General features: G+C 42.8%; 14 protein-coding genes, 5 long non-coding RNA genes, 1 other non-coding gene and 1 pseudogene across 21 annotated transcripts in view; 8 read left to right on the top strand and 13 right to left on the bottom strand.

Moving 5' to 3' along the window:
- ank2a (ankyrin 2a, neuronal) overlaps positions 1-23643 on the top strand; it is a 64752-nt gene extending 41109 nt beyond the window's left edge. The window contains exons 45-48 of the mRNA XM_076145726.1: positions 20307-20390; positions 20584-20748; positions 20834-21004; positions 21785-23643. Coding sequence (XP_076001841.1) covers positions 20307-20390; positions 20584-20748; positions 20834-21004; positions 21785-21799 — 435 coding nt within the window. The 3' untranslated portion in view covers positions 21800-23643. The remainder of the gene's footprint in view (positions 1-20306; positions 20391-20583; positions 20749-20833; positions 21005-21784) is intronic.
- Positions 23644-26691: 3048 nt separating this feature from the next.
- LOC142994851 (leucine-rich repeat LGI family member 2-like) lies at positions 26692-29662 on the bottom strand. The gene is made up of 8 exons (XM_076145725.1): positions 29481-29662; positions 29213-29284; positions 29034-29105; positions 28858-28929; positions 28612-28683; positions 28202-28371; positions 27619-27783; positions 26692-27527 (listed from the first exon to the last, which is right to left on the bottom strand). The coding sequence occupies exons 1-8, from the start codon at positions 29660-29662 to the stop codon at positions 26692-26694; spliced, it is 1641 nt and encodes a 546-aa protein (XP_076001840.1).
- A 5577-nt stretch (positions 29663-35239) lies between these two features.
- Positions 35240-39439, top strand: LOC142994800 (uncharacterized protein C4orf54-like). The gene has a single exon (XM_076145657.1). It carries the CDS (start codon positions 35240-35242, stop codon positions 39437-39439), a length of 4200 nt encoding a protein of 1399 aa, XP_076001772.1.
- Positions 39440-45750: 6311 nt separating this feature from the next.
- On the bottom strand, positions 45751-56197 carry mttp (microsomal triglyceride transfer protein). The gene is made up of 18 exons (XM_076145637.1): positions 56056-56197; positions 54659-54849; positions 54393-54536; positions 52827-52934; positions 52625-52741; positions 52395-52534; positions 52161-52311; positions 51361-51518; positions 51064-51232; positions 50843-50950; positions 50493-50705; positions 49984-50195; positions 49781-49878; positions 49506-49627; positions 49196-49423; positions 48782-48906; positions 46838-47008; positions 45751-46741 (listed from the first exon to the last, which is right to left on the bottom strand). The coding sequence occupies exons 1-18, from the start codon at positions 56159-56161 to the stop codon at positions 46594-46596; spliced, it is 2709 nt and encodes a 902-aa protein (XP_076001752.1). The 5' UTR covers positions 56162-56197; the 3' UTR covers positions 45751-46593.
- Positions 56198-59227: 3030 nt separating this feature from the next.
- Positions 59228-67148, bottom strand: LOC142994703 (tetraspanin-5). Its single transcript, XM_076145520.1, has 10 exons — positions 66716-67148; positions 64967-65017; positions 63921-64067; positions 63646-63816; positions 63404-63529; positions 62405-62452; positions 61746-61862; positions 61601-61662; positions 61482-61519; positions 59228-61390 (listed from the first exon to the last, which is right to left on the bottom strand). The coding sequence occupies exons 1-9, from the start codon at positions 66797-66799 to the stop codon at positions 61507-61509; spliced, it is 819 nt and encodes a 272-aa protein (XP_076001635.1). The 5' UTR covers positions 66800-67148; the 3' UTR covers positions 59228-61390; positions 61482-61506.
- A 2272-nt stretch (positions 67149-69420) lies between these two features.
- On the bottom strand, positions 69421-77724 carry acer2 (alkaline ceramidase 2). Its single transcript, XM_076145598.1, has 6 exons — positions 77334-77724; positions 76918-77032; positions 75472-75613; positions 74465-74602; positions 72035-72172; positions 69421-71912 (listed from the first exon to the last, which is right to left on the bottom strand). The coding sequence occupies exons 1-6, from the start codon at positions 77445-77447 to the stop codon at positions 71726-71728; spliced, it is 834 nt and encodes a 277-aa protein (XP_076001713.1). The 5' UTR covers positions 77448-77724; the 3' UTR covers positions 69421-71725.
- Positions 77725-78477: 753 nt separating this feature from the next.
- On the top strand, positions 78478-82078 carry rps6 (ribosomal protein S6). The gene is made up of 6 exons (XM_076145526.1): positions 78478-78575; positions 79158-79289; positions 79784-79994; positions 80557-80703; positions 81662-81819; positions 81946-82078. The coding sequence occupies exons 1-6, from the start codon at positions 78570-78572 to the stop codon at positions 82039-82041; spliced, it is 750 nt and encodes a 249-aa protein (XP_076001641.1). The 5' UTR covers positions 78478-78569; the 3' UTR covers positions 82042-82078.
- A 302-nt stretch (positions 82079-82380) lies between these two features.
- Positions 82381-84915, bottom strand: LOC142994850 (perilipin-2-like; annotated as a pseudogene).
- Positions 84916-86436: 1521 nt separating this feature from the next.
- On the top strand, positions 86437-91341 carry LOC142994625 (WD40 repeat-containing protein SMU1-like). Its single transcript, XM_076145387.1, has 12 exons — positions 86437-86462; positions 87705-87915; positions 88002-88154; positions 88241-88351; positions 88437-88562; positions 88800-88919; positions 89078-89194; positions 89433-89560; positions 90144-90270; positions 90377-90538; positions 90870-91022; positions 91243-91341. Exons 1-12 carry the CDS (start codon positions 86437-86439, stop codon positions 91339-91341), a joined length of 1533 nt encoding a protein of 510 aa, XP_076001502.1.
- Positions 91342-92730: 1389 nt separating this feature from the next.
- On the bottom strand, positions 92731-98324 carry dnaja1 (DnaJ heat shock protein family (Hsp40) member A1). The gene is made up of 9 exons (XM_076145388.1): positions 98221-98324; positions 97017-97166; positions 96699-96882; positions 96331-96435; positions 95887-96114; positions 95678-95792; positions 95435-95550; positions 95194-95294; positions 92731-95086 (listed from the first exon to the last, which is right to left on the bottom strand). Exons 2-9 carry the CDS (start codon positions 97146-97148, stop codon positions 94853-94855), a joined length of 1215 nt encoding a protein of 404 aa, XP_076001503.1. The 5' UTR covers positions 97149-97166; positions 98221-98324; the 3' UTR covers positions 92731-94852.
- Position 98325: 1 nt separating this feature from the next.
- On the top strand, positions 98326-100485 carry aptx (aprataxin). 2 transcript variants are annotated; one of them, XM_076145389.1, is made up of 7 exons: positions 98326-98546; positions 98691-98737; positions 98995-99255; positions 99386-99445; positions 99535-99761; positions 99978-100081; positions 100211-100485. In XM_076145389.1, exons 1-7 carry the CDS (start codon positions 98417-98419, stop codon positions 100363-100365), a joined length of 984 nt encoding a protein of 327 aa, XP_076001504.1. In that variant the 5' UTR covers positions 98326-98416; the 3' UTR covers positions 100366-100485. The 2 variants fall into 2 exon arrangements, with proteins under 2 accessions (XP_076001504.1, XP_076001505.1); XM_076145390.1 differs by lacking the exon at positions 98691-98737.
- A 730-nt stretch (positions 100486-101215) lies between these two features.
- trnai-aau (transfer RNA isoleucine (anticodon AAU)) lies at positions 101216-101289 on the bottom strand. Its single transcript has one exon. It is a non-coding gene; the product is annotated as a tRNA-Ile (tRNA).
- An 83-nt stretch (positions 101290-101372) lies between these two features.
- On the bottom strand, positions 101373-103453 carry scpp1 (secretory calcium-binding phosphoprotein 1). Its single transcript, XM_076145735.1, has 9 exons — positions 103323-103453; positions 103092-103202; positions 102946-102993; positions 102623-102676; positions 102478-102525; positions 102353-102394; positions 102231-102269; positions 102083-102142; positions 101373-102010 (listed from the first exon to the last, which is right to left on the bottom strand). The coding sequence occupies exons 2-9, from the start codon at positions 103143-103145 to the stop codon at positions 101537-101539; spliced, it is 819 nt and encodes a 272-aa protein (XP_076001850.1). The 5' UTR covers positions 103146-103202; positions 103323-103453; the 3' UTR covers positions 101373-101536.
- A 3155-nt stretch (positions 103454-106608) lies between these two features.
- On the top strand, positions 106609-109640 carry sparcl1 (SPARC-like 1). The gene is made up of 11 exons (XM_076145646.1): positions 106609-106659; positions 106740-106805; positions 106902-107598; positions 107644-107915; positions 108011-108119; positions 108426-108547; positions 108627-108747; positions 108847-108983; positions 109118-109266; positions 109347-109495; positions 109612-109640. The coding sequence occupies exons 1-11, from the start codon at positions 106609-106611 to the stop codon at positions 109638-109640; spliced, it is 1902 nt and encodes a 633-aa protein (XP_076001761.1).
- Positions 109641-113830: 4190 nt separating this feature from the next.
- On the top strand, positions 113831-114955 carry scpp9 (secretory calcium-binding phosphoprotein 9). Its single transcript, XM_076145233.1, has 6 exons — positions 113831-113943; positions 114191-114265; positions 114359-114418; positions 114538-114588; positions 114681-114731; positions 114818-114955. Exons 1-6 carry the CDS (start codon positions 113833-113835, stop codon positions 114878-114880), a joined length of 411 nt encoding a protein of 136 aa, XP_076001348.1. The 5' UTR covers positions 113831-113832; the 3' UTR covers positions 114881-114955.
- A 1207-nt stretch (positions 114956-116162) lies between these two features.
- odam (odontogenic, ameloblast associated) lies at positions 116163-119111 on the top strand. Its single transcript, XM_076145763.1, has 11 exons — positions 116163-116193; positions 116278-116343; positions 116907-116942; positions 117104-117145; positions 117410-117673; positions 117772-117828; positions 117923-118069; positions 118431-118463; positions 118559-118642; positions 118885-118942; positions 119074-119111. Exons 2-10 carry the CDS (start codon positions 116284-116286, stop codon positions 118918-118920), a joined length of 759 nt encoding a protein of 252 aa, XP_076001878.1. The 5' UTR covers positions 116163-116193; positions 116278-116283; the 3' UTR covers positions 118921-118942; positions 119074-119111.
- Positions 119112-120829: 1718 nt separating this feature from the next.
- On the bottom strand, positions 120830-121361 carry LOC142994566 (uncharacterized). Its single transcript, XR_012961413.1, has 3 exons — positions 121297-121361; positions 121136-121174; positions 120830-120931 (listed from the first exon to the last, which is right to left on the bottom strand). It is a non-coding gene; the product is annotated as an uncharacterized LOC142994566 (long non-coding RNA).
- A 3777-nt stretch (positions 121362-125138) lies between these two features.
- Positions 125139-125905, bottom strand: LOC142994508 (uncharacterized). Its single transcript, XR_012961405.1, has 4 exons — positions 125857-125905; positions 125714-125784; positions 125575-125628; positions 125139-125329 (listed from the first exon to the last, which is right to left on the bottom strand). It is a non-coding gene; the product is annotated as an uncharacterized LOC142994508 (long non-coding RNA).
- A 2541-nt stretch (positions 125906-128446) lies between these two features.
- LOC142994593 (uncharacterized) lies at positions 128447-128777 on the bottom strand. Its single transcript, XR_012961416.1, has 3 exons — positions 128730-128777; positions 128587-128657; positions 128447-128501 (listed from the first exon to the last, which is right to left on the bottom strand). It is a non-coding gene; the product is annotated as an uncharacterized LOC142994593 (long non-coding RNA).
- Positions 128778-131357: 2580 nt separating this feature from the next.
- LOC142994592 (uncharacterized) lies at positions 131358-131689 on the bottom strand. The gene is made up of 3 exons (XR_012961415.1): positions 131645-131689; positions 131502-131572; positions 131358-131416 (listed from the first exon to the last, which is right to left on the bottom strand). It is a non-coding gene; the product is annotated as an uncharacterized LOC142994592 (long non-coding RNA).
- A 1999-nt stretch (positions 131690-133688) lies between these two features.
- LOC142994920 (uncharacterized) lies at positions 133689-134578 on the bottom strand. The gene is made up of 4 exons (XR_012961447.1): positions 134549-134578; positions 134394-134464; positions 134231-134308; positions 133689-134008 (listed from the first exon to the last, which is right to left on the bottom strand). It is a non-coding gene; the product is annotated as an uncharacterized LOC142994920 (long non-coding RNA).
- Between the last annotated feature and the right edge of the window lie 4411 nt (positions 134579-138989).

Below are 138989 nucleotides of genomic sequence, written 5' to 3'. Positions count from 1 at the left end.
GGGGACTGGTTGGCAGATTTTCGCCCTTGCTCACCAGAATCTGTTGCATCAGTGGAACTGCAGTCTGTATATCCTCACGGGACATTTGACCAAATGAACAATCAACATTGTAACTATTATTTACAGTTCTCAGAACGTAGACCACTATCACGTCTGTCTATGCTGTCAGATGTTGAATACTGTGAATTTTGTCTTGAGGAGTTGTTTGATGAAAACAGAGCAGATTCACCAGACTCGTTTGTTTCACCTGCTGAGGATATTCTATCTCCCATTACTGTATGCATGTTTAGACCTCTGGACACTCCAAAGGCCCTTTCATATGCAGATGTTGTGAGAGGCACTTCCCATTCAAAACCAAAAGATCCATCATATGATGGCCAGTTAGATGAATTTAGACTTGCATCTCCCGTGTCAATATCATCATCAGACGGTGACAAGCAGTCCTTTATTGACGACTGGATGGCTGAGTCCAGACCGCTGTCACCTGAATCAGTGGCATCTCTAAATGAATGTAGGCCCCTCTCCCCTGACTCACCTGTTCCTCAGTTCAGATGTCAGGAAACCAGTTACGATGTGGACTTGTCAAGATACAGGGCATTTTCACCAGAATCAGCTGTTTCAGACTGGGACTATACTGCTTTGTGTCTTGAAAACCTGTTTGAGGAGACCAGACCAGATTCTCCAGAGTCTGTTTTATCAAGCGCTGATCTTGAAAGGCTTTTCAGTAACCGGTCCTTGTCCCCAGAATCTGTATCTTCTGATTTTGACTTTTCACTCCTTGGGGACTGGTTGGAAGATTTTCGCCCGTCCTCACCAGAATCTGTTGCATCAGTGGAACTGCAGTCTGTATCTCCTCATGTGACATTTGACCAAATGAACAATCAACATTGCAACTATTATTTACAGTACTCAGAAAGTAGGCCACTATCACGTTTGCCAATGCTGTCAGATGTTGAGTACTGTGATTTTTGTCTTGAGGAGTTATTCGTTGAAAACAGAGCAGATTCACCAGACTCGTTTAATTCACATGCTGAGGATAATCAAAGTCCTGTTACTGTATGCATGTTAAGACCTCTGGACACCCTGAATCCACTTACATTTGCAGATGTTGAGAGCAGCCCTTGCCATGAAAAACAAGCTTACCCATCATATGATGGCCACTTAGTTGAATTTAAACCCGTATGGCCTGTGTCAGTGTCATCATCTGACTGGTACACACAGTCATTTGTTTGTGATTGGATGGCTGATTGGAGACCGCTGTCACCTGAATCAGTGGCATCTCTAAATGAATGTAGGCCCCTCTCCCCTGACTCACCTGTTCCTCAGTTCAGATGTCAGGACAACACTTACAATGTGGACTTGTCAAGGTACAGGGCATTTTCACCAGAATCAGCCATTTCAGACTGGGACTATACTGCTTTGTGTCTTGAAAACCTGTTTGAGGAGACCAGACCAGATTCTCCAGAGTCTATTTTATCAAGCGCTGATCTTGAAAGGCTTTTCAGTAACCGGTCCTTGTCCCCAGAATCTGTATCTTCTGATTTTGACTTTTCACTCCTTGGGGACTGTTTGGCAGATTTTCGCCCATACTCACCAGAATCTGTTGCATCAGTGGAGCTGCAGTCTGTATCTCCTCATGTGACATTTGACCAAATGAACAATCAACATTGCAACTATTATTTACAGTACTCAGAAAGTAGGCCACTATCACGTTTGTCAATGCTATCAGATGTTGAGTACTGTGAATTTTGTCTTGAGGAGTTGTTTGACGAAAACAGAGCAGATTCACCAGACTCGTTTGTTTCACCTGCTGAGGATAATCAACCTCCCATTACTGTATGCATGTTAAGACCTCTGGACACTCCAAAGGCCCTTTCATATGCAGATGTTGTGAGAAGCACTTCCCATTCAAAAGCAAAAGATCCTTCTTATGATGGCAGATTAGATGAATTCAGACTTATATCCCACGTGTCAGTGTCATCATCTGATGGTGACAAGCAGACCTTTATTGACAACTGGATGGCTGAGTGGAGACCGCTGTCACCTGAATCAGTGGCATCTCTAAATGAATGTAGGCCCCTCTCCCCTGACTCACCTGTTCCTCAGTTCAGATGTCAGGACAACACTTACAATGTGGACTTGTCAAGGTACAGGGCATTTTCACCAGAATCAGCCGTTTCAGACTGGGACTATACTGCGTTGTGTCTTGAAAACCTGTTTGAGGAGACCAGACCAGATTCTCCAGAGTCTGTTTTATCAAGCGCTGATCTTGAAAGGCTTTTCAGTAACCGGCCCTTGTCCCCAGAATCTGTATCTTCTGATTTTGACTTTTCACTCCTTGGGGACTGGTTGGAAGATTTTCGCCCCTGCTCACCAGAATCTGTTGCATCAGTGGAGCTGTCTGTATGTCCTCATGTGACATTTGACGAAATGAACAATCAACATTGTAACTATTATTTACAGTACTCAGAAAGTAGGCCACTATCACGTCTGTCAATGCTGTCAGATGTTGAATACTGTGAATTTTGTCTTGAGGAGTTGTTTGATGAAAACAGAGCAGATTCACCAGACTCATTTGTTTCACATGCTGAGGATAATCAACCTCCCATTACTGTATGCATGTTAAGACCTCTGGACACTCCAAAGGCCCTTTCATATGCAGATGTTGTGAGAGGCACTTCCCGTGCAAAAGCAAAAGATCCATCATATGATGGCCAGTTAGTTGAATTTAGACCTGGAACCCCTGTATCAATGTCATCATCTGACAGCTACATGCAGACCTTTGTTGACGATTGGATTGCTGAGTGGAGACCGCTTTCACCTGAATCAGTGGCATCTCTAAATGAATGTAGGCCCCTCTCCCCTGACTCACCTGTTCCTCAGTTCAGATGTCAGGAAACCAGTTACGATGTGGACTTGTCAAGATACAGGGCATTTTCACCAGAATCAGCCGTTTCAGACTGGGACTATACTGCTCTGTGTCTTGAAAACCTGTTTGAGGAGACCAGACCAGATTCTCCAGAGTCTGTTTTATCAAGCACTGGTCTTGAAAGGCACTTCAGTAACCGGTCCTTGTCCCCAGAATCTGTATCTTCTGATTTTAACTTTTCACTCCTTGGGGACTGGTTGGCAGATTTTCGCCCATACTCACCAGAATCTGTTGCATCAGTGGAGCTGTCTGTTTGTCCTCATGTGACATTTGACCAAATGAATAAGCAACATTGTAACTATTATTTACAGTACTCAGAAAGTAGGCCACTATCACGTTTGTCAATGCTGTCAGATGTTGAATACTGTGAATTTTGTCTTGAGGAGTTGTTTGATGAAAACAGAGCAGATTCACCAGACTCGTTTGTTTCACCTGCTGAGGATATTCTATCTCCCATTACTGTATGCATGTTAAGACCTCTGGACACTCCAAATGCCCTTTCATATGCAGATGTTGTGAGAGGCACTTCCCATTCAAAACCAAAACATCCATCATATGATGGCCAGTTAGATGAATTTAGACTTGCATCTCCCGTGTCAGTATCATCATCAGACGGTGACAAGCAGTCCTTTATTGACGACTGGATGGCTGAGTGGAGACCGCTGTCACCTGAATCAGTGGCATCTCTAAATGAATGTAGGCCCCTCTCCCCTGACTCACCTGTTCCTCAGTTCAGATGTCAGGAAACCAGTTACGATGTGGAGTTGTCAAGGTACAGGGCATTTTCACCAGAATCAGCCGTTTCAGACTGGGACTATACTGCGTTGTGTCTTGAAAACCTGTTTGAGGAGACCAGACCAGATTCTCCAGAGTCTGTTTTATCAAGCGCTGATCTTGAAAGGCTTTTCAGTAACCGGTCCTTGTCCCCAGAATCTGTATCTTCTGATTTTAACTTTTCACTTCTTGGGGACTGGTTGGCAGATGTTCGCCCATACTCACCAGAATCTGTTGCATCAGTGGAACTGCAGTCTGTATCTCCTCATGTGACATTTGACCAAATGAACAATCAACATTGTAATTATTATTTACAGTACTCAGAAAGTAGTCCAGCATCAGGTTTGTCAATGCTATCGGATGTTGAATACTGTGAATTTTGTCTTGAGGAGTTGTTTGATGAAAACAGAGCAGATTCACCAGACTCATTTGTTTCACCTGCTGAGGATAATCAACCTCCCATTACTGTATGCATGTTAAGACCTCTGGACACTCCAAAGGCCCTTTCATATGCAGATGTTGTGAGAGGCACTTCCCGTGCAAAACCAAAAGATCCATCATATGAATGCCAGTTAGTTGAATTTAGACCTGGAACCCCTGTATCAATGTCATCATCTGACGGCTACAGACAGTCCTTTGTTGACGATTGGATGGCTGAGTGGAGACCACTTTCACCTGAATCAGTGGTATCTCTAAATGAATGTAGGCCCCTCTCCCCTGACTCACCTGTTCCTCAGTTCAGATGTCAGGAAACCAGTTACGATGTGGACTTGTCAAGGTACAGGGCATTTTCACCAGAATCAGCCATTTCAGACTGGGACTATACTGCTTTGTGTCTTGAAAACCTGTTTGAGGAGACCAGACCAGATTCTCCAGAGTCTATTTTATCAAGCGCTGATCTTGAAAGGCTTTTCAGTAACCGGTCCTTGTCCCCAGAATCTGTATCTTCTGATTTTGACTTTTCACTCCTTGGGGACTGGTTGGAAGATTTTCGCCCATACTCACCAGAATCTGTTGCATCAGTGGAGCTGCAGTCTGTATCTCCTCATGTGACATTTGACCAAATGAACAATCAACATTGTAACTATTATTTACAGTACTCAGAAAGTAGGCCACTATCACGTTTGTCAATGCTGTCAGATGTTGAGTGCTGTGATTTTTGTCTTGAGGAGTTGTTTGACGAAAACAGAGCAGATTCACCAAACTCGTTTGTTTCACATGCTGAGGACAATCTACCTCCCATTACTGTATGCATGTTAAGACCTCTGGACACTCCAAAGGCCCTTTCATATGCAGATGTTGTGAGAAGCACTTCCCATTCAAAAGCAAAAGATCCTTCTTATGATGGCAGATTAGATGAATTCAGACTTATATCCCACGTGTCAGTGTCATCATCTGATGGTGACAAGCAGACCTTTATTGACAACTGGATGGCTGAGTGGAGACCGCTGTCACCTGAATCAGTGGCATCTCTAAATGAATGTAGGCCCCTCTCCCCTGACTCACCTGTTCCTCAGTTCAGATGTCAGGACAACACTTACAATGTGGACTTGTCAAGGTACAGGGCATTTTCACCAGAATCAGCCATTTCAGACTGGGACTATACTGCGTTGTGTCTTGAAAACCTGTTTGAGGAGACCAGACCAGATTCTCCAGAGTCTGTTTTATCAAGCGCTGATCTTGAAAGGCTTTTCAGTAACCGGCCCTTGTCCCCAGAATCTGTATCTTCTGATTTTGACTTTTCACTCCTTGGGGACTGGTTGGAAGATTTTCGCCCTTGCTCACCAGAATCTGTTGCATCAGTGGAGCTGTCTGTATGTCCTCATGTGACATTTGACCAAATGAACAATCAACATTGTAACTATTATTTACAGTACTCAGAAAGTAGACCACTATCACGTCTGTCAATGCTGTCAGATGTTGAATACTATGAATTTTGTCTTGAGGAGTTGTTTGATGAAAACAGAGCAGATTCACCAGACTCATTTGTTTCACATGCTGAGGATAATCAACCTCCTATTACTGTATGCATGTTAAGACCTCTGGACACTCCAAAGGCCCTTTCATATGCAGATGTTGTGAGAGGCACTTCCCGTGCAAAAGCAAAAGATCCATCATATGATGGCCAGTTAGTTGAATTTAGACCTGGAACCCCTGTATCAATGTCATCATCTGACAGCTACATGCAGACCTTTGTTGACGATTGGATTGCTGAGTGGAGACCGCTTTCACCTGAATCAGTGGCATCTCTAAATGAATGTAGGCCCCTCTCCCCTGACTCACCTGTTCCTCAGTTCAGATGTCAGGAAGCCAATAACGATGTGGACTTGTCAAGATACAGGGCATTTTCACCAGAATCAGCCGTTTCAGACTGGGACTATACTGCTTTGTGTCTTGAAAACCTGTTTGAGGAGACCAGACCAGATTCTCCAGAGTCTGTTTTATCAAGCACTGGTCTTGAAAGGCACTTCAGTAACCGGTCCTTGTCCCCAGAATCTGTATCTTCTGATTTTAACTTTTCACTCCTTGGGGACTGGTTGGCAGATTTTCGCCCATACTCACCAGAATCTGTTGCATCAGTGGAGCTGTCTGTTTGTCCTCATGTGACATTTGACCAAATGAATAAGCAACATTGTAACTATTATTTACAGTACTCAGAAAGTAGGCCACTATCACGTTTGTCAATGCTGTCAGATGTTGAATACTGTGAATTTTGTCTTGAGGAGTTGTTTGATGAAAACAGAGCAGATTCACCAGACTCGTTTGTTTCACATGCTGAGGATAATCAACCTCCCATTACTGAATGCATGTTAAGACCTCTGGACACTCCAAAGGCCCTTTCATATGCAGATGTTGTGAGAGGCACTTCCCGTGCAAAAGCAAAAGATCCATCATATGATGGCCAGTTAGTTGAATTTAGACCTGGAACCCCTGTATCAGTATCATCATCAGATGGTGACAAGCAGTCCTTTATTGACGACTGGATGGCTGAGTGGAGACCGCTGTCACCTGAATCAGTGGCATCTCTAAATGAATGTAGGCCCCTCTCCCCTGACTCACCTGTTCCTCAGTTCAGATGTCAGGAAACCAGTTACGATGTGGACTTGTCAAGGTACAGGGCATTTTCACCAGAATCAGCCATTTCAGACTGGGACTATACTGCTTTGTGTCTTGAAAACCTGTTTGAGGAGACCAGACCAGATTCTCCAGAGTGTGTTTTATCAAGCGCTGATCTTGAAAGGCTTTTCAGTAACCGGTCCTTGTCCCCAGAATCTGTATCTTCTGATTTTGACTTTTCACTCCTTGGGGACTGGTTGGAAGATTTTCGCCCGTCCTCACCAGAATCTGTTGCATCAGTGGAGCTGCAGTCTGTATCTCCTCATGTGACATTTGACCAAATGAACAATCAACATTGCAACTATTATTTACAGTACTCAGAAAGTAGGCCAGCATCACGTCTGTCAATGCTGTCAGATGTTGAATACTGTGATTTTTGTCCTGAGGAGTTGTTTGATGAAAACAGAGCAGATTCACCAGACTCGTTTGATTCACATGCTGAGGATAATCAAAGTCCTGTTACTGGATTCATGTTAAGACCTCTGGACACCCTGAATCCACTTACATTTGCAGATGTTGAGAGCAGCCCTGGCCATGAAAAACAAGCTTACCCATCATATGATGGCCACTTAGTTGAATTTAAACCCGTATGGCCTGTGTCAGTGTCATCATCTGACTGGTACACACAGTCATTTGTTTGTGATTGGATGGCTGATTGGAGACCGCTGTCACCTGAATCAGTGGCATCTCTAAATGAATGTAGGCCCCTCTCCCGTGACTCACCTGTTCCTCAGTTCAGATGTCAGGACAACACTTACAATGTGGACTTGTCAAGGTACAGGGCATTTTCACCAGAATCAGCCATTTCAGACTGGGACTATACTGCGTTGTGTCTTGAAAACCTGTTTGAGGAGACCAGACCAGATTCTCCAGAGTCTGTTTTATCAAGCGCTGATCTTGAAAGGCTTTTCAGTAACCGGCCCTTGTCCCCAGAATCTGTATCTTCTGATTTTGACTTTTCACTCCTTGGGGACTGGTTGGAAGATTTTCGCCCTTGCTCACCAGAATCTGTTGCATCAGTGGAGCTGTCTGTATGTCCTCATGTGACATTTGACCAAATGAACAATCAACATTGTAACTATTATTTACAGTACTCAGAAAGTAGACCACTATCACGTCTGTCAATGCTGTCAGATGTTGAATACTATGAATTTTGTCTTGAGGAGTTGTTTGATGAAAACAGAGCAGATTCACCAGACTCATTTGTTTCACATGCTGAGGATAATCAACCTCCTATTACTGTATGCATGTTAAGACCTCTGGACACTCCAAAGGCCCTTTCATATGCAGATGTTGTGAGAGGCACTTCCCGTGCAAAAGCAAAAGATCCATCATATGATGGCCAGTTAGTTGAATTTAGACCTGGAACCCCTGTATCAATGTCATCATCTGACAGCTACATGCAGACCTTTGTTGACGATTGGATTGCTGAGTGGAGACCGCTTTCACCTGAATCAGTGGCATCTCTAAATGAATGTAGGCCCCTCTCCCCTGACTCACCTGTTCCTCAGTTCAGATGTCAGGAAACCAATAACGATGTGGACTTGTCAAGATACAGGGCATTTTCACCAGAATCAGCCGTTTCAGACTGGGACTATACTGCTTTGTGTCTTGAAAACCTGTTTGAGGAGACCAGACCAGATTCTCCAGAGTCTGTTTTATCAAGCGCTGATCTTGAAAGGCTTTTCAGTAACCGGTCCTTGTCCCCAGAATCTGTATCTTCTGATTTTAACTTTTCACTTCTTGGGGACTGGTTGGCAGATGTTCGCCCATACTCACCAGAATCTGTTGCATCAGTGGAGCTGTCTGTATGTCCTCATGTGACATTTGACCAAATGAACAATCAACATTGTAATTATTATTTACAGTACTCAGAAAGTAGTCCAGCATCAGGTTTGTCAATGCTATCGGATGTTGAATACTGTGAATTTTGTCTTGAGGAGTTGTTTGATGAAAACAGAGCAGATTCACCAGACTCATTTGTTTCACCTGCTGAGGATAATCAACCTCCCATTACTGTATGCATGTTAAGACCTCTGGACACTCCAAAGGCCCTTTCATATGCAGATGTTGTGAGAGGCACTTCCCGTGCAAAACCAAAAGATCCATCATATGAATGCCAGTTAGTTGAATTTAGACCTGGAACCCCTGTATCAATGTCATCATCTGACGGCTACAGACAGTCCTTTGTTGACGATTGGATGGCTGAGTGGAGACCACTTTCACCTGAATCAGTGGTATCTCTAAATGAATGTAGGCCCCTCTCCCCTGACTCACCTGTTCCTCAGTTCAGATGTCAGGAAACCAGTTACGATGTGGACTTGTCAAGGTACAGGGCATTTTCACCAGAATCAGCCATTTCAGACTGGGACTATACTGCTTTGTGTCTTGAAAACCTGTTTGAGGAGACCAGACCAGATTCTCCAGAGTGTGTTTTATCAAGCGCTGATCTTGAAAGGCTTTTCAGTAACCGGTCCTTGTCCCCAGAATCTGTATCTTCTGATTTTGACTTTTCACTCCTTGGGGACTGGTTGGAAGATTTTCGCCCGTCCTCACCAGAATCTGTTGCATCAGTGGAGCTGCAGTCTGTATCTCCTCATGTGACATTTGACCAAATGAACAATCAACATTGCAACTATTATTTACAGTACTCAGAAAGTAGGCCAGCATCACGTCTGTCAATGCTGTCAGATGTTGAATACTGTGATTTTTGTCCTGAGGAGTTGTTTGATGGAAACAGAGCAGATTCACCAGACTCGTTTGATTCACATGCTGAGGATAATCAAAGTCCTGTTACTGTATTCATGTTAAGACCTCTGGACACCCTGAATCCACTTACATTTGCAGATGTTGAGAGCAGCCCTGGCCATGAAAAACAAGCTTACCCATCATATGATGGCCACTTAGTTGAATTTAAACCTGTATGGCCTGTGTCAGTGTCATCATCTGACTGGTACACACAGTCATTTGTTTGTGATTGGATGGCTGATTGGAGACCGCTGTCACCTGAATCAGTGGCATCTCTAAATGAATGTAGGCCCCTCACCCCTGACTCACCTGTTCCTCAGTTCAGATGTCAGGACAACACTTACGATGTGGACTTGTCAAGATACAGGGCATTTTCACCAGAATCAGCCGTTTCAGACTGGGACTATACTGCGTTGTGTCTTGAAAACCTGTTTGAGGAGACCAGACCAGATTCTCCAGAGTCTGTTTTATCAAGCGCTGATCTTGAAAGACTTTTCAGTAACCGGTCCTTGTCTACAGAATCTGTATCTTCCGATTTTAAGATTTCACTCCTTGGGGACTGGTTGGCAGATTTTCGCCCTTGCTCACCAGAATCTGTTGCATCAGTGGAACTGCAGTCTGTATATCCTCACGGGACATTTGACCAAATGAACAATCAACATTGTAACTATTATTTACAGTTCTCAGAACGTAGACCACTATCACGTCTGTCTATGCTGTCAGATGTTGAATACTGTGAATTTTGTCTTGAGGAGTTGTTTGATGAAAACAGAGCAGATTCACCAGACTCGTTTGTTTCACCTGCTGAGGATATTCTATCTCCCATTACTGTATGCATGTTTAGACCTCTGGACACTCCAAAGGCCCTTTCATATGCAGATGTTGTGAGAGGCACTTCCCATTCAAAACCAAAAGATCCATCATATGATGGCCAGTTAGATGAATTTAGACTTGCATCTCCCGTGTCAATATCATCATCAGACGGTGACAAGCAGTCCTTTATTGACGACTGGATGGCTGAGTCGAGACCGCTGTCACCTGAATCAGTGGCATCTCTAAATGAATGTAGGCCCCTCTCCCCTGACTCACCTGTTCCTCAGTTCAGATGTCAGGAAACCAGTTACGATGTGGACTTGTCAAGATACAGGGCATTTTCACCAGAATCAGCTGTTTCAGACTGGGACTATACTGCTTTGTGTCTTGAAAACCTGTTTGAGGAGACCAGACCAGATTCTCCAGAGTCTGTTTTATCAAGCGCTGATCTTGAAAGGCTTTTCAGTAACCGGTCCTTGTCCCCAGAATCTGTATCTTCTGATTTTAACTTTTCACTTCTTGGGGACTGGTTGGCAGATGTTCGCCCATACTCACCAGAATCTGTTGCATCAGTGGAGCTGTCTGTATGTCCTCATGTGACATTTGACCAAATGAACAATCAACATTGTAATTATTATTTACAGTACTCAGAAAGTAGTCCAGCATCAGGTTTGTCAATGCTATCCGATGTTGAATACTGTGAATTTTGTCTTGAGGAGTTGTTTGATGAAAACAGAGCAGATTCACCAGACTCATTTGTTTCACCTGCTGAGGATAATCAACCTCCCATTACTGTATGCATGTTAAGACCTCTGGACACTCCAAAGGCCCTTTCATATGCAGATGTTGTGAGAGGCACTTCCCGTGCAAAACCAAAAGATCCATCATATGAATGCCAGTTAGTTGAATTTAGACCTGGAACCCCTGTATCAATGTCATCATCTGACGGCTACAGACAGTCCTTTGTTGACGATTGGATGGCTGAGTGGAGACCACTTTCACCTGAATCAGTGGTATCTCTAAATGAATGTAGGCCCCTCTCCCCTGACTCACCTGTTCCTCAGTTCAGATGTCAGGAAACCAGTTACGATGTGGACTTGTCAAGGTACAGGGCATTTTCACCAGAATCAGCCATTTCAGACTGGGACTATACTGCTTTGTGTCTTGAAAACCTGTTTGAGGAGACCAGACCAGATTCTCCAGAGTCTATTTTATCAAGCGCTGATCTTGAAAGGCTTTTCAGTAACCGGTCCTTGTCCCCAGAATCTGTATCTTCTGATTTTGACTTTTCACTCCTTGGGGACTGGTTGGAAGATTTTCGCCCATACTCACCAGAATCTGTTGCATCAGTGGAGCTGCAGTCTGTATCTCCTCATGTGACATTTGACCAAATGAACAATCAACATTGTAACTATTATTTACAGTACTCAGAAAGTAGGCCACTATCACGTTTGTCAATGCTGTCAGATGTTGAGTGCTGTGATTTTTGTCTTGAGGAGTTGTTTGACGAAAACAGAGCAGATTCACCAGACTCGTTTGTTTCACATGCTGAGGACAATCTACCTCCCATTACTGTATGCATGTTAAGACCTCTGGACACTCCAAAGGCCCTTTCATATGCAGATGTTGTGAGAAGCACTTCCCATTCAAAAGCAAAAGATCCTTCTTATGATGGCAGATTAGATGAATTCAGACTTATATCCCACGTGTCAGTGTCATCATCTGATGGTGACAAGCAGACCTTTATTGACAACTGGATGGCTGAGTGGAGACCGCTGTCACCTGAATCAGTGGCATCTCTAAATGAATGTAGGCCCCTCTCCCCTGACTCACCTGTTCCTCAGTTCAGATGTCAGGACAACACTTACAATGTGGACTTGTCAAGGTACAGGGCATTTTCACCAGAATCAGCCGTTTCAGACTGGGACTATACTGCGTTGTGTCTTGAAAACCTGTTTGAGGAGACCAGACCAGATTCTCCAGAGTCTGTTTTATCAAGCGCTGATCTTGAAAGGCTTTTCAGTAACCGGCCCTTGTCCCCAGAATCTGTATCTTCTGATTTTGACTTTTCACTCCTTGGGGACTGGTTGGAAGATTTTCGCCCTTGCTCACCAGAATCTGTTGCATCAGTGGAGCTGTCTGTATGTCCTCATGTGACATTTGACCAAATGAACAATCAACATTGTAACTATTATTTACAGTACTCAGAAAGTAGGCCACTATCACGTCTGTCAATGCTGTCAGATGTTGAATACTGTGAATTTTGTCTTGAGGAGTTGTTTGATGAAAACAGAGCAGATTCACCAGACTCGTTTGTTTCACATGCTGAGGATAATCAACCTCCCATTACTGAATGCATGTTAAGACCTCTGGACACTCCAAAGGCCCTTTCATATGCAGATGTTGTGAGAGGCACTTCCCGTGCAAAAGCAAAAGATCCATCATATGATGGCCAGTTAGTTGAATTTAGACCTGGAACCCCTGTATCAGTATCATCATCAGATGGTGACAAGCAGTCCTTTATTGACGACTGGATGGCTGAGTGGAGACCGCTGTCACCTGAATCAGTGGCATCTCTAAATGAATGTAGGCCCCTCTCCCCTGACTCACCTGTTCCTCAGTTCAGATGTCAGGAAACCAGTTACGATGTGGACTTGTCAAGGTACAGGGCATTTTCACCAGAATCAGCCATTTCAGACTGGGACTATACTGCTTTGTGTCTTGAAAACCTGTTTGAGGAGACCAGACCAGATTCTCCAGAGTGTGTTTTATCAAGCGCTGATCTTGAAAGGCTTTTCAGTAACCGGTCCTTGTCCCCAGAATCTGTATCTTCTGATTTTGACTTTTCACTCCTTGGGGACTGGTTGGAAGATTTTCGCCCGTCCTCACCAGAATCTGTTGCATCAGTGGAGCTGCAGTCTGTATCTCCTCATGTGACATTTGACCAAATGAACAATCAACATTGCAACTATTATTTACAGTACTCAGAAAGTAGGCCAGCATCACGTCTGTCAATGCTGTCAGATGTTGAATACTGTGATTTTTGTCCTGAGGAGTTGTTTGATGAAAACAGAGCAGATTCACCAGACTCGTTTGATTCACATGCTGAGGATAATCAAAGTCCTGTTACTGTATTCATGTTAAGACCTCTGGACACCCTGAATCCACTTACATTTGCAGATGTTGAGAGCAGCCCTGGCCATGAAAAACAAGCTTACCCATCATATGATGGCCACTTAGTTGAATTTAAACCCGTATGGCCTGTGTCAGTGTCATCATCTGACTGGTACACACAGTCATTTGTTTGTGATTGGATGGCTGATTGGAGACCGCTGTCACCTGAATCAGTGGCATCTCTAAATGAATGTAGGCCCCTCACCCCTGACTCACCTGTTCCTCAGTTCAGATGTCAGGACAACACTTACGATGTGGACTTGTCAAGATACAGGGCATTTTCACCAGAATCAGCCGTTTCAGACTGGGACTATACTGCTTTGTGTCTTGAAAACCTATTTGAGGAGACTAGACCAGATTCTCCAGAGTCTGTTTTATCAAGCGCTGATCTTGAAAGGCTTTTCAGTAACCGGTCCTTGTCTACAGAATCTGTATCTTCAAATTTTAAGTTTTCACTTCTTGATGACTGGTTGGCAGATTTTCGCCCGTGCTCACCAGAATCTGTTGCATCAGTGGAACTGCAGTCTGTATCTCCTCACGGGACATTTGAACAAATGAACAATCAACATTGTAACTATTATTTACAGTTCTCAGAAAGTAGACCACTATCACGTCTGTCTATGCTGTCAGATGTTGAATACTGTGAATTTTGTCTTGAGGAGTTGTTTGATGAAAACAGAGCAGATTCACCTGACTCATTTGTTTCACATGCTGAGGATAATCAACCTCCCATTACTGTATGCATGTTAAGACCTCTGGACACTCCAAAGGCCCTTTCATATGCAGATGTTGTGAGAGGCACTCCCCATGCAAATCCTGACTCTTCATATGATGGCCAGTTAGTTGAATTTATACTTGTATCCCCCGTGTCAGTTTCATCATCTGACGGCTACACACAGTCGTTTATTGATGATGGGATGGCTGATTGGTGACCGCTTTCACCTGATTTCCGCCCATCCTCACCAGAATCAGTTTCAGATTTTTTGCAATCAAGTTCAGCCACCTTCCCCACTGAGTATAGACAAGCTTACCAGGCTCACCCAACCAAATTCATGGCACATGTTTATGATCCAGTTTATACAGGAAAATGTTTTTGTCGTAGCACTGGATCATTTCAATGTACCCTTCAAAAACAGTCTTGCAATACTAATTATGAAACACAACATAACTTAGGGGAGGATTCATATTCTGACAGTCAACCATCTTCTCTAGATGATTACAGTGCTCTTTCTGTTGACTTAGAAAGTCCACTGTTTGAATGTCAACCTCATGATAATCTCTGTTTGTCAGACAACAGATCATATTCACCAGACTCGCTAATCCCAGACAATGATTATTTTAATGTATATTTTGATACTTTCTTTGATGTGAACAGACCAGATTCCCCTGACTCCATCATATTTGACAGTGATTGCCACAAATCTAACAATTGTCCAGCAGAGGATGAGTACACTCAGTCATTCCTTGGCTACTGGCTGTCTGAATTAAGACCCTTTAACCCACAACATTCTGGATCCTTTGGAGAGTCAGATGAACATTTCAATCGATCATCTTCCCAAAGCTTCTCAAATGAGACAACTTTTTCCATTGAAGACAGAACAACATATGTTTCTGTCCCCAGTAAATTAATGACACACACATGTGATCAATTCTCCGAGGTAAGGTCTGTCTATAATAAAACAGATTGTTGTGAAGATTCAGTTGAAAGATTGTCTGCGGAGGTTGAGGAAGTTGATGGGCGAACATCACTTGCCATGGATGTGTCCCAGAGCCTTGGCACACCTGACTCTACAGTCAATGATTCTACAGGGACAGAGTCTCATACTGAAAATATGATACCATCAAATAGAAAAGATAAGCCCAAACCCATAGTTCCTTCACCAGATTCAGCTGATCAGTCTTTTTTTGGAATGCCTCCTCCCCAGACAGGAAAGGACCTAGACTAGAGCAGGTTAGGTCACATGCAATTAGCCAGGTTTGCATTGAGTTGAGTCACATACCATCTGTATTACAACCACATGGATTCCCCAATGCTGTCTGGTTGGAGGAGGAGTTCCATAAACAAACTCAAGGACAACAAAAATGTGCTAAACAAAGAGAACATGTGTATGGATATGAACGGACAGAGCGTAAAACACAGCCTAAGATGACACAGGTGCAAGATTTGTTTTGCAAGAACATGAAAAGCCAATCCACGAGTGCAGACAAGAGTTCCTTGGTGTCGGTAAGACAGTGCAAGCTCTTGCAGTGATGCTTTCAAATCTGATTAAGACAGCAGTGCATAGTGTGACTTTTTAGGCCCTTTAGCGCAAGCATTTACTAATGTCACCTGGAAGCTTTCGTGTTATGCTGTGGCATGTTTGCATTTGTTGAGAAATCTAATGGAAAGCACAATGATCCTGTCTTAGAGTCATGACCAAGTCTTAGAAGCCATGACCTTACAAGGAGTTTGTGTGGAGATTTAGAATGCCTGGCTTATTTGCATCAAATGAGATACAAGTGCCTTGTCATACATTTTCAATTTGTAATTGCAATGTAGCTGTATGGGCTACCACCGCTGCTTTAAAGTGCAGCTTCACATTTCAATTGCTTTTCAGGGATGCTTTTGAGATCTTTGCTTAACAGATGACAGGGATGCCACTTTAGTTTTTAGTTTTTTACGCCAGATAAATTAATAAACCCACTTGTGTACTTGCCACAGACAGACGTTACTATACTGTCTGTTATGCAGCAGGTTTGCTCTGCTAGTTGGATGCCAAACACTCTCACAAAAGCTTACATATACTGCTGCATTGGTGTGCAAAATGTTAGTGTGACTTTATATGCCACAGTAAGAGCATACTGAAGCTCTGCCTCCTCATATCTGCTGTACTATTAATGCTTATGTAGCTTAGTGAGTTTCTTTTATCATGATACTGGCCATATTCCAAGCCACTGGGTATCAAAGAAAGTATACAACTGTAATGTGTAATTGTGTATTTCAATTAATTATTTCAACAAAGAAAAACAACTTAGCCAAAGGAGTGCCACTAAACTCTCATGGGAGCTTTGTCTTCATGGAAAAATTGCACACCTGTACAATGTAATGCAGCTCAGTAATCCCTGCAAGAACTTAAACTTAAAAAGTGTGTAAGTGGTGTTGATTTATTTTCTCTTGCCATTTTAAGCTTGGAGTTTACTGTGTTGTTGTGTTGGATTAGAAGACATTTCTGGTACTATGTTTTACAAAACTCATCCTTTGGCATTTTGTATCACATTTAAGGGCTGTGAGCTGTTTTCATTACAACTCACAGAGACACTCTGCTGGTGTCTTCAAAGCTACAGAAGCATTTGACTTCTGAGATGTCGGGAGCTTCTGACTGTGGCAAATACTGTATGTGTGATGGGTTTATTATTGTTTTCTTTGGCCGTGCAGTGTGGTCATGGAATCATACGAAGTTGGTGAATGTAAATAGAGTGATGTCCACCTTTATACTACGATTCTGATTTTGAATCAAGTTCATTTGTGCCCTTCATTTCTTCTTATAACCATATATACTATATATTATATATACTAAGAGGCGTACTGAATGTGATTTCTTCAATGTGTACTTAAAACATCTGAATCATTTTAATGTTTTTTAGACAGCCAATAAGATTTAAAAAATCATTTCAGTAACATAAGAATGATTTTACTAAGATATGACAGACTGACAGTTCAAGGGGCCAAGTGAATTTCCTCATGTGTACACTGCTCTCATTTACATATACTTGCTCTTCAAAAAATGCATGCTTACATTTTGTTCTCACTAAAAGAAATCATGTTTCTTTTAGTATATAATATTTTATTTTTCCAATCAATTGTATCATTTTTTCCAGGTGCCCACCTCATCCGAGAGAACTCTTTCAGAATCTTCACCACACAAAAATGATGAGTTAGAGCAGAGTCAGCTTTCCTCTGACACTCAATCTGTAGAATTTGCAAATACAGCTACGTTTGACTCATGTACAGCACAGGCTGAGAACACGTCAATTATTCAAAGCAGTTCACCACAGGAGAACGATGGAAACCTGTCAAGCCCTAAAGAAAACACAGAATCAACTTCAACTGAATCCAGCCCATTGGTCCCAGACTTGCTCTTTCAATCAGAAGACAGAACAGATGATCAAACAGTTGTGTCACCAAGGTCTTCTCCGACACCACCAGGGTCTGGGTCCCCTCAACTTGACAAGCTGCTGTCAGACTTGGAGGAGATGAAATTTCAGTATAAGCCAGAGACACTTGATCTTCCTCTGTCAGAATCCAGTGAGGAAAACTCTGAAGTTTATCAACCTTACGAGTTTGAAGGCCTTTCACCTGAAGATGAATCGCCTGAAGAGGAAAGACATACCTTAAGAGTCACTTGGTCAGATGATGATCAGCTTGCAGAAGATCCTACTCAAACCACCTCAACAGTTGCGTTACCTGAGGCTTCTGTTCAGACTGATACTGAATTAGTCAGAATCACTCCTGATCTAATTAGAACCTGTGAGACAAGCATACCATCAAACCTTGTCAGTGCCAAAGATATTTGTGCTTCTACTGAGTCTGTCGAAGTTCCAGAAACCCCCCAAATGTCCTGTCAGGAGCTATCATCAGACTCAAGTTTTCCTTCATTGATATTCCAGGACGGCAACAATGATGAACAAGCTTCTGAGCCATTTTCTTCAGTGTCATCTCCCAATTTCTCTGCAGTGAGTCAGTCTCACCTACCTGAGGAAAATGTGGCTGATCTTTGTGATAAATATTCAACAACTGATACTGTTCGAAGTGAATTACCTAAAGTGACGGAATCATCTGATGATTTAGCGGCAGGTCCAGAAGAAACGCCAACACAAAATATCCAAGATCAATTTCCACATTTATGGGAGACGTCTTCGGTTGAAGCCAATCAGACAGATGATGTTACTTCTCAGTCTCTTTCTGATGTGACTCCACACACACCTGACACTGTGATATCTGCAGAACATTTTGATTTTGAGGAACTGGGTCCTTACTCCTGCCAAAAGACTGCAGGCATTTCTTCTGAAGATGTTAGACCAAGTTTCAGTAGACAGCATTCAGAGGACATCCTCCCAGTAGACTTTGAGTCTTCTTCCCTCCAGTCCATTTCAGCTGAAGCTAGAGCCTCCTCAAGCTCTGATGAGTATGGCATCCCACCTGGTTATGAAGAGGTTTCTCCCACCAAGGCCATCTATAACCCCCAACCTCCAAGTTATATAGATGTCGTCCACTCTGGTGTACCTAGCCCAATTTTTGAAGAATCTGACCAAGAGCCTTTTTTTGACTGCAAACAAGCTGCATCTGATTTCTCAGAGACTGAACTTGATGAACCTAAGATGGGGTCAAGTGGACATCAAACGCATCATCCTTACACCCTTTCTGGAGAAAAAGGAAAAATTAATGAAAGAGTCCTGTTATCCTCTGGTAGTGAGGACTATGATGATGTACCCTGTGCCTATGAGCCTCTTTATAGCGCACACAAGGAGAGCAAAAAATATATACAATATGCAGAAGGATCTGATGAAGATGTCATCTTCTGTGAAGCTCCAGAACACCCTTCTGCCTGTGAAGTGGGTGCATATGATGGTTATGATGAATATCTGTCAAGGGTAAGATGAGATTCGCTAAATCAAACCAACCTGCAAGCCTTTCCCAGAGCTGTGCTTAACCAAATCCCGTGTCTGCTTCAAAGAGGAATGACTTGCTTAGTAACCCTGCGGCCACAGGATGGGATCTGAAAATCCTTTAAACCCTGATTTGATTTTGATTTTAGAATAAACCACAGCTAACTAGAAGCATGCAGCTATTGTACCTAATGAGGGTTGATTTTCCCTTGTAGCAATAACGTGATTTAACACATCATCATTTAACACCAGTAAATCTTTTGATACATCCAAGCATGGTGTGCTTTCTTAACCATTTTTCAGACTGCTGTGTTGTGCTTTCTGGTGTCAAATAAAATAACAAAATACTAAAACATCAAGTGGAAGCGCACCACAGCACCCTGATAATTGCTTGCTTTGGTGAAGACATTTAATTTCAATGCCATGTTTCCATAAATCTCAACAAATCTCTGTTGCCTGATCAGGAGATCGCCACAGAACTCGGAGCAATATCAGAAAGTTCAGATGAGGAATTTTTGACCACCAGAATAGTGCGAAGGAGAATTGTCATTCAGGTATCAATGTCAGCATGGAGGGTGTGACGTCTGGAGTGTAACTAATCCACTAAGGAGTTCAGTGTGACGTTTAAAACGTTTCCTTAACTCTCATCATGATGGGTGAAATGTGTTTGAGGATTTATTTTGTTTGAAAGAAACCTGCCCCTTCTGTTTGGCTGAGATTGCTGAACCTCATGGAGGTGTTTCGTGCTGTGTGTGTTTCTTTGTTGATTTAACTTCTCCCAGAGAATGCAAGTTAATTTCTTTGTATCCAGATAACCCCTGTGTCCCACTGAATTGTTACCTAAAATTAAGTTTTGCTCTCTCACCACTGTTTAGCCTGTCAGATAAAGACATAATTAAGATTTTAGGTGTTTCTCAACTTTTCATTGTAATGACACATGGAAGAACCATCATCTGTGCCACATTTTCCAGTAAATCTTAATTTTGGATTTATCTGAATGGGGTAAATTTGGAATTTAAGCAATTGTATTGAGTTTTCTGTGTTTTCGGCATCATATTGGGCCAATTCAGCATTACTCATTAGGTTTGTCTTCTGTCCCTCATAGGCTGATGAAATACCCGACCTCCCCACTCCATCAGTTACGGAAGTGAAGTACACAGATGAAAAGGGACACACTGTAGTCAAAACGGTAAAATATGATAAAAGTGTGATACAGTAAACAACACTCAAACTTTGATGCAGCAATCTAAAACTGTGTTTGATTCTACTCTATGCAACAACATGTACAGTAGATGTTTATCTATGTTAGTGCAACAGGTTACTGTTTAATTTTCTGAAATGGGTCTGCCTCCAATGCGCTTTGACCACTTTACCTTCCTTAGGTTACCCGTAAGATCATTCGCAAGTGTGTGTCTGCGGATGGTGTGGAGCAAGAGGAGGTCTTCTCAGAGGGAACTCCCCAGGGATCCGTCAGTGTGGCAGAGGGAGAGGCTTACTCTAAGGTGGTGAAGCGGACTGTTGTAAAGAGTGAGGGAGACCAAACAGAGGTGTGTATTAAGTCTCTACATTACTTGCATATAGTTCAAATCAAATGACAGAAACTCAAACTAATAAATTATTTTAATAATCCAGGTAACATTGGCTGAATGTGAAGCGTTCTCAGCATCAGGCCAGAGATCTGACGATCGTGAAGTCAGTCGGATAGAAAAGACGACAGTGGTAGAGGGTGAAAGGACGGTGACACACCATGGCGACCAGTCATTGGCCTCTGACCTTCCCTCTGCCCAAGATGACTTCAAACAGGTTTGTTCATCATCTGGTGATTTTCGCCATATTGCCAAACCCTAGGTTGTGTACTTCATACATGCTTACCTCGATATAGAATGAACCAGAAAGAACTACAATAAATCCTGATATGTCCAATTCTTATACGTAATTGAAATGATTTGTTTCGGAGTAAACAAATACCTCTTTACTGTGCCTGCTGTACTGCTGTGCTTATATCCATGCCTAATAGAGCAGCTTCCAATCATGGATATGGATACTTATCGTTATATTTGTACCTTTAAGTCATTCTACCTTAAGTGATGAACTTTTCCTCTCCTTTTCATGGAACCAGGCACTAGGCTATATAAGTGGTTTTAGGAGAGCAGAGCTCCCTCATGTGGTAGAGAGAGAGACTGTCAGAGAAGATGGCGCTGTGGTCAGGAGGTTTGTGTTTGATTTTGTGTGGTGTGTGTTTGTGTTTGAGAGTTGTTATATTTTGAGTGTGCATTTTCAAGAACTGACAACAATCGAAATGAAAGGGTTAAAATCGTGCTGTCCTAATCTAATTAAATGAATCTACCGTTTGTTAACTATTGGATCATCTGCTGCCAATAACAGTGAATTTATTAATAACTAATGAGCTTGAGAGGACTTGCATGGCACAAAGAGATCTGAATTTGCATTTCTCCCATCTAACAAAGGCTGCTGATTTGCTTTTTAATGCTCATGGCGGTGTGAATAAAATAATTAATTCATGCATGAGTGTTAATTATTGCTGACCTCAGTCTCTACTTCTGTCTCTCTCCTGTCCTGTAGGGCCCACATGCGTGAAGGTCGCACCCTCAGACGAACAGTGGTGAAGGAAGCTGGGCAGCGCAAACAGGTCCTTCAAGAGGAAGTGGAAAACCCCCAAAAAGGGTCACAACCAAATGATCTCCAGCAGCATCTCCACCAGCTCTTTCACCACTTCTATGATGAGGGCAACGACGAAGAAGAAGAAGAAACAACGGAGGAAGACGAGTAGAAGAATGTGCAACACTCTCCCCTACTCACAGGCTCTGCCCCCTCCACCCAGTCCTATGCATTAGCCACATGCTATCCCGTGTGCGTCATGGCACCTCGTGTCTACCACAGTCTTCCCATTTAAAGTCCTGGAAGATGATGATGATTTTTTTCTTCACAATTAGGAGTTTTCTTCCCCACCTGAGTATTCATGATCTTCTGTGTTTGCCTTTTTGTGACCAAAGAAAGCCGTCTGTTGATTTCTTCGTATGTATTACTTTCCATGTCAAAATTGTGTTTGCTGTTTTGTTTTTTTTGTCCTGGCGCTGTGGTAGAACAAAGAAGAAAAAATCATAAGAAAAACAGGATAAGATTCATGATAAATCACAAATCTCTTGTCGGATCGTAACACTTAGGTGCTCGGACTGAAGGACGATGTTTCATACTGCACTGCCTCTCACTACCACACTTCATAGAGATTTCTAACTGTTTGGCTCACTGTTCTTGCCTCGCCGGCGTTATGATTCAGCTGGTCAAGATGTCACAGAGGGATGACCGGACTGCATCGACACTGGACTCATAACTGCTGCTGCTGCTGCTGCTGCTGCTGTGTTTCGTGTAGGCTAATGTATGTAATCTGTCTTTGGGAAGTATATATATATAATCTGTGCATTTCTAGAAATGACTGACATCTGTAGCCTAGAAATTAATAACCACTCATGTGAAGTAGAGCAGGCATGACTAATCAACATCTGTCGTTATGATCCAAGCTTAAGTGCTTTGTAGTTCTTCTATTGATTGTATGTGTACGTCCTTAACATTACATTCTGTCTCATACTCTGTGGGGTTTTTTTTTTTTTTTTGGCTTTTTCAGTTTTCTCTTTGAAGCATTTCTTTTATTGTATGGATTGTGAGTGAGGTCGTTGGTATGTTTGCTGTTTTTTTGCATGTACGTGTTGGGACTGAGCTAAACGTTGCACTGACAGGTGTTCCCTCGAGGGTATTGCCTGTAGTATTTTAGCTCATTTACAGTCTGTAGTTTGAGATTTTGGGGTTGGGTTTAGTGTAAAATAGAGCAGGGGACTCATTTTATTCTTATTTGTTTATATGGCAAAGGGAGGCTAGATATAATGAAAGGAGACTGTAATCCAAGGCTATTAATTTACCTTTTGGTACTGGCGGTTGTGTGGTTTGTGTGTGAGTGAATGAGCTGTGTATAAGTGTGTGTGCCGGTTTCTGTTGCAACAAAGGAAACTTTAATTTTACACACATTGCACTCCTTAATGTCAGGAGGGAACATGTCCGTATACACAGGATATGATACACATTGTATCCTGTGTACAGGGGCAGATGACAGAGCTGGTGATGCACCAGAGCAGGCTGAAGGCATTAATATACTCACAGCTCTAAGTATAGCTACTCTTTGTATCTATAACATGTAATGTATTTATTTCACCATCACTGTTTACTTTGTGATTTAGAAAATTGTCAAATGCAAACTAGTGGAGGTTCACTGTGACAGGTAGGCTTTGATCAGCATCCCTTTTCTGTGATGACGACAGTTATATACATATACAATACATATATAAATATCTATAAAGGCATGTATTACTGTATCAAACGTCAAAAAGATAAAAACAAATGGCTGCAGTGTGTCAATGGCAGATAGAGAATAAAGTCTACAAATATATAACTGCTGTTCTTGTGCTGTAACTTTAATTTGTATTTATTATTTTCCACTGAATCTCTCTCTAACACAACATACGTACAACATTCAACCTATACATTTGTTTGGTCATCAGGGTTTGCTGAAGATTCATTCAGCATCCTTCACCATATTAACAAACCGAAGAGGGAAAAACATGCAAGGCCTCCCATAAACCAAAACATAATTCCTCCCTACATGGTCACCTAGTTTTTATTTTAATCTTATCAAGTTCAAGAAATAACTTGGACACGAGGATCCATTGGCATGGGTTTGAAAAATGTGTGTGTCAAATTTTTACGAAAAAAGGTAAGGTGGGATGCTTATCAGATTTGACATTTTTGGACAGGCCATATCTTGGCCTAGGAAACACACAAAAAGCCAATAATTCATACACAACATCCCCGTGGCACTAGGATTCTTTGGTGCAATTTGGTGCAATTGGAGCAATTTTGACCAAATTCCGGGCCATTCCTTTAAATGCCCATATCTTGGACAAGGAAGAAGCTAGAGAGCTCAAATTCCACACACAGTCTATGGGGGTCACGAGGATCCATTGGCATGCGTTTGAAGAAAATTTTAATTTTGGGGAAATTTTGAAAAGAACATCCCTGTGGCACCAGGATTCTTTGGTGCAAGTTTGGGGCAATTTTGACAATTTCAACCAAATTCCAATTCCTTTAAAAGCCCATATCTTGGACAAGGAAGAAGCTAGAGAGCTCAAAACTCGACACACATCCTCTGGGGGGCATGAGGGTCCACTGGCATGAGTTTGAAGAAAATTTCAATTTTTGTCAAATTTTCAGAAAAGGTAAGGGGGGACCCTTATCAAATTTGATGTTTTTTGGATGGGCCATATCTTGGCCTAGGAAACACACAAAACCCCGAAATTCAAACACAACATCCCCGTGGCACTAGGACTCTTTGGTGCAATTTTGACAATTTCGATCAATTTGTGTGAATTTGGGGCAAATTGGGGAATAATGAAATTTCTTTGAAAAATGTGACCCCTCAGTCAACGTTTTTTCAAACTAGAGAAAACTTGAAAAGCCCATATCTTGGACAAGGAAGGAGTGAGAGCGCTAAAATTCCACACACAGCCTCTGGGGGGCACGGGGATCCACTGGCCTGAGTTTGAAGAATTTTTTTTTTTTTAAATTTTGGGGAAATTTCGGAAAGAGGTAAGGGGGGACCCTTATCACATTTGACATTGTTTGGACGGGCCATATCTTGGCCCAGGAAACACACAAAAACCCAGAAATTCATACACAACCTCCCCGTGGCACTTCTTTGGTGCAAGTTTGGAGCAATTTTGACAATTTCAACCAAATTCCAATTCCTTCAAAAGCCCATATTTTGGACATGGAGGAAGCTAGAGAGCTAAAAATCCACACACAACCTCTGGGGGGCACGAGGATCCATTGGCATGAGTTTGGAGAAAATTGAAATTTTGGTCATATTTTCAGGAGAAGGTAAGGGGGGGACCCTTATCAATATATCATTATATTGAACTGCCCATATCTTGGCCAAGGAAAGAACTATTGTCACACAGCATCTGAAAGGCATAAGGATCCATTGGTGTGGGTTTATAGAAAATAAATAAATAATAAAATAATAAATATCTAGAATTAGGGTTAGTGCCAGTCTTCCATGGCGGCTGTGTTTGATATTCTAGCAGTCTTGCTCCGTCCTCGCCTAATATATGTGTTTTAAATTTGAAAGTTGGTCCAGCTTTTCAAATCTTTTAACAAAATGTAGTTTCGCTCCAATCCACACCGATGGAAAACGACGAAAACTCTTGCTCTCTAGCTCGTCTCTTGTCCTTGTTCCTTGTTTGAAGTTTTCATTATGTGAATTGAGGCATTTTTCACAGTACAGTAATAAAGTATAGAAACACCTTTGGATCCTCTGTTCTTGTTGTATGTGTGCATGGGATTTCTCCCTGAAGACAAACTCTGACAGTTGTGGCCGTGTCAAACATGTCTGTGGCATTTTGACGCACAGCCACATTTGACAGGCTGTGTTGTGTCTGCAAAGAATAGATGAATAGTGAAATACACACAAATGGTCTCACACACATGGTTATATTTATGTTCTTTAATGTATTCCCACAAACTCCTGTGATCATAAGACTTCTCTGAAAGACAACTACACCGTGTAGATGTAGAGCTGTGAAGGAGATCAGTTCTTCATAATCATTTGTCTTTTAATTATTGTCAACTGGAGTATGACACTCAGCCATATATCATTCTAACGATCCAGATGTTTTGGAAGCAAACAATTGAGGGCAGATAAGGCAATGGTGCTGCTAAAAGGCCACATGAGCTTGAAATAACATTTTCTGAAGTCTCAAACTGATTAAAAACAATTGACAGCTGTGCAAACCTGAAGCTGCATGGCCAAGTTCACACCTCATGCCATCATCATCTGTGTGAAAGCTAAGATTACGATAAATAAATCTATACATTACACTAGAATATCAAAAGATAAAGAAATAAAGAAACTCTTACACATTTGTGGCCTAACATTGTAAATGTCGTCCACGAGGCATTTCAAATTGATAGCAGCATACAATTGGGTTTATGATTGTAATTCAGGGCAACACTTGCATAGGAATCAGGAGTTAATTCTACATGATATTTGCTATTATTCAGTATATTTCAATATTTAGCTGTTATGCAAGGCTTTATGGTGCTTAAGCTCATAATACATAGCATACAGTATATAGCTCATACCAGTTATGACAGTTGCTGCGGTCACATCTTCCACTTTTCTTTTTTAAGAAAAAAACCTCTACCACAGAGAACTGCTTGAAAATATCAAGAAAAAGCCCAAATCCAGTGAATATAACACAAAATAATCATGCTGATTATGTTTTGCTTTCAAACTATTTCCAGTCTCTCTCACACCAAGAGAAACATCTAATTGCATACAGATGAGATGCAGCATCTGAACGTCCCCTGTATCGATCAGAGTGAGCAACACATATTATGATCAGTAAGTGCTTTGCCAGGCGTTATAAGCTTAAATCTACAATAACGTGCTGGAAAACCATCGATTTGCCCTTGAAACTAGAGGAGAAGATGAAATGCCTGCGATCGGTTGTCACCGCGGTGAAAGACCTTGGCGACTGCACATAAATGTCCTTGAACTTGTGGAAGGTCTTGGTCTCAACATCCCAGAGGTAGATTTGTGTGAAGGAGTAATCGCTGCCTAAGGCGAGATAGTGCCTGTCGGTGAAGGTAAAAGGCTGGAGGACCATTGCTCCTCGAGAGGGCAGAGCCTGGACCTCAGTGAACTGCTTGCTGCTCCACTTGAGGACTTTGGAGTCGCCAATGTAGCAAGTCATGGCCAGATACAACTCCTTCTCCAGCTGGAAAGCTTTGACTGCAACCACATCATCAACATTAGGGATTTCGCCATGAAGTTCGAACTTCAAGGTGCTCTTGTTCCACAAATAAATGACAGGAGCCTGAGAGCGACTAGCGATGATCAGGTGTGACTTCCCTTCAACTTCGATGAACTCTGCGTCTGTGTCGCGGAACCATTCATGGAGAAACTGGTAGGAGTAGAAGCCCGTTTCGTTGCGGTCTGGTTGGTCAGTCCACTTGTACAGAGTGGACAGGCCGGCCTTTGAGCTGTCCACAATCACAAAGTACCATTCGCCGTCCATTTGGAACACCTCGATGTCATTGGGCTTGGAGATGTTGAAAACCTCGATAGTTTGAAACTTGGTGAACTTGTTCTGCTGATCATCAAACTTATAAATGTGGGAGCCGCCAAACAGCTGGGTAACAATGATCAAGACGTGGTTGTCAATCAGGATCGACTTGCATCCAACAACTGACTTCCCTGTGAGGAAATAAGAAGATAATAAACTGACAGTGGTGCAATAATTCACTGCATTCAAACACTGAAGAGGAGAAGATACAAATTACCAAACCTGTTATGTTGTCAAATTTTCTGAAATTCATTTCAACGTGATCCCACTCCATGACCACACAGCTGTTGGAATTGGGGGCAGCCATCGCCACGTAAATGTCCTCTTTAAAGGAGAAGATGTCCGCTGACATGCACTGAATGGGAATGGACTGATGACGCACAAAGTCTGTAAAACAAATAAAGCCAAAGAGCCACATCGGTTACAAACCTCTCTGCTGTGAAACTCTTCTGTATTACAAGTCTGTGTGGAGTAGTGGATTAAATAATTTAGATTAAATAATTGAAGTTGCTTTTTAAAATCCATTAGTGCCCTTAGAGCCGGAGCTCTCAGTCAGTCTGAGGATCGTCTTGTTCAGTGATACGACAGCAAGCGTTTCTGCAGCTCAAATAACCACAAAAAAATAGCCGTCATCTCAATATGAACTGATCATCCAGATTGCTCCAGACATTAAGGGAGAATAAGCATCAACACTTCCAGACATTTTGTTGAGACAGAACATGTTATCATCACCGTATCAGGCCTGCATGTAGAACAGTCAGTATGTCTGTGTTTGCCTGATGTGGTTGTATTTGTCCTTGTTTACCTGTGGAGATGCATTGGCCCGGTGGGATAGGGAGGTCATTGAGGCGCTTGCCCTTCATGTCACTGGGGCCGGCGCAGTAGACATCTGATACAGTGGCGTTTGTGTTTTTCAGCCATGTCATCAACCACTTGTTCTCACAGTTGCACTGGAAAGAGTTGCCTCTCAGATCCCTAATGCACAACAGTGAGACACAGCAGCATTGGCAGCAAAGACAGCAGCTGAAGTCACAACATGACGATCATCACACAGCAATGACAAAGGTCTTCCAAGTAATGACTCTAGATCTATTCTATTCAGGTGAGTGTAACGCTGCCAACACACTTAGAACAGTCAGCTTCATCACACGCACGCACGCACACACACACACACAGGCACACACACAAGCAGCACAGCAATAACTGCTTACTCACAGTTCCAGCAAAGAATCCAAGTCAAAGAAGAGATCTCTTGGCAGAAACCTCATCTTGTTGTCGGCAAGTGACCTAAACCAGAGACACACAGTTGTTTCTTTGAATTTCTTCAGTCTATTTCTTGAGTTTCTCAGTGTGTGTGTGTGTGTGTGTGTGTGTGTGTGTGTGTGTGTGTGTGTGTGTGTGTGTGTGTGTGTGTTAGGTTTGCTGGTGCTGCAGACTGCAGTGAAGCACAGCACTACTTACAGATGAGTCAGGTCTCGGAGGCCACGAAAGGCATTTTTGGTTATGGTTTCAATCTTATTCTCCTCAATGAATCTGTTGAATGAACAACACAAGTGGATCAGGACGACATTTATACATTTATAACATTTTGATGTGTTTAATTTAAAAAAGAAGCCCAGTAGTTTAATTATACTCACAAATACTCCAGATGAGGAAGGCCTGAGAACGCGTCGTCTTTGATGGTAGTCAGAGAATTTGCATTGAGAAGCCTGTAAAGAAGCACTGCAACTGACTGAAACTGACACTGGAAATTGGACACTGGAAACTAAACTATAATACAGTTTGGGATGTTGAAACTTGATCTTATCTGACTTACAGCAGCTGCAGAGAGGGCATGAGAGCAAACATCCCCTCAGTGAGTTCAGCCACTGAGCCGTTTACTACACTCCTGATGGAAGACACAAGCAGGTCAAAGTCAAACTTCTAACGGGACAAATAGCCACGTGGGGGAGGGGGCGGGGGGGGGGGGGGGGGCAGGGAAACACTGAATAACAAATGAATAAATGTATCGAATATCTCGCCCTTGACGTTAAACCGTGACCTTTCTGGTAGTTTGCCTGCATGAAGCCCTCTTCGTTACTTACAGGGAGTTGAAGTCGCTCGGTACCGTCCGCGGGATCTCCGCGGTTCCGACGCACATGATGGTCTCCTTGGAGCAGGAGCATCCTGAAGGGCATCTGAAGATCCGTCTGCAGTCCAGCAGCCCGGGTAGACACAGCAGCGCCAAGCCGGCCAGGAGCCAGCGTGTGTGCGCGGGGGCAGGCATGATGATCCGCGGGCCTAGAGCGAGGCTGAGGCGTCCGCTGAGAGACGCTGCTGTGCGCCGGGGCAACATCCGAATGCAGCAGAGGAGGAAACACTGACAAAGGCTCAGGCTGGTACAGCCGCAGCTGCCGGGAGGGAGAAGAGGAGGAGGAAGAAAAAAAAAAGGAAAAGTCAGCGCGTCGATATTCACTGTGACGCTTTAATGAACAAGGAGCAGTGATTTATAAGCAATCCAACGCAATGATGTTCCTGTAAGAGGTTTCCGCAGCACCACAGAGAATAAAAGAGAAATGAAGATAAGATAAGAAAAGTGCTGCACTCAAACGATACACACTTTAAAGATCGAGATAAAGAAAGATAGGATACTACACCGCTGGACAGGAGGAATGAAATGCATAGCTGTGGATAGCCATATGAATAACACACACACATATATAGACAGAGAAAGAAGAGAGATACAGTACATATGATATAAACACATATATACATCTACTTACACTCATACTGTATAAATACACATGACGTCACCTGCTGGAGTCCTCCGGCAGGCAGACAGGGTATTTGCATGATCCTTAAAGCCAGATGATGGGAAGACTTAGACCATCATCATTTGGAATAATTGTTCTCAGTTGAACTATTATGAACATAATGAGGCCAAAGGGACGATTGCCGCATTGATCAAAGCGTAGAGGAGCTCTACGTGCAGACTGGAGCAGGAATGTTTGCTGTTACATAAATACACCACTAGAGGGAAGTTGCTGATAACATATAGGACTAAGCTCTGATTTAGCACACATTCTAAATAAACAATAAACAAGAATCTGTACCGTCCAACAATTCTAATTAAACCTGAATGACAAGTATGGCACATATTTGGCAACATCATATAAAAGCTGACACAGCGATGAAAAAATCCCCAACACAACTTTCAAAACAACGGAGGAATGTATTTATGCAGGTTTGTGTCGCCCTCTAGCGGGCAGAACGTAAAAGTACCTGCAAACTCCAAAAACAAATCATATTGGTATTTGTCACATTTACCACTTATTCACCCACCAATCTTATCTTATTCACATTATCTGTTCTGATTTCATTTATCAGATTCATTATAATGTTGACTGGAAAACCGAGTCCCTGCGACTTCAGACCAGTGGAGGCTCTATTATCTTCTTGATGTATTCATAAGTCTGTATTCCATTCTGTCATGGTTTACAGAAATGGGTCTTGGGTTGTCCTTGCCCTTGCTATTCTGTAATTGTGTTTACAGAAGAAGCTGCAATAAACAAAGCAAAACAAAGCTTTGCAGTCCTAGCTATAAACATTACAATGACTTAACTATGTCATTCCCACTGGTTTAAATGCAACATGGTATCATCATTCACAGAAAAAAACAGTAAACAATAGTGTTGTTGATTGTCCTAGCAGGCCCTAACAAGGTGCTGACCTTTGCTTGAGGACCAGTAGTCTATGAGCATGAGTGAAACCCAATATCCACAGCCAGAAGGGAGCAACCGTACATGTTTGCCATTGCTGGCATAATTCATGACAGCTCTGCATCTTGCATTGCTGTTTTTAGGCTAGAGTATCTCTAAAACACTTAAGACACGTGCAAGCTGAAACTAGATAATGGACCAGCAAACATCGCTTTGCTGTTGTGGAAATCTATGATACAGAAGTTAGAAAAGAAAATTAAATGTAGCATTTTAGTCACTTTCTGCAAAATATCAGTCATTCCAGCCGACCTGACACGAGCATTAAGCCTGTCATCAAGCAAACACTTCAGCTGTGACCTTTGACACAATGCATGTTATATTATTACATTCGGTTCATGTCATAGATTGATTGAAACTTTATTTTTGGCTAGTAACAACTGCCAAATACTTTATCCTAAATATAGTCACACCAAAGACAGATAATTGACTTGTTAAATATTCCTACTTTAATAAAATAACAATAAAGCAATACAGGACTTTATACGTTTTGTTTACAAATTAAATGAAACAATAACAAACAACACTCAAAGAATTTAGAAGACACAAACAGCTTTTCTGTCTACACTTTAGATACACACTAACTGAATCTGTCTCCATTGTTGAGACGCGAAATCTTGGAAAGAGGTAAAGAATGTCTGCTGCCTGTGGATATTCAGTTTAAAAGGTCAAATAAGCAAACGGAGAGAAAACTATGTAAAACTTCTCCACAGGCTCGTTAGATTATGACCTTTGAGACCCCCAACAATTTGGCTTTAGTAAACAACCTCTGCAACTGGAGCCAGGTTATACTCATGTACATGAGCTACGCTGACCTCTCCAAACTCAAAATCAATCAAATCCTTTCAAATCACGTCACCTTGCACACAGAGAAACCTACGGATATGAATGAAATAAGTAACTTCTCACTTATTAGAACAAATATTAGAAAATGAATTAGAGAACTGCCGATACTTCAAAGATAAGGCTTGAGATTTTTGCAGTACAACTGGGATCTGCAACATGATGTATGTGTGTTAAGATTGTTAGCCCTCCTCATTCATGTACTTAACTGTAATTTTATTATCCCATAAAAATAAGTGAAAGGCAATTTAGTGTAATGCTAAAATGGTCTCTTGTGCATTTTTCACCGTGAATCAAATACCAAATCTGACACTAAACCAAAATGTTGCTGCTCTGGTTTGATATAAATTGGTACACCTGCTGAAATCATGATTTCAGTATAAGCAACCTTAAGCCTCTGTTAACTTACTCCATGATCATTTATCCTCTGAGAGTGAATTGTCATTATCAGTGGTTTGGAGTAACGCTCTCTAATCCCTTACATCCAGTAAACTAGCTCAGATATGACACTTTCATATCCATAGACGACCTCTTGCTCTTTGAACCATGAAAGCTTTGGGTGTTGGGGGGGAGCGAGGGTGTGTGTGGGGGGTGGGGGGTGGGGGGTGGGGGGCGACCTGGGAGAAGTGCGGCGTCTGGCTGCTGGTGACTGCTTCACAGCAGGTGTTCAAGCTCTCAAACTTCTCCAGTTCCCTCTCAGGAGCTGCAGAATGCTCAGTATTTGGTATCAGAAACCGAGCGGCACTGCTCGATGGCACAATGTCCCGAGAAACATAAACAGATCATTCTAGCACCACAGCTGATACGTGCATATAGAAATGGACAAATCCACTTCAGAGCTTTGCCTTATCAGTATCATATAATGTAAATAAGAAGAGGTTATTTCATGAGCTGAAGGAAACATTACAATGTCTCTGCTGCAACACATGAAAACTTCAATACATATCCATTTACTTTGTTGTTAATTCGGTGTCATTTATTAGTGGACAACATGTTCGGCACAATCAGAATAGTTTCAAATTCATTCATGCAGTTTAGTCAAACGTTAGTACATCTAAAGGCCAAGAAATGTTCCCTCAGACTTGTATCAGCTGTTTAACTGGGAGATTTCCCACGTCACTTCTGCAGCATTGCCAACACGAGGAGACGTCACAGCGTCCGTTTCCACCGTATACGTGCAGGTATTGTGTCATCCACCGCTGACCCTTTCCTGTGTGACCTATATTGCTATGTGAAAGTGAGCGAGAGAGATGAAAAGGTCATTCACATGGACTGTTCTCCGTGTTGATTAATAGCGTGCATGATTTAACACCTGCTGCTTTAATGTAGCCACTCTACGAAACTGATCTGGACACGCTTGCATGAGCGGCGTCCCCATTTTAAATAGCTCCCTAAATTTATCATCTTTGTGGAGGTCATTCAAACCTGCCAGTGTGTGTACACATGTTGGCACTGAGACTGAGACTCGGCCTTAGAAAATAAAATGCATCATAAAGGCGACGTGCATATTTGATTTCTGCACGAGGGATTTTGTCTCAGTGACAATGTAGTCACATGTGTGCAGAGTATAATGGACTTGTGTAAAGCTCCTCCACATTTATAACACACAGCCTGCAGTTCTTTTGAGCTTCTCATTCACAGCCTGGTGCCATCCTGCTAAGATCACACACAGATATTTTAGGACGCCTGACACTGAGGGTAAAGCTGTGATTTGAGTGTAACAAAGGCTTCATACCCTTCCTTTATATCACTGTGAGTCAGTTTGTCCTCCACATGCAGCAACTGGTGCCCCAATCACCCCCCCCCCCCCCCCCCCCACCCCCCCCCCTTCTCCCCTCCAGCATACCACCAAACTGGGGCCGTGTCCAGAAACAACACTTGTGTCTTCAACACTCGGACAGATTTCTATTAACAAGATTAATATTGTGCGAGGCGGCTTGATACAGCATTTAGAACAAGCGTCGGAACTTCGCCTCCTTCCTGCAGACTTTGGCCGGCTGGTTATGTGCTCAGCGTGTTCCGGACTGATGACAAACCTCACATTATCTGCAGATGAATGGCTGACGTTAATCGTGGATTCTTTTGGCTGCTTGGCACCAACTGGCAGGGGATCTTCCTCCCTCTCTCTCTCTCTCTCTCTCTCTCTCTCACTCTCTCTCTCTGTCTCTCTCCATCAGGGGAAAGCAGCTGTTTCAAGCACAGGGCAGAACACTGGCGGAATGCAAATCAAAGCACTCATTAAGTGTAGTTGTACTTGTTGTTATGTTGTTCAGCACGTGAACTCATATCATCATACATTGACAAATGCTGCATTTCAGTTAGTGGTGTCTTGGCCCCTGATAATGTGCAGGCTGGTACCTTCCTTGTCAAGGCAAAGTGGCACAGCTAAATGGAACGCGGCCATGGTTAATGCTATTGGTGCATCCGCTGCTTTCACAGGTCAACATGTTAGCTGTGAGAGGAGACGTGACAGTTATAACACCCCGTTTAGTGAGCAGCTTTCATTAAAACTTGCCGAAAAAAACTAGGATTAGATTTGTGATTTGGAGACGCAGTTGCAAAAGCAGAATCTAACAAACGAGTTGATTCCTGCAACCAAGAGTGTGACTTACTAACGGCCTTTAGTCTGCTTCCTGTGACTGAGTACCTCATGCAGGTGTGTGTACTTTTTTGAGAGGAACACTTTGGCTCTATTCCATTTCGTTTGAGCACTTTGGGCAGGAGAAGTGTGGTTTTAGTTAAAGCCTAATCTGCAGACATGGAAGGAGCTGTTCCTGCGAAAAGGTGCTGAAGACGCAACATTGCCTACAAACTTTGAAATGTTGCTGGAAACTCATGACCCATTCTTAGAGACACACATCACATAGGAATGATCATGGGACATTCCCCCAGGACTCCCCCTCCTCCTCCTCCCTGCTCGCTCTCTCTCTCTCTCTCTCTCACTCTCACTCTCTCCCCCTCTCTCTCTCCCTCTACCCTCTCTTCCCCCCTCTCTCTCGCGCTACCCTCTCCCCCCACCCCCTCTCTCTCGCTCCCCCCTCTCTCTCCCTCTACCTTCTCTCTCGCACAACCCTCTCTCCCTCTCCCTCTACCCTCTCTCTCCCCCCTTTCGTTCTCCCTCTACCCTCTATCCCCCCTCCCTCTCTCTCTCTCCGTCTCCCAGTCGCTCCGGCCGGGCAGAGTTTTCCGTCCCGTGTCAGGATAACATCGTTAACGCGGACCACCTGACGGTAAGATCGGACTAAATGGAAGCAGTGGAGAAAACTCTCACTTACCGAGATGACACTGGACTTTACAGAAAGCTGCTCCCGGGGGACAAGGACAAGGACGAGACGGACAAAAAAGGCCACGCCGAGACAAACAGCGACGAAACCAATTATGTCGAGTTGGACCACTCGGTGGACATGAAATCAGACGGCGATAAAACAGTGAAAGTGAGTTTCACCGGCGACGGCAACCGGCTGTCTGTAATCAAATGTGGCACCCTGAGGAATGAGGACAGCCGGATCATCTCACGGGACTTTGACGGAGACGCGGACCCCGACTACGGGCCTGTTTCCGACGAGCCCCCTTCAGAAACTCCACTACTGACAAAACTTCCCGACACGGACCTGGACTCGGAGAATGAGGCCCGCAGCGAGATCGAGGAGCTGCAGTACACCGACATGTATCTCAACAGCAAGACCGAATCGGACGACGGCGCCAGCGCGGTGCTGTCGGACCACAACGAGTCCGACACGGTGGAGGACGAGTCGCACTACATCACCACGCACGAAATCCAGTTGACGGAGCTCGACCACGACGTGGACTACGACCTGGGCCGAGGGACCTGCTGGGATTTTGAGGACGACAACCTGGTGTACTCGTTCGTGGACTACGCGTCTTTTGAGAGCGACGACGCACACGAGGGGACTCTGATAGTGGAGGGCAGGGGACGTGCCGGTGCCAAGGCGCAGGACGAGAGCGACCTGTGCGACTCGGACAAGTGTGCCAGCTCCGACGAAAGCGTGTGCAAACCCCGCAGCGGAGACGCCAAGGCGGGTCAGATCCACTTATCCATCCAGACCTCCTCCTGGGCCGTGAACGAGCCCGGGATGAGCCTGGAGAGCGACGCCCGCAGCCTAAGCAAACTCCGCGCAGACAGGAGCCGCTTCTCCCTGGAGAGCTCGGAGCCCAGAGAGGTTCCGTACTTCATCCCGGCGCCGGGCCGGCAGCACCTCGCCACCAAACTGAGACGGAAAGACATTAACGAATATTCCAGCGGCGCGTCGAGCTCCATCAGTGAGCTGGACGACGCCGATAAGGAGGTGCGTAATTTAACCGCCAAGTCTTTCCGGAGCCTGGCGTGCCCCTACTTCGATACCATCAACCTGAGAACCTCCAGCGAGTCCTCAGTGTCGGAATACGGACTCAACAAGTGGTCGGCGTATATGGACTTTAATTACGGCAATGGGGGACGCAGCGTCATTGCGCATAAGACGTCCACGGCGACGGTAGAAATGAACAAAGCTGCGGAGAATAACAGCCGACACGCCGAGTCCATGATCAGCATGAAAGCGTCACAGACCAGGATGGACGCGCTGAACAGGAGGAGGTCCTCCTCCAGCAGTAACATCGAGCTGAAAGGTTTTCAGCCTCCACAGCACGGCGAGGTTACTCTCAACTTCCGCTGTCAGGTTGAACCAGGAGCGGAGGAGAGTGCGAGGCGGCCAAGAGGCTCCAGGAGCGGCCGGTCCAGGGAGGGGGGCAGGTCGAGGCCCGGCATGCAACAGCAGCACGCCGGGGACAGCGTGGGGGACACACACAAGCGAGCCATCTTTGCGTCAAGTCTACTCAAAAATGTAATTTCAAAAAAGATGCAAATTGAACAGGAGCGCAAAAGGGAGAGGGGTGATCGCCGTAATACACACCCCATACCGTCCCCACCCTTTTTGTTCAGAGACCCAGAAAGGAGTCTGAGCAGAGGCCTGCAAAGACAAACCTCAGAATCAGGCTCGGGGTTCACTGTGAACTCTGCAGACGAGCAGGGCCTGGAGGGCAGCCGGCCAGCGTCCTGCGAGCCCAAGGAAGAGCACAAGGATCTATGTGGCGAGCCTCCCAAAGGACTCAACCGCAGCCAGGGCAGCGCCTTTAATTCGTGGAAAGACGGTGAGCCAGAGATTCCCAAGAAGAGCGAGATCCCCCCAGCTGGATGTGACACGCAGGAGAAGGAGGGATTAGACCCCAGCATGCTGACGAAACTCTCGCAGCTTTTTGTTCCCAGCTCCAAGCTCCTTCCAAAGGAGAAGGATTGTACCGAGGCCTCGTCAAACCATGCAGGCCCACAAAAATGTGACAGAGAGGTCAGCACAGGCAAAGCTGGAAACGTGGGGAGCAAGGAAGACAAAGAGCGGGAGGGGAAAACACCTGAGATCAAAATCTGCCTGAGAAGTGTGAAAGAAAATAAAGGATGTACACTGAACATTGCCAGCCTGTTAACCCCCAAGATAAGTTACAACACTGTTAACACTTTCAGGACAGCTGCTGAATCCAAGTGCCACTTTTTGACCGCGACAGAAAAGATTCCAAACTTCACTGTTAGAGACATTAGAGACAACAATTACAAGTGCAAGTTTCAAACGCCCATCTATCACGTCAGAGATGTGCGGAAATTAGTCAAAAGTTCATATCGCTTTGTTTCTTTGGATAATGGTGCCAAACCTGACGATAAGGCCAAAAAGGAGCCACTTAAGCATTTCTTACCGTCGTCCATTGTGATTAAGTGCCACTCCGTAAAGACAAACGTTAAAGAAGACAACGCTATGACAGAGACGTCGCAGAAACAACAAGCAGAGGCGGGTAGATCGTCTCCCAAAATCTCACCTGAAACACCAAAACATTGCGTAACTAGCAGGGTTTTCTCCAAGCATTTCAACCCCGATCAATCAGAGACTCATCAGGCGACTATGGAAACCAAACTGACAAAACAGAGACAGGAAAGGTTACTGGGCGAGAGCAGGAGCGAGCCCGGGATCCCCAAACAGGCGGCTTTGGAGAAACTAAAAGCTGCGGTCAAAACAATGGAGCAGCTTTACGTCTTTGACAGAAATGAGTGGAAGCGTCGAACCCAAGCCCCACAGCCCGTCACACACAGCCATGTACTCCCACTTATAGCCAGAGAGAAGCAGGGAGGAGGGGAGGAGCAGGGGGCAGCAGCAGCAGCAGCAGCAGCCAGCAGCAGACTGACTCATCTGGACGCAAACACTGACAGGGTTCATCCTCAGTTCTCACAAAGTATCCCACCATCAGAAGTACGCAAGACAAAAGAACACAAAGGATCTGTGAATATCATACACGTCCCGTATAACAGCGACACCTTTAGAACGCAATCGCAGCAAAGTAAAACCTTCAGTAACCAAAGCGTGCTCCGCTTTGACAACAGCAGTAAGGCCAAAGTCAGCGTAAATTCTCTGAGTGATAATATTCCTCATCCGCCATCCACAATTCAAAGCTCAAAGTCTCCGGTGGCTCCGCTCTCAGTGAGAATAGAACCTTCAAAACGTGCACAGGTGGATCAAGGAAAGAGCAAAAGCAGCTCCGTCCCTCCCGCTGTTACGCACGGCAACGTAGACTCAGAGAACTATCTGACCATACCAGGGTTGGCGTATACAAATGAGATTAAACTGCTGAATCCGGACCAGGTGACCTCTAGTATTAGACCAGCCCAGAGACCCGACCAGGCCCGTCAGCAAAGGTCTCCGTTAATCATGGAGTACCCGGCTTCAACCATCTACCATCACCCTGCAGCAGTGACTCCAGGGCTCCAAACCCAGCTGTGCTTCTCCCCCCCAGTCCTGGCCGTGTCGCCCACACCCTCTGCTGGAGAGACGGTCCCACAAACCCAGAGGAAGATGCTCTTAGACCCCACCACGGGACATTATTACCTGGTGGACACACCCGTCCGGCCCGCCACCAAGCGACTGTTTGACCCTGAGACAGGCCAGTATGTGGACGTGCCTATGCCGCATTCACCCGTTGCGTCCGTCACACCCATCACACCCGTCTCTCTCTCTGTGTCGCCCCTAGCACTTAACCCGGGCGCTTGTGCACCCACATACATGATCTGCCCAGGGTTCGTCCCTTCACCCACTTTGCCAACCCAGCCAGCATCACCACAGACACTGTGTGCCAAGGATGCAACTGGGGAACAGCTAAAACATGCCAGATACTCGGAGCAGGAGACGAACACAGCGGGGGCCGAGCGTGTGTATTACAGCGCCACAGGAGAGGCTGCACAAGCGCCACTGCAGCTACCTGTGTCGCTGGGTCAGGTGACCGCCTGGGGAAGCGCTGCCAACTCTGAGAGGAAGCCGGTCATCAGCATCACAACGCAACAAGGTCCAAGAATCATCGCCCCGCCCTCCTTTGATGGAACCACAATGAGCTTTGTAGTGGAGCATCGGTGACCAACGGAGCGCTGACGTGTGAGTTACTGCCCCTGCATGTTGGTTCAGTGTGGAGATGTTTGTGCGAATGGTGCACATAGTATACAGCCTGATTTCATCTCTGAACTCAGTAGGTACACTAGCTGCTATTCTGGGTCTTTTTCATTTTTCTGCTGAGAGTTAAAGAGAATATAAGCGTCTTTATTGCAGGCTGCCTTACATTTGACAGCGTAAACACATTTCAGCACAGGACAGTAAATCCAGCAGCAGTCCCACTAATGAGGGAGAAGAGGTTCAGTGTACATTTAGGTCAAAGATCCCGCTGATTGTGCATTGATAATCACGTAACGAGTATGATGACATATGGCAGATAAATGAAGTAAATCACGTTGAAAGCACCTGAAACCATTTTTACAATGCGATGCAGTAAACGTTGCCCAAGCAGCGGCGCAGCAGCAGCAGCAGCAGCGTGGCCGCATGTCAGCATTTAATAGACATGCAGGACCTTCATGACAGGGCAACTTGACTCTGCCGAACGCCACGGCCGGCTGCATATTCAGTGCAGTTCCCTTTTCTCCGCATTACATATCGTCGGGCTATTTTGATAGTGTGAGACAAGTTTGTTTACATGGTTTATTCTCAGGGTTGGAAAGTGTCACAGGAAACTATTCCAGTCAGTGACACCTAACAGAGTTATTCTCAATCAGTGTCATAAAAGCTTTAATGACTTGGATAGCATTTCAGTACGTAAAGGTGTTCGTTCCTTGTTCATGCCGTTAAAGTGCATTGAATTTCCTCCAGGCTAACTGAGCTGAGGGAACAAAGTGCTAATGTGAAATTCCCACTCCACGCTTTGTTTACAGCTTCTAAGCTTCTAAGAATCAAAACTTATCATGTAAAAGAGCAATTACAAGAGGGAAACTGAATCGGGGTAGTAACTTGTGTTTAATAATGAATACAGGCTCGCTGGTCAGCATTTAGATTTAGACTTGATAGTTAACTTGAAAAGATTTTGTACATTCATTTGTGTTCAGAAATTTGAAAAAGTTAAATAAACACATTGACAGAAAACGGACTAATAATGAAAGTAGTTTGTTCTTTAACATGCTACAACTCCCCCGTAAAACAAACATTGGCTCTCTGTTTGTCAGACACACTTGTAGATACACACACAGAGACACACACATACTCCATTCTCAGCTAATGTGCCAGAGTAATAATACAACTGCATGAGCATGAGGGATACATGTCAGCTGGATGCGTGGCAGGCAGGGGCCTCAGGCAGGGGCTGAGCTGTGGTGTGAAGGGGGGGCATAGGGAGCGTGTGTGTGTGTGTGTGTGTGTGTGTGCGTGTGTGTGGGCGTGTGTGCGGGGTGGCATGTGTGTGTTTGTGCGTGTGTGTAGCTGGTTGTGGGGGCGGAGGTGTTTGGTGCACAGGGACATGTGGGGGGGGCATGGCTGGGATTGTGATGCAGGAGGAAAAGGTCAGGCAATGTAAAGTATTTGTTGTGCTGATGCAGGGAGAGGACAGCTGCTCGGACAGATCAGATGCTGCCGGAGCTCCAGATTGGAAGCGAGTCTGCAGGGCTGAGATGGGGTCAACTTTTTATAGCCCCCTCCCCCTCTACTTTTTCCCTAAAAGAGGAGGAGGAGGTGGGGAGAGCCGCCGACCTCCAGCTCTCCTACATAAACAAATGGAGCAGCGTAAACCCGGCAGTGGCGTCAGAGTCAGAGGCTGCAGATGCATTTGAAATGTCAATGGATTATTACATAAACCCGTCAAAAGAATCAGTCAATTTCTCTGTAAGGCAGTCGAGGTCTCCAGTCTGCAAGTATCACTTCAAGGCAGCGGGAGTTTGGTCTTGAAGATGTTTTAGTAGCTTAGTTCTCTGGCTCCGCTCTGAGTCAGTGGTGGGCTGTAAACCTCCTTTGGTCAGGTCACCTACTGACACTCGTCACTTACGATGCTGCCCTGCCTCCTGCTCCCATGTGACTCTAGATTCTAGAACCACTTGGTCCCAGTTGCGAAAGATTATTACATAAGATTATTGTGTTAATGACCTAGTGTGTAATACATTGACCTCCTGCCTGCCCTTGAATGTGGACATCTTATTCCTTACTAATTCTGTATCAAGCTAGTCATATTAATGGCTAATGTTTTGTTTCTTCAGGTAAAGTAGTGCAACATATGAATGGCGAGTGTCATGAGGAATCACTTCATGATTACTAGACTATTACATCATACTATGCAACTGGAGTCTGAAGAATTAAATATCGAGCAGTTGGGATATTTTGTGATTTCTCTCACAGCCAAGCGTAACATTACATCCATCTCAATGTCTTTCTTCTTTGTCTCCTCTAGACGTCTCCACTGACTCTGCCCTCAGTCAGTGTATCTGCGGTTTTTCGCCATCACTCCACACTTTCTACAATCAGCCCCCAACAACTCCCACCACCAACAATCTCAGCTCCGCTCTGCTGCGTTGTTTAACCTCACAGCTGTATGCATTGCGGCACCTTGTAGGCTAAATGTATGTGAGTCTTGTCCTCTGGCCGACGCTCTGTCATGCTGCTCTATGACTCTGCTTTGCAATACTTTCCATTCAGCTGCTGTCTAGAACACTGATATCTGTTGAGCTGCTGCTGGGGCACTGATGTCTATTCAAAAGGAAACAAGGCAGATCTTTTGTTACAATTCCATATTACTGATTGTTTGACAAGTCACCATTTCTATCAAAGTAACTCAATATAATTTGGATGCATTTCATTCTCATTGAATAGGAATGATGAAGTCTGATTTTACATCATTTTCTGAGGACAGGGACCATTTGTCTGCACTGGATTTTGAGATTGTGGTGCATTGTTGAATCCTACCATACTATGTCATGCAAAAGAGTAATGAAAATAATGTATTTTAATTTAACAAACACTTTTAGATGTCCCAAGCCAAAATAATGAAATGAAATTAAGTCAGATGAGAAAAGCGTTGCTGTGTTTCATATCTCTCAGTTCTCCTCATTGCCAATAACATTTCCATGGTTTTAAAAGAGTGAAGTAGGTGCTTCCTTTGTGTCATGGCCCACAAACTGCTCAGCAAATGTGTCATGTAAAATGATTGTTTATGGTATTTATATTTTGAATTCACTCTCCTGGAATGAGAAGAAAACAGAAACACACAGAGTGTGTTGCTTCAGAATAAGCACAGCTGGCACTCCAGTCTAACAACGTACTTAGGTTCATGTTTTCTAAGTAGTGTTGGGCTGAATGTGTTGGTGCCAGCTGAGGTGTTTAGGGGATACCCTCCTCTATTGCTGTGGATGATTTTACACGTTTGTGTAAGCAGATAGTTGATGTGTGTGCATGTGTGAGTGTGAGTTATGCGTGGTATCTTAGCATTCTGTGGGCGTACAACAAGGTGTCAGGCTACTTCATTGTAGACATGGGTATGCAGTGATACACACACAGAGAGCACGGACATGTAAACACAGCAATGTGTAGTTAAACTGCATTAATTTACTTTTCAGTGAGCCCGCACACCTCAAGCTGATCAAACCCAAACTAGAAATGTGTGACTTTGCTCATGACATGACTTTGTTCTGCACACAGAAGTTACACTGTTGTTTCTTTGCTCTTGTTTCCCTCTGAATATGCAGAGTGACAACATAGAGTCACATCAGTGCCTCATGTAGGAGTCATACAGACCGAAGGTTGCTGTTTTTAGCATGTTTTTCCAAATTAAACACATTAAAGGTATTTGGAGCTGCTGGCCAGTCTATGTACCTCTATTCTGTAAAGTACATGTTATTATGCCTCTTTGACAAAGGACTTTATGGCAAATTCCCTATAAGTTTTCATTGTAAATAATATGGATTCATGCAGTGATTTGGAGGATGCGTTGTTGACTGAATTGCTTCTTTGCATCATGTCCCTCAAATGTGTACGCTGCGTTTATTAGGTTAATTCATAGTACAAAATTAATTTATCCCATTATTATTTTAGAGCAGTACAAGTAGGCAAGTAAGTAAACATTCTAAAATCAGTAACACTAAAAGGATGAAGGGAGCAGTCATTGTTGTTTTTACCCCTTAAACATGGAAATGATTGCCGAATTTCAAACAAATGTGCCATAGATAGCTTTATAAACTACCTACCAGTCCTACATGAAAGCTATGATATTGAAAAGTTAATCTGCAAAAAGGTAAATGTTTTTTTATTGTGCATTCCACGTAATATCAATCAAACTGGTGTTGCAATAAAATAACAATAACAATACAGTGAAATAATTCTAAGTCAGGAACAGTTTGATTTATATTACTTTGATTGAACAGTAGAGAAAGAAAGAAAGAAAGAAAGAAAACATAGAATGATTTATGGTATCTCATTGATCATTAGATATTTTGATATTCTGTGAATAATAATGAATTTGTACAATCCAATAAATCAGATAAAAATACACAACTATTTTCTTTATCCCACATGCATATATTCAGTTTATTGTATGAGCTTTATCTCTGAATAATAATGTATTTAATGCACTTGGACTGTCACCAACTCTGACAGCACGAATGGTTGTAAACTGGTGACGATGTGAAACCAATGTAAACCTTTTCAGTAACATTTTGCCCTATAATGCACTGTAACAAAGCTAATGTTATTTGTTTTTATGATTCTTCAAGATGTCCTCCAGCAAACCTACTGAGTCTGAGGTAGAATTTGGGAAAGGGAAACTGTCCGTGCTTGCTTTTGAAATATTTAGAAAGAGAATAAAGTGAAGGTGCGATGGTTTGGGATGTAAGTGGATACGTGTATGTCCAAGGAAAAAGGGCAGGATTTTAATGAAACACCTGAACGGCTGTAAGTCCACACCAGTGACATTTTGCATATATGCACATGATATCAACCTGCTGAATGGCTGCCCCAGAAAGAGAGAGAGAGCAAGAGAGAGAGAGAGAGAGGTCAGGATGACAGCGAAGAGACACCGCAGGAGGAGAGTAAGTGCTGTGTTTGCACTTACAAGCACGAAAGTCATGAAATATGATGGATGAGTGTAATGTAGACTGACAGGCCTACATGTCTTTGGAATAAATTCAAAATGCAAGCGACTGAACATGTCTGTGTCCGTTTACCTCAAGATTAACGCCCACTGCAGCAAGTCTATCAGTTTCAAATGTGAGACCTCAAAAACCAATAGCTAATTCAGATGTAATGTAAAGAAAATGTAAAGCACTTGTCTCCTCACAATGTATGCAGAAGTAAAGGATTATTCTGTAATAGACTGTCAGTGCACTATTTCACATTTTATACCCTGATAATGATCTTGTGCTGTTTTGAATGTGTACATCGGCAGTTTATTTCCTATTTCTCGTTTATAAAGTCACATCAAACTTCATCGCTTTAACTACAAAACAAGGAATGAAGGGTCAAAGTAGAAATAAAACAGATTTATGTTAACATTTGGCATCTAGCAGCGTGCAACGTTAGCTTTCTGGTGACAGTGAAACATCACCCGGCCAAGGCTTAAGTTTAACCTGACAGTTTGCTTGTGTGTTTACTTGGTTGCCATGGACGCAGAGAGACTAGCAGACACTGGTTTGCCCCCAGCTGCTCTCGGCGGTTTCTAAAGAATCTACATTAAGGCCCAGTTGTTGTGTTTGGATGCCAGTAGGGGCTCTGATGAAACAGCTGCGACACGGGAAAAGTCCAGATTTATGGCCTCACCTGCATCAACAAGTGTTTCATCTCAGCCACAACAGCACTCTCCTCAGACAAAACAACAAACTAAAAGCTCTGTGCGTGGTCTAAACGCAAACGCATTATAATTAATACAAAATGGAGTTAAAACTTCATTTTGATTGTTTATAATTTAGGGAATGCGAAATTTATCAATTCAATATAAATGTTGACCCTTTATCCATAAACCATACCAAAATAAAAGCATATTTTTTTGCAATGAGGCTAATACATCAAGGGGTGGGAATGTCTGACCAGCTCAGTGCACTGACCACTGTCTTATTGAGGACCTTTTTTACATTGTTTTACTTCTTTCTCATTTTTTTCTACTGCAGTAAACTAATTCCAGCCCAGTCCACAGGAAAAGTATGCAGTGGCTCCATCTCCACTCCACTACAAACCACCAGGAGGCAAAAGCTCCAACGCATGGATCATTGTTTTTCTGCAGAGTAGTCCTGCAGCTGTGTGAATTGGAGACTGGTGCTGCTCTGCATACTGCTCTGTCATCACTGCCATCATGAAACATCACTCAAATGTCTCACCTCATCCTATTTTCTCCTCATTTAGAATCTAAGTCAAGTAAAGCCAAGTATAAAGCCAACGTGTTTCCAGTGCACTTTTATTACCAGCAGATTACAAATCCAACAAACTGATCTCTAAATATGGAAACATAAGTTCACAATAGGGAAAACATTTTCAGACATACTGAACAACTACAGTATGGCCATGTACAAAAAAACCCAACAACACAGTTTATTGGCTTTAGCGTAGAGGGATTCACATTTGCATCATTTCCGTCTCGATTTTTGCAAGTTCAAAGAAACAACAATGCATGCACGTCATCTCTAAAGGACCAATTAAAAATCCACTGACATTATCATGAACATTTTATAAATGTATACTCTGTTACTCTGGCACAAGTTCTTCTTTCAAGTGTGTGAATGGTGATACAGTGGCATTCTGTTAAACAAAACTAAGCTGCTCCTTCTTAGTCAACATATTTAACTTAGAAAAAAAGGGAATGTTGACAGTTTGGGGGAAGTTAACCCTGTGTGTCCAGTGTTATATTTACATGCACATCAGTACAATTACTGTGCTGGGGGGGCGGGGGGGGGGGGGAATTACAGTGATACTATCTATGCTGTGTATTATGCCTCACATCAAGCATACATACTGTGCAGCATGTACCCATTATAAATACATTTTCATAGAAATCCACAAAAACACAATGCAAGAATTCCTGATTTCTAACAAAATGTCCAGAGGAATGTAAACATTGCATGTGCTATTTCATCATTATCCTTTTTCACTGTTTGTGGTTGAGGTGTGATAGGTGTCCCTGAACGTAATGAACCGCCTTTGAGTGACAACACTGAGTAGGACCTGAAACCTGCCCGGAAGAATGAAGCCTCCCTTTTTTGCGGAATGTTCATTGGAATTCTCTTCTACCAGCTTGAGTCAAAAACCTTCTTGCACATGTTGGAGTTCTCTTGGTGAAGAGGGAACTCAGAGCCGGGGATGAGCTGCTTCTTGCCTTTACGCAACACAAAACTCTTCCCGGAAGGCAGGCGCTCGTACTTAGTCATGTTGTCGCTGCAAACAGAAAAAAGAAAAGAAATTTGTTTCATTTGTTCAAACTTTACGAAAGGAAAAGAGACATCATCTGCTGCTGCCCTGTTGCATCATCACCTGATGGGAAAGGTAGTTTTGTCCATCTGTATGCACACCAGGAAGGGATATTCAGAGAACTGGACGGTGGTGATGAAGTCCAGTGCCGCCTCCGTCTCAAAGCTGACCTCCATACCCGCACTGAGGAAGTCCAAGTCCACCGCAACGTTGCCAGTGACCACCATCGCTCCCCTGTGACCAAGAGCAAATGTGTTCAATATACATGAAACACACAGCTGAAATTCAACATCATGTAGACATTTTATATCCATGGAAAGCGGACTAATTTGGCATACACAGCGTCTTTAAATATATAATTAAACTTTATAAGGCACTGATCCAATATATCTCCACAAATACAACAGTCAACTTTGAGGGAGAGCTGCCAGAAAGGTTTACGTTCTGTGTTTATATGAGAAAGCATTTTGTCACTGACTCATAGCCCAGGTAGCTCAGACACTAACAAGTGCAGTTTAACTACTTTGAAATAACTTCCCCCTTTTATTTCCATATCAAGTGTAATGCCAACCACTTGACGCCCCAACCTCTGTAAGTTTACCCACGGAGACGTGCTTTGACAAAGATGCCAGTGTGGTTTGTTCTGCTTCTATAGATAGCCTGACAGTCTATTATCAGGGTGGAAGAGGTACAACTATGCTGATCCGTTCACCTGCCTCTGCCATTCCCTTGCACGCACGCATTAACTCCTCCTAAAGGCCTATATAAGATATTAGTCTTAATCGCTTCAAAATATATATAGGACAATACAACATACTCAGAAGTATAGAAGCAAGTTACTTTGTTTGAAGCTATGTTGTGCCAGTGCTACTGTTCCAGGAAAGGTATCAAAGGTACAGGAGATTGGTTTCTAAATGTATTGCAAAACTGAAACTATGCAGGATAAGGGCAGTTGGGATTTGTTTGTATTGAAATATTATTGTGCAGCTGTAACGCCATTACATTTTGCAGTTGAGTATCTTTCACTAAACTATGGTTGATATTGCACAAGAGTTACAGCCTATGCCAACTACAGGAAGAGGCCATGGAATATAAAGAGAAATGTTTTCAGATTCATCAACATGCTTCATCCAAATCTATGAATATTTGTAAGAAAAAAGCAAGGAACCACAGGGATAAACAACACACACATACAACAACAGTACAAGACTCGTACAAACGAGTATTGAATTAGAACAAAGAATATCTGTGGTGTTTCCTTTTAATCCTGTTTGATCACCAGATGCTGTGGATATCCAAGCATGCGCTGGGTTTTAGCTGCTACCGTCGCGTACTGACTGTAATGTTCTAAAATAAGAGAACCAGACAGAACTGACGTCATACACACAAACATTGGACCAACACGGGGCATGAACGGTCACACACACACACACAATAGAGCGTATGTCCAGTTTGCCAGTGGAAGCGATGAATCAGACAACACTTATAGAACATCTAAAGTTCACATAAATCCAACATCAACACGGATCTATTTGTAGTACAGTGACATAGCCAGACCTTCAGAAACAACCTCCATTTCTGTCACAAGGTTGTTTTCTAAGAACTGCTTGTCTGTCACAAGGCCTTTGCCCTGCAGTCACATTACATCATACTTATAGGTTACATCACCCCATTAACAAAAGAGATTGGGTGCAAGTGGAAAAAGTACAGCCAGGGAGATCATCTCTCATCACATAGCTGCATTTCACTGACACCCGTACAGAGGACATGAAAGCTTGACTGATGCTGGGATTTAGCTTGACCAGTGGTACTGAAAGCACTTCCTGGTGGCTCTGGAAATACCTTGATCGAATCCAATCAATCCAAACCGTATTTCTCTGAGTTTGTTGTTCATTGGTGAGGTTGTACAAGGTTTGAGAACTACTGAGCAAAACCTTTAGATCACTATCATTCACGTTACTGTAATACTCCTTCATAGTGTTGTTCTGCTATAAATCTTGACTGTACCTGTTGTTGACGCTGGTCTTGGACTCCCTGTACCACAGACTGATCTCCATGCCTCCAGAAATGTCAATGGCTAACCCTCCCTGAAACTCTGCAGCCGCCTTCAGACCAGACTGGAGCTGGATGACCTGGAGGAACGACAGAGAGTATAAAACCAAACAAACAAACACACATACACACAGAAGGCTTGATGTATAATGTATGCTTAGCTTAATCTAATTCATCCAGGTGGAACAATGTCACAAGAAATGTCAGTTAACCACAGACTGCTTGAGTCAAATCTGAAATTTACTACAACTACAGTTATGTATCATCTCACACATCTACAGTCAAGCCCATGTACAAGAGACCAAGATCTGACGTGATTGTCACTTAACAAACAGGGCTTTGGCTTTCTAAACAGTGGCAGCTGTTCACCTCAGAATGATCAGTCAGCAGGATGAGACCCTTCACTACATTCATGGGGTCCCCGGACATGGAGAACATTTTGGACATGAGGTCACTGTAACCCTTGAAGAAGGTGACGGGCCTCAACTGAACGTCAAACAGCAGAGCCGACATCCCCGCAAACGAGTCCAGGCCTTCCTCTCCCTCGTCAGGCGTGGCAGCAATCAGCGACTCAAGGCCTTGAGCCTCGATCGCCACCTGCACACACACAGTTTTTCATGAAAAAAGGCACAGACACAACGCGACTGCTCCATTTCTAATCATCAGTGCGGTTCTTCACCTGTAGACCATGTAGCATCGCTCCATTACTAGCACCATATATGTTCATGTTGCTTCTCCTCATGACCCCAGAACCAGAATAAAGGATGTCCAAACTGTACGTAGAGGTCACATCAGCAGATTCTGAGAGAAGGGGAATGTTTTTGTTTGTTTAATGAGATTTATGAGACAAATTACCTATGATTGAGCTCAAAACCAAGGTACACCAGGGTCTGCTTGGGTAATCTGGCTCAAATGGATCCAGGGCATTACAATACAAAGAAATTCGATACTCACGAGCCATGAAACCAGAGAATGAAGACGATGACCCAACTTTGGCAAATCGGTCGTAGTTGTTGGAAATCATGTCTTTCATCACCTGCTGTATAACTTTGCTGAAAAGTGAAAAATATGTTAAAAAGGACTGTAATATGTAACCATGCATGACAGTAAATGCTTACTTCCACCTGGAAACTTCTGGTTTTTACCACATTACATACCTGGCAGGCATCTGGAAGCGGAGAATGTCCTGGATCTTAGACAGCATGTATTTGTTCATCTCATGTGGGAGGCTTCCAATGGACAGAAGCAGATTTCTGACCTCAGTGCTTGAGGGGTCGCTGCTGAGGATGACATCTGCGGCAGCTACCCTCACATTTTTCTCATAGATGCGTCGATTCTGGTGGTAAACCCTGTTCACAGTCTGTTTGACCTAAAATTCAGATGATACAGATATATTTAGCTCTTTTATTACGTAGGTTTTCTTGGCACTCAACTCCTTCTGCATACTTCAACCTATAGACACCATTCAATCATCAACGCATTCAGAATATTCAGCAACCTAAACCTGAACCCTAATCCTAACATTTCTCAGGCACTTGGGTACAATTATCATCAATTGCAATAACATTTTCTTCAGGAAATGCCTTTGTAGTTTTCTTTGAATTTCTGTTACATGCTGGGTAACTCCGCGCTCACACACGAGGTGGTGAAGCGTAATGTAGCTTACCTCATCTGTCATAAGACTGATGTCGTATCTCTGCAAGGCAGTGAGGGCGATGGTGCTGTAGGCTCCCACTTCTGACTCTGCATATTTGGTAAAGATGGGAATGGCTTCAGGCAGCAGAGAGTTCTTCAGAGCCAGCAGATACATTTGGACCTCCGACTCAACCTGTGTGCCGGTGGGACCTTCCAAAATCTGCTTCTTTACCTGGACAACTGCCTGAGACATAACACACACACACACAGTTACATCACAGTAACAATTAAGTTACAATGAACACAATACAACTGATTCACAAACTGGCATGATGATATGATAGTTATTATATCATAAGCATAGAAGTATGTTAGGCTCACTGGTAAATCACAGCCTCCTTTCTGGCACAGCTTGTAGACCAGAGCTCCCATAATGATCACCACTGACTCTTTGATGTCATTGCTGCCAATTTTCCCCTTTGAAATGTCCTGCAAAGGAGACAGAGACTCTCATTTTTCCATGGCAGAAACATTTATGTTTTCCAGATATTGTTTTCGGTAATGTTTGTGGAATTTGCAAAATCTCCAGGGTGACGACTTACAATCAGAGCCTGCAGCATCCTCTCATTGGGATGTGAGGCAAAGCCGCATGCGTAGAGAAACCTTTCCTGCAACACCAAACCTTTGGCATCGGTGAAGTTCAGGAATTGGAGCACAGCGTCCAGAGAAGCAGTAGTCTGGGCAGAAGTCACAGCATCCACCACCTGAGGTCTGATGAGCAGCAGGGAGAGAAATAGTTACACGCCTGCAGGTAACTATTGTTGTTAGGGTTAATGGAATGAGTGGCAGGGAGACTGAGAGGTAAGTATGATGGAGGAAAGGAGGAGGAGTCTGTTTACAGAGCGGTCTTGCTGGCACTCGTCATCACTTTGAGGATCTGGTCCTTGGACGCCTTCCGAATGCTCTGGATGAGAGCCAGGAAGCTGCGAGGAGCCGCGGCCTTGGCCAGGTTGGCCGGCTCCAGCTGCTTCTGCTCAGCCTGCCAGTGCTCAAAAAGCTGAGGGGGGGACACAGGAATTAGAATTAAGGACTAATTCAATATAGTTTTAGGATGATGACTTGGGGATGTATGTAAAGAGAAGAAATCCTTTTAAAATAGCTTCAAATACATTCAACTACATTAAAACAAAAAAAAAGCAGTGGAGTCACCACAACATGCTGAACCAAATAGGTTATAGTATTGTAGAGTGTAAAGGTGTGTGTAAAAATGAACAAAGCATTAGCTAAAGTTGTATCAGTAAGATTAAAATCATTTGTTCAAGAATCAGATTTTAATTTAAAGCTTTTTTTAACAGTGGTCATTTAGGACCACATGTGTCCAATCAATATTTCAATAATTTGCAGTTACATATTCATCCCATACTTGATATATTATGGATGCCATGTACTTTTTTTAGTTGTTCTAATCTCTTCCTGTTTTTTGGCTTTAATGATTGGTTGCTATGCAAATATTTAAGCTGTACAGCTCATGTTATCATAAATCGACATTTCTGTTACATAAGTGCTATCAATACTGCAGTGTTCTGTCTGACCATGATAAGTAACGGATGCAAAGAAAGTCAATCCATAGGAATTTGAAAGTGCATATTTGGGAAGGTGAAAGTGAAAAGTCTGTGTGTGGAAGTGAGCATTCACTTACTGTTGGACATCCTTTGCATTTAGGTTTGACTTTCTCAGCTTTAACACCCACAGCAACCAGTTTGTCATCGATTGACTTGACAACCCCAGCCACATGTTTCCCAGCAGCCTCCAGTGGTCCAGCCTCTGTGCCCACCAGTGTGAAAGTTTGTCTGCAAAGGAAGACAATTCAAATTAGAAGTCTGCTCATATGACACATGAAACTACAAGCATCGTTCAACCTTTTCACATCTACCTGGACACGACTTTGGCTGCGGTGGATCTCCGGGCATTAAGAGTGACTGTGTGAGTCTCTTCAGCCACAGCCGACTTGACGAAACCATCTTCAAGCGTGAACACTGTAACAGAACTGGACTTCCTGTTCACACCCAAGACCTGGGAGGGGGGCGAAATTACAAAAGGATTGAGAGAGAATCTTCATATTGGAGCAGTGTGTGTGGAGTGTATGGACACTCGTTGACTCACCTGACTGTGCGTGGTGAAGCCAGTCTCTGCCGTCTTACACGTGTCCAGAATCTTGGTTCTGGTCACTTGGTCATTTACTGCCTTGTACTCAACTTTGCATCTTCCAGAGACGTCGTTCTGCTCCCACAAATGCAGGAAGTCAGTTACATGCATGAATGAAAGGCATGAATGTATGAGATGCAATGATAAGCACAACATTTACCTCTATAACCTTCCCACTATTAAGCTGGACTTGCAGTAAGCTGGCCACTCCTCTTTTGAGGTTCTTGACGAGTGCAGGCTCTGCCCAGTAGGAATAAAAGGCTTTGACCTAGAGCAAAAGTGGAAAACAAAGATTTTAAAAGACTTGACAACAATAAATACCAAAGCACTTTGACCAGCAGATAATGCACGGCAGCAACCTACTGTATGTGATGTAACTCAGTTTTCATTTGCTGAACTTCATACCAAACCTCAAATCAGCTTGGTTATAATAGTAGAAAGCACATTTCACTTTGTAAATAAAATGGAATAAACTGTATTCTTTCATGTGGAGAACATAAATGATCTCTGATTTCACAAGGTACTGAATACAGGACGTGTCACTGAATTACGAGGGTCGAATGATAAGTTCCGAGCTTGACACATAAGGAAGTAAGCAGTGGTTGGAATACTTTTCTATGAAATACAATTCCTTTGATTGGTGATTATAACGTAATTTCCTTGTTAACCTGGTCAGGAAAAATAATCATCCATGACATTGGGATCAAATCTCTCCAGCACAAGTGTGTCAAATTGGAAGGCGGTTCTGTTATAAATAACCTTATGAGAACCTTCTCTGCTGGGTTCAGAACACATCAATCAGCACTCACATTGCACTATGCTACGGTTCTCACAGCAGCGTTTCCCCATGAGGCTTCGGTTTGGCTAAATGACTGACTGATGTGTTGCTCATGAGCACAGAAAGTGACACATTACATCATCGTAGACTGTCTCCGAAACAGTATGTAATTTATTTGCAGCACCCGAACCACAATATCAGATAGACCCTCCACAAATAGACTGCAGAGTGTCACTGTGTATAGTTTTCCTATCCCGGCCTTCCATAAGTATATATAAACCAATAACAATCATGTTTCACACTCCAAAATGTCTCTCATGACAGTCTCTTGGCTCTCTTGAAAACTAACGCCCCTTTTAGAACTAACATCAAAATGCATTCCCTGGATATGTGACACCCAAGATAATGACACCCGATTACACTTTGAATTAAAAAGCGCGCTGGCTATCTGGACTCTGGATTTAAGCCTCTTTGCTCTTTTACATGGACTGTCACCTGTTTGTCTTCCAGGTGCAACTATCCATTTATGGCAAGTTGCAACTCCTGATTCAAAATAACTTTATTAGGCACAAGGCGGGGAGATCAGATCACAGAGAGGATTGCATTGAGGAATATGTTTATTGCACAGCGGCAGTCTTATCCAGTGAGCAGCCAGGCCACGTTTACAATCTCACCTTCCTTCAATGACACTCTGAACCTGCTGACCTTTGCACACACGCGCACACACATCTGTTTGGTATTTACCCTGCCAGCATCATCACTCTTAACACATGGGAGAGAAAAGCTCATTAATCCCCCGAAGACAACAACAGTGCTGTCAGCAGGGAACTAAAATAAGCAACTGATTTTACTACACAGCTTAAACAAGCGGCTCTGGCTGGTGTTAAGATGATAGACTGGATGGATTCTTGTGCTGCATGAAGTAAATCAGGTTGAGATCGCTCTTACCTTTCCATTTCTCAGATGGACCAGAAAAGGTTGTGTCACAGCTGCAAACATGCTCTTCCCCATGAGGCCTTCCACCGTGGATCCATGAAGGACGTTGTTGTTCCCCGATCGACGGCCCGCAGGCTCGATCCTCACATTTGAGATCTGATAACGACAAAAAGCAGATATGACCCAGGTGTCCTCAAATGCCTACAGTCGTAATTCATCTGAAACACACGAGCGTTGACATTATGTCCCCTCCGGTCACATGATTGTATGTAACTTACCACAAACTGAATCAGTTGATCGTCTTTACTGCTGGGATCCCTCCAAACTAAATTGACATCCACATCACTGGAGATCCTGTAGCCTGCACTGCCATCTTTTGATGACCCCTTGGTCTGGTCCACCAGCACCTCAGTGCTGTAGCTGAATTTGTACAGCTGGTTGTTATTCAGTCGGGGTCCAGCAGCGCCACCTGAAGAAACATACAAACACAGTTGGTTGAGAAAGGGAAATCAAGAAAGTGCAAGTGAGATGCAATAAGACCATTTTCTCATTGTGTCCATAGGTTTGGTAAATGAAAACATAGATGCTTTACATTACTGACCAGCACTATATAATATAAAGCCTACTTGTGTTTTTTTTAGCCCAACTATTGCATTTTCCCAACTTTCAGGCTTTTTTCAGTCAAATGTACAGTACACAAAATGTGAATTTTGGGGTGTGTAAAAGCTAGAAAATGTTAAAATTGACAAAAATGATCAGTAATCTCACATCACACTTTCTGATTTCTAAATGTATGTGCCACATGGGACAATCCGCATTAGGAACTGCAGTGTATCACACAATGCTCATGGTTACTTTAGCAAGAACAATGATTAGTGATCACTGGGACAGACTAGATCAAACAACTTTCAAATCTCTGGAATTGACACCGATGCAGTGCTTTGAAAAATACAAATGTAAAATACGCAAAAACAGCAGCATGTTCTTTTAAAACTCAAATCTGCAAATGGTAAAACTAGAGTCCCTGCCTGTAATACAGATCTCTTCATAACGAAACATACTAGACATACAGGTCTACTATGAATTTGTATGTATTTAGCTTCAAAAAAACCACACTGACACGAAACAAAGCTGAGTTGTCTTTTCTTTCATTTTTAGTTTCCTTCACACAGATACTGCCTTTGTTCAGGGCTGAGGTGACTACAGGCCTCAGCCGGCGGTCATTTAACTAGGTGTGTTCATGACTTGACAAGATCAAATCTGCTCCGCTCTGGTAATGTGAGGCTTTCTGTCAGATATGACATCAGGGCCACGAGGGACGAGACACTGACGTGTCAGTATTTGATTTCATCACAGCCACCGAAGAAGGTGCTGCTGAAACTCACACACCTGGATTACTGCCAGTGTGCTCAATTACAACATAGTTAATATGATGTTTCATTTGGCTTCCACGCTTAATTGATTGAGACATCTGAAGCTGGGACTTTCCTGGCTGCTATCATCGATCAAGAGGCTCCTTTGTATTCTAAAACACTTTGAACTACAAAGAGGCTAACACCACTCATTCATACTTATTCCTTTCACACTGATCTGAGCTGAGGGATCCTGCTGAAACATCTCATTGAGAAAAGAAGACAGTTCCTTCACCAGAGAGTGAAAGAAGCAGTGAACTCACCTGTGGGTGAAGCTGAGGCAGAGGAGGCTGTGCAAAGCAAGAGCGCAACAAGAGTAAACATGGTGTGTTCTCCCGTAAACGGACGGATGAAGCCGACAGAGAGCATCAGAGGCAGAAAGAAAGGCAAAGGCTGCTCCGATTATGTTTTATCTGCGGGGAGGGCAGAATCCAAACTCCACGCTCCAGTACTAAGTGCAGATAACCAGGTAATCATTAACCTGAGCGCCACTGATTTGACAGGAACTATTGATTTATATGCCCGGACGCCTCTTTTTATACAGAGGGCATGCGCAGCGTCTCTGTCTTAATCAATGGAATGGGATTATCCTTGATTGATTAGATTTACCGAACAACAACACAGAGGAGCGATCACTGCAAACCCAAAATTAAACATCAAACTTTTGCTTTCAAGTGCACAATAGCGACATTTGCATACAAGTTCGCGTTTATTTACCCGGCAATGGAAGAGAGACGTCCTCGTTTGACAAACCTTCCCCCCAGTTTGGTCGGTTTTGTGGGGGTTAACAGGCGCCGCTTTGTGGCGCTGGTCGGGTTGGAGGAAGCGGGGCCGTGAACGCGTCTCCGCAGGCGTCAGGTTACAGCCTTTAGGTTTGGGGGAAACTCAGCTGTGGCTCCAGAACGTATAAGGAGAAATTATTGTAGGTTTGGTAGATTTTAAACATTTAATAAAGACTTTTCGCACTGCTTCATTTGTTTGTTTGTTTTAACACGTAATTGCCAATTTCCATCCTCAATCTACATTTATTTAGGGAAAATCAGTTATTTTAAGAAGCCAATTAAGAAAAACAATTCAAAAAAACATTTCAGTTCAAGAAGAGCATATTGCAATTCATAATTTACTATTTGTTTGTATTTTGTTGGTCATTGTGTTCTTTTTTCAGATAAAAAATAAACTGAGATTCTTTTATTCCACAGACCACATACATACATACATATACTCTCTTTTAACATTTGTTTTGTTGTTTGTTAATAATACTCTATATACTAACGTTACATGTCATTACTTTACAATTTTTACAAAGTTAAACAATGCACATGATGATTTTGTGAGTTAGTGGCTTGCTGGTGAGGTGATACTTGGATGTTTTGGTTGGCACAGAGGTGAAACGACAGTTATCAGGTGTCACTGAGAGCTCTGATTGCGTCCTCAGCCCAGATGTGGCAGAAGAAATAACTAAAGATGTTCACAGTTTGCAAATGATCTTACAAAATAATCTTCATGCAGCCACTGGGTGTCAGTATGTGTGTCTTCGTGTTATGTGTGCCTCTGAGGACATGGGCCCCAGTCTCTGCAGCTCTGAACCCAGACAGCAGAACACTTTTGTCTCTCCCCAGTACACAGACGGCATCTCACTGTATCCTATCTGATCTTATCCTATCCTATCTGATCTCAGCAGCGGCCAGCAGCCTCTCTCTCTCTAGAGAATGATGACCATCCCAACAATATCATACAGATAAAGTACCAAGAACTATGTCGTGACCTGTGACACACACTCCAAGGAAATCACTGCCTTTGAAACTATGAAGCAGATGGACACAACAAGCAGAATACAACAGGATACAATGAAATAGAGCTCTGATGGGATGAAAAAGCTATTTTATACAACTTTGCTCTTCTGCACATTTCTGGACATACAGTACATATTCAATGTTTACATTTGTGTATGACTTATTACTATTTTTAAGGCAGCTGTCTGAGAAGGTTTATATCAATCATTCACATAGAATAATCGCTCAGCAGTTGAAGTGTGAACTGCTTAGCATGTATTTAATATGATTTAATCACACTTAATCATCCAAACTTGAGGTAACAAACAAGTAAAAGGAGCAGAGGAATCTGGCCAAAGGTCAGATCAGAACCTGTACAGATCAGAGGTTTGGAATCAGTCCTGATAAGAGAAAAACTAACAGATATACTTATCAAAGGCCATCTGAACTTAAAAGTATCAGTGTGGAAGTGTGTGTATGTGTGTTTGGGAAGGAGAGGACTCGTGTTGAATGTGACATATTACTCTCTGCTGTTCTCCCTGTGGATGTGGTTTAATGTCTAAAGAAGGCTTGTAGATTTAATTAAGGCTTTCATCCACATTAACACCTCCACTGATCAAGGATGTGCCCTAATCACACTCTGCCTGAACAGGTTTTGATTAAATGGATTAACTTTGTTTGCCCAATCAGATCCTCTTTTTCTGATGGGTCACTCGTCATGTTTATTCAGGCTGGAGTCTGTTTGACAAAGCCGGATTATCAAAACACCTGTGTGATGCAGGTAAGGTTAACATTTCGAGGATGGATTCACTTGAAACGAAAAGAAACACATGGGATGTAATTTAGATCTATCAGAAATATACGAAGATTATGTGTACTGATGAACAGAGCAATAAATTGTGATCATTTATGACGTGTAGTTTGTTGATGACAATAAAACTCACTGATGACCAACTGCAGTAACGATTAGACTGATGATGTGTTGATTGTATTATTACCAGTAACTCATCAGCTGCCAGCTGGTAACAATGACATCATCACATGAACAGTGGTGTCAGGAATGATTCTGACAAAGAACAAGTCATGGCACAACACTCTGAATGTGTTTAAATGTATCATATAGTATCTGGAGCTGTTTTCACTCAGAACGTATCGGGACATTAATGGAGCGTGAATTAACTTACTTGCAGTTTGTCGGTGACTAAAAACAAAGTTGAGTAGTGGAACTCTGCAGAAACAAGAAGATAATAACATATCTGTGCAGATGCATAAAAGCATAAAACATAAATGAAAATAGCTGAGTTTAAAGTAATCAAACATCAGTTGTTTTGCATTCCCTCTTCAGAGAGTCTAACATTTTCGAAGTTGCATGAAATGTTTTGTCACACACACACACACGCACACCTTTTAACAAGCACTAGATGGCGCTCGTGAGACACAATGCCCTCCTCACAGCAGACTTCTGTGTATCTACAGCACAGTGATCTTCAGTGACAGTGGGATGCACATTGACAAATCTTCCACAAGTGCTCCATTGTTAAGTAGGTTTGTGTTTAAATAAGCAAATATTTCAGCTTTGGTAGGGACAGTATAAAGTGAAAGTGTATTAAGGCTGTGTTCATCTGCATCGGTCAAATGGTATGAATATACAAAGACAAGAGTATACAAATAAGCACATTTATTCAGATAAATATTTACAACTTTTCACCATCCAGTTATTTACAAAACTCAGGACTACACGTGAAACAAAAGCAAACTTATATTCAGGAGTAATTAAAAATCACAAGTATGGCACTGAGAGGTAAGGAAAAGTGTCATCAGTAAATACCAACAATCATTGGTGCTTTGAGTGGAGAGGAGAATATCTGATCCCCAGTGTGACATATCAAGTTGTGAAAAGCAACAAAAAAAATGATGAAAATCACAGTTTCATGTCATTTGTGTTGGGGTTTGAGCTCTGCAGGTGGTTACACAAAGAAAAAAGTGTCAGGTTCACTCTTACATTACTACTGTACATCACTGTGGCACAAGGTGGCATCACTCAGAAGCTTTCTCATGAAAAGGAGTCTATGCCATTGTAGAAATGTAAAAACACTAGAAAAGATCATATTCTTCTGGATAATGTCAATGGTGATGTAGGAAAATGAATATAAATTGTACATCATTTAAAGTAATGCTGGTGAGAGCACATGCACGCTCTACTTTCAAGTATGTATGGTATGCATTTAGGTAAGGGCCACCAGGTCATGGCATGTCATTATGAGTTGGGGGGGCGGGGAGGTTGAATGTTAAATTTCCAGTCAAAAACGAAAAGAACGATCAACATGGAAACTGCAAACACAACCAACAAAATTAGCACATCGTTTAGAGAAATTTCAGAAATACACATTTGTCCTCATTAAAACTAATCAATGAACACTGACAATAAGAGAATGTGCAAGGAATGGCACAACACTCAGAATGTGCCGAAATGTTTTATACAGTATGTGGAGCTGCTTTCGCTCAGAGCGTGTCGGGAAAATAATGGAGCCTGAATTAACTTCCTTGCAGTTTGTCGGGAAAGTGCTCCCTCTAGTGGCCATCATTTTGTCAGCAATTAGCATGCTCTGATTAAAGTGCATAAGGCTGCGTTTTGTTCGAATGGTCCATTTTAGATGCTCATTCTTTTGGTTTCTTTCAACATATTTTATATTTCTACTTTAGTGCCAGTACGTTCACAAACTACGGCATACATTATACGCCCCGCAAACTCTGTCAGCTGTGTGGTATGAGAGCGATCTCAGATGGAAAGAAGGCCAATTTCAATTCTCTGCAGCTTTAAGTGTGTTCCATTTAACATTCCTCAAAGTGCAAACCAGCCAGATCACTCTAAACTAATGACTATTTTACAAATACCTTAAAATACTTAACATTAATGACATACAGTCAGAAGAGCCGATGTCCTACCAAAAGACAATAGGCATGCAGTGCATTTCCAGAATTACTTGATCTGTACACAACTCCTACATGCAGCGTAGAAACTGCAAAAGTGAGACATATAAACCTGAAGGTCTGTTCTAAATGAAGCACAGCCTCAGAGGTACCATGAGCATTTTCCTGTGTACAGGTTAGGACCCAAAACCCCGGTTTGACCCCCATTCTCTTAACACTTTCCTTACAAATGATATAGGACTTTGGCTACTGCGTGTTACCATTTATACCTTACAGGAACATTCCAATTATTATGTTCTGGTGTTCCTTGTAGTTTTCTCTGTAACATTCCTACTCACTCGCTACTCTCCCAAGCAGTGATTCCTGAAAACTTGTGTTTGGTTGTATCATGAAATGTTTACAGAGCCTCTGGGGAATGTTCCCTGGAGGTTCACATTGATTATATTATAGAACCTTCTCAGGAAAGTTGGTAATTTCTTCCTGTGATAACATCAAGGTAAGGAAACGTTCCCTCTCCTCTAAAATACTTGTTCTAGGAACACTTTGAAGCAACAACATTCTGGGGACGACATCTCTTACCAAAAATTGTACAGTTAACAAACTTTTAAGAATCAACTAGTAACATTTCAGAACACGTTCCCAGAATGTTCTAGAAAAAAAAATGTAAAATTGTCAGCGAAATAATTTGTCTTATGTTTGTTTATTTAGTGGTGTAGCATGAGGTTTGAGAGCTACAATACCTTGCCAGAGGGCGTGCTTCATTTAAAAAGGGTCCTGCAAATAACTCTAAAAATAACTCTAAAATTACTATGTACACAGACATGAGGCTATTCATTCTGGACACACACGTTCATGATTTTATTCCCTTTTAGGTTGGAATCCAAACTGGAGAGTCCTGTAAAACGGAGAGATTTCAGTACAGGGACATTCTATAGGTTGATAGCAATATATCTACAGTGTTGGTGATGGAATGTCAAAGGTCTTACCTGATACATCCTTCTTGCCAAGGTGTCAGGTAAACAAACTACAAAAAGAGAGAGACAGATTTGGAAACGGGTAACATTTCGAATAAAGACCAATAATCGACTGAACTGCTGCCACCTACCAGCTTTCTCTTACTGCTTCGATGTCGCTCACTAGATTCTGCGCTAAACAGATCCCAAAAATCTAAAACCAGAGACAAACATGTGCGTTAGATGAAATCGAAAATAAAAAACAGTAAGAGTAAACGGTGGACATTGATCCTGTACCTGTAGTAGCGCGATCCCAATAAAGATGCCAGCCACCACTGTCAGGTTGTCCTGAAGCCATTTTTCAAACTGAGGGACACACCCTTTGATGTAGATGAACGTCCTCTGCTCAGAGTCCTGACAACAGTTTCACAAAACACACCGGACAAACCCAATGTTATAATGATCACATGTCTGCCGGGGTCTCTTTAGTAATGAATTCTCCCCTGAACCCTTCAAAATAAAAGCTCTTTTTGTTACCACGTTATTGAAACGCAGTGAACACACACATACTGTAAAAAAAACAACAACAACCCTGTCGCCCTTTACCATTTTCTTCACTATGTATAGTTCCTTACTGCTTTTCCTTTAGCCTTGTGGAGTAGGGCCAAACCAAATGATTGGGGGGGAGGGGGTTTCATTTCTCTAGCATTGCTTCAGCATGAGTAATACCACACGGCCAATAGTGCTGATGGAGAGCCAGCTGCTGTGTTTTGAAGACTGAGGGGTTGGAAAATAGACTGAAAGAGGAATATTGTGCTCAGGGTGGAGTACGTGTGACCTCATGCTGCCCAAGGCAAACTGTTTTACTGCAATCCTCCTAATTTCCACTCCTCAGTCGGCGGCACACAAAGTCTCAACGTCTGTGACAAATGAAGCTTTGAAGGTTCTGTACTCACTGTTTTTGCTCGTATGTCGTATCCACATTGAGTGTTAATGACATCTTCCTGTAAAAAGAAGAGGGTTTTGTTTACACATGTATCAACAATCAAGACGTGTCCTGTCCTGTGGCACATACTGCTTAAGTTGTAAGTGTTGTAGCCTGTTTGCAGCTGATGCCTACTGCTGTTTGTAGTTTTGTACGACTTTATGACACAATCACCTTTAATCTCTTTAAACAATTACGTTGTTGGAACGAGACAGTTTTTTATTGCCTTCACTCTTCTCATGGTGATTACAAGTCAGGCATAATTTGCAGTCTCCATAATCTGTTGACAGACATCACCAACTACAACAGCAGGATAAGCAGTAAATACAGTCGCACATCCACCACACTGAAAAGTCACAACTGCTCGGGGGAAAGGAAACATGGGATGCAAAAAAGCTAATTTAGTAGTAAGTACAAAAAATGTATCCTTTCTTGAGATTAAGTGTTACTTAAATGTCATCTGATACTACCATTAGCTGTAATGAGTTGTAATGGCTACAGTAAAGCCATACAGTTAGTAGCCTGTTAAGAGAGTGTGTCTGTCCTTTAGTTACTTCTAGATCTCTTGCACTGCAGCAGAGGTTTCCTTGCTGAAGCAGAGCACTGTCACTGTTTTGCACAGTGGGCAATTGTTGGGTACAGTTTTCTGCCAAAAACGCATTGGTCAAGAAAACTCCTCCCAGCTGCTTCAACATGGCTCCGTGCTGGCAGAGTCTCAGAGCTGAACTGAGGCCTGCATGTGCTGTTGTAAGCCAGCCAGAACTAAGAGTGTCTAGGCGACCTTCTGGAGGACACAGATAACAAGGCCATCTGCAACAGGGAGGACCCCTTCAACTGCAGCTCCTTTTAATGTGGTGAAACTTGGCCTCCAGAGTAAGAATCAAACTCTGTGACAGTAACGCTGTGTCTGTAGATTCTTGTACTTGAACATAAATGGACAAATGCACGGCATGTTTTCGGTAATACGTACAGCTGGATCTTTGGTGCAACAGGAAAAGGGCACTCCACATTTCTCACGACTTGGATTGGAGTCAGTGCAGTTGAAGTAGATGTTCAAATTCCAGTCGTCTGCGCCAAAGGCTCCACAACACTCCCACTGAAAGGCCAAGCGCACACACACAACAGAACCTCACATGGCAGTACGGCCACAATGTCCCACAGTACAACAATGTGGTGAAATGAATACTGTGCAAAAATAAACACAATTCTCACATATTCCTGGGTGAAGTCTATAAGGTTCTGTAGGTCAATGTCGTCTCGGTAAGCCCGAATGTTGTTGTTTATGAAAAAATTGAGCTGGTCCTTGATCCAGTCTTTGAAGACAAAAGCCAGGACTCCTGCAGTCAGCTCCAGGAAGAAGATGATGCCCAGGAACACAGAGAACTGAAAACAGAAACATTCATCAATCCACAAATTTGTGTGTTATTAGACGGGAAAGTTTTAGAAGTATTAGAAGTTCCTGTTTGAAATACAGCGAGGGAACGTACAAACTTCAGCAAGAAAGAGTTTTCTCGAAGAGCTCCTATGCAACCAGCGAATCCTAGGATGAACATCACGCCGCCGACCACGAGGAACAGCCACACGGGGTCGAAGCCTCCGAGGTCTGTGATGGATGAGATGTTGGACAGAACACCCTGGCGATGAAGAGGAGGTAAGGGTGAGAATGGGAGATTCAGACAGGAAGTCGAGCATTTGTGTCAATGTTTTGCATCGGGTTCAACTCTGGTGACCTCACAGACAACCAAGAACCAAATCTAGACTTCATCATACGGTCTAGATCTGGATACGATTTATATAACAGCCTACATGACTTCTGCTCTGCGTCATGTTTGGTGTCCCAGTGGAGCTTAGCACAGTTTCTTAAAAAACAGAAGGTCCAAGGTTCAAACCTCTGAGCTGAGCCTGATCCTTCCTGTGTGGAGTAGTTTAGGACGGCTCATAGGGAGGAAACAGTTCATCAGAAAAGTGCTGGATCAACTAAGGAAAGTTTGTGGCGGTATGAACTCTGATTAATGCTGTTCTAGTTTTATTTGAAGCGTTCATTGACTTTTATCTTTGATCTCGAGCAGTCGCACATGCCGTCTTTTTCTTGAGACAGTTTTGGTCTTTAATCAGTGGCAGTTTGTACTTAAAGTGGTGCTGATAAAGAAAAGCTGTGTCTCTATGCCTTTGCCAAAACCAGCCCAATTATTTTCACATATTAGGACATTTTGTCTTCCATGCAACAAAACTCAAAAGCTATCCTGTAAACTCAGTTGAGAGTGTGTGTCCCCCTTTACACTGCTCCTCTCGGGGGAAAACAATGAATGAACCTGTGAAATGAAATCCATTCGGGAGAAATTGTTCAGAAGGGCGACCCACCGGAAAGCTTGACATTCCTTTCTGATTTAGTGGCCGTGCTACAATTACACACAGACTATGCTGCTAACGATGAATGTGAATCAGGCTACAAACTCATGTGCTCTGCTCAGTTGTTGTGTTTTATATGCTGATGTCCACAATTATCACATTACGTTAGAAGCAGTAAACTCACCTTCTCACTCCATGCCCACAAGCCGATGCCAAGAAACGCCACACCAAGAAACTGAGACAGAGACAGAAAGAGAGAGAGATAAGCCTTCTTTACTCTTTGGTGGTCCCTCATATAAAGAGACGCTGCAGTTTCCAGGACAATCACACAAGGTAACCGCAGGCAGATTTTCCTGGAAATCCTCCATTACCAGACATTTCTGCTGTCAGTTCTGTGGCATCAGCAGGGACGGTTACATTAGACAGCATCCTTAAACAGCCGGAAAACATTAGCACTGTGCAAGTTTGCTCCCGCATTCAAAAACCTTGACGTTACTTAAGAAGCAATCAGGGCTAGATGGAAACGGGAATACTCAAGTTAAATACAATTACCTAGAAATGTGCTTAAGTACAATATGGGTAAAAGTACGTTCCTAAGGTTTACAGACTGAATCCACACAGACACATTAAACAATTAACTTCAAGTGTTTTGTTAAATGAACTCTCCAGTTGCTGTTTTTCTGGAATAAATGCACGGTGAGAAGGTTTCCGGACATGGCAGCCTTCTCCATCATTGGATTATTAAATAAATGATGAAGAGATCCGAGAGTGGCGGCCTCTCCAGAGTGCAACAGGCTGAGGTCCACTGAAGAGCCCAGAAGTGTAGGAGGGCACCAGGTTTGTATCGAGCAGTATTGGCACCAAGAGCAGCAGGTGTCTATTATGATGTTGTTTATGTGGTTTCAGGGTGTCCACAGCATGATGCATTGATATTGTTGGGTATGCAACAATAGCAATGATTGACAAAATGGGGGAACACTGAAGAGACAACATATTCCACCAAGAAAAACTCTGCATTTCCAAATCTAGAGTGTGTGTGTGAATTCAGATAAATGTCAGATAAATGATGACACACTCTGTTACACTGTGTTGCATCGACAGACATCTCCTCCTTTCTAAAACTGTTGAGTCAATGTCGAAAATACACTGAGGCCCCAAGCTGAAACGAGGATATATACAGCTTGCAAGTACTGCAATAGTTTATGAATGTATCTGCTTTTGGATTTAACAAAGTAACTACAAACACCACGACACAAATGTAGCGGAGTGCAGTAAAGCGCATAAATATCTCTGAAATATAACAAAATATCCAACTTATTTATCAATATATTCGTAGTGTTCTCATTTGTAGTGCCAGTTTAGTATTATCCTTGTAATCATTGAGCATTCTGCCTCTTATGCTGTCAAATAGCTTATTGCTTATGTTAATAATTTGTTGAGATTCCATTGGTACTTTTATGGTTCGTTGGAGTTACTAACTTAATTTGTGTATTTCCCTACAATTTGACTCAGAACATGACTGCTCTCTCTCACACACACACACACACATACACACAGAGAGAGATAAACAGACACAGAGGGAGACACACATACACGTCCTCAGATGAAATGTTTATTTTGTGTGGGTTTGTGCTCGACAATGACACATGTCTCTGGGGGTCCAAGACCAGAACCAATGTGGGGATTTCTTCATCCTATCCTGCTCATCCTCACAAACTGACACAGATCTCACACATACACACGGTGAAAAGCTGACACGGGAGGCAAGTGCCGTCCAGCGTCTCCCATTTAAAAACCAGCGGAAACAAACAGACGAAGGCCACAAACAAACAACATTGGAAATATTTCTCCAAACAAAGATGTCGGATATGTACAGGCTGTTTGCTCGGTGTGTTATGAACGGGGCCTGACGGCGCAGACAACGCAGACTTACCCAGAATATGATGTTGAAGCCGAATATGAAATACTTGATGCAGCAGCTCACTTCTTGAGCCTTGAAATGCTTGCCTGACATCATTTGGTCGGATTTTCGCAGGCGTCCTCCGCACTGCTCCAGATTCTCATGCACACTCCTCAGCTCTGACAGCCCGCCGCTGCTTTGACGGGAACACCCTTTATCCTCGCCTCGATGCCGTCAATTGTTTTTAGCATCTCATTCCCGGCCGCATCCTGTGCGCCTAATGACGCGGTACGGTAAGGCCGGACAGCAGCGCCGTTTCCTGTCACCGTGTCCCGTGTTAATGTCTGTTTGTTCCCAGTGTAAAATCCGCGATAACATGCAGGATGACGATGAAACAAACCAACCGGAGCCAAACAGATTAGACCCGTTGGTTTCCTATCTGGTCTATAATCCAGACATGGTTGATACTGAACTGACTTCTCTAAGAGCCAATCAGAGCCTCGCATTTGGGGAGATAGGGCGGGACTTGCGGTAGAGTCACGACCTCACGTGACAATGGCATCATCATGCACGAAATAGAAGTACAGTTAGAAGTAGATCACCAAAGTGTGTTTACGTGAAAATGCTAATTTCATTCACAATTTTTATTTTTTATTTATTTATTTTATTTGTATTAACAAATAACAGTTAATGGGAGACATGGAAAATTAATGGAATCGTGATTGACGTCGCAATTGGCGCACACAATAGTGTGAAAACGAAATTTACTGAAAACGAAATTCTTCTCGCAGACGTGTGAACTTTTACTGTATATTTGAGGCCCTAATCGATAAATCTAATCATTATCACATTATTGATCCTAACCTAAGTACTCTAACCAAGAATACTTGTGTGGGTCCAAAGTCTTACAAATACACAGTAATATTTGAGGGTTTTGTAGATTTGTAGATTTTGTCAGAAGTTCAGTCTTAAACGTGTTTGTTCTGAGGTACTTGGTGCTTAAAATAATAATAGATAATAACTACAAATGTATTTCCTGAAACAAATGGGCTGTGATTGCAAAAGCCAAATGCTGAAGTGTCTGAAAGATTGAAGAAGTTACAAGCAGTCCAATTCCTTTGAAGCAGTCGTTTGTTTATAAACATCAGGTGCAGCCAATTAAGCAGAGACACAGCTGTCAGTGTGAAGACAGAAGATGCCTGAAAACCACATGTGGAACAACTGGCAAAAAACAATGAATACATTGAGTCATGTGGGGAAAAACATCACCAGTTGTCGCTAAAAGGTAGAATGAGGAAAAACTACACGTTACAGCAGTGATTCTCAAACTGTGGTACGCGGGCTCAAACCGGTGGTACGTGGAGGTACGCGGCGGAAGAAAAGAAAATCTGAACCATGAAAAAATTTAAATGCGACTTAAAATAAATGTTTGTACACAGCACACTACTACCCCTTACTGATAGTGGCGCTGTGGGCAAACGTCAACTATTAGCTGACTATTACAGGCTAAACTTAACTGTGATGGCAAGGTGGTAAGCGGAGATAGGGGGAAAAAAGTCGTCCAAATTCACTTAAGTCGTGGCTCCAGAAGGGAGCTAAAAGGACAAAGTCTGCGGATCAGGAGGAGGATATTTTAAGCAGCCTGAACGAAGGTGAACGGAGTGCGAACGTTAGCAGCAACAAAAGTAGCGTGAAGTGTCCGACGTACCGGTAGCTGGCTGCAAAAAGCAAAAAACAATACGGAAAAATGTGGGACAGAGGACGAACCAAAGCCACAGTGTGTGGTATGTGGTGATGATCTCAGCAATGAGTCCATGAAACCATCGCATCTCAAACGGCATCTTACAACAAAACACAAAATGCTGAAAGACAAACCAGTGGAGTTTTTTGTACGCAAACGTGATGAACTGAGGCAATCCACATGCGCAATTCATTTCCGTGGTGCATCTGTGATTAAAGCACAGGAGGCGTCTTATCGTGCCCAGCCTCCACATAGCGAAAGCAGGTAAGCCGCACACAATTGGTGAACAGCTATGTTTACCATTAGCAAAAGAGATGGTACACATTATGTGTGGCGAGAAGAGGCAGCTGAGGAGGACTTTCTGTTCTGTCAGGCCTATAAGAGTTATAAATAGTTGCCAAAATGCCGTTTGTGTTTGAAGTGCAGTTGGTTGTGTTTTTGATTAATGTTCCCGTGTGTGTGTGTGTGTGTGTTTGTGTGTGTGTGTGTGTGTGTGTGTGTGTGTATGCTGTGGGTGTAAGAGGGACTGCCCCCTGCCCCATATAGGAGAGTTCATATGAGAGAGTTCTAGTACCAATTTGAACAATGTGTCTGTGACTGACAAAGGTCAAATCAAATAATATTCTTATGAGGAATAAATTTGCTTCCTGTGTGTATTTTGCATAGCAGCTGAATAGGGTAGGCCTACACTACTGTATTTAAGTGGTCATAGTGGTGGTACTTGGAGAGCCAAATATCTTCTGAGGTGGTACCCGATGTAAAAAGTTTGAGAACCACTGCGTTAGAGCTAAACAAAACACATATTCTGAAAGATACCTGTGCTGGAAGCAATCGCAGCAAAGATACCTGGATGTGGAAAATGTCTGCCCCCTGGTGGTATAGTGTCAACACACTTTGCACACACTGTATACTTACTGCTCATCTTCATTTTGATGCATTCGATAATCCATGAATAATCATGCGCATGATTAGAGTGGTTAACAAAACAAACAAACAGTCATCCTGTAAATTTTATTGCATAAAATAAAATGAAGTACTTTCAAGTCAGTTACAAATATATGTATACAAAACTGGATAAATTATGAAAATAAATATTTGTGTGCAGGTTGTCCATATTGTCCTTGTTGGTACAAACACTGAAATGAATGTATGTCCATAAAACTGTTCTAAGTGATTGTTGTTATGTAATCACAAACCTCATGCTATAGGTCAAATCTAAATACATGAAGAGGGCAGCAATAAACAAGCTGCCCTGTTCTCTCTCCCACACTCTCTCTCTCACACACACACTTTCCTCTGATTGCAATTAACTCACTCATCTCATTTGAAACATACTACTGGTGTTGTGTATATACTTTAAGGTTTCAAAAGAACCCCCATTTAATCGATCAACTACAACTCGATTCAACACAATTTGCTGCCCAATTTAAACATTCCTGGGCACAAGCCTTACTGGGTTTACATTGTCAAAGTTTATCTCAAAGATGCATACAAAACAATCCAAAAACCCATTTATAAGTTCATTTGGCAACAGAAATTCAATGATGATACACGAGCAAAGTCATTTACCCTTTGGGCAATTTCTTCAATATTGGTTACAAAAATACAAATATAACACTTGGGATAGAACACTTCAAGGGAACAAATAGGTTCCTTCCTTTCTTTGTAATTCACATGACCCCGTCATGTGTGCATGAGTTATTTGATCAGACGTGACCCCTCAGAAATCTCTGTAGAAGGGTATGTAGGAGTAAAGTAAAATTAGGAAAACAGATTGAGGCAGTTGTGCACAAAAACACGTGCAACACTGGTTTGGTGAAAAGGATTTTCAAATCATTTACTTGAAATTTGGGAATGAGTAACTAACCAACTAACAAGACTCATGATTCTATCTGCTATAATCTAAACTTTCCATCTCATACCCAATATACTGGTTTTCCTCATTTGAAGCAAACATTTTCTGAGAACGCAAAGTGAATACATGACATACATAAGGACATCACCGCTGTTAATTAAGGCTTTTTGTATTATTTACATGGTTTGAATTATATTCTAGTCGAAAGTCTAAAACAACAAGTCTATAATAAATAACCCTGAAGAACAGTTTTTGTTGAGATGTCTGAGGAAAGATTGGCAGTGAAAAACTGTTTTGTCAGCACTAAAAGGGCAGCTGGAGATGAAGTTAACATGAACATGTTTTTGGCTTTTCCTGGGCCATGGGCTTTGAGAACCATTGTTCTTATGTGCAAAATGTTATTTCCATCAGTTCTTAAAAAAAACAAACATTATTTCTGACATTCTTTTTTCTCCTTTAAATTTTTCGGCCTTTGTTTGAAGGTACCTGTGCATTCCATGTCATAGTCACAATACGTCCTAATACACTTCAAATGAATTCTATCATGAGCAATCATAGCGGCATGCTGGAAAAAAACACCACAACAGAAAGAAGACTGCCCGACATATAGAGGGCAACATCTTGGATCCATTATGCATCCAAAATACACAAGGCTTTGCATGAATAACCTTCTTGCAAGACTGCTGTAATACCATATAAACCAGCTTGTCGATTCAGTGAGGGTAGTGAGGTTGGCTAAGCAATACAACATGAAGCTTTAATGCATTATGCATTAATCATCACAGTAAATGTATCCAGTGCTTTACTGTTTCTAAATGTGGTTTCATAATGACCGGCCTGCATCTATGAGATGCTATGGTTTGTTTATAAGGCAATATAATGCTTTATAAGGAGGTTTTCTGAGTTACTATAAAATATTTAAAAAATCTTGTAGGAGCTGGAAATGAATAGAAACTAATACTTTTAAAGATTACATGATGTATGCAAAGCCTGAGAAATCACATGGCTCACTGGAAAGGTTTCTTGGCTTTTATATTGTTTGTACTTTAAGTGATACTTTGGCTATATTACAAAATGTAATGATTTTTGTTGAAATCCCAAGATGACTTTCTTTTTTGCTAGTTCGAGCACATCAGTGACCTAGTTTGGACATATTTCCCCCCCAAATCATTAAATTTTGTAAAAATTCTCGAAGTATGACTTGAACAAGTCCCTGTGTGACACCATTTGTTCTTTGACAGAGAATCATAAACACTGCTTTGTAACAGACACCAGAAGGAAAAGGGTAAATGTTTGACCAACATATGCATCAGGTTCAGTACATCAATAAGTCCTGAGAGCCAAAATTAGACTCAGAGACATGCTGGTGTATTTCGTGCCCATGTTGTCAGGGTTACATCCTGGTGAGAATGATGAAATGCTCCAGGTAGAGCAGGCTCAAGTCCTCTTATGTCACTTTGATAGTGGACTTCTTATGGACACAGAGCAAAGTGATGTAGGGCACGCCGATGAAGGCCCATTTCTCGTTGGGCCAGAACATGATGACGGGGCCTCGTTCTGGGGCCTCGGTCGCTACGTCAAAGTAGGCAAAGCAAACGCAGCCCAAGTAGGACGCCAGACAAATGAGGATGTGCCTGTATGGAGGGAGAGGACTTTAAACCAAACTAAATACATCAGACGCAGTGTGACATAGTGACAACGTTAAATTCAATGACATCCTGTACTACAGATCTTTGCCCGATTCCGTTGAGCTTACCAAGCACAGTGTAAGTAGGGGAAGTTGACAGATGACCACATTTCACAGAAGATCCTGTCACTGATCCAGCATAGCAGAGCCAGGGCCCACCAGATCCCCGAGACCAGGCCCAGTTTGAACACACGTGGGTTTTCACACCTGCAGAGGCCAAACATAGCACTGATAAATGCAGACATTAACACACACACACACACACACACACACACACACACACACACACACACACACACACACACACACACACACACACACACACACACACACACACACACACACACACACACACACACACACACACACACACACACACACACACTTCAACAGCTGGCGAACATGCAGAGTAGACTTGAATGTTGTAAATGTTCAGTGTCATTTTATCATTGTCGCTGCAAACTGTTGTAACAGTTACAATCTGTGTCTGTTACAAAACAAAGACAATAAAATTCTCTTTGTAAATGGACTAAACGTTCTCCAACCACCACACACCCTGTTCAAGTATAAATATGTCCCAAGGGTCACGCCATGTGCTAATCCAGAGAGCTGATAAACTATTCTTAGACCTGTGTGTGTCCTATCTGTCCTTCATACACACACAAGTCACAGCCCTGTAGCTGACCAAGGCAAAGGTCAAACAAAGACAGGGACAAGGGAGCAGAAACAGTCCACCTTGCAATAATGGGACACAATCGATGGCCTCCCCTTAAGACGGGCCACTTGACAAGCCTCTGACGTGAGGTGCCATTTTCTGTTTGGCTCATCAGCAACAGGAAGTGCACAAATAGAAACACAAGCATCCTCCCTGGAGGAAAAATACTGTAAAAGTAGTATTAAATGATTGGTGTTAGCCGTTCCCCCAGGTTAGATTCAGAGGGGATCCTGACTGTTGATCGAGCAGTGACTCGGATCGGCTGTCACAGGCTCGTCTAACACTCCTTCCTGCCCTAACAAAACCAGAGAGGACGTCCACGACGCTGCGACTACCAGCTGAAACAGAAGCACGTAAGACAAGAAACACTCGCCGTGCCAGGGCCCATCCCCTGAGACCCGGTGCAATGGACAGTTTGACTGTTGGAGGCCCGGATAAGTGAGGCGGTGTGTGAGGGGGGAGGAGTCCTGCTTCTGCTTCGACACGTCTTAGACTCAAGGGAGCAGAGAGGAAGAGGAGCGATGGGGGTCAGTGGTCTCACAGATTCGGCATAGCTTGCATATTTGATCGCAATACTTCATTCACAACAATGTGGTGCTTGAAACCACAACAGCAGGACAGAAACTTCAAGACAAATCACAGAGAAACCTCATAAGTGTTCATGTGTGCTGTCCTGGAATTGAACTTGAAACATTATTGACACCAGCGCAGAATTAAAACACAAAAAGGGAATTCTTAATAAAGTGAGAACGATAATTAAACTGAATGTGGCCCATTGACGTGCCCCCAGTGATAAATGTACCAGAGCTTGAGAACCGCTGCTCTAACAAACAGCAGGCTGGCTGTATGTGCTCTGTATTGCTGCTCTGTATTGCTGCCTTGTTCTTTGTGAACTACAACCACACAGAACATGTTGCGCAATATCTGTCACAGATAGTCTACCCTCCAGTGCGGTTGATTTAAGTGACTTGCATAACGGCCAGCAGTTAAGTCTTTAAGATGGTAAAGAAACAATGACAAAAAATGAAATGTCCCTGGCCTTGCTTCCCAGCGGGACACAGGAACTCTCTCCCACTTAGCAGGAGGAAAACAAGCCTCCGATCCAGACGCTGGCATCAGGACGCACGTCAGGACTTACTAACACGTTGAACAATAGCGGAATAAAGGTTTCAGCGCAGACAGCTGTGAGTAGGAGTTGTGGGAAACGGAAACAATCGAGCAGGACTCCACATTACAAAAGCATTAGACAGCGAGCAAACACACACATTACACGCACAAATACGTATGAGCGCGGACGACTTTTCGTGATGCTCAGCAACATTCCTTCACATTCCCGGAAAATTAGCTTGGAGACAGTACACAAGTACAAAGTGCAGGGACAAAAGGTCAAAGGTGACATGTCGAGACTGAAAAATGAGACACGCTGCCTCTTGTTTCCCCCAAAGCATAAACACGGCAGCAGCTGACTTAACTGACTGACAAACGAGTCAGTGAAAGCTGCCGTTATGGTGTTTGGTTGGAGTCTTGGAACGCTACGTGATGTAGCAAGTTGAAATGGTGGAGGCATTGACAGAGGTTACAGTTGATTGAACAAAAAAAAGGAAGGCAGAGGGAGATATTCATCCTTCAGAAGGAGGAGTTTTTCTTACTGCTATGGAGCACGATGGGGCCTTGAGACCGCCGTGGCACGAGGCCCACCCCTGGTATGTCAATCAGACATCAGAAATTCATCTGCCTACACCCACTCCCCAAAACACACACACACACACGCTCACTAAACTCACCTTTTAAGCTCAGTAATGAGCAGCGCCGTGCATGGGATGCCCAGGGTCATGAGCGACAATGAGTTGATGACAGGCTTGACGAAGGCCAACCCAGTGGTGATCCCCGACAAGATGGCAATGACCACTTTGAACCTTGACCTAGATGCAAAAACGCCACAAGGCAGAAAAACAGAGTTAGTTGCAATGCACACAAGGAATGGCAAAAAAGAATGTTAACTTTCTTCAACTGTTGCCAGGAAGCACTTAAATACACAAATGGCCAGATAAACAAGTATAGCTCAGGGACAAATTTATCACCGCAAGGCATGGAAACTTTGAAGTGACAGAGTGCAGTGAAGGAGCAGCTCTGCGACAAAGGAAAGAGAAGTGGACACACGATGCCGTTTTTACCAGCGTCAGCTATCTGAAGCAGGCCTATTATTAAACGGGTCGTGGCAGTCATGTGACGACACAACAGATGAACCTGCTCGGACGCAAACACTACAGAGACTGAAAGAGATCAAAGGGGCGTTTGAGTCTTTATGAAATGGGTTAAAAAGAAAACTAACTATTCAGTGGCTTCATTTGTGCGCTCAAAGTCTATTTATTTAAGCTAAATTATTATAACTAATAAGTTCCAGAGGCCCATACAGATCTGTGACAATACAGATAAAATACCTGTACAGCATTGTTGCTAGAAGTGTGTGGAGTTAATAACTACAGTCGGCGACCTTCAACCCCAGGCTCAGCACTTATCACTCAGCCTTTGTACATTCCAGGCCTCAGACCAATGTGTGCATACTTCCCTCTAAACAAACACCATAGCAACAGATTGGAAGATGACTTCCCCATCCAAACTCACAGATCATTAACCTGTTAATCAGTGAAATCAACAGCTACAGTTTAATAACATCACAAACAAACCTGTGGTACTGAAATGCTGTGGAAGAATGTTTAATCAGAGCTGACTTCAACAAGGTCCTCCCAACAGGATTATACACAGATTCATTTACGAGCCCCTTTCATACCGATCTCTCCTGAACATCCTGGGCAGGTATCTCTTAGGGAACCACATGGCAATGGCGCACATGAGCACCCATAATATGGCCAACTCATCCAGCATTTGGCCGAGGAAGCTGAGAGTGGCGTGAAAATATGTCGATCCGATACCTGATACGGAGAGAGAGAGAGAGAGAGAGAGAGAGAGAGAGAGAGAGAGAGAGAGAGAGAGAGAGAGAGAGAGAGAGAGAGAGAGAGAGATCAAAGGAGTGACACAGAAACAGAGATGATATCTGAGAAGTCACAGAAAACAGGATGGATCAACCATTTTCTTATCAAAGCCACACAGAACTTGTATCGATCAGCACAATCTGCTTTCAGCCACTACAGGAGGTTCTCAGCCAGGTCACCATATTATTCAGCTGTCATGGTGTATCCTGCATGACTGGAACCCCAAACAAGAGAGCGTCCCTGTCCAGGCTTAAAGTTCATAAGGGACACTCTACACAAACATAACGCTGATAACAGGCGATAGTGATGGGGTGCTTTCTTTGCTTTCCTGCTTATGTCAAAGGTGCTCACAACTGCAGAGAGGGAGGAAGTGTGAGAGGCTCTGACACACCCCAGATTACCCCAAAAAGCCTGTTTGATAGCTAGTAGGTCTGGCGGTGAACAAAAAGGCAAGATGTCAAATAGGCCGCAACATCTGAATGAAAGCAGATGGTGAAGAGGATAAGGAGTCAGCTGGTTCAACTTAAACCAGATAGATGAGATTAAATGAAGTCTGCCTGCTTTGCGTATGTATTAACGGTTTCACGTTTGCTCCTGAGCTGGAGTCGGATACTTTACGTTACTTCTTCACAGCAGACGCTGGCTTTTTGGTGCTATCTAGCGAAAGGTCACCTCTGAGGAACAGAGCTACTGTATCTTTGCTGACACTGCAACCAGAGTGTTTTCTATAGAGCAGCAGGAAAACAGTTATCTCTCCGGGCTGGGTGTCGTTTACATACAGTGTTGCTACTGCAGGAGTAACTGTAGAGAGTAAAACGTAAGCAACATGCGTGTTCATAATAAATTTTAATGGATTTAATAGAACCAGATGTAATTTTACAGGACTGAGGCCTTGACTGAGGATACCCAACTCTGAATAACACTGTTTAAACACAATTTCAAACGTCCATCAATTGATACAGTACATAAATACAGCATGCAGGTGAAGAATTAATTTGCAAAAACAGATATTTTGGATTTAAAAGCTGGAAAAATGAGGATGTTGTTGTTTACTGTGTATTCATAGAAACGTCGATCAAACCAATGTTGGGTTAAAATAAAAAAAACTTAAAAATGTCAAAATAACACAAATAACAAAGTTTGAAGTTTAAAAATATGAAATGGTGATCTGTTTTTGCAAATAATCTCTAGTAGCTATTTTAGTGATTTACATAACAGAAAATGAGGCTGTTGTGAAAACTTACCAACTACAACCAGTAGAACCCATATGAGGTAAATCCCACTGTTGAAATGTGTTGCATATTGGCGGAACAAGCACATTAATATGGGTGGTAAAACAAAAAACAGAATATTGCTGATCTGAAATGAGAAGCAAAGGAAAAGTGTAAGCAAACATTTGATCAGTTTGGGACTGCAAACTGACAAGCCAGTATAATAAATGCAGCAAAAGAGTAGATACAAAATAAAGCGAATTAGTCTTGAATATGAGAGTAATTTATGTAATTTAAGTCAAGCAGCCCTCAGAATTACATTCGAAGAAAAACAAAGAAAGTGGAACTGTGCTCTCTGACAGCTCGGAGTGTGAACAAGACGCCGAGCAAAACAAAAAAAACAAACATCGTAAGAGACAAAGAAGGACACACATCGACATGACACTTACTGTGTTGTAAAATTCAGCGATGCTAGGGTAGATCAGATAGTTTCCTTCACACCAGTCCACATCGGAGCTCCCAGCCTGCAACTGGTCCCAGAAAATCAGATTAACGTTACTCATGTCTGGACTTGTTTTGGATGGACAGATTTGCCGGACCGGACTCTGCCGCTGTCGGAGACCGATAAACCAGCCGAAGATTCTGGTTCTGCTGGCTGAAGGGTCAAACACTAGACCTGGATACCAGACGGTAGACTGATCCCGTGAACCGGACGGAGTGATAAAGGGGAGAAGTGGTAGCTGAGCATTTTCAGCCGCTGTCCTTGTACAAAGGCAGCCTGGGGTGACGATCCGCTACAAACAACTGACAGCCGCTGACTGTAAGCAGAACGAAGGGACCGGAACAAGATGAGTCACTCCTGCTCACTACCGGTTTCGCTCTAACGGCAACCGCATGTCAAAGAGAAAGAGAAAGAGACTTTATAACCAAGTGCAAAAATACCCTTCACGTCACCTCTATACCAACACGCGTTGTAAGAGTGATTCCACCAATTTTACACATGAAAATAAGTGTCAAGTGTCAACGTGTACTGTTCGCCGCACAAAGTGTTTTGTGTGGCTGTGGAGGGCGCTATGCAAAGCCAACAGCGTTTACGAGCGACAACTTAAGCCACAACCAGAATTTTAGAAAATTCAACATCTAGCTTTAATTTTCAGACGTTAAGTTAAGCATGTTGTGATGTAATAAAGCATCCACTAACTTCATTGTCACCGTATCTGGAAGCTAGTCGTGTGGATGTATCAAATCTTGGATGTTATGTATCTTCATATCAGAGATAATTATATAACCTCTGGTACCCTCTGTCGCATGCTCATAAACGAATCATATCTTCGTGTTTATTAAGTATTATTTTATGCGTGTGAGTGATTAAACATTTTGAATTATTCTTTATTCAACCAAAACTCTGTTTTTTGCGCATTTAAATATAGACATGTGCAAATAAATCCATACAAAGGACATGTATTGTTTTGGAATAATAACTACAGTTTAGTTTTCCGTTTTAAACAAAATATTGTGCTATTGTTAAGCATTTGATTGACTAACTAAGGTAATCTTGTAAAAATCTAAATATTAAAGTCGCACTAAACAAGTTCTCGCGATACTACTTCAAGCCTATGTGAGACCTCGAGGCGGATATCCGGCCTCTTTTCCGTGGCGGACCGTCGTTGCGGTGGTTTGGCAAGATGAAGGTACACAGTTTCCATCAATGTAAATCTTTATACAATTGTTTTATCCGTTCAATATAGCCGTATGGTTGAAGCTATGACTTTGAACGTTAAAGCGGTATATTTTGTTTTAGCACTTATGACTCTGTTGCTCAGGATGAGTCTTGATTTTACTGAGAGTAACACGGACTGACACTGTGGCAGAAACATGGCGGCTCACTGAGCGAAATGTGCACGGAGCCGGAGTGACTTTGTTACGTGCTATAAAGAGTTAACGCGTCTGTGACCACGCGTGTTCGTATGTTGCGTTGTTAAATCAGTTAAGTCAGTTAAGTCTCAGCCAAAGTGTTCACAATTTTAGCATAGCAAACTTAGGGCTACCCGGTGGCTAACAGGCCTGCTAGCCGTAAGATCCCCATTCAAGATGGAGTGATCGGCAATGTTGTTGCTGTTTCTTGATAATTAATGTTGCTGATGTTGCTTTATAGCTAGTCTATCCGTTCAGCGATATCGAGCTTCCATTAGCAACTTAAATCATTTTGTAAAGTTAGTTGTATCCTAGCCTAACGTTTGGACTTCACCTCACCTACACCTGTGTGTTTGCAGTTGAACATCTCATTCCCCGCTACTGGCTGCCAGAAGCTGATCGAAGTTGATGATGAGCGTAAGCTGCGCACTTTCTATGAGAAGCGTATGGCCACTGAGGTGCCTGCTGACCCTCTGGGAGATGAGTGGAAGGTGAGACCCGATGTGACTGCATGCATCTGATGCTTCACTGCCTGGACCATTGCATGAAGCTGAATTGGTCCACAGTGATGTCATTCCTGACTTGTAAAGTTGTTAACTTTGCCTTGTGTGGCTCACCAGTAGACCCTTTTTGATTGATCCATAGTCATGAAGGGGGGACAGCGTGATGCCAGAGTAACTGAAGAGTTGCACACTTAACAGGGTCAGACCGCAACTGTGGCTGACTTGAACTGCGTTTGCTCTCTCAATTTGACATAAATATATGTACACTTCTCTCCATTATGTGTAAAGCAGGCAATGACGTCATAATAAGCAGACAAAACTATTGTACATCTGTGGTAATGAGGCTCAGGTCCGTGATCTTTTGTCAAAATCAGTTAATATTTAGCAATGACAAACATAGATGCAGAGAACTCTCTGCAATTGTTGGTAATTGTGAAAAACTTGTCCCTGGCGTTTTGTTAACATCATCTCCACTCCTCCAGGGTTATGTGGTGCGCATCAGCGGAGGCAATGACAAGCAGGGCTTCCCCATGAAGCAGGGCGTGCTGACCCACGGCCGTGTGCGCCTTCTGCTCAGTAAGGGCCACTCCTGCTACCGCCCCCGCAGGACCGGAGAGCGCAAGCGCAAGTCTGTGCGTGGTTGCATTGTTGATGCCAACCTCAGCGTTCTCAACTTGGTTATCGTCAAGAAAGGTAATGCGGGATTAGAAGCTGGTAGAATGTAAACTCTGTAGGTTGTCCTCGACGCCACGGGTTGCCATTTGGACGCACTGTATGTTAAAATGTAAATCTTGTTGACGGCACACCAGTAGATCCTTTTTGATTGGTCTGTAGTCATTAAGGAGGGACAGCGTGTTGCCAGAGTAACTGCAGAGCTGCTTTCCAGATGTGACCTGATCTTGTAACAGTGGCTGGTCGAACTGCATTGCTCTCTCACTCCATATGTTCACATCCACACTAAGCTGTCTGTCTTCACAATGAGCAAGGTAGAAAATACACGTAAGACATAGACGCGAATAATACTGAGCAAATTCAGTCGTTCAACGTTAAACGTTGGTAATACATCGACAGAATGTTGTCATGCTTCAGTAAATCTGTTCAGAATTGTAACATTGAAGTCGGATTAAGAACGGTTGTTTCTAATTTAATCTGAGCAATATCAGAGCTCCTCCCTGTAGCGTCTTCACACTCAGAATGACTGTCTGATTAGATTGTTTATTTTCCTGCTCAATCTTTCCTTTGCCTTTCCTTTCAGGCGAGAAGGAGATTCCCGGTCTGACCGACAGCACCGTCCCTCGCCGTCTTGGTCCCAAGAGGGCCAGCAAGATCCGCAAGCTGTTCAACCTGGCTAAGGAGGATGATGTGAGGCAGTATGTTGTGAGAAGACCCCTGACTAAAGAAGGTAAGACTCTCCAGTAGAAGTTTATCTGTATATACAGTACACGCCCCCCTGTATACTAGGAATGACTCGCTGTCAATCAAAAGTCAAAAATACTGGACTAGGTCTTAACCTGACTTGAACTTTGGACCAAATATAAGTTACAAAGCGGGTTTCAGACCAGAGGCCTTTGTGTCTAGCTCACCTGATGCGTGCAGCTGTTCCCCATCTGGGCCTGGAGTGTTTCCCAGGCTTTCCAGTTGCAGCTGAGCTTGGCAGGACTCTTCCCCAAATGGCACAGCACTCTGCCGCTGTCGTGGTCTCTGGGGTTGCCACCAATGAGTCCTCCTGACTCAATCCAGTTCTGTTAAACGTTCAAAGGAAGAAGCGAGGTTCACTGACTGCGTCATCATCCAGTGTTGTCCTGGTGCGCAGGTCTTTGCTCTCTTTTTGCACTTGGTTGGTGAAATGAGCGATATTTGAAGGGCTGAGCTGATCATTGGTCCCAGCAAGGTGTTTTTTGTTCATTTGAAGACGTGTACAAATAAATCTTGTTTGACGGCACACCAGTAGATCCTTTTTGACTGGTCTGTAGTCATTAAGGAGGGACAGCGTGTTGCCAGAGTAACTGCAGAGCTGCTTTCCAGATGTGACCTGATCTCGTTATAGTGGCTGGTCGAACTGCATTGCTCTCTCACTCCATATGTTCACATCCACACTAAGCTAAGGAAAGCTCAAATGTCTTAAATGAAAAATGGGGGTTAAAAATCAGAAGTTGAACCCAAGTCATGACCTACTGAATAATGTGCTAAAGATGCTGAAGATGAGTTTTCTCACTGATTGATTGGTATCGATTTGTCAGCTGTTGCTGTGGAGACTGCTTTGCATCTTGATGCTTTGTTGTAAAGATTATCAACCCAAGTTTGCCAATGACAGAAAATCATCTACCTGTCATTAATGGTTTGTCTCCTTTCCTTGTTAGGCAAGAAGCCCAGAACTAAAGCCCCCAGGATCCAGAGGCTGGTGACTCCTCGCGTGCTGCAGCACAAGCGTCGTCGCATCGCCCTGAAGAGACAGCGCACCCAGAAGAACAAGGAGGAGGCTTCAGAGTACGCCAAACTGCTGGCCAAGAGAATGAAGGTACGTCACTGCTCGTCTACAAAAGGCCCAGATGCAGTGGAATCAAAGGGATCTGAACCTTGTGATGTGTGGCTTTTTTGTCCCAGTGCAAACATTTGCTAACACTATTTTTATTCATGTCAACAGGAGGCCAAGGAGAAGCGCCAGGAACAGATCGCAAAGAGGCGCCGCCTTTCTTCTCTGAGGGCATCCACCTCCAAATCAGAGTCCAGCCAAAAGTGAAATGTGGAAGTGAAATAAATGTTTTGCTGAAAATTTAGTCTCTGTACTGAAATTCTTCCTCATTCTCCCTTGGCTACAAATAAACTTGGCATTTTTGCTCAATTGATACTTTGTACAGTACCAGGATTAAATGTATCAGTCAGTCACAACATGTGAATCATCAAACCTCCTTAACTTTAATCAGTAAAACCAAGCAATGGCTTAGAATCTTCAGCCATTCAGAATCTCAAGCAGGTGTTGCCACAGAACCAACTTGGACACTTTAACTTTAATTTACCACACATGGTTAACCCTTTATCGGGCAAGTGACTTCTTTTGGTATTTGCATTTCAAAGACTCAAGTGTGATGCGCCTTTGTTTTCAGTTTTGGCAAGTGCAAGCTCTTTCAGGTGGTTTGCTGACTCCATATTAGGCTGTTGGCAGACAATTTACATTCATAAAGTGTAGACATGGCACAGATCCAGTCTCATCCTCAGGAGGCCCATTATCAGCTAAGGTTTGTGTGCAGGACCTTAATCTGGTGGAACTCGTCTGATCTGGCTCATTAAGTCAAATTAGGCTGATAAATTATTCCTTGTAACTCATTAGCCTGCAGTAAACCATCAATATGGACTGTTATGCATCTCATGGATACCTGTACCTTTCAAAACTGGCCACCCTATTCTGTTTTCAGCCATCATTCACTACAGTATTGCCAGATTAAGTGCAACCAAAGTTTATGAATGTTCAAACAACTTTTAATTCTCAGCAGGCAGTACTCAGTAAGGAGCAGGAGAGTCGTGAAAATGAAGTCAACGTTGCATGCAGCCCTTGGTGTTGCATCCCCTAGCCAAAGGAAGTGCCTTGGGGGGCTTCCTCACTCTGTAATGAAGTGGAGCCTGTGTGTAGATGAAGGGCTCTACACTCTGAGACAAGGAGGCGTTAGCAGCATTGGGTGAACTTAGGGATCGATCAGGCGCCTTTTGTTCGGATGAAGAGCAGTTTAAATTGTACATCTGACATAAGAAGAAAAGCACAGACATAGCTTGTTGCTGGAGGTACTGGGGCAGCCCGTGGACGCTCCATGCTAAGGTCAGACAGCTTGTCCGAAGGTACTCAAACAGATCAGGAGACCCCAGCAAACTCTCCATGACCTGTTGAGCAAAGGACCAAGGAAACATTCAGCAAACCCATCACAAGTTCACACACATTTCTTAAAGAATATACAGTAAAGTTTTCCTGTTGCGTTTACATTTTGATGAACAGAATGCAGTAACTTGAAAGTAAGCAGAGTTTATAGTTTGGTTCCAACCTCGTGGTAAGTTCTTCTGCACAGCTTGGTGCTGAGTGACACCAGTCGTACAGAGTGACCGCTCCTGACTACTGGTGCGGCCTCAAAGCCCTGCACCACCCGGGCCTCCTCTGTTGAGTCGGCACATTGTGAGGAATGGAAATGCACATGGGTAGTATTTGTGCTGAACTAATGGCGATTTTGAAGTCACAGAAACTGATGTATAGCTCTTTGGCATTGGAAGTAACTGTGATATGTACCTCTATCATCCTCTGAAGGGGGCAGCATTTGATCCACCAGAGCCTCAGACCTGCTCAGAGCTGAATCCAGTCCCACATTCGCTACACCGATGGCTTTCACCACAAGCGACTGGTTCGCTCCATCGTCGGCCATCTGACGACCCCGATCCATCGTCTGCTGGGCCGAGTCTGCCACCCATGTGACCGTATGTTTGGCACAGTCCACAGTTCCATTTATTACAATGCTCAACGCATCCTGGATTTCGTGGACCTTGTTCCTGGTACTGGCAGCAATCTGGGGCGATTCAGACAAAGTCAAGAGAACAAAGGTGAGCCTCATTTCTTTGCAACATAGGGTCTTTTGTTTGAGGATTTGGTAAAGAATCATTACCTGCTCTACAGGTGTGTGAAGCAGGGGAAATGCAGACTCCAGCCAGTCAAGACTTCTGCATGCAACACCATTTGCAAAGGCAACTATGGAAACATTCCACATTGAGAGATGACATTTAAAAACTTTGTTCTTATAAATTTACAAAATCAATCTTCCCTTTGACAGTCTTTGTTTACTGCCACGGACTGGTGCAGCCCTCATTCCCACGTCTGTGTCGCCATCTACAGGCTCAAAGATCACCGTATAGGGCTGTGTCGGTTTTTAAAAGTAGTTCTACGTCGCATTTTGTCATGTAGTCACGTAATAATATGTACAATCAAACATTAATATTGAGTAATACATCCGTTCCTCGCTGATCCTGCTCTGATCTGCAGGAGGAGCCGGTGGCAGCACCCAGCTTTCTCTCTCTGGCTCACAGTAAAGACAGAGAAGAAAAGATGGCTGAATGAGCCCGCAAATGTCCCAAGGGGGAATATTTTGATTATGCAGACCACCAGGCTTCGCTTACTGTGGGGCTCCAGCTTACAGGCTACAATCACAGGTGAAACACGCTGGCAAGCGGCGGTCACTCGGGTTTCCAGCTCCTCACACACACACTTCAGGCTCGGGTGTCTGCTTTTGGTGTCACGGTACCAGAATGAAAGCTTCGCATAAGCCGAGCTGACGACGGGCAGCTGGGCCAGTCTGACAACTGCACTCGGTGCTTTCTGTCAAACAGCAAGAAAGAATGAGTCCAGGTCGTTATTGTGAGGTTTATATACTGGAATTGTTTAATGCCTGTATTTCTTCCACAAATGTTTGAATACCCAATAATGATTCTATATTATTCAGGGTTCCGGATAGAAATGTACATTTTGGTGTAAAACTGAACGCCAAGTGTGCAATTCTGATTTTAAAAGAGGCTAATTACATAACAGATCAATTAAATCGGCCTTGATTGCACACACCTGGTTCGCGTTGTTATTCATCGGCATGTTTCCTGCGCTTTGTGACAGAAACGAACGAAAATCATTGATATTTATAATTCCTCGCAGAATTTCGCAGCTTGAAGGATGTTGATGAGAAACACACACTCACTCTACAAAGTGCCGAGTCAGAGGGAAACAACGAGCCTCTTCTGCGGCTGATCAAGTTCATAGCGTGTGAAGTTCAGGTCGAGCTCACCTGAGCTCCGGCGCGCGCACGTGGCCTCCCTGCTGCTCTCGCGATATGACGTCACCACCTCGCTCTGCGCCCTGGCTTCTTACAGTATGTGTCATTATCTTCTGTATCATTGAAACTCATTCATAAAGTGCACGAAATCCACTTGAACTTATGAATATGCAAATTTAGAAATACAATAGAAAACTGTACAACAAAGTCACACAAGTGTTCCAACAAGAACAAACAGAACATGAAGAAGAAGGTGTGGAGGAAAAGGCTCCTGGGCTCTTCATACAGGCATGTCTGAGGAAGAACAAGGTAAAGGAGCCACAGGAGGAGGAGGAAGATGAGATGAGGGAGGAGACTAAAGAGGCAATCAGAGGAGCTGATGGAGCCAGAGGAGGACAACAAGGAGAGAGGGAGAAGTGGATGAGAAGGAGAGATCAATGAGGAGTCTGAGGTCGAGTACAAGGAGGAAGAGGAGGAACCAGAACAGCAGGACAAGAAGGAGGAAGAGGGGGATGAGAAAGAAGAATGACCACTAACAGTAGAAGTATAGTAGCAATAGTATGATTTCCCGAATGAAGTCCAGGGGGAAATATGTTGAGGGGGAGGTGAGGACCGGATTGTGAGACGACATCATACTAGAAAAGAAAAACACCAGCAGCTGCTGCCTGCATGCTGTGGAATGCAATGTTTATGATACTTTACATATATGATCAAACATTTGCCTCCTAAATAAACACGTTATGGAGGAACAGTTCAGCCACCAACAGGTCCATCTGCTGCCTCATCTGAGAGGCTCAATCACAGCTCTGCCTGCATGGAGCCATAAAGCTCAGTGATGTCTGACAGTCACTGGGTCACATTGATGATCAACATGCTCACACTGGCTGCCAGTTGGTGCAGATGATGTCACCACTTGGATCGGGACATTATGGATCGATGCAGGGGCCATTGAATCATTCTATACTTGTGGGTCAGGTATAATAACATTTAGTCTCTTATTGATCTCTATAGGCGGGGAGCTGTCCGCGGTGCTGATGCTGATGTCGCTGCAGCCGCGATGCTGCAGCCAACGCGTGTTTGCATCGGCATGCGTCAGGAGGGGGGGAGGTGTGTGTGTATGTGTGTGTGTGTCGTTGGGAGAGTTTGCGCGGCGGGCACAGCAGCTCTGAGTGCCACCAGCTGCACACACAAAAAACAAAAACGTCCTAGACACAAGAGAAGCACGTGGAGTGGGCGGTCTTCGGGAAACGGCGTTCACGTGGCTCTAGAGCACCGAGGAGGACCGAGACCCGAGCCGAGGCGCCACACCGTCAGCCCGGAGCAGCAGCAGCAGCAGAGGCGGCATGGCTGTGGAGATGGAGCCTGCAGAGTGAGTGTGTCCGTGTCCCGCGTTTTCCATTTAGATCAGTGATGGTGCGATGCCATGAATGAGCTGATACTGCACATAACATGACCTCATAGGGTTCTGTTAGGATTATCCAGTTGTGGCACCCAAGGGTGGCGTTGTCCTCTGTTTACGGTGCCACTGTTCCCTTTGAGGAATTATTATTTTGCGGATGTTTTTCAGGCAAAAGTTCCTGTAGGACCTTCGCTTATTGTGCGTGTGTGAGGGTGTGTGGAGCATGTACCTGATGATAACAAACATCAGACCTGTTGACCAGACCATCTGACGCAGTTATTTGTCTGTCTCTCTCCCTCACACACACATGTTACACGCGTCCACGTGGAAGCTGTTTGCGTTACCCTGAAGCTGCAATCTACCACAGCAGCTCTGATCCTGAATGCTGCATGTTGTGGCTTCTACACAGCGCTAATGCTTTCAGATTCAGGCTCATATAGAGGCTGCTTTTGTAGTCAGTGCAGACATTGTGTCCTCTTAAGCAAATGGGATTTTATATAGGTTAATTATGCAGTTATTGTTCATTACGGATTAGGAGTTTTATCTGAAATAGTCAAAACAACCTTCAAAAGAAAGAACAGGAGAACGACTTTGATGCATTCAACAGATGATGCCACTGATTCATGTCTTTGCGGCAGAGCAGAGCTGCATGTGAGGATCATGAAAATTAGGCCCGCAGGCAATGTTGCTGACAGAGTAACTTAATGGATTTCAACAGTGAGCTGTGAAAATGCCCAGCAGACGGCTGCAAATGGACCAAGAATCCACATGAACCAGGACCAGTGCACTTAGCTCACTTAGGACATGAATAACAATAAGTATAGATGGATTGCTCGTCATTCCTCTCTTACTAAATCTCATAATATTTAAAATCTATTTCGTCATTGGAGTGGCATTTTTTGGACAATTCTTAAAATCTCACATCTAAAATCTTGTGCCAGATATTTAATACCTACAGCTACCAGATGAAGACAGTGAGTAAAAGTGAGTAGTGAGTAGTTGGAGTGGTGTGTAGTGTGTGAAGAACCTGTACCTCAAAATTGCATCTAGTTTGTTTCTTCTCCTCACTGAAAATGATCTGTGTTAATATTTTCCTCAGCCAGATAGATATTCCTATAAAGGAGCATATCTGGAACGTGGCCAGTTTAATTTTCACCCCTAGTTTATCCCTGTAGATGTTAATAACGCTCTTCCTAATGCTTCTCCCTGCAGTGTGATCCGTCTGATCATGCAGTACCTGAAGGAGAACAACCTCTACCGAACACTGACCACCTTACAGGAGGAAACCACCGTCTCGCTCAACACAGTGGACAGTATTGACAGCTTTGTTGCTGACATAAACAACGGCCACTGGGACTCTGTGCTGCTCGCCATCGAGTCCCTCAAGCTGCCCGACAACACACTCATCGACCTTTATGAGCAGGTGACGTCCGCTTTCATTCCTTTTCGCTCCATTTTTACCAAACCAAGTAAGGGTCAGCGCCTAATGAGCACAGATGCCATCAACAGGTTGTACTGGAGCTCATCGAGATCAGAGAGGTGGGGGCGGCTCGCTCGCTCCTCAGGCAGACCGACCCCATGATCATGCTGAAGCAGACCCAGCCGGAGAGATACACACACCTGGAGAACCTGCTGACGCGCTCCTACTTTGACACGCAGGAGGTGAGAGGTCGGGGGGTTCTGTGGGTCGCAGCGGCTCCAGCGGTGAGTGACGTGTGAAAGTAACCGCCTGTCCCCGCTCGCTGCAGGCGTACCCCAAAGGCGGCAGCAAGGAGAAGCGGCGAAGCGCCATAGCCGAGGCCCTGGTGAGGGAGGTCAGCGTGGTGCCACCTTCTCGACTCATGGGGCTCCTGGGACAAGTCAGTGTGAGTGTTTGCTTTCATTTGGTCATTTTCCGCAAGTGTTTACTGTTTTGCGTTGACCAGCTCGTTCCCCGTTCTACAGTCTATGAGGCTACAGGAGCACGAGGGAAACCTTTCACCTGACATGTGCATCGACACCACATGCAGCAAGGAGAGGAACCAGGAAGTGGAGGAGAGCTTTCCAACCCAGCTGTACCGCCACATCAAGGTACAGCGGTACAGGCTTCAGTTCATTAAACCACACACACACGCACACGCACACACACACACACACACACACACACACACACACACACACACACACACACACACACACACACACACACACACACACACACACACACACACACACACACACACACACACACACACACACAAACACACACACACACACACACACACACAGGGATGTTTATGAGCCTCTGTGTGTTGTTTTGATCTGCAGTTTGGTCGACGGTCACATGTGGAATGTGCTCGTTTCTCTCCTGATGGAAAGTATTTAATCACTGGATCAGTGGATGGGTTCATTGAAGTCTGGAACTTCAACACCGGAACAATAAGTAAGGTGAATACGTTTTTATATTTCATATCTTTACGCTTAAAACACAGCAAGAGTAGAGTCTGGACATAAGAGCAATGTTCTGTGCTATTAGAGATTGCAGCTCATCTGTTGTCTGTGTGTTTCTCTTGTATCTATCTTGTTTGTGTGTGTGTGTGAATCAGGATCTAAAGTACCAAGCCCAGGACAGCTTCATGATGATGGATGACGCTGTGCTGTGTGTTGGCTTCAGTCAGGATACAGACTTACTGGCCACGGGTGCTCAGAATGGCAAAATAAAGGTAGGTGTGCATCTTCTCATCTAAAACAACAACAAGAACAACAATAATATTATACATTGTTGTTCAATTATTATTCCACTCAACCCTGTAATCACTGTATGTAAATATGAATGACAAAATATGACAAATTAGGTCAAGTTATAAAGTGTTATAAGGTGAGCTAATAAGTGTGTGTGTGTGTGTGTGTGTGTGTGTGTGTGTGTGTGTGTGTGTGTGTGTGTTGGGGTTCCTGGACAAGGTGTGGAAGATCCAGAGTGGTTTGTGTTTGCGTAGGTTTGAGCGCGCTCACGCAAAAGGTGTCACCTGTCTGAGCTTCTCCAAGGACAGCAGCAAGATCCTCAGTGCCTCCTTCGACCAAACCATCAGGTGGGATATATGGGTGCACACACACACACACACACACACACACACACACACACAGAAAGAGAGAGAGCAAGGGAGCGCTCTCTATCTCCGTCATAGATGTGCTTGGTTCTATTCCTGAGTCCTGTGTGCTGTGGTGGAGGCACATGTCCTGTGTGTGGGTGCAGCTGAGGCTCCATGAGCTCCAGCACAAAGCTGCAACGTGCTCCTCCACTCACTGCTCCACACGCTGTCACTGAATTGTTTACTTATGCTAAATCATCACAGCAGAGGCCAAGCACGTTGAGCATTAGCCACTTTGCCACAGTTTAGCAGATGTACGCCCACTCACTCCAAAGGAGCTAAAAATAACTGCAGCCGGTTTGTCTAATCCAGGTTTTGTCCGTCTGAAACTCAAATCACCTTTGATGTTTAAGCCTTTCATGCATGAATTTATAAATCACAAACATGTGCTTTTATTTCTCATTTGAATTTATGAATATCACATTTATGAATATTGATTTCATGATATAGATTTGAAGGTGTTTAGATTTGAATATTTAACAGTATTTCAGTCAGTGTTAATGTATGATTGATCTATTTTCAGAATCCATGAACTGAGGTCAGGAAAGACGCTACAGGAGTTAAGTGGCCATTCGTCGTTTGTGAATGATGCAGCTTTCACTGACGATGGGAATCACATCATCAGTGCCTCATCAGATGGCACTGTTAAGGTTCGATACCAGCTCCAACACTCGAGCAGATAATATGACTCCATGAGCGTCATCAGCATTGAGAGATTATTGTAATATGGCAACATTTGTCTTGTGTGTGTTTTAGATTTGGAAAGCAAAGATGTCCGAATGCCTCCACACGTTCAAATCTCTGTCCCGGACGTCAGAAGTCCCCGTCAACAACGTGATTATTCTGCCTCAGAACCCGGAGCACTTTGTTGTTTGTAACCACTCCAACACAGTGGTCGTCATGAACATGCACGGTCAGGTGAGAACCGTTCTTTATTTCTCTACCTTCAGTCAGGGAGACGCACTGAGGCGCCTGTGTCTTTGCTGAGTTTAGAATAAAATAAATGCTTATACAGTGAAGCATAGATAAGAAGTTATGAAGTGAATCAGTTATCAAGCTTCAAAATCTGTTGGCAATGCTTGTGGAGGCTGGAGGGAGCAGTGGGTGTGGAGGCAGAGTGAGTTTGAGCATCTCTAGATCTTACATAAACTATCTAAGAAATATCCCAAAACACAAATGTGTGTGCACCTTATAGATTCCAATGAAAATGTTTTTGTAAAGGAATTATTCTGGATCTCCCCTCCATCAGACGGTGAAGATGTTCAGCTCAGACAGAAAGGAGGGAACAGACTTTGTGTGCTGCACCATCTCCCCCCGTGGGGAGTGGATCTACTGTGTGGGAGAGGACTTAGTGCTGTACTGCTTCAGCTACACAACAGGGAGGCTGGAGAGAACACTGACAGTAAGCTCTGCCGCCGCCATCAGCTCATCGACACGTCCTGCGAGATCAGGAGACAGTAATTTCTCATGAGAACTGATTAACAACCTGACTGGCAATATTTGTGACATCTAGTTATTATTGTTTTGATACCGCTGATGCTGAAGATGCTGATGCTGATGGAGTCAGCCGGGTGTTGGCCCACAGAGAGACGCTGCTGATCTGTGCTCTTCTCCACCCACAGGTCCACGAGAAAGACGTAATTGGCATCGCTCACCACCCACATGACAACCTGATTGCCACGTACAGTGAGGACGGCCTGCTGAGGCTGTGGAAGCCTTAGACACTCATTCATAACATGGAGGAGGAGGAGGAAGAGGAGGAGGAGACCTTTTGTAGTCGCTATGAAGCATTTGTGTTTAATTGGACGATAAAAAGATTGATTTAGAAATCAACTGATACATTTTTGCAGTATGATAGAAATGAAGAATGTGCACTTCTGCCAGTCAAACTTAGATGCACACACAACATTGCAAATTTCAAACCGACTTCCAGAATCACCATGTTTATTGATATTTAATTTAAAGTCTATTAAACCTTTTTTTTTTTGGTTGTCCAGTTGAATGTGATTGAGGGGCTGCACCAGACTTTAGTTCATTCCTTGATATTAGTAGACTTTTATGAATCCCTCTTTTTATTGTCCAATTAACATCAATAATAAGTTGTAATGCATCACAGGATGTGTATTCACAATTCCTCATGGATCCAACTTCACCAGTACAGTTTTAAATCCCCATTTTCATCTCTTTTGTCTCTTTTAGACATGAAAATGCATGATGGTGAACTGTGGTGAAATATTTATAGTAGATCTGCCACTTGTTTGGGCATAAAACAAACAATATCAGGTACTACATGATATGGTAGCTTCTTTTTGCAATACTTTTGTAACCAACAATACCACAGATGTGATGCCTTGGTTTTGGTCCTGTGTGTTCCTGCATGCTACCTCAGTACACGGAAATATCACTCCAGAATCACTTTAGTCCTGAAAACCTGCATGAGTGAAGCGACGGGGACAATTTCTGTACATTGTGTGTTTACAATAACTGTTTAATGTGATCCAAACTCCACTGTCTGTAACACTGGAACTGGTGCGACTGTGTAACCGTCTTCATCTGTACAACTACAAGAAGCAGAGGTACTGCCTCTACAAGTATTTACTATTTATGTGATCTGATTGTGTCCTTATTGTAACATTAATGTGTATTCATTACATTTTGTCTTGTATATACAGTTTATTGTATATAACACTGCCACCACTGTCAGAAGAATTATCAATAAAATTCAAAATTCAAAAAAAACCTGTTCAGGGCCTTTATGTTGTGACTGAGGGATCTGATTTAGCTCTCCAATGACAAAATAACTCCTAACTCAGTGGTTCCCAAACTTTTTCTTTGGCGCTCCCCTTTTATAGCTCACGGGTTTTTCGCACCCCGGCCCCATTCGCCTCATTCATTTACCTGAGGTGGTACTTATTCATATCACTCCTCTTCCGATCCCGCGCTGCCCCCCCCCCCCCGTGGCTCTGCGCCCCCCACTTTGGGAACCACTGTCCTAACTAATAAGACAATAATGGTCCAAATAAATTAGCATGTTCTTTGTAAATGAGTGTTTTAAAAGATTTTACTTAAAGAAATGCATCCTGTTAAAATCAGACACACCCACAAAACACTTCAACCATCAAATTTGATTTATTTTCATTAAAAATTATGCATCAACAAGTACACGGTTGGTCCAAACAGACTGTCAGTTTAAGACTTGAACATATTTGAGTCTCTTGTAATTAGAAAGCTGAGTTCCCCTGATATCAGAACTAAAACAACAATAAACAATGAAACAATTCAATGATCGAAGTTGTTCCATTTTTACAATTATTGACTAAAGTTAAAACATTACTAACAACTGCAATCTCAAGTAGCTTCAGGTGAAGTTATGAGCGAGGCTTAGAAACAGGCAGAGCAGACACTTTGAGACACAATGAGGCATCGGCTGAGCCCATTTCAAGTCCCAGCACAACCATCAGAACCTTTGGCGAGGGAAATTAAAACTAGAAACATTAAAGTCACGTTAGAATCCATCATGATAACTTCTTATGAAGCAACAGAGGAGATGTTTCTTCAAATTAAATACCTGATGATCTCATGAACAGTCAACCATCAAACCAACAAACGAGGCATCGGCTGCTCTCTTTTCATGCAACTTGGCACAACACGGTGTGTATAGGTGAGCTAAGGCCAAATGTCTGAGAGGAAAAACACCAACCAAGTCAACGAAGCAGCAAAAACGACTTTGAAACAGCAAATTTCTGCTGATTTGCTTGCCTGTATTGGTGCAGCAATAACTGCACACAAACACAGGCGCGCACACACACACACACACACACACATTTGGCTCATATGAAAGTGGCTTTACACACACGAGATGTTCGACTCTTCAAAACAAAAGCAAACAAACAGAAAAGGGACCGAACCACAGGATAAATAGAACATGGATCAAAGATTAAAAGTGACCTTTTTCCGTATAAGATAGAACCGAAACATCTGAAATGCTTTGAATCTGATCTTCTCCACATCTTCCTGTCACGTTTCAACATAGTTAAGACTTTTGTTTTTTTATAAAATAGCCCTTGAAGGGTTGGATAGTATTTAGTGTTAATCAAAACACCAGCAGACTGGGCTGAGCCTACACACACAGTGAACTGAACGAGTCGCTCTGAGCCATGATTACCAGACGGTTCACAGTAACGCGTGATTAGGAACACTACACGTCGTCTTTCTTAAATATTGGCAGCAGTGTCAAGTCAAACTATACAAACCAAGCAGTCCTGGTATAGGCAGAAGCATTGCTTTCCTCCGATGGCGCCGCGGTGACGGGCCTCGTCTCTATAAAGCTTAGATCTCTTTCACCCGGATCCAGGTTTGAGTCGTGGGACGTCACGGTCAAGCCAGGAGATGGAAAGAATACTTGAACAGTAAACAAAGGTAAACAGCTACAGTTTGAAAAGAAGAACTAAAATCAAAAGGTGCACACATTTACGCCCAAAAAGTGCTTCGCTTCAAATGAGGGTTTGAGTTGAAGGACGTTCAGACTGTATTCAGACCTGGAGTTCGCCTGCTTTGTTCCAATTCTGGGAATAATAATAATAATATTACAAGTTTACCCCTTAATCTGGACCTGTGCGGATTGGTTCACTGAGTCGGTTGCGTTCTCACCGCCCTCTCTAGGTCGTCCGGACCCCCGAGTGCGACTGCAACGTTCACAGGCGCCCAAACTAACTGACGGCTACAGGCTTTTCGGGATAAGGTCTCCAAACGAGCTACTGCGGGTCTGAATACAGCCCAGGACACAGGAACAGGATCCTTATCTATAGACGAGCGTGTGGAATGCATTTGGAAAGTTTAAATAAATGAAAGCGGATCACAGGATGTTAGGATTATGAATCAAACCGGCCTATGGATGAGGGGCCCAACGCAGAGGAGACATTATGGATTAGGTGTTTAAACTACAAGCATTCTGTCATTAACACATCTACTTTAACGCGGTTGCTATGGATGTTGATGTCAGTGGTCCTATGTTAGATTGATGGGTTTGATTGGGTTGAATTCATCGTTTGAGAGCAGTTACTGATTTTTTCCCCCCCCATCTGCGTCACTAAATCCTCGTCTCCAGAACGCCACAGCTTCCGAACGTGCGCACGTCGACCCGTAAGGTTTCGGCGTGTTTCAACTTTCAAACGCCATTTTGTGTGTGTGTGTACAAGGGTTAGAAATCCGGCCCCGGAGCACGCTTTAGATTTACGATGTGTGGCACTGAACGCCCCCGGCCGTGGCGTAGTCGTCTTCCTCCATGTAGTAGTGCTGGTGGCCGTGTCTCTTCCTGCTCTGAATGTCACAGTCCTCCAGGTCGGCATAGATGTAGAGATCGTCGTCCATGCTCTCCGGCTGCTCCTCCTCCAGCTTCACTGGGAGGTAGCGCTCCAGCTCTTTGAGTTTCGGTTCAGGGAGGAAGTTGGCTTGTGGGAACACCACCTAGTGGGAACAACCAGCAGTGACGTCACTACAGCAGCCAGGCAGCAGTGCAGCACTACGGCTCTGACGCACGGTTTTATTAATTTGGAAACAGTCCTAATTCTTACAGTGAAGTTAATAATGAGGCGTCCCTTCTCAAAGGGCCGGCGGTGCAGAGGCATCCCTTCATTCATAACACACTTGGTGTCTCCAGGCTTGATCAACTCCCCTGGAAAAACAGTCAACACAAACATTCAACACATAACAAATACAGTAAAAACCTATTGTTGTTGCAGTCAAGCTTTACCAGCATGCAGAGCGCACAGACAATGCAGACAATGTCCTTTCATGGAGTCGTGTTGGCTTTACCTGGGTGGGAGGTTATGAGCAGAGTCCTGTTGTCCAGCGTCTGAACAGGCTTCTGGAAACCACACAGGGCCTCGACCAGCTGCAGCTCAATGGCCATGGTGAGGTTCTCTCCTCTCCTGGTGTCGACAAGAGCGAGTCGTAAACAAACGCAGCACGATCCATGCGAATGCTGAGCGACGTTTACAGTGTGAATGTGCAGGCGTGTCCCGTTACAGAGGCACGCGCCTGAGTAGCGGCCGTTACCTGGTGAACAGCGAATGCTCTCGCAGGTCCAGGACGATGATGATGTCACCCGGCTCGAGTCCAGGCTCCTGGTCCCCCTCTCCGTGGAAAACGATCTTCTGGCCATCTTTCATTCCTGAGGCAGGAAGGTCACTAGGTCACGCACTTATTCTTTGATCGGCACACATACTCGATGGCCCATCATAGATTAGCGCCCCCTTCAGGCTCACCTTTGTCAATATGGACCTCCAGGATCTTCTTCTGCCTCATGATCTTGCGCCCTCCGCATGTTTTACACCGGTCCTTGTGGCTGACGCGCTGCCCTTGGCCCTGGCAGCTGTGGCAGACCGTGGACACTTGCTGGACCATACCGGGTATGAGCTGATGCATGCGGACCTGCATGCCTGAGCCGTGGCACGACATGCACATCTGCGCCGCTCCTTTCCGACTCCCACGACCTGAACCGGGAAAAAGCTGTGAGTTCTCTGGGAAACAATGCTGAAGCTCATCTTTGGTTAGGTTTTGGGCTTATTCCCAAAGTATAAAGAGCGGTGAACTGTTGTGCGAGGCCTGGGTCACATTGACAGGGCTGATGTGTTGTGTAAGTTGACAAAGATCCTACTTGGGCTGCAAAGCTTTGGATCTGAGCAAACGACGCTGAGGTCGTACTGTACCTTCACATCTGTCACACACAGCGTTTTTCTGGATGGCCAGTTTTCTTGTAGCTCCGTTATAAAGCTCCTCTAAGGTCACGACAAGCTGGTGAACAACATTCTTCCCTGTGGTGGAACAAAACAACAGAAAGAGAAAGTGGACATGAAAAGACAAAAAGCAGAGATTCCAGCATCTATTCTATCAAATCTAACACACATTTCTATACAATCCCAGGCCTTGAATGGAGATCCAAGGGATGACATCACACTAACAACGTCATGTTAACACAATGATGCAACAAGGTGATGTCATCGAACTAAACATAATGATCTAATCTGCTATAACAAAAGTGACATCAGACTAACAACCGTGACTTCATCGACCGTACCTCTTCTCTCTCTGTGCATTCGACCGCCTCCGCCAAAGAACAAGTCAAAGATGTCCATGGGCGACGTGAAGCTGGCTCCCCCGCTGGTTCCTCCTTCCTTTATGGCTTTTTCCCCCCCGCGGTCGTACAGATCTCTTTTCTTGGCGTCTGACAGAACCTCGTACGCCTGGGAGATCTGCTTAAACTACAAGACAAAGGGAACAGAAGAGCATACGTTGATATTTCTTCAATTTAAATAGAACACAAGCAAGGAGGGAGGGAGGACGAGTTAGATTCCCTTGATCAGCAGATCTGAGTTAACACACACACACTTCTCACCTTCTCTCCTTCTGTGGGGTTTTTGTCAGGGTGGTACTTCAGGGCGAGTTTGCGATAAGCTCGTTTCAGTTCGTCCGGAGTGACAGTGGGATTCACACCCAACGTGTCGTAGAAGCCGGTTTCCTTCACCATTTTTGAATCGAGCGATCCCTGGGGAAGTAGAATGAAAAAAAACAATCAACATCTGAGGATTCAGTAATGACATCATTCTACAACAGCTTAGGGTTCAAACGGTGTCACCATGAAACAGAATGATCTTCAGCATCTGGACTGAAGAGTGTGGAGCCAATATTGTGTTCTAACTGTGACCATATGAGTTTGACCTTTATGTGACATTTAAACTCCTCAGTGGGCTGTATGGCGTACAGCTGCTGATCCTACTTAAGACTTATACATCTAAAACATCTTAACAGCCTAGTTTGAGTTTCTGTTTGAAGCAGGCGTTCTGTAATTAAAAGGGAAGAAGGCAATAAGAGGGGAACCGGTTAGTCTTGTCACTTCCTGTTGCACAGAATGTTTCACCTTTTTTAAACTCAAAATACTTACCTTATTACAACGATTATTCACTATCATCATCAGCTCTTTATTCTATTTCCACAAGGCAAACATTTAAATAACAGAAGTAAATCCATTAACTACCAGATCAGGTGCTCAGAAAAAAAAATTCTTCTGAATTCTAACTTCAAATCTAAGAACCCTCAAGTTTATTCATTAACAAAAACACAGAAGTGGCGAATAATCGAACACATTTGTAATCGATCGATACTTTGTTTTAGGCAGATTGAATGACACCGCGTGACAAATCTTTACACCCTGTGTAGATTTGACGAAAACATTTAAATAAGAGAAAGATTGTCCCACAAAAAACGAAACCAAACACATGGAAACCAGGTAGCGAATGATACCTGAATCTGTAATTACAACTATAAATTACTAATTACAACAACTACCAATGACCTAACACGTCATTCCGTCATGGTTTAAACGAATGTTATGTAATAAATGTTTAAGTCAGCTATCGGTTAGTGTGCTCACAATTAAACCATGAGATGAATTTCCTAGCTAGCGTGGGGGGCTAACGTTAGCTACAGGGTTTAGCCTAGCTAAGGTAAGCTAGGTTAACATTACAACAAGCCTCTCTTAGATCAAACCAATGGTTGTAACGCGACAATAGCAGTAAGCTGATATAAACATTTAGACTGACCTGTTTAAAGGCGATAATGTGAATCCAGATAAGTTTCGATGCGTGCTCACGGCGACACTTCCAGAACCTTCCTTCAACTCATTAGCATGGGCAGAACCCCGGGGCGATGACGTGTATTTAGCGCGTCAGCGGGAGTTAACAAACAGCGCGCGTGGGCTGGTACTTTCCTTGCGAATGAAGCAAATAAGATGCTAAAATGCCCGTATGTTGGCTTATTAGCGAGGACAGAACTCACAAACCTATTTTGCTGCCCCACTTACAAACGGTTGTGTTGGGTCGAGGTCCAGAAACGACTATTAAGGACAAAAAATGCTCTCGGCAGCAAGGTAAATATGACGAATGACGTGTTTCTGTTTACACTTGACTGCCTGCATCTTAAGTATGTAAAGTGTAAAGAAAGAAATGATGAAACATCCAAACTGTACATGAACGCATCTTAACCCGCCCAAATGCCATCCATTCCCCACTAGTTGAGTTGAAAGCAGAGTGCAACAAAGGTTATGTCAAAGTCAAGCAGGTAAGGGACTTAAAACAACATTTAGTCTTACTATAGCCATAGCTCACTGCATGCATTGTTTCTTTTCAGTGAATTTCCCCTACATTTGCTTATTACCATTGGGGATCCATAGTAATGACCCCTCTGTAATGCATGTGTGTGTGTGTTGTGTGATATGTAAAAGGGGCACGCAAGACACATTTGTTTGTTTGCATGTGATTTGACCCAATAAGATTGCCTTCTTCTGAACGTCACCATGTCCCGTCCTTGTCTCCCAGCTGGGCTCCAACCCCACCTCTGTGGACTCTGTGGCGGTGGGTCAAGGCAGTGAGGTGAGAATGAAGCCTGGACAGCAGCTTCACATTGTCAACCAGCTCTACCCGTACACCGTACAGTTTAAAGTGGATCCCAGCGCGGGGGACCAGGGGGGCACCAAGAGACCCAGAGAGCCACAGAGTCACAGAGAGAAAGAGAGTGTGAAAGCAGCCAAACGGGAAGAGAAGAACTCAGGCAGCCATGAAGAACCTACGGCAAAGAATGTAAGCTACAGAGACGTGTGTGTGAAATGTGTGTGATCCGTAATGAGTGTGTGCATATTTGACATCTTGTCAGAGAATGACACTGGATACGTACTGTAATATAAAGAAAGATCTTTTAAACCTTTTGCAGGAACCAGCCGGACATTGGAGCCAAGGTCTGAAGGCCTCCATGCAAGACCCCAAGATGCAGGTAGATATTATAAAACGCGTCCTCATGTATCTAAAGAACAGCAAACTCCTCATCTGTGAATGTTAATAGTAGTAACTGTATTTTTCCAGGTCTATAAAGACGAGACAGTGGTAGTGATCAAGGATAAGTATCCCAAGGCTCGGTACCACTGGCTGGTCCTGCCTTGGCAGCCCATTGCAAGTCTGAAGGCCTTGGGTGAGGAGCACTGTGATCTGCTGAAGCACATGCAGAAAGTCGCTGACCAAATGATTCAGCAGTGTCCAGATTCTGGATCGCGACGCTTCCGCACAGGCTACCATGCCATCCCCAGTATGAGGTAAGCAAAGCTGCTGCTGCTACAAGCAACACACAACCAATCACCTGTCTGAGCTGTGTGTTAGTTGGAACACTGAACCTGCTGCATTACTGCCACCTAGTGGTATTAGGGGCCAGTGTCATTTTAAAGACAAAAAAGAGACCAGCAAAAGTTTGAATAAATGAAAACAGTCAATGGTCATTAAATGTGTTACACCAATGTTGTTTTGATTGACAGCCATGTGCACCTGCACGTCATCAGCCAAGACTTTGACTCGCCTTCTTTGAAAAACAAGAAGCACTGGAACTCTTTCACAACTGACTACTTCATCGAGTCTCAGGGTGAGGAAATGTTTTGTTTTGGTTTCATTTTTGTGAGCTGAATGTCCCAGTTAACAGACAGTGCTAGTTATGGCTCACTGTTTCTGTCTTCGTGCTGTCAAGGTAACATATCGTTTGTTTAATCTGCAGATGTCATTCAAATGCTTGAAGCGGACGGACGGGTGACTGTAAAAGAAGGGATAAGTGAGTTGCTGAAACTTTCTCTCCGCTGCCACATGTGTCACAAAGAGATTCCCACTATTCCTGCACTAAAGGAACACCTGAAGTCTCACTTTCCCAGCTAAGAATGTGACTTCAGTGGTAGTTTGTAGGGCAACATTACTGCCTGTTGGGTTTGTTTACTAGTTTTATGAAACAGTTCAAAGGTTTCATCTCTTTATTTTGTTATTTTATAATAGAACAATGTGTTAAATCATGACAGATGCTTGAGAAGGAGGATCATTGTGAACACATAATGTGCTTCCTTAATGTTGCCCACAGTGTGTTTGCTGTTTTACATGTTCAAACAATAAACATTTGTATTTAATGTTTAAAAAAACAGAAGCATTGTTTTTTTTGTGTAATTAAAGTCATCTGCAAGTCATCTGTGAAGGTTCTCAATCATCCAGGTCATGGCAGCCAAGGAAGAAATAGCAAGACCAAGACGTTTAAACTCTCATCTGAAAGGCTTCTGCAGTTCAGAACTGAACCAAACCTTCTTGTTTTTGAGGTTTGGGAACATTATTAGTGATTACACATTTAGGAGTGACGCCACATTGTCAGTCAGTTATCATAGTTTGTTAAGACTGGAGAGAAGTGAGTTTTGGAGAATATGAAATGAAACATGAAGCATGACTCAGTTCTGCCTGACAACATCTGCTGCTGCTCTGCCAAGTGAAAAGAATCCTGATCTCTCCGATTTTATTGTACCTAACAGATTTGAAAAAGGTCCTCCAAAACCCATGACTATCTTAGCTTCCCCCATTTACTTTGGTCCACTTTGACTTCGTCGCCATCTGGTGGGAGGTGTCCATTAAGGCATGTAACAGTCAAAAACAAATGCGTTCGGTTTGCGCCTAAACATTCGAAAAATATTCGTGAGACGTTAAAAATAGAATAGCATTCAACAGCAGTTAATTACGGGAAAACAGATGATGGCCAGTACGGGGATCGAACCCGCGACCTTGGCGTTATTAGCACCACGCTCTAACCAACTGAGCTAACCGGCCACACATATCCCAGGAAATATTTATTGATTAGTTCTTGCATGCGAGACACAGGTACGTCTTCCACCGGTACTGTTTTTGTCGTAAAATATTTATTATATAAATATACAAAATAGCAGCTATAGCATGATACATGAGCTGCAGCAGTGAGCGGGTCGTGGCACATTAAGGGAGTTTGTTCCCCTGAAGCTTACACGTGGCAATAATCATTAGTAGTTCATCGTGGAAAGCAACCCTCCAGTCGCAGCCATCATCTCCGCAGGTTCAGCTCCCTGTGCTCCTCCACCGAGCGATGGGCGTCGTCCCCTATTTCCTGGAAGAAATACTCGTCACTCTCGCAGTCTGCACTGTCCGCTCCCTGCCTGCAGTCTTTGGCTCTGACTTGTTCCAGTTGCGCGCTGTCGCTGACGTCACTGTCTTCTTTGCTCTCGCTGCTCTGGCTGCTCTCGCTGCTGCTGCTCTGGCTGCTCTCGCTGCTGCTACTGTTGTTGATCGCAGCTCTCACTCCGGTTACGTCACTGCTGGTCTCGGCGCTCTCGCTGCTGGTGTCGCTGCTCTGGTTTGAATCGGTCCCCAGTCTGAGGGTCGTGCTGGTGGAGGCGGGAGTCGGCGGTTCCTCTGACAGCTTGATGTCCAGGAGGTCTTGTTGATGTTTGACCTCTGTGCTGCTGTTGTCCTCAGCACTCAGGACTCTAATGACTCTTGGAAACACTGGAACCCAGCCCTGTAGAAGGAGAAACTAATAAATACACCTGCTACAACTTACTTTGACTGGTGCTTAAAGTGCTTAGCACACCTTTCTTATGTTTTCCTCACTGCCCATGCTGTTATCTCTGGTTTCAGGCATAGAGGCGTCCTGTGGATAGGAAGAATGAAAATGAAGGAATACTCCACCCAATATAAACCATTGTGATATTCACTTTGTTTGATATTTAAGATCTTACCTCATCTTCAAATGATTGACTGTCATTCTCCTCCGAGGTCTGTATTTATGAGACATGGGGTGTTAGAGAGCAAATGCTAGATAATGAAGCAAGAGAGCTAATCTATATAAATATATATCCACCTTGTCTTCAGATGTGGTTTCTGTTGATTCAGACTCTGAGCTCTGCAAAAAGACAAACAAGACCTCAAACACATCCCCAGCATTACATTAGATTAACAGATTCATGATTATTCCAAAGAACTCACCGACGATTCAGAAGAGCTCGCTTGATTTGAAATACTTTCCTCTGAGCTCTGTAACACAGATGGAGATTCATCAAGGTGAAATTAAAAATCCTGCATATGGTAAGAACCTTTAAGACGTTACCGCTCTAACGCTCTTCTATGGTACCTGAAGCTCTGATGTGTCATTTTCAGATGATTGGGAAGTCGACAAACTTTCAGTCTGGAGGGGGCAAAAAAAACAAACACTTTAATGATACCTTGCAACTGCAAACATTACACTCCTTTAAGAGCTGCTCAACCATTGTTTGGAGAGACTATTGCTGCATATATGAGTGTAGAAACCAGGGTAAACAGTTCTTTTGAGGTCTGGAGAGCCAACAAGTTACCTATCAATGTTTCCGCTGACTGCAGCTTGATTGCACTTAAACAGCGATCAAGTCCTGAACTGGATCAAACCAGGAGAACCAAACATGATCCAATCTGACTCACCGTGTTGGCATCGATCCCATCTGCTTCCAAAACAGCATTGTACGAAATCTGTTAAAAAGGAATCACAATTGAAATGCCTTTTTTGCTGGGATGAGCAGAATGATGATGTACAGAATAAGACAACAGGCCCGGAGTTGCATACTTACAGGGACGGCAAAAACTGCCCCGATCAGACAAAATGCGATTATGATGAGCTTCATTCTGAAGAGACAAATGTTCTCACCAATCACCAATCTGGACTAACCAATCACAAAACCCTGCACATTGAAATCACATGAATAAAAGCAGTTTTACATATAGCAGCTTTAGAAGAACATGACCAAAACAGAACATCACCGCTCCAATATTGCATTGAATGTCAAAGAATAATGGTTTACCTTTTGTTTATCTGGTAGTCTTGGTAATTGTCCTTGTGCAGCAATACAAAGCAGCAAACAGGAGACTCAGGAGGATCTGTTCCACGTATGGAAGCTGGCAGTTGAGAGTAAGTCAGTGCGAGCTCAGCGTGTGGACACGATGGAGGAAACACTGAGGAGGACTATATAACTAACCTCCATTACGCTGATTACATCACTTCCCCCCCCCCAGATGTCTGTCTCCTGTCGACATGCGAAGGTGTATTTTCCGGAGTCTAAGCTCAAAACAAACACACTGCATGTTACACCACACGCATACACACACCACACACACACACGTACACAAACATACATTCAGTCTGGGTGTCTTCTCCGCCCCCTCGATGTCTGAAGTGAAATGTCATTTAGCATCGTGAACCACAGGGTTTGTGGCCTGTTGGAATAACAAACTCACCCACTCAGAGGAAAGGAGGGCCAGACAGGGTCATGCTTATTTCCGTTGATGTTTTTCCTCTTCTCTGTGAACTCTAACATTAGTTGCTGTCATTTTTTATGTTTATTTATCAGTTGACGTGCGGCAGGATCGAGGTCGAGTGCCTTGCTGCAGTAAAAGCCTGTCGAAGGAAATCGAAGGCAATTGCAGACTTCTTTCCAAGTTGTTCACTAAGTGGCCATTAACACTGAACCTTGCAGGACAAATGATAGACTCCACTTGTGAAATGACTGAAACCATTCCGGTAACTATATCATATTAAATGTCGCTCTGCATGCCCTGATTGTAAAATTCTCTCCTTTTACAGTAGAATATCTAAATAAAGAATCCTGTATTTCCTCCCTGAGGTTGCTTGCTTGTTTCCTGGAACTCCTTATATGGCTAGAACCAAAATAAGACAACAGAATTCCTTGTTAACCTCACTTTGGCATCAGTATCTTCAGCTTTGCAAACGGAACCTGTAATTAGCCCGAATGTTCACCAGTCTGGAGCTGTTCATGAAACCACAGCGAGTCAGCCGTAGTAGGTTCCCGCTTTAGAATGGGAGGAGTGAGCAGAGGAGGAGAGAGGCTTGTTATGGCACAAAACACTGTCTGCACTTTCACCCCAAGGGGTTACTTAAGTTTTAGGGTGTCTAGATCAGGGGTGTCAAACATACGGCCCAATACCGGCGCGCCAGATGGTCCAATCCGGCAAGACATTAATTGTCACACATTGAAACATTTTTCAGACTTTCTTTGAGTTATTCAGCATTTTCAAATATTTCATAGTTTCAGACATCGCAAGTTTAAAGTACCTCCGATTTGTAAGTGTTTTGAGTCCTCTTATGTGTGTGTATTGCGTCCTGTTAGAGTGGAGGCAAGTTGAAGCCGAGCGTTTGAGAGCTCTGCACTCCAGATCAGAAAGAATGACAGAAGGAGAAAATGAGGAAATGAACATTGAGGAAAAGCGCTGGCGTCTCCAGATCCAATCTGAACTCCAGGACCGATACAAGACGACCATCGCATCAGATCAGAGCAGGAGCGAGAAGAGTCACATGAAGAGGGTCAACATCTGTAACAGCTGTGAACATCCAGAAGATTACAGGACACATTCATTGTTGGGACTTCTACTCCTCTCAGTTAAATCACTTGATTCATCTGCAGCCCAAGAGGTCAGAGTTCACTGGACGCTGTTGTACAAATCAGTGACTCCCACCAGGAGCTGAAACTGGTTCTTCCATCAGGTAGCAACCTCACAAACTCCTATGGCATAGGAGTTTGTGAGGTTGCTACAGCGCCCTGCAGTGGCGACGTGAGGCATGACGGGCTGTGAGGAAATAAACTTCACCTTCAGACCGGGGAGTAAAGTGGCCTCAGAATTACATTTAAGAGTTGTGACAGAGCGACATCTTGTGGCCAATAAACACTTTCGTCATCGTCTCAGTGATGTTGTGAGACACACACACACACACACACACACACACACACACACACACACACACACACACACACACACACACACACACACAGCACTTAAAAGATGAATTTATTTTAACATTCACACAGTATTTCTTGAACACCACATCATGTTTCTGTCTTTCTTTCTATTATGGCTGCAGGACCCACTGAGATAAGAAGAAATGTGGTGGGCACCATCACGTTTTGGGTGGGAGGGAGAAGTGTGTGTGTGTGTGTGTGTGTGTGTGTGTGTGTGTGTGTGTGTGTGTGTGTGTGTGTGTGTGTGTTTGCAGCATCCTACTCTGTGTGGTCAGAGCGAGCGCTGCCTTGGATACGTGAGGATTCCTTTGCAGGTCCAACACAGGCACATACCGATATTTGTGTGGGATTCGCAATTCCTTTGCAACTGCTCAGGTAATAACTCATCACTTCTGATCTCTCTGAAGCGTTTTAATGGGTAATACATTGATGATTAAAAACTGAACTACGTGGTCAATAGGACTAAGTTTTATTTGCTGGAACCTGCTGTTTGATTTACACTGTTGTGACTCTGGCTTGTTTTCACTGAAGCCTCCTTTGTGATGGTTTAAGACTCACTGTGAGGATCCACCATGAGATTCATTCCTTGATTATTTTTGTATGATATAGGAGTAGTGACTGTATAAGTTGTGTGTACTGCAGAATGTAAGCTGAAATATTATCTGCCTTTATCTTTATCTACATCTGTCATATACGAGTGTACAAGTATATATTATGTACTATGAACCAGGCAAGGTCATTATAATAACTCATTTGAATTCAATATCAAAAGAGTGATAAAGTGATTTCTATGATGTCATATGTGTGTAATATTAAACAAGTGTGATTATGCAGAATTGTAATGTTACCTGAGAGTCAAAATCAAAATAATTTTGTCTGATTTACTGCTTTTGGTGAATCCCACCTCTCTCTCCCCCCTGCCAACACCCATCTGTGGTCTAGTGGACTGAACCAGTGACCTATTGTCCCACTGGACGGGTCCAGTAATGTCTGCTTTGTTTCCGACAGGACAAAAAGTTTGTGGACTAAGTCAACTTTTTCCAGTCTGGTAGCTTCTGATGTTTACTTTAGTCTCTCCAAACTCTGAATGTGACTTCAGAGAGAGAGGCACATCTCAGAGGCCTGTAACCTTGACAACAATTCAGACTAATCCTGCAGCTCATGCTGTCATGAACGTCCTGCATACAGATTCACTCGTCCATTTCACACTTTGAAAGATCTGCCAATCTTGTTGTGATGATTTAGAAGCTGGGATATAAAGGATTGATTGTTTTGATGTCATTTGAAGCTGTTTACTTTGGTTTGATCACACCCTGTTTATCTCAATGTTCCAGGTATGAGGGCTTGTTTAGTGTTCATTTGGTTGCTGGCAACGTTTGCATTTTTTGTGAGTAGCAAAATAATCTAATTTCAATTATGCTGATTTTTTTTTTACTGAAATTTAAAACTATTATCAATTATGTGCAGGTGAAAAGCAAACCACATGGAAAACATCATGCATCACATAAAAGCACACAGGAGGCCAAAGAGAAGGTAAAGTAGAACATTTATTTGTTTGCTATTTATTCATTTGAAATGTGGAATGATTTTATATTGTAAAATGAATGAATTCTCTCTCTCCTGGTGAAGGGGGCTCTCACAGAGGAGGTCCATCACGCACAGATCTTACCCACTCTAGTCCCGTTTGAGGCCAGCAGCCAGGAGCTGGAGGCTGAGGAGGTGATCTCTGAGGAAAACTTGAACGCCAACACAGACGAGGAGGATGACATGACCGACAGAAAAGGAAAAAACTCTGCTGTCCTGCTGAGTGAGGAGGAATTGGCCGAGCTCATGAAGAAAGATGCAGAGGAGGAGGAGGAAAACGAAGCAGAGGAGGGAGAGCAGGAGAAAGAGATGGAGGCAGACAGAAAAATGGAGTTTGATGAGGCTGTGGAAGTCACTGAGGATGAGGAAGCTGAGGCTGATGACAACATAGAGATGGATGACGACAAGGAGGAGATTGTGGAGGAAGAAGATGGGGTGGAGGAGGGAAAGGAGGAAGAGGAATTGGTCAAAAAAAAGGGGAGCAGAGAGGAGATGGAGGAAATAGATGGAAGCACAGAGTCAGAGATCCCGGTCGATCTTGACTACGCTGCTGAGAGCGGCATGATACAACACCTAAAGATCATATCTGCTGAAGTAAAACCCCACACAGATGACAGCCATCTTCTTTCAAAAACAGATGTTTCAGAAGTCAAAGAGGAAGAAACCAACGAGAAAGGGCTTCCCTCCACGGCCGATGAACACAGAGAAAATACAGAAGCAGCAGCAGAAGAAGAGTCCCAGGGTACATCAAAGGAGGAAGAAGCCCAAGAACCTACGAGCGACACAGAGCTGGAAAGGTCACGTCCGGCTGGAGAGGAAAATGTAAAAAAAGAAGAAGAAGTGGAAGAAGAGAAAGATAAGAATGAAAGTGCAACTCACGCCAAGGGCAAGACGAGGAAGCAAAAGAAGAACCAAAGGATGAGGAAGCATTCACCTCAGAGAGATGACGCACATGCTGGACTCCAGCAGGAACCTCAGCGGGAACATCTGGACTCTGAGGGACGCAGCAATGACGATGATGCACTGCACAAGGCCAAGAGGAGACGAGCAGGGAAATGGGTACAGCGCACATCCTCCCAAACTCACTCTCTTTAATGAGACATGATACTTGTAGAGATGAACTTTCCTAACATTCCAACCTTTGACCTTTCCAGGGTCCTGTAGTGGGGATGAACCCGGTGCAGATAAGAGCCACAGTGGATCTCTACCCCGATTCCAGGCCTCCTGCTGGTGGAGGCATTCATCACCCTGAAGCTCCTGCTGGTTGGTGTCTAGTCATATTAGCAGGTGCAGCAGCAACAATCTCACAAGGGAATCTGCTGACTGGATCACATCGCTGAAACTTCCACATGAATAGTGACGCTCCATTTCACGCTCGCTAACAAAACACAACACAGCCGGCTTAAGGAGTCAAAGAGAGAGACTCAGCACTGTACAAACTGAAAGAGAGTGGCATGCGGGGGATTATATGTGGGGGTTAATTTGCACCCTGTTTAACCAATCAAAGCATGGAAATACTGATAGCAGTACTGATGCTTCCATAGAAATGAATGATCTCTTTTCTTCTAGATCCATGTGACAAGTTCCGCTGCAAACGTGGAAAGACGTGTAAACTTAATGCAGACAATAAGCCCAGCTGTGTGTGTCAAGAACCTGCCCAATGTCCTCCAGGCGTCAATGAGTTTGATCACGTGAGTATGAATGACGTCATGATTGTTTTTGAAGAGTATCTGCATTGCGTCAGACGGTTACATCTCTGAATGTCGGCAGGTTTGCGGCACTGACAATAACACCTACGACACTTCATGCGAACTCTTTGCTACCAAATGCAAACTGGACGGCACCAAGAGAGGACACAGGCTGCATCTGGACTACACTGGGTCGTGCAAATGTGAGCGGCAGCCATCGTGCAACACATGACAGCTGAGGCACAGTGTGAGAACATATGGATTTAACCCCCTGTTTCCCTCTGTGTGTCTGTCCCACTCAGTAATTCCTCCGTGTTTGGATGCTGAGCTGGTTCAGTTCCCTCTGCGGATGAGGGATTGGCTGAAAAATGTCCTGCTGCAGCTCTATGATCACGACTCCATGTCCCCTGGCTTCCTCACTGCCAAACAGCGTTTCAGAGTAAGAAATATTGCTCAGGAGGAATATGACAAATGTATAGATCCAGCACATAACACATATTTGTTTACATATCCTTTGATCTTGCTGGTAACAATCACTAATCTTACCTTTTATTACATTATTCTGTAATATAGGTGAAGAAAATGTATGAGAGTGAGCGGCGCCTTCATGCTGGAGATCATTCTGTTGAACTGCTCGCTCACGACTTTGAGAAGAACTACAACATGTACATCTACCCAGTGCACTGGCAGTTCGCTCAGCTGGACCAACATCCCTCTGATAGGTGCATAGATTAATAGATTGATAGACTGATAGATAGATTGTTTGATTGATTGATGCTTATTGTTTGTCTTCCTTGCTCAGGATCCTGTCCCACTCTGAGTTGGCCCCTCTCAGAGTCCCCCTGGTCCCGATGGAGCACTGCACTCCCCGCTTCTTCCAGGAGTGTGACGCTGACAGGGACAAGCAAGTGTCCTTCAAAGAGTGGGCCTCCTGCTTTGGGATCAGGAACGGTAAGAGCGCCACCATGATGCAGACGAGGGAACAGGGAGTTCGTGAAAAATAATATGTCGTCATGAGAGAGTTGCATGTCATCATATTTAATTTCTACCGTTTGTTCTTCCTGCAGAGGATATGGATGCCAACCTGCTATTCTGAGCAACATTTTGTTCACCATCTGCCACAGGAGCTTGTAGAAGATTCTCTGGCACTGTAATTAAACAGAAACTTCCATGGATGGAGTTAAAAAGTTCAGTCAAAATGAAAAGTAACAGAGAAGTTCACTCTCCTCTCTGTTTGTAATAGGGGCATGTTGTAGGTAACTGTATGTGTCATTTGATGTCAGGGTCAAACATGGATATTTGAATCTTTGTTCTGTCATTTAGTCACAACTAGCAGAAAAAAATGTCTTAGATGATAACAAAAAGTTACGGTTAGTCGGTTTGATCCAGGATGTAAATTCTTAATGCATTCCAAAATGGGGGAAATGTTTACGACGGCAGAAAAGGTTTTGTTTATGTGAGGTGAGAAAAGAGCTGGGGTGTGTGTGATGTTAGAATGGATTAGAGCAGAACGTAAGAATAAATTACTCTTATAGTCAAAGTGTTACAGATCATTTCAAAGCCTTTCGTCTTTTTCACTGAGAAATGTCTGCGTGCTGAAAACGTTTGTCACTGCTTCTTATATTTCATAACCCCTGAAAATAAAGCTTCAAATAGAGCACAGAGCTTCACATTGTCTTCAGATAATGTTCCAATGCACCCTGTTCATGATAATCATAAAGCGGTTCATTTTACTGATACACCTCAAGAGTGACATCCTGCAATGACAAGTCACTTAAACCTGGTTTAGGTTGACCACATAATCCTTCATAATGACCCACTGCAAGGTAACAAAGCGAAAAATAGCACGTCAGCATCATCATGATGATTTCAGTGACTTGTTGTTTTGAAGTGAAGCTGGGCTCTGATTGGCTCTTCCTCTGTGATCAGGGCATCAGGTTTGCTCTATATAAGCAAAGAAAAGGCACAGACTCCTCAGCCTGAGATCAAACATGTTCTGTATACTCTGGGTCATCTTTCAGAGCTTGGCTCTGGTGGTGGAGGGCGGCGTGTCTTCAGCCAGTGCTGAGGCTGTCGGCAAGGGGGCAGCAAACAATAATGGACGGACAGCTGGGAACAATGCAGACCCAGCAGCTCAAAATGGGGTCCCCTTGACTGGTCAACCCTTTGTAGCACAGTTAATTCCCATCGGGGGCTCCATTCTTATCCAGCCACTTGTAAACCCCCAAGGTCAGGCTCCTGTCCAGCAGCTCTTTCCCATTGGAGCTCTCCAACAAGGTCAGGCTCCTGTCCAGCAGCTCTTTCCCATTGGAGCTCTCCAACAAGGTCAGGCTCCTGTCCAGCAGCTCTTTCCCATTGGAGCTCTCCAACAAGGTGGAGCAGTTTTTTTGAGTCAGGCAGGAGGAGCCAATGTGCTTCCACAGCCACAAGGGCAGGTGAGTCAGCCTGCAGGGGGAGGACACGTCGCACTGTTTGCATTCCTGCCTCAGGGGAACACGGCAGGAAGCCCACAGAGTCCTGTGATGATTCCTGCACAAATGCAACTGATCTCACCCAACGGGCAGATCAACCAGCAGCAGGTGGCCATAGTTGGGAGAGCAGCCGGAAGAGGAAGGTTCAGGCGCTCTGGGGCAGCACATCCAAGGAAGACACAATCTGCAGTGATGAAGGAGATGGCAACTGAAGAGGAGGAATCATCTGGAATGGAGATTGAAGATAATGCATAATGCAGTTTATTCTTGTTCAGATCTTGTGTCACTGCTCACTGTTAGTGCCTGAACGTCAGGAAGACTCATTGTCATCATCACTCATGACCAATAAAAGCAAATCAATCAAGTTTTGTTTGTTTGTTTTGAATCTTCCTTTGATTATACAGTCACATTCATTAGTCAGGGGTTTCCTTCCAGAAACCATTTTGAGCAAATGCCCACATGTGCTTAAGCAATCTCTAGACCAGCAGCCACCTTATGGTTGTGACTCCTGATGATGTCTGAAGTGGGTCAACATAGCCACAGAGCTGCATTTGTGTCTGTAACATGGAGGCATATACATACATCCTGAAGACATCTATCACTGTGGGAAGAGGCAGACTGTCTCAGAAACTGTTTACATAAAGGGTCTGCTAAAGTAGTTTGTGCTGGTAAAACAGATTCCATCAAAAACATCTAAATTTAGATAATACCCTCAGGAATGTATATATATACAGTATATAACTGCAGACCAAATCAAACCTTTGAATAGCATAACAGTACTGTAAAGTCATACTGTATTGTCACTTTACAGTTCTATACTTGCGTGAAAGTATAAGGGGCCTGAAGAATAATATATTTTGATAGGCAATGGCAGGAAAACCTTTAATATTTTAAACTGGCTCTATCCAAAACCCATGAAATCTGTGAAAATGCTGAAAGAAAATTGAAAGAATGAAACCTGTAGGCCTGAAAAATCAGCAAACTATTGCCTGAAGCAATCACAGCGAAAAACGAATACACACACAGAAGAACATAGCAAGCAATCACAGCAATTAATATAAAGCCCCAGCCTAGACGCCACAGAGAGTGTTTACCTGGTCTGCTGTGGCTGCCAAGTCAGCACCCAAGCAACATCCCAGACAGCCTCAGCATGTGACACCATAACCAGCCAACCACACTGGGAACAAAGATCACGGCTCCTAACATCTTGAGAAATTGTGCTGATAAAACATTGAAACGCAAATATCTGCTCCCGTCAATTTAGGAATCTCAGAGCGTTTACACAGGAGGAGGGTTTTGATGTTGGGGCTTCTGTGATCCTCAGACTTGATGATCTGCCTGAATTCATTTTGCTGCTACTAACAATTCAGTTTGAGTTTATCTAAAACAACAGACTGTGAAGATTGATGATGATGATGAAAAAAAAAAAAAAAAAAAAAAAATTACTTTTACCTTTACTTTTATGATGATGATGATGATGATGACATGTAGATGTTCACTGCACCTCTAGAAATAAAGGTTTAGCAAAAGTAAACAGATTGAGTGTGACCTTTAAAATATACCCCAAAGTAAAAGAACTTTATTGTGAAGAATTGAGGTTCAAAAGTGAAAATATCTGAATGTACCAGGACATTCAGTATATATATATGTGTGTGTGTGTGTGTGTGTGTGTTAGTATACAGTACATGCAGTATGTGTGTGAAATATATTCCATCAGAAGTATTGGGAATAGTGTAATATCTTAAGTAAATGTACAATATTTTGCTCAGATACAGCAAACATACTAAGTCGCTTTCCACATATGAATGTTGGTTAACTATTGTTCTGGAGACCAGGCCAACTCATCATGAGTCAAACGGGGGGATAAAGTGTATGACACACACATTTTCACGGTTTGTTTTTGGGCTACAGAAGCGCCTCATTGTAACCTCAGTCAGTTCTTTGCCCCTACGACCACAGGCCACAACATTTATCTGCTTCATGCTGGTTTTCACTCAGTCTACCTGAGAAACCACTCAAAGACACTGAATCACTGTGTTATTGTGCGTGTGGTCACTCAGACACATTGAGAACAAAGGGAGATGGTTGGATAGAATGAAGTGTCGTTGAAAAGAAGCAGCTGACTGTGCTGCAGATCTTTCAGTCTCCTGGTAAAAGAAGAGGTCATTCTGCAGCTCTGTATTGTGACAAATGTGACAAATATAGTACATGAGCCAATCAGAGTTCTCTTCTCTAATTGGCTCTTAATAATCTCTGGGAGCAATAAAAACTATTCTTATTTCACAGAGGGCAGTTAGTCCTCTTTGCTATAACACAAGGTATGTAACATGAATTTGAGAGTATAATTAATAATGTCAGTATAATTCTACTTCTAATTCTACATGAATATAGATGTAAGAATATTGGGCACATATTTTGAATGCTTTCACAGGTTTTACACAGAAAGATGAAGCTTCTTCTCCTCACAACATTTGTTGCCACCGTGGTTTACGTGAGTGAACTCAGCCAGTCAGACAAATACACACGCAGGCACGCACGCACGCACGCACGCACGCACGCACGCACGCACGCACGCACACTGGTTGTTTTATACACATCTGTAATTTCTCATCTGTAATTATTGTCTCTTTTCTGAAATATTGCAGGTCAATGCAGGAAAGGTAGGAAAATCCCAGACTGACTTCATATCTTTCGTGTAACGTTTCTTTCTTTTGAATTCTCCAAACTGTTTCATGGTGATTGTTTAAATCCTCCATTCAGAGACAGAGAATGTTGGCAGCCATGAATGCAGGAATGATTGGAGGGATGAATGGAGGGATGAATGGAGGGATGGTAAATGGAATCAACCCTGCTATGATGGCAGGAGGCCTGAACCCCGTCATGGTGGCCGGTGGAGGTGGTCTCTTTGGGCAGCCCCAGTTTGCTCAGGTCAGGCACAAAAAGGATCTCACTTCTATTCAGTTTGTTTGTTTGTACTTTTACCACAAGAGGGCGCTCTCACATTGACTGCCTTGTACTTGCACATAAAAAAATAACTTCTCAGAGGAAGATACAGGCATCCTTTCTCTTCACCACTAGACATGATCAATACTTCATTATGTGATAAAGTAGTAATCAGTGATTAAAACTAAACTTGATTCCAGAGAATTAATCGTATTTTCTCTCTATTCCACAGGCTTATCCAGGTTTTCGCGGTTTTCCGATGCAGGCTCCAGTTCCTAACATGTTTCCTGCCCCTGCTGTTAATGCGGTTAGTGTGGTATCAAACTTATTACAACTGCTTTTATGTTGCACAGTAAGATACCATATAGAAATCATATTGATCTGTTTGATTTGCCTGCAGCTTCCTTACATGCCAGCCCCTCAAATGACAGGAATGAATCCTTTCCGGCAGCCTTTCATGGTAAACTTTCACCTTATACCTATTTTGGCACAAATACTAGTCATTCTATACATAATTTTCCATTTCATGTACAAATCTAATATTCAGCTATTATTCATCTTGTTGGTTGTTTGTTTCAGGTCCTTCCAGGTGGCGGCATGCAGCAGCCTGACTTAATCCAACGATTCAAGGTAGGATTGAGTGTGTGCGTGTGTGTGTGTGTATGTGTGTGTGTGTGTGTGTGTGTGTGTCCATGGCTGACTGCTGTTCTTTGAATCTCCAGCGTCACATTATGAATGAGGCCAACACTTTGCAGACCACAGTGGATACTCAGGTAACATTGTTAACATACACATAAATATTAACATATGTGTATTATATTATATGTAGAGTGACACTTCATTTTCTTTATGTCCTCAGATTCCAGCTCCTATTGAAGTAACAACAACAGCTCCATGTAGTGAAGAGCACCAGGATGAATAAGATGACGGCTCATAACACTGAAATATGACTGTATAATACACAATATGACACAATATGTCTAGACTAGACTACAGAATATGGCTGTCCTGTTTTAAAATGAAATGAATAAATATTCTGATGATCTTTTTGGTCCCTTTGATCATGCACGAATACACTTTCACATACACGTTTATTTTTATTTTTTATTAAATCATTTTTATTATAATTTTTAACAATGTGAGTTATAAGTGGATGCTTCCATTTAAAGGACACAAAGTAAGAAATCTACAAATGAAAGATCATTATCAAAATAAGTTAAGTTGGTTTTAATAGTGCAAAACCTGAAAATACGCAACTTGGACTGAAGGAAGAAGAGCTAGAAAAATCTACATCGAAATAATCTGATCATTCTGTGTGAGCTATGACACAAGTATTATTCTGAATCTGTTGGGTTAAACGTTTCTGTTATTGAAATTAGAAAGCAAAGCACAAGATGAAACAAGATGAACTTTAAAAAAAAGTTTATATATTTTTTTATGAATAACCATTGTTTGCTCACATGATGCCAGATTCAATATAAGTACTACAATTACTACAATAACAAAGTAACGGAAACAAAAGTAATAAAATAGATAAACACTCAAAGCTGGGGCAAAACGTGACAGATGCATTATGGATTTAGACTAAGAGCATAAACTCACAAATAAGCACCATGACTTAAAAGTGTGTGTATGTGTCTGTGTCTGTCCATACGTCCCATGATGAACAACTTGTGACAAATGTCTGACTTTAAGCTCCAAGATTATATTTCTTTCCGCCATCATGACCTGCAAAAATTCCTCTTGATTCTCATACAAAGAGATACAATATTATCATACAAAGCACTTAGAAACTCAGCAGTAAAAACACAAGGATATTGAGTCAGCACTCTCCTACGCTCACGCAGCACAAAGCTATTCTGGCGATGGTCAACACAACATAAACTTTACATAAGTTGACATGTAGCCAGACTGAAGATGATTCCTGGTTTGGTGCGAAAGCAAGCGGCGCAACAATCAATTCACGACTTGTTAAACAACTTATTGCAAACTGGATGCATGTCACGGTGTTTAGAGACATGACTTGCACCTTAATAATAACACACTCAGCTGTCCCGTGTTGTTGTGAGCGTCTGAGTCTGTCGAGGCCATGAGACACGTCTGTCACACTGACCACACGCCGTCTGGCTGGATTGGCGGCGGGTTTTAACGGCTCACATGGAGAGAATTTAAAAAGGGAAAAGGTCCAGGGGAGCAGAGAGGCACACACAAGCACAGAAAGGCACCAGACTGAAGGTAACAGGACGGCTTTATAAGATGTTAAATGTAAGCTCAGAAGGTTTGGAATCTTTTTTTCTAATCTTCCATATTTGACTTCAGGACACCATGAAGATGCAAACTGTACTCGTGTTGCTCTGCTTACTAAAGACAAGCTTCTCCCTACCCGTAAGTATTTCTCTCCCTTTGCTCCCTTGTTGTCAAAATTCTGTGTTGTTGTCAGTCGAATTAATTTCCTGTTTTATTTTGATACTGCTCCTGTATGTTTTCCTCTTACTTTACTTACTTCCTGCCCTCCTGTTCCTTGATTTGGCGCTCATTGGGTTCACCTGTGTTTGTTTCGTTTCCCTTTGTTCCATGTTCCCCTCACCTGAGCCTCATTTCCTCGTTACTCTGAGTCTTTATATACTCCTTGTTTTTCGTTCCCTGGCTGGTTGTGTTTCTGCTCCATGTTACTCTGGTTTTGTCACTTGTTTAATGAGCGTTGTTCTCCAGCATTTGTTTCCTTTTCCAGTCTTGTGTTTGTATTTTAGTTCTCCCTTTTTTGTCCTGCGTCTGTATTCTATTGAGTTCCCTTGTTTTTGTTCCCTGTGTATGTTCTGTCATTAAACTCAGTTATCCTTGTGGCCCTGTGATTGAGTCCTCAGCCTTGTTTTTGATATTACCTCTGACAGATGTAGTTGTATGTTGCTCAATCAATAATAAACAATTAATTTTTGTTGTATTTGAAGGTGCAGATTGGAATTATTGCAAGCAACAGCAATGAGGTAAATATGTTTTAAATGAGTCATGTTGGTCTTTATGTGCAAAAACAATTACCTTTTTGGAAATCTGTGTATTTTTAGTATACATAACTCAAATGTATTCAAACTTTTTTGTGTGTGCAAATACTGCAACATGCTCCAATCTGAATTGTTTTTGTGTTTAGATCCTGAGATTGAATGGACTTACTCTTCTTGGACAAGCGCAGGTACAGGAAGTATATAGAATCAGTCCTGTTAGTGTGGACAATTGCTGCAATATGTGATAATTTACAAACAAGAGTCCTGAGCAGTCCAAACCCTAAACTACGCAAACAGAGTTAAAAGCAGAGTAGCGTTTCTGCTGCTGAGCACAATGTTGGTGGTAAATCGGAACATTGTCGTCATGGTGTAAATTTAAGATTGAAATGTGGAATTGATCAGAGATGAACTTGTACTGAGTGTTCTGAATCAAACCCTGTCTCCTTCTCCAGGCTTCTTCACTCCTCCCTCAGTTTGTGTTGCAGCAGCTGCAGCTGCAGCAGCAGCAACCTGATGTGCTGCTCACTCCTCAGGTGCTGAACTTAAACCCTCAATTTGCAAGTCCCTTTGGTCCCCAGGGGCCCCAGCTGATGTTCCCCACACAGGGCAACCAGCTAACACCAGTGCTTCTTCCAAACGGCCAACAGGATCAGACTGGGCCTCCCCAGAACCCTAATGCTGGTATTGTCCCCCAGCAGGCCCAGAACCCCATGCAGGTAAACGGCATAGTGCAGTGTGTTACATTATGAGGTGATTACTTTATCATTGTTGATAATAAATAGTTGATAATTAATATTTGTCTTGAATCTTTTAGATGTTTCCACAGTTCCAGTACCCAACATATGGATTTCCTCAGTTCCCCAGACAGCAGGTGCGGGCAAGTGGAACATGTTGACGTGCAGATTTAAGTCTTTGTTTGAATCTACGTCCTCCCGGCAGACTTCATGTTGCTGTGTGATCTACAGGGCTTCCCCTACTTTGTGCCGCCTTACGGCTTCCCCCAGCCCAGGAACCCTGCGGTGCTGCAGCCAAACATTGGGCAGGTGGTGCCTCAGCAAACCCTGGACAGAACCACTCAGAGACCACAGCTCCCTCTGCAAGTAACACGCCAGGTGACTGACACCAAATGTACTTTTTATTTAGAAACAGAAGCACAACATTGTTAGCCTGCAAATTTAGGGTTAGGGTTCCTTGTAGTTTCTGTTGGGATTGATGTTAACATCTGATGCAGACCCCTTCATGACACCTAAAGACACGACTTAGTGCTAATTACAGACCTGTACGTGTTGAGTCGTGACTGCGTGGATGTGGCCGGCGTGGTGCAATGATGACAGAGTAACCACACACCATTACTGTCTGGCAGTGAACTGTGACGGCTCAAATCAACCCACCTCAAATCCATTTTGTAATTCTGTATTTACTGCGTAATACTTTTGACATTTCCGTGCTTACTTGTAATCCGCTGCTTTTCAGCAAGCGAACCTGCCTAAGCTGCAAACAGAAAATGTGAGTGCACTTCATAACTAGCACCTATTCATGTTAGAAAGAGAACTTTGCTGCATTGATTTGTATATCTAACTTCCTGTGTCTGACTGAGACAGACATGGCTGCTGGGGACACAGAAAGAGTCGACTACCACTACTCCTTTCTACCGTGGAGACACATCCGGTCCTGGGGTTGATGAGGTATGACCTCGCACAATGAGGCTTGAGCTCAAAACTTTACTTTACATATTCTCTTGCTGTCTCTCTCTCTCACACACACACACACACACACACACACACACACACACACACACACACACACACACACACACACACACACACACACACACACACACACACACACACACACATCTACCTAATGGTCCCTGCTTGAACACTATTTGATAATACATTCTGAAATAATGTGACCTCTGTTTTTCCAGGGTAACCCCAAATTCCCCTTCCTCTTTGAGCCTTAGATTTCACCTCAAACATAACAAGGTACTTAGGTTTTTCATTTGTCTGTTTGGTACAATAATTTCAACCCATTTCCTGCTGAACATAATGGGATTTGTGCTTAAATTGAAGTATTTTGGGGCATTAAACTGAAATTGTTCTAATCTTTTTTTCAGGAATCTGCTCCACAGTTTTGCAACATGTCTAATAAAGAACTTTGTCAAAATGAATTGCTGAAGAATTTTATTTTATTGTCATACACAGATAAGTTTCTTAGTAACCAGGAATGATAACACAGAGCATTAAAGAATATAATCAAGAGTATATAGTTGGTGGTTGAAACTTGCAGCTGTGGGCGTCGTCCTGAAGACATACAACAAGAAATATGTCAAACATTTGGGTGAATTGAACATAATTAGTGTCATGATGTTGATGATCTGACCTTTGTTTATGACACAAAGATTCTTGTTCATTTTGGAATCTCAGTGGAGATTTATCTGAAAATGGAGTTCATATTAATCACACAATCCAAATCTCAGGTAGTTATTGTACTAAATATTATCCCAACTCCATCAAATATATATTCAGACATTAATTATACTTTCTACTGAGTGCTTGTCTTGGCTTTGCAAAATGACAATGGCATTACTTACAGGTTTCAAAAGCCCGTATTCGAGGGAGACTTGGTTCTTCAAAAGGGAAAGAGAATGTTTTTGAAAACTTGTACTGAAGTCTCATTTAAAGAAGTCACATCATGTAAACATGCAATGCAGTTACCACAGCTGTTGTGTTGTAGAACAGCTTGAGATACGGCTGAAATTAAAACAAAGGCAAAATTCAAATTCATGAAGCAGTTGTTGAAAAATCACAAATGTGACTAAAATGTATGTTTAATAAATCAACCAAATCCGTCCATACCTCTATTCTCGGAAATCTATGATGTCTTTCCTGTAAAACATGGAGCAAAAATCAAACAAATGTGCAAATACTGCAGACTATGACCATGGCGACAAGCCCCGAGAAGATGCAGATGTTTCTCACCTTTCCATGGGGATGCCCTCGTCCACCCTGCTGTGGACGCAGTCAGTCATTAAGATTTACTGTTGATTTGACCTGTTTCTTCCTATGCTTCAGTTAAGGTAATACAGAAAATGAATCTTCAAATAGTTCCTCCAGTTGCTCACCTTTGGCAGCAGAAATACATTCTCCCCCTGCAAGATATTTAGAGGCAAGGGGCAGAGTCTAAGTAAATATTTCCTACCTAAAACATATAAATGAGGTGAAAAATGTGTGTGATTTTTTTTACCTCCTTCAGTGGCAGACCAGTGATGTTCTGGAGATGAATAAAGAACAAAATTTAATATTCAGTGGTACTGGTGCTCAGTGGTAACATGCAAAACACGTGTTCCTCATCGTCCTACCTGAAATGTCACATTATCCGCCTGAAATGGAATCATATGACAGTTCAATTAGAAAATTTGTCAGACTTCATCAAGGTATTTTGTCAACCTCTTAGTTTCTATCTGACATTGCCAGTGAGAGACTTCAGACCTACCTTGTAAATAGGGACAAACACCCTGTTGCACTAAAACAAGAGAAACAGCAGAGGGTGAAGATGTTTCTGTCTTATTACTTGGTGAAGGTGGGATGTTTAATAATTTATCATCGTACCACCATGTCAGGGGTCAGAGGGTTTCCAAAGAAGATTCCATCAAACAGAGCTCGGTCACCTTCTCCAGAGGGGTTGTGAGGGTGCTGGAGAGACGTGCACAAGAGAGAAAAGTAGCTTTCATCTAAATTTCATCCTAGCTTTAAAACACCACTTTCCCCTTCTAGTGGGACCACATCCTTCCACTGACTTTATAATTTATTTCTGCTTTATTTCTTTGAATTATGTCACGTTTTATATAAATCAAATAGCCTTGCCTTGTCGGGCTTTCCATTGGGATGTCTCCTGTTGGGTCTCCCTCCACGCCACCATGAGCCTCGCTGAGAAGCTCCAGGCTGGTCAGGCATGTAGTCCATGTCAGAGCCCTGTTTGAAGAATCACATGTGCATTTGTTTGCCGTTCTTTTGTTTAGTTGCAAACTTTTACACATCTCAGACTTTTCAAGAGTCTGGTCATTTATCTTGATACCATGAAAAGAAATTATTCTGTCAATTAAAAAAAAACTTGGTACATTTAGTATAATATGTACAACAGCAGCTCTCATTCAATTCTGTTTCACTTGCCATTACCTTTAGTTCTGCATCCTCCTGGGGTCCATCGTCAGGAAGCTGCAAACATGAGATTGGACAAGTACAGACAACAACATAATCAAATATTAATATGAAGTGCTGATCAAACATCCTTATATGTATTTTAAAGTCACCTCTTTATCATTATCAGGAATACTTACATGAGCAGCCACTGCTGACAGAAGGAGAACTGCAACACACAGGTATGTCATTGCTGCTGATGAACCTGAGAAAATAAAAATATTCTTAACTCAATAAGGAAAATCTACACTAAAATGTATACTCTACAATGAGCCATGGATGCAGCGTGTCACTTACAGTCAGTATCTGTGCTGTCCAAGTTTCGAAGCATCGATACTTATAGGAGACATTAGACATTGACACACACACTCAACACTCATGAGTCATTAATGGGGCAATATGATGATTACTTCACACAGTCGTTACTTTGGTATTTTATTGATTTGATTGCAGGTTTTTGCAACACTACACTATGACAACAGTGTAACTGATAGCAATGATTAATTATGTCTGTCAAAAATGAAATTTTAAAGAAATCTGAACATTTTTGGAACCCACACACATATATGAGGAGATGAGTTGATAGTAGGAAACATCTTTTGGTAAACAAGGACTAAGTTATTTGTTCTGCTTAAACTGTAGGGTGTTGGCTGTTATGTGTTTGAGCCACAAGTTGCTCAATTTGTGAGCTTCAGACCAGTTAATTCCATGTTTAGCATGCATTTCCTACCGTAAACTGTATTGTTTGTTATGGTAGCTGGTTCTTAATGAATAGATTAAACATTTCCCATTGAATTTGAATTTGAAACCAACAAATATAATAACCAACATATAATAAAAATTACAATATATGCATACAGTATATATTAGTTCCTAGTATCCTAGTATCAATAGAATCTCTATCTCTATCTCTATATATACTGTGTAATGTATGTATACTTTTTAATTAAAATTATCCATTAAAAACAAACTCAAACTGTCTAGAAGAGTTGGTCACCTGTGATAACTGAGCCACACCTCCACATGATGAAAAATACCTGAAACATTTCCTAATGTGAAGAAATATTTACAAAACAATCCTGTTAGCTAACGAGGTGACGTCCGGTCCTGTAAGTGTATTTAAGAGAAGCTCATCCTTCAGAGCGACACAATCACAGCAACAGCAACTCAACTTACTCAACAACTATTCCAGGGATTGACTGTAAGTAGATTCTCTCTTCATATATTTGTCTGTGTCAGTTGGGGGACTCGTCACAAGCTTTCATTAATAGTCTATTTCCAACAGGTGTGAACACTGAAACCATGCTGAAGATATTCATTCTCGCTTGCCTCCTGAGCTTGACTCTGGCTTATCCTGTGAGTGTGATATTCTTAAAATCTGTAACAATGTTCTTGTATTTCTTAAGCAACATCAACTTTACACTTTGTGGGTTCTACAGATGGATGAAGAGCTCAAACGAGTTGCACGCTCTAGAAGCTCTGAGTCTGGGTCCAACTCCAACTCCAACTCCAACTCTGATGAGGTGAGTGCAACCTGTTTCTGAGATAATTCCATATTCATCACAACAGACTGTCTTGACTGCCGTAGAGCATCATCTACTGTATATGTAATTCTAAATGTACCTGCACCTCAGAGACCTCAGAAAGCCTTGGACGAATTGTTGAAGATCCTGCTGGCAAGGCTAACAACTGCTGCGACTACAACAGCCGCCCCGACTACCACCACCACAACTACTACAACTGCTGCCCCAACTACTACAACTGCTGCCCCACCTACTACAGCTGCTGCCCCAACTACTACAGCTGCTGCCCCAACTACTACAGCTGCTGCCCCAACTACTACAGCTGCTGCCCCAACTACTACAGCTGCTGCCCCAACTACTACAGCTGCTGTCCCAACTACTACAGCCTGAGGAGGAATCACCATTGCTGACATGAATGTTTGATATTAGATCTGTTTTGTCAGATTGTCATGTTCTTTTGGTTGACATTGTAACCAATTTTGCCCCAATTTGGTCATATTTAATATCATCATTGTGTTTCAGTTGAACATGTGGAAATAAAAGAAATGAACATCATGAAAAATATGGACTTTATAATTTTTCTTCCCAACATCCTGATGTATTGTGTGCGGTAGATAGATACAACTTAGTGAACATGAATCCTATTCAATTTCAACACCTTTGCTATTTCCCAACAGCCTGGCATTGCTCTTGTGAAGACTGACTCTCAGATTAAGTGACCACATTCATGGTTTCATCATATTTCACACCTTTAAATAGAAATAGAAAAAGAAAAAGAAATTGTGGACCATTTGGACAGCTGATTGGATGGCTGCCAGCTACAAACTGCTTTAAAAGATGAACCTGCACCACCACTGTAAAACTCTGCGATCTCCCCCACAGCTCTTATCAAATCCATCATCCTTTCATCTTTTCCAGGTAAAATTCCTTCATCTCTTTCCTTGAGGTTATTTTCACAAATAATCAGCACTGGTTTAATGCAAGAGTTCAACATGGCCCTTTTCTCTTCTCAAAGGATTCAAGCTTTCCTCAGCTATGAAACTGTTGGTGTTGATCTTGTGCTTCACAGTATTGTGTTCTTCCTTACATGTAAGTAATTCAAACCAATAAGGACAATAGTGAGAGCCATACCTGAGTCTCTACTGTGGCATGCTTAGATTTTTGCTGAAAATTTTATTCCACAGTAATTGTGAAGTGCACCTGTATTTTTGTTTGTTTTATGCTTATACGGCTATAAACACATCACAGAAACACAAAAAAAATGTTGTAGAAACCATTATCATGAATTTCCCTAAGTTTAATTATTGTAGTTCTATATCAATAACCTTACACAGGAGTCATTTAGCTCCCTAGAAACCAGTGGTTCCCAAAGTTTTTCTTTCGCGCCCCCCTTATATAGATCCGAAGTTCCCCCCATTCAAATCTCTCCTCTTCCAATCCCACGCCGCACCCCCCCTGCAGTAGCTCTGGGCCTCCCCTAAGGGGCGCGCCCAACACTTTGGGAACCACTGCTAGAAACAATGTGTTTGTGCTCCAAATCCTCCTCTAGAAATTGGTACCAAATTTGAGCCACATGTCTCACTGAGAAGCATTATGAACCCTGTTTTACTACAAAATGGTCCTTTTCTGAGAAATCATGTTTCTACCAAATCAATGCACAAAACCTTAATTTGTATCTTACTTTTCAAGATAAAACACTTATTGGATCTCTAGAGTGGCGATTTCAAGCCTTGACCCTTCAATCTCAGACAGGAAGCATGACGTCATGCCTCATAGCGCCCTCAAACAACATCGAACGGCAGTGCGTAGCATAGTAGCTCTACTATTGGATGAAATCGTCGGAGTAGGCGGGACTGAGTTGTGTCCACGAGACGTGATTGGTCAGTCTTTCTGACCAATCAGTTTGACCAGCAAGTGTTTGAGCGGGGACCACGTAGCCAAAGCTCGGATTTGACTGTTTCGATTATTATATGACGGTAAAATTTGCACAAATCACTCCAGATCTAGCTTCAGTACACTGGCTTCCTGTTCCTGTTCTCCATGCCAGGACCGATTTTAAGGTCTTACTTTTAAATGTACTAAATACTGCATGCCGTCACTCTGTTACATCTAACTTTTTTGGAAATAGATCATTCTTCTACATCCCTCCTTTTCTTTGAAATAACTGTCCTGCGCTCGTTAGGGAAGAAATTCTCTTCTGAACTTTAAATCCAGACTCAAAACACACCTTTTTCCTCTCCACTTTGAATGTAACTAAACTGCTGCTAAAAAGGATGTGGACACTTTTCGCAGAAGAGCGATTAGCTGACCTCAACTAAGTTTAGGCTTTAGGCTTAGCAAACATGACAAAATACAACATTGTCCATATTTTTGATGATGATGTTCATTCATTTATTTTCACAGATTAAACTGAAACAGAATGACAATAGATATTAGATATAACCAAATTGTGACAAAATTTGTCAAAATGTCAACAATCGGTTAAAATAGATCTGATATCAAGCATTCATGCCAGCAAGAGTGATTTCTCATCATTCTATGCTTTTCATGTAGTGGCTGGGGCAGCAGTTGTAGTCCCTAAGGCAGCAAGTAGTGCGAGTATGATCTTCAGCTGCTGTTGAAAGGCTGATGTCGTGGACGTCTTTGGTGCCTAGGGGGAAGAAGGCATTTTGAAGGAATTAAGAAACATGTAGAATGACATATACAATAAACTGTAAGGCAGGTGGTCCTCTGGCTTAGTCAATTTGGATCCGGGAGATACCCACTTTTATTCAGATCAGGGAGAGATAGAAAATATGTCGATGTGCAAAGACAAGGACAAAGTACCACTGGTCCAAGGTCAAGACAGTCTGTTGTGCTGAGTTTTGAATGATCTCAGAAACAGGTTGCACTCACCTCTTTGGACTCAGAGCTTTTAGACCGTGCAACTCGTTTGAGCTCTTCATCCATCTGTAGAAAACCCACAAAGTGTAAAGTTGATGTGGCATAAGAAATACAAGAACATTGTTACAGATTTTAAGAATGTCACACTCACAGGACGAGCCAGAGTCAAGCTCAGGAGGCAAACGAGAATGAATATCTTCAGCATGGTTTCAGTGTTCACACCTGTTGGAAATAGACTATTAATGAAAGCTCTTGACCAGTCCCCCAACTGACACAGACAAAGAATCTACTTACAGTCAATCCCTGAATGGAATAGTTGTTGAGTAAGTTGAGTTGCTGTTGCTGTGATTGTGTCGCTCTGAAGGATGAGCTTCTCTTAAATACACTTACAGGACCGGACGTCACTTCATTAGCTAACAGGATTGTTTTGTAAATATTTCCTCACATTAGGCAAGGTTTCAGGTATTTTTCATCATGTGGAGGTGTGGCTCAGTTATCACAGGTGACCAACTCGTCTAGACAGTTTGAGTTTGTTTTTAATGGATAATTTAAATTAAAAAGGATACATACATTATACAGTATATATAATTTATGTTTACTTATTTGAATATATACTGTTTATTTGTTGTTTGTTTCAAATTCAAATTTAATTGGAAAGGTTGAATGTATTCACTAAGAACCATCCACCATACCAGACAATACAGGTTGATTGATTAATTACCGTGTCCACAGGGTTGTTTCAATATTAGTTCAAATTAACTATGTTGATATGTGGCTCAGATGTAACAGATGAGCCACACCCTTATTTGTCGTTGGAAAAATTGCTCAATATTTCTTCCACCTTTAGCAGTTGCCAGAATTGCTAAAGCCTGTGCTAAACCTTGACAATAACTGCAGTAAAAACCAAACATTTGAACAAATCACTCCAGTTCTCGCTTCAGTACACTGGCTTCCAGTTAATGGAAGGACCAATTTAAAGTCTTACTTTTAAACGTATAAACTTCTGCATAGCCTCACTGTAATATCAAATTAATATTATAAGTGCTTATGTTCCTGCTTGTGCTCTAAGATCTCAGCAGGAAGACATGCTCACCATCTCAAAAACCATAAATCTTTTGGAAATACATCATTTTTGTACCGGATTTCAGCCAGCAAGACCCAGTGGATCATGTTTTATTGAAGTTTCACTAAATTGTGGTCATTTTCTGTGAGTTGGTGGTGTAAATTATTCAGGATGGCTAAAAAAGTCCTATATTTACCCAAAGAAAGCTCAAAACCTTATATTATAAGTTCATTTTCACATGCTCGTCTGTGCTCATTCAACAGCCTTACACAGGGCCGCAGCCCCGGACAGACTGCCTGCCCTTTAATGTTCCATTGGTCAGGAGCGCTCCTGGCGTCATTCCTCAGTCAAGGATTGGCCAAAAGTTGCAAGCTAGGTGTCGATCTAAAGCTTAAAAGCTCTACTATAGGATGAAACTGCGTTGATCAAATTGGAGTAGGTGGGACAGAGTAGTATTCACTTGAAGTGATTGGGCAGTTCTTCTTCCTGTCAGCTGCATTGGGGTTGAATGATGTTGCTTCCTGCTTAGATTAGGTGACAGTGCCCCCGTTTTAGTGGTGGTCGTTTCAGGACATTACAAGCTTCAGAATGCCAGTAAGGCTGAGAGAATGATATGGTGGCATGTGAACATTTATGTCTGGGCTCTGGTCGGCTGCTCTGTGGTTGTGTGAAACTTAACACTAATTAGCCGGATCAGCTAGGCTCCAAGCTGTGTTGCTGTTGTGAAATATCATGTTCAAACACCTTTATGGCTGTTTTATGGAAGTTTGTTTGTGTGTTGTCATAGCGTGGGAAAAAAGTGCTGGATTCTTTATTTGTTCTTATAAAGAAATCCAAGGCAGGTAGGATATTGAAACTTTTTGTGCGTGATTGTGGCACTCATCTGCTCATCTCAAAAGCAGCAATCCCCATGTGTTTGCAGTAATAATCGATTATTTGAGGTGGGACATCAATGTCCCACTAGAGGGCGTTGCTGCTGAAAGGGGAGCATGGGGTTTCAACTATATTTTCATTCATTAAATTCTATTTCTTTCATGAAATCTCTTAGTGAATGTGTCTAGAACAATTGTGAGCTTTGCTGTGTTTCTGTGGTGTGTTTATAAAGAGTGATAAGCAAAATAACAAGCCATAAATACAGGCCAGCTTAAACGTTCCAGAGTTAAAGAGTTAGGAAGAAAAATACTATAAAGTCCAAATTTTTCATGATGTTCATTTCTTTTATTTCCACATGTTCAACTGAAACACAATGATGATATTAAATATGACTTAATTGGGGCAAAATTGGTTACAATTTCAACCAAAAGAACATGACAATCTGACCAAACAGATCTAATATCAAACATTCATGTCAGCAATGGTGATTCCTCCTCAGGCTGTAGTAGTTGGGGCAACAGCTGCTGTAGTTGGGGCAGCAGCTGTAGTAGGTGGGCAGCAGCTGTAGTAGTTGGGGCAGCAGCTGTAGTAGGTGGGGCAGCAGTTGTAGTAGTTGTGGTGGTGGTAGTCGGGGCGGCTGTTGTAGTCGCAGCAGTTGTTAACCTTGCCAGCAGGATCTTCCACAATGCGTCCAAGGTTGCCTTAGATATCTGAGATCCAGACTGTAGAAAAATTTAGAATTACATTTACAGTAGATGATGCTCTAAGGAGGGTGGTTCTCAGCTGTGGTCTCATATGTTTCCCATGTCCTTACACACAGGCAATCAAGGTCTGGGAGAGATGGAAAATTTGTCGATGTGCAAAGACAAGGACAAAGTACCACTGGTCCAAGGTCAAGACAGTCTGTTGTGCTGAGTTTTGAATGATCTCAGAAACAGGTTGCACTCACCTCTTTGGACTCAGAGCTTTTAGACCGTGCAACTCGTTTGAGCTCTTCATCCATCTGTTGAAAACCCACAAAGTGTAAAGTTGATGTGGCATAAGAAATACAAGAACATTGTTACAGATTTTAAGAATGTCACACTCACAGGACGAGCCAGAGTCAAGCTCAGGAGGCAAACGAGAATGAATATCTTCAGCATGGTTTCAGTGTTCACACCTGTTGGAAATAGACTATTAATGAAAGCTCTTGACCAGTCCCCCAACTGACACAGACAAAGAATCTACTTACAGTCAATCCCTGAATGGAATAGTTGTTGAGTAAGTTGAGTTGCTGTTGCTGTGATTGTGTCGCTCTGAAGGATGAGCTTCTCTCAAATACACTTACAGGACCGGACGTCACCTCGTTAGCTAACAGGATTGTTTTGTAAATATTTCCTCACATTAGGCAAGGTTTCAGGTATTTTTCATCATGTGGAGGTGTGGCTCAGTTATCACAGGTGACCAACTCGTCTAGACAGTTTGAGTTTGTTTTTAATGGATAATTTAAATTAAAAAGGATACATACATTATACAGTATATATAATTTATGTTTACTTATTTGAATATATACTGTTTATTTGTTGTTTGTTTCAAATTCAAATTTAATTGGAAAGGTTGAATGTATTCACTAAGAACCATCCACCATACCAGACAATACAGGTTGATTGATTAATTACCGTGTCCACAGGGTTGTTTCAATATTAGTTCAAATTAACTATGTTGATATGTGGCTCAGATGTAACAGATGAGCCACACCCTTATTTGTCGTTGGAAAAATTGCTCAATATTTCTTCCGCCTTTAGCAGTTGCCAGAATTGCTAAAGCCTGTGCTAAACCTTGACAATAACTGCAGTAAAAACCAAACATTTGAACAAATCACTCCAGTTCTCGCTTCAGTACACTGGCTTCCAGTTAATGGAAGGACCAATTTAAAGTCTTACTTTTAAACGTATAAACTTCTGCATAGCCTCACTGTAATATCAAATTAATATTATAAGTGCTTATGTTCCTGCTTGTGCTCTAAGATCTCAGCAGGAAGCATGCTCACCATCTCAAAAACCATAAATCTTTTGGAAATCCATCATTTTTGTACCCGATTTCAGCCAGCAAGACCCAGTAGATCATGTTTTATTGAAGTTTCACTAAATTGTGGTCATTTTCTGTGAGTTGGTGGTGTAAATTATTCAGGATGGCTAAAAAAGTCCTATATTTACCCAAAGAAAGCTCAAAACCTTATATTATAAGTTCATTTTCACATGCTCGTCTGTGCTCATTCAACAGCCTTACACAGGGCCGCAGCCCCGGACAGACTGCCTGCCCTTTAATGTTCCATTGGTCAGGAGCGCTCCTGGCGTCATTCCTCAGTCAAGGATTGGCCAAAAGTTGCAAGCTAGGTGTCGATCTAAAGCTTAAAAGCTCTACTATAGGATGAAACTGCGTTGATCAAATTGGAGTAGGTGGGACAGAGTAGTATTCACTTGAAGTGATTGGGCAGTTCTTCTTCGTGTCAGCTGCATTGGGGTTGAATGATGTTGCTTCCTGCTTAGATTAGGTGACAGTGCCCCCGTTTTAGTGGTGGTCGTTTCAGGACATTACAAGCTTCAGAATGCCAGTAAGGCTGAGAGAATGATATGGTGGCATGTGAACATTTATGTCTGGGCTCTGGTCGGCTGCTCTGTGGTTGTGTGAAACTTAACACTAGTTAGCCGGATCAGCTAGGCTCCAAGCTGTGTTGCTGTTGTGAAATATCATGTTCAAACACCTTTATGGCTGTTTTATGGAAGTTTGTTTGTGTGTTGTCATAGCGTGGGAAAAAAGTGCTGGATTCTTTATTTGTTCTTATAAAGAAATCCAAGGCAGGTAGGATATTGAAACTTTTTGTGCGTGATTGTGGCACTCATCTGCTCATCTCAAAAGCAGCAATCCCCATGTGTTTGCAGTAATAATCGATTATTTGAGGTGGGACATCAATGTCCCACTAGAGGGCGTTGCTGCTGAAAGGGGAGCATGGGGTTTCAACTATATTTTCATTCATTAAATTCTATTTCTTTCATGAAATCTCTTAGTGAATGTGTCTAGAACAATTGTGAGCTTTGCTGTGTTTCTGTGGTGTGTTTATAAAGAGTGATAAGCAAAATAACAAGCCATAAATACAGGCCAGCTTAAACGTTCCAGAGTTAAAGAGTTAGGAAGAAAAATACTATAAAGTCCAAATTTTTCATGATGTTCATTTCTTTTATTTCCACATGTTCAACTGAAACACAATGATGATATTAAATATGACTTAATTGGGGCAAAATTGGTTACAATTTCAACCAAAAGAACATGACAATCTGACCAAACAGATCTAATATCAAACATTCATGTCAGCAATGGTGATTCCTCCTCAGGCTGTAGTAGTTGGGGCAACAGCTGCTGTAGTAGTTGGGGCAGCAGCTGTAGTAGGTGGGCAGCAGCTGTAGTAGTTGGGGCAGCAGCTGTAGTAGGTGGGGCAGCAGCTGTAGTAGTTGGGGCAGCAGTTGTAGTAGTTGTGGTGGTGGTAGTCGGGGCGGCTGTTGTAGTCGCAGCAGTTGTTAACCTTGCCAGCAGGATCTTCCACAATGCGTCCAAGGTTGCCTTAGATATCTGAGATCCAGACTGTAGAAAAATTTAGAATTACATTTACAGTAGATGATGCTCTAAGGAGGGTGGTTCTCAGCTGTGGTCTCATATGTTTCCCATGTCCTTACACACAGGCAATCAAGGTCTGGGAGAGATGGAAAATATGCAAAGAGGAGGACAGAGAAGCGCTGGTCTAAGGCCGTCAAGACAGTGTGTTGTGATGAGTATGGAATTATTTCAGAAACAGGTTGCACTCACCATATCAGAATTGGAGTTGGAGTTGGACCCAGACTCAGGGCTTTTAGACCGTGCAACTCGTTTGAGCTCTTCATCCATCTGTAGAAAACCCACAAAGTGTAAAGTTGATGTGGCATAAGAAATACAAGAACATTGTTACAGATTTTAAGAATGTCACACTCACAGGACGAGCCAGAGTCAAGCTCAGGAGGCAAACGAGAATGAATATCTTCAGCATGGTTTCAGTGTTCACACCTGTTGGAAATAGACTATTAATGAAAGCTCTTGACCAGTCCCCCAACTGACACAGACAAAGAATCTACTTACAGTCAATCCCTGAATGGAATAGTTGTTGAGTAAGTTGAGTTGCTGTTGCTGTGATTGTGTCGCTCTGAAGGATGAGCTTCTCTCAAATACACTTACAGGACCGGACGTCACCTCATTAGCTAACAGGATTGTTTTGTAAATATTTCCTCACATTAGGCAAGGTTTCAGGTATTTTTCATCATGTGGAGGTGTGGCTCAGTTATCACAGGTGACCAACTCGTCTAGACAGTTTGAGTTTGTTTTTAATGGATAATTTAAATTAAAAAGGATACATACATTATACAGTATATATAATTTATGTTTACTTATTTGAATATATACTGTTTATTTGTTGTTTGTTTCAAATTCAAATTTAATTGGAAAGGTTGAATGTATTCACTAAGAACCATCCACCATACCAGACAATACAGGTTGATTGATTAATTACCGTGTCCACAGGGTTGTTTCAATATTAGTTCAAATTAACTATGTTGATATGTGGCTTAGATGTAACAGATGAGCCACACCCTTATTTGTCGTTGGAAAAATTGCTCAATATTTCTTCCACCTTTAGCAGTTGCCAGAATTGCTAAAGCCTGTGCTAAACCTTGACAATAACTGCAGTAAAAACCAAACATTTGAACAAATCACTCCAGTTCTCGCTTCAGTACACTGGCTTCCAGTTAATGGAAGGACCAATTTAAAGTCTTACTTTTAAACGTATAAACTTCTGCATAGCCTCACTGTAATATCAAATTAATATTATAAGTGCTTATGTTCCTGCTTGTGCTCTAAGATCTCAGCAGGAAGACATGCTCACCATCTCAAAAACCATAAATCTTTTGGAAATACATCATTTTTGTACCGGATTTCAGCCAGCAAGACCCAGTGGATCATGTTTTATTGAAGTTTCACTAAATTGTGGTCATTTTCTGTGAGTTGGTGGTGTAAATTATTCAGGATGGCTAAAAAAGTCCTATATTTACCCAAAGAAAGCTCAAAACCTTATATTACAAGTTCATTTTCACATGCTCGTCTGTGCTCATTCAACAGCCTTACACAGGGCCGCAGCCCCGGACAGACTGCCTGCCCTTTAATGTTCCATTGGTCAGGAGCGCTCCTGGCGTCATTCCTCAGTCAAGGATTGGCCAAAAGTTGCAAGCCAGGTGTCGATCTAAAGCTTAAAAGCTCTACTATAGGATGAAACTGCGTTGATCAAATTGGAGTAGGTGGGACAGAGTAGTATTCACTTGAAGTGATTGGGCAGTTCTTCTTCGTGTCAGCTGCATTGGGGTTGAATGATGTTGCTTCCTGCTTAGATTAGGTGACAGTGCCCCCGTTTTAGTGGTGGTCGTTTCAGGACATTACAAGCTTCAGAATGCCAGTAAGGCTGAGAGAATGATATGGTGGCATGTGAACATTTATGTCTGGGCTCTGGTCGGCTGCTCTGTGGTTGTGTGAAACTTAACACTAGTTAGCCGGATCAGCTAGGCTCCAAGCTGTGTTGCTGTTGTGAAATATCATGTTCAAACACCTTTATGGCTGTTTTATGGAAGTTTGTTTGTGTGTTGTCATAGCGTGGGAAAAAAGTGCTGGATTCTTTATTTGTTCTTATAAAGAAATCCAAGGCAGGTAGGATATTGAAACTTTTTGTGCGTGATTGTGGCACTCATCTGCTCATCTCAAAAGCAGCAATCCCCATGTGTTTGCAGTAATAATCGATTATTTGAGGTGGGAAGTCAATGTCCCACTAGAGGGCGTTGCTGCTGAAAGGGGAGCATGGGGTTTCAACTATATTTTCATTCATTAAATTCTATTTCTTTCATGAAATCTCTTAGTGAACGTGTCTAGAACAATTGTGAGCTTTGCTGTGTTTCTGTGGTGTGTTTATAAAGAGTGATAAGCATAAATAACAAGCCATAAATACAGGCCAGCTTAAACGTTCCAGAGTTAAAGAGTTAGGAAGAAAAATACTATGAAGTCCAAATTTGATGATGTTCATTTCTTTTATTTCCACATGTTCAACTGAAACACAATGATGATATTAAATATGACTTAGTTGGGGCAAAATTGGTTACAATTTCAACCAAAAGAACATGACAATCTGACAAAACAGATCTAATATCAAACATTCATGTCAGCAATGGTGATTCCTCCTCAGGCTGTAGTAGTTGGGACAACAGCTGTAGTAGTTGGGGCAACAGCTGTAGTAGTTGGGGCAGCAGTTGTAGTAGTTGGGGCAACAGCTGTAGTAGTTGGGGCAGCAGTTGTAGTAGTTGTGGTGGTGGTAGTCGGGGCGGCTGTTGTAGTCGCAGCAGTTGTTAACCTTGCCAGCAGGATCTTCCACAATGCGTCCAAGGTTGCCTTAGATATCTGAGATCCAGACTGTAGAAAAATTTAGAATTACATTTACAGTAGATGATGCTCTAAGGAGGGTGGTTCTCAGCTTTGGTCTCATATGTTTCCCATGTCCTTACACACAGGCAATCAAGGTCTGGGAGAGATGGAAAATATGCAAAGAGGAGGACAGAGAACCGCTGGTCTAAGGCCGTCAAGACAGTGTGTTGTGATGAGTATGGAATTATTTCAGAAACAGGTTGCACTCACCTCATCAGAGTTGGAGTTGGAGTTGGACCCAGACTCAGAGCTTTTAGACCGTGCAACTCGTTTGAGCTCTTCATCCATCTGTAGAAAACCCACAAAGTGTAAAGTTGATGTCACTTAAGAAATACAAGAACATTGTTACAGATTTTAAGAATGTCACACTCACAGGATAAGCCAGAGTCAAGCTCAGGAGGCAAACGAGAATGAATATCTTCAGCATGGTTTCAGTGTTCACACCTGTTGGAAATAGACTATTAATGAAAGCTTGTGACGAGTCCCCCAACTGACACAGACACATATATGAAGAGAGAATCTACTTACAGTCAATCCCTGAATGTAATAGTTGTTGAGTAGGTTGAGTTATTGTTGAAGGATGAGCTTCTCTTAAATACACTTACAGGACCGGACGTCACCTCATTAGCTAACAGGATTGTTTTGTAAATATTTCCTCACATTAGGCAAGGTTTCAGGTATTTTTCATCATGTGGAGGTGTGGCTCAGTTATCACAGGTGACCAACTCGTCTAGACAGTTTGAGTTTGTTTTTAATGGATAATTTCAATTTAAAAGTATACATACATTATACAGTATGTATTGTCAATTTGTTTCAAAACGAAAACCAAAATTGCATTGGAATTGTTTAATGTATCCACTAATCCACCATCAATACAGGTTGATTGTTTCTGTTTACTGTGTCGAGATACATTGGTTGTGTTTGGACATGTTCGTCTACCACAGATGTCACAAAGTGTCTCTGAATGTTAGTGTAATGCTTACATATTTCCATGAAAGGAAGTATAGAACAGCAGCTCAGACTTGAGGTGAAATTCAATGGGTTTCTCTCTGCTTACCCGCTTTGCCAGTTCACAGATTAGTTTTGGGTGTGACCAGCGCAAATGGATGACTACCATGATGATCACGATGAGACTGGAGGCTTTGTCACAGAGGTTAATGGATGTCAAAGAAAAGATCAATAATAGAGCGTTTTTCATTGATAGAGCACAACAGTTACTCCACCTGCCTCCTTCTTAGTCATAGCTCCATTACTCTGTTCAACACAAGTGTCACATCTACCCCGATTTCAAATCAATACCCGTCTCTCTTCTCATCTTTTATGGATCGTTTCAAAGGAGAACAATTGATAAGCAGCTTCATAGTGAACAAAGACTCCACTTCCTCTGTGATCTCATTGCATAGTGCCAGAAGCAACAGGGATGCATTCAGTAACAACCCTAAAGGTAATAAAGGATGCGGCAAAGTGTAAACAGCGGGATTGTAGTGTGAGCACACGGAAAAGATTGAGCAAGTGCAGCTTTGCCATGGAGACTGGCGCGAGGAGACGGAATTACTGTTACACAACAGTAGAGCCGTTAAGCAACACAACAATCAACCACACTGTTGATTGTGCATCTATCTATCTATCTATCTATCTATCTATCTATCTATCTATCTATCTATCTATCTATCTATCTATCTATCTATCTATCTATCTATCTATCTATCTATCTATCTATCTATCTATCTATCCACACTTTTTTTTTTTACCCTAATCGTGTGTGTTTGCAAGCTTGTGAGTACAGATTGCTCTTAATTCAGCTGAACACTCAACATGTGTCAGGAAAGACTTTAAATCTTTGGGGCTTATGCACAGGATGTGTACCTGGGAGACACCCAAACACACTTGCGTTGGGTAATGTCAATTGCGTTGACGCCTGTTGGGGTTTGGTGTCCGGGCGCTGCCATGGGACCGACCACATCAGAGCTTGAGTAACACACCTTCAAAGTTTCAGAGCTCGACTACTTGCAATGTGGACATACTGCTTAAAAGCTCATGGAGTCGCCTCCAAGGACAAGCGTGAAGGTAGAGGACAGGATTTGATATCATTTTTATGCTTTAAGGAGATTTTCAGACTCACTTACTCACTGATTGAACTGAGGACAACAGTGCGTCTGCCTGCTACCAATCATCAAAGGATTTGTGTTACAGTTTCAAGTACAAGATGAAGTTTGTTCTTCTGCTGATCGTCTTGTTCAGCTGTTCTGTGGCTGTAAGTATAAACAACTTCAATAACAATTTAAATTCATCTGGGCAAGTTATGTAAATCTTTGCTTCAGTATTTACAAACAGAATTTCTTTCTTGTAGAATTGCCATCACTACTATGAGTCGGACAGCAGTGAATCTGACAGTGATGAGGTAAGTGATGAGGTCCGAACGTTTCTCATGTGTGAGTGTTATTGACATTTCCGTGCGTTCAATTTGCTTCTTTTTTTGGTTTTGGTTCATGGCAGAAATTCGACTTCTCGTGGCTGATTCCTCTGCTTCCTGGTCTGTTTCCGCAGCCAGCACCCCCTCCTGCCCCGACTACAACACCCACCACAACCCCTGCCCCAACCACCACCCCAGCCCCAACTACCACCCCAACCACCACACCAACTACCGCCCCAACCACCACACCAACCACCACCCCAACCACCACCCCAGCCCCAACTACCACCCCAACCACCACACCAACTACCACCCCAACCACCACACCAACCACCACCCCAACCACCACCAACCCAACCACCACCCCAACCCTTACCTCCAGCACGCAGACCCAGACCACCCAACCCACCACCACTGCTGTTGTCACCAGCCCCAGAGGCGACAGTGATTAAGCTGCACTCCTCACTTTCCTCATCAGCAAAGTGGATTTCTGTTTTCAGACAACATGTATGTTGGTAGCACTTTCACATGCCAAATCCATGTTTGTACCACTTTCTCCTTGTTTTTGCATGTTTTACATTTCAGTATTGGCATCGTAACCATTCCTTGTTAATTAAATCCCATTTCCCTTCCTTTCTCTTTGAACCTTGTGTTGTATTAGTCTCGTTCAAATCACACAATGGCCTTGCCAGCATGAGTCAGGACATAATTATGATTTTCTTCCTGAGGCTTTGTGTGATGAAGGTCCTGCAGACACCTGGAGAGCATGGTGAGGACACGCCTGTGTAATATCCACTCACACACACCAACGTCCCTGGATCAGCACAGCTTAAGGAAGAGTTAGACTTGTATCCTGTAATACCTGTGTCTCTGCTTCACATTCACCATGACTCAGCCTCCAAAGTGGGTTCATATATTTACACAAAGTACAACCGTGTTTACATTCTCATGTCGAAATGTCAAAACTGTTTCTTGTGCAAAGACATTAGGATATGCAACTACAGGTTATGAATGTAATGTTTTGATCCTTTATTTCTTCTTTAATAAACTATAAATCTGTCAAACATTGAAAAACCCCAGGGGAGATTTGTCTATTTTCTTTAGTGTACCTTGTATAGAGGCCATACTGTGATTGTTGCGGCTTCTTTCTGTCTGTTGACTGAGATGTGTTCCCCTCTCCCGATATTAAAGCCGATGATTGCACTCATATCCTGGAGTTTCTTAACCCCGTCCTGTATTCTCCGTGTCAAATAGGCATGTGTGTGTCACCGCTGAGAGGCTGCACACTGAATGAGTACATGAGGAGATGATGATTAGGTTCATGAAAATAAATACTCTAACATGAAGTGCTGTATACGGGTAAACATACACATTTCATTTTGTTTAAGTAAAAACATATTGCGTAACATTATAATTATCAAGTACACTATCTGATCAGATGTCTAAGGACTTAATAATTTATTTATTTTAATCGTAATAGGCTTGAAAGACATTTAGTTCCATCTCAAGCAAATGGTCGCCATTGGTTTCATACTACATGAGGATAAATGAATGATCTTAATAAAAGGTTCAACTGATGTAAATTTTGTTCTATTCTGGATTTACAACGTTTGATAAAGTTATTCAAATCATTCCTCACCAGATTCCAGTTTTCCCTCTAGCTCAATTCTGCCCCCTAGTGTGCATGTGTAACACCTTTAGCAGACATAGAGCAGCGGGCAAATGGAAGCGCATGGATCTGACCGTTCAGTGTATTTGCCTCAAACACGCATGTTTAGTGTTCATGTGGTGAGAAAGTTAAACAGCATGCATGAAATCACAACATGTCTTTTAAATAAATCATTTGATGAGTGATGGTAATGATAACACAATACACCTGTAATTAAAGTGTGTTAGTTGTTAATTGCTTTGCGTTATACATTCTTCATGTATCCACCATAACATGTTACATTCTAACTGGAGTTTGTATTTTATCATCAAACTATACACTATGAATTTGATGTTTTCAGCTCAAACAAGCAGTCAGGAGTCAGTTTAGTCATATTTTCCACTTTTCCTATTTATATAGTTTTTCCTCATTTTGTTGCAGAGTACAGATATTGTATGGCAGACCGTAATTAGTGTAGTGAGAAAATGACACATCAACCACACCCAAAGGTGTTCAGAATAACAGAAAAAGTGCTTGCTAATGGTTCGTCTTCATTTTTGTAGACATTACAGCATTGTAAATGAATGAAAATAGGCAGTTTGAGGTTTCCTACTCATTGCTTAATTTTACGAAAGAAGATGAGTTTCGATTTTTTTTTTTCCTTTTGTCTGATTGGTCGCTTGGCTTGCTGAGCAGTGCTTAAGTCGCCGTCCTCTCGGGTGATGGTTCATTCGATTTAAGGGCCTCTGAGCAGGACATTTCTTGAGAGCGTTCATTGATTTCGGAAACTGTGTGAGAACAACATCGACCTTGAGAACGTTTTGGAAATGATTGGAGCCATTCTACTGTCATGTGTCGTCATAACGGCATCCGCAGTCCCAGTAAGTGAGCTGATTTAGACTTTTCTT

The sequence above is a fragment of the Genypterus blacodes genome, unplaced genomic scaffold (genome assembly GCF_046128005.1).
Source record: "Genypterus blacodes isolate CSIRO-AG114 ecotype Tasmania unplaced genomic scaffold, CSIRO-AGI_Gbla_v1 ptg000030l_1, whole genome shotgun sequence".
Taxonomy (NCBI): Eukaryota; Metazoa; Chordata; class Actinopteri; order Ophidiiformes; family Ophidiidae; genus Genypterus; species Genypterus blacodes.
Note: the sequence above shows the minus strand (reverse complement) of the source record. Positions and strands in the feature narration are given on the sequence as shown.

What these genes read in the sequence shown, in the direction of transcription:
- sparcl1 (XM_076145646.1), top strand. Translation starts at nt 106,609, where the DNA reads ATGAGGGCTTGTTTAGTGTTCATTTGGTTGCTGGCAACGTTTGCATTT. An exon ending in AGCAGAAGAAGAGTCCCAGG is followed by an intron (nt 107,599 to 107,643) that starts GTACATCAAAGG and finishes CGAGCGACACAG; the next exon opens with AGCTGGAAAGGTCACGTCCG. An exon ending in GCGTCAATGAGTTTGATCAC is followed by an intron (nt 108,548 to 108,626) that starts GTGAGTATGAAT and finishes GAATGTCGGCAG; the next exon opens with GTTTGCGGCACTGACAATAA.
- LOC142994625 (XM_076145387.1), top strand. Translation starts at nt 86,437, where the DNA reads ATGGCTGTGGAGATGGAGCCTGCAGA. An exon ending in AGCTGTACCGCCACATCAAG is followed by an intron (nt 88,563 to 88,799) that starts GTACAGCGGTAC and finishes TTTGATCTGCAG; the next exon opens with TTTGGTCGACGGTCACATGT. An exon ending in ACACCGGAACAATAAGTAAG is followed by an intron (nt 88,920 to 89,077) that starts GTGAATACGTTT and finishes TGTGTGAATCAG; the next exon opens with GATCTAAAGTACCAAGCCCA.
- LOC142994851 (XM_076145725.1), bottom strand. Translation starts at nt 29,662, where the DNA reads ATGCCTGCCCCCGCGCACACACGCTGGCTCCTGGCCGGCTTGGCGCTG. An exon ending in TTGGATTCTTTGCTGGAACT is followed by an intron (nt 28,372 to 28,611) that starts GTGAGTAAGCAG and finishes GTTGTGCATTAG; the next exon opens with GGATCTGAGAGGCAACTCTT. An exon ending in AAAATTTGACAACATAACAG is followed by an intron (nt 27,528 to 27,618) that starts GTTTGGTAATTT and finishes ATTTCCTCACAG; the next exon opens with GGAAGTCAGTTGTTGGATGC.
- scpp9 (XM_076145233.1), top strand. Translation starts at nt 113,833, where the DNA reads ATGAATGGAGGGATGGTAAATGGAATCAACCCTGCTATGATGGCAGGA. An exon ending in ACTTAATCCAACGATTCAAG is followed by an intron (nt 114,589 to 114,680) that starts GTAGGATTGAGT and finishes TTGAATCTCCAG; the next exon opens with CGTCACATTATGAATGAGGC. An exon ending in AGACCACAGTGGATACTCAG is followed by an intron (nt 114,732 to 114,817) that starts GTAACATTGTTA and finishes TTATGTCCTCAG; the next exon opens with ATTCCAGCTCCTATTGAAGT.
- dnaja1 (XM_076145388.1), bottom strand. Translation starts at nt 97,148, where the DNA reads ATGGTGAAGGAAACCGGCTTCTACGACACGTTGGGTGTGAATCCCACT. An exon ending in GGAGGTCCATATTGACAAAG is followed by an intron (nt 95,793 to 95,886) that starts GTGAGCCTGAAG and finishes TTCCTGCCTCAG; the next exon opens with GAATGAAAGATGGCCAGAAG. An exon ending in GCCTCATTATTAACTTCACT is followed by an intron (nt 95,087 to 95,193) that starts GTAAGAATTAGG and finishes TGTTCCCACTAG; the next exon opens with GTGGTGTTCCCACAAGCCAA.
- scpp1 (XM_076145735.1), bottom strand. Translation starts at nt 103,145, where the DNA reads ATGAAGCTCATCATAATCGCATTTTGTCTGATCGGGGCAGTTTTTGCC. An exon ending in ATGACACATCAGAGCTTCAG is followed by an intron (nt 102,526 to 102,622) that starts GTACCATAGAAG and finishes TCTGTGTTACAG; the next exon opens with AGCTCAGAGGAAAGTATTTC. An exon ending in CGAGCTCTTCTGAATCGTCG is followed by an intron (nt 102,395 to 102,477) that starts GTGAGTTCTTTG and finishes GTCTTTTTGCAG; the next exon opens with AGCTCAGAGTCTGAATCAAC.
- odam (XM_076145763.1), top strand. Translation starts at nt 116,284, where the DNA reads ATGAAGATGCAAACTGTACTCGTGTTGCTCTGCTTACTAAAGACAAGC. An exon ending in CTCAGTTCCCCAGACAGCAG is followed by an intron (nt 117,829 to 117,922) that starts GTGCGGGCAAGT and finishes TGTGATCTACAG; the next exon opens with GGCTTCCCCTACTTTGTGCC. An exon ending in CTAAGCTGCAAACAGAAAAT is followed by an intron (nt 118,464 to 118,558) that starts GTGAGTGCACTT and finishes TGACTGAGACAG; the next exon opens with ACATGGCTGCTGGGGACACA.
- rps6 (XM_076145526.1), top strand. An exon ending in CTCTGGGAGATGAGTGGAAG is followed by an intron (nt 79,290 to 79,783) that starts GTGAGACCCGAT and finishes CCACTCCTCCAG; the next exon opens with GGTTATGTGGTGCGCATCAG. An exon ending in TGCTGGCCAAGAGAATGAAG is followed by an intron (nt 81,820 to 81,945) that starts GTACGTCACTGC and finishes TCATGTCAACAG; the next exon opens with GAGGCCAAGGAGAAGCGCCA.
- LOC142994703 (XM_076145520.1), bottom strand. Translation starts at nt 66,799, where the DNA reads ATGATGTCAGGCAAGCATTTCAAGGCTCAAGAAGTGAGCTGCTGCATC. An exon ending in GCTTCAACATCATATTCTGG is followed by an intron (nt 65,018 to 66,715) that starts GTAAGTCTGCGT and finishes TCTCTGTCTCAG; the next exon opens with TTTCTTGGTGTGGCGTTTCT. An exon ending in ACGACATACGAGCAAAAACA is followed by an intron (nt 61,863 to 62,404) that starts GTGAGTACAGAA and finishes AACTGTTGTCAG; the next exon opens with GACTCTGAGCAGAGGACGTT.
- mttp (XM_076145637.1), bottom strand. Translation starts at nt 56,161, where the DNA reads ATGCTCTCTGTCGGCTTCATCCGTCCGTTTACGGGAGAACACACCATG. An exon ending in TCCATCTGAGAAATGGAAAG is followed by an intron (nt 52,935 to 54,392) that starts GTAAGAGCGATC and finishes CTTTTGCTCTAG; the next exon opens with GTCAAAGCCTTTTATTCCTA. An exon ending in AGTGCCAGCAAGACCGCTCT is followed by an intron (nt 51,233 to 51,360) that starts GTAAACAGACTC and finishes GCTGCTCATCAG; the next exon opens with ACCTCAGGTGGTGGATGCTG.
- LOC142994800 (XM_076145657.1), top strand. Translation starts at nt 35,240, where the DNA reads ATGGAAGCAGTGGAGAAAACTCTCACTTACCGAGATGACACTGGACTT.
- aptx (XM_076145389.1), top strand. Translation starts at nt 98,417, where the DNA reads ATGCCCGTATGTTGGCTTATTAGCGAGGACAGAACTCACAAACCTATT. An exon ending in AAAATGCTCTCGGCAGCAAG is followed by an intron (nt 98,547 to 98,690) that starts GTAAATATGACG and finishes ATTCCCCACTAG; the next exon opens with TTGAGTTGAAAGCAGAGTGC. An exon ending in CATGCCATCCCCAGTATGAG is followed by an intron (nt 99,762 to 99,977) that starts GTAAGCAAAGCT and finishes TTTGATTGACAG; the next exon opens with CCATGTGCACCTGCACGTCA.
- acer2 (XM_076145598.1), bottom strand. Translation starts at nt 77,447, where the DNA reads ATGAGTAACGTTAATCTGATTTTCTGGGACCAGTTGCAGGCTGGGAGC. An exon ending in GGTTCTACTGGTTGTAGTTG is followed by an intron (nt 75,614 to 76,917) that starts GTAAGTTTTCAC and finishes TCTCCGTATCAG; the next exon opens with GTATCGGATCGACATATTTT. An exon ending in CCCTACTTACACTGTGCTTG is followed by an intron (nt 71,913 to 72,034) that starts GTAAGCTCAACG and finishes CCCTCCATACAG; the next exon opens with GCACATCCTCATTTGTCTGG.